This window comes from Dromiciops gliroides, chromosome 3, assembly GCF_019393635.1.
Source record: "Dromiciops gliroides isolate mDroGli1 chromosome 3, mDroGli1.pri, whole genome shotgun sequence".
NCBI lineage: Eukaryota > Metazoa > Chordata > Mammalia > Microbiotheria > Microbiotheriidae > Dromiciops > Dromiciops gliroides.
Window position 1 is genome coordinate 516,417,552 of NC_057863.1, and position 144,179 is coordinate 516,561,730.

Sequence of the window (144,179 nt, forward strand, 5' to 3'; positions counted from 1 at the left end):
TGTAAAATAAGGATAATAATACCTGGACCAACATGGCTCAGAGAGTAATTGAAAAAAAATAACAAACTTTTATAAACTGAAAGTTGCAGCTGCAATATACATGTAAACTATCATTATAATTCCAATGTATTAAAAGTATAAAAAAGGTTAAAAAGTCAAATAGTCATTCATTCTCCCCACAAAATCTTAGTGTTTCATTAATATCTCTCATAAGAAAAATGATAATATTCAAAATTTAACACCAAAAATAGAGTATTTGGGGTGCAAGTATTGTTGAGAACTATTGCTTTTATTCCTACTCTGACCATGCTACACTTTTGTTTGATTCATCTCCAAGTTTCTAGTGTATTCTGCCAATCCTGGAGTTTCCAATTGATAACCAAATAACTGAATGTCAAATGTTGGAGATAAAGGGTTAAGGGTATTATAAAATTGTTGGTTTCTCAAATTACATAGGGAGTTGTCCTTAGGTAAAGGCAGAGAACCAAGCATAGCTTAAGGAATAATTGAGCTAAAGGGGACCTTAGTGATAATATAAACCAATTCTCTTACTTTTTTAGGTTAAGAAATAAAGAAGTTGTAACTTACCCAAGGTCACAGAGGGATAGAGTGACAGAGACTATTTAATTTCAGATGTCTTGACACTCAGTTGCATATTACTTTCAAAATACTACCCTGCCTTGCTTCCTCACATGTTAAAATGTTCATTCTTCCTGTTCTCTGAAGTAAATTGTGTTGACATTTTTTGGCAGTTTACTGGCCTAATTCTAATCTATTTGAGAGAGATTCTGAAATGAGCTTTGATTACCTTTCCTAGCCTGTTGCACACCCTTGCCAGATTTATCTATTACCAAACTTGGGCTCTAGCCCCTGGGACCACCATGGATTCTGATAAATGTTCTTTTGCCTTATATCATCTAGGTCCAAAATTTCACCTCACTGCTAGCCCATCACTGGGCAATTCTTTTTTCTACTCTGTACTTCATTGCAACCTACTATACAACTGAAACTTGTATTCCAGTTGAGCTAATTATTGGCTAGGAGGGCTTGCCTACTATCATGCTTAGATTTATGTCTTCATCTTCTGTCCCAGACACCTCCAGACCATATTTTTGTGTTCAAGCCTTTCTCTGTAACACATTAATTGTTATAATCTCCCTTATAATGTAAGCTTCTTGAGAGCAGGGACTAATGTGTTTACCTTTTCTTTGTATTCTTAGCATTTAGCATATTACCTGGAACATAGAAAGCATATAATAAAATGTTCACTCTATAAAATACAAACTTCTAAGGATGTCATATAAATCCTTTCAGAATTTGGTTTCAACTATCTCCATTGCTTTTGAAAAATAATTATTGCCTTTCATAAACTTTATATTACAACAAAATTGATTTACTTGTTGTTCCATAGAATCAAAGAATCTCTTTTCCCACTTTTGTGTAGATACCATATGCCTAGAATCCAGTTTCTCTTTGTATCCACCTTTCAAAATGCCTGATTTCTTTTTTCCAGGCTTGAGTTTATTTGCTACCCTCTACTGAAAACCTTTCCTTATCTCCCTAGTGTTAGTGACACTTTTCCTCAAATTATTTTTTATCTATTTACCTGTTTCCATGCTGTAGCCCTCAGTAAGATAAAATATTTTTGAGGAGTTATTATTTATTATATTTGTCTCTATAATGTTAATCTTTAACACAGTGCTTTGAATTTAGAAGACTCTTGATAAGTATTGGTAGAATTGAAATGGATTGAAGAAGATAATGGATACTTTTATTTTCTCTAATTTTAAGTAATTTATTTATTTTAACAGTTTTTAAAATTTGAGTTTTGAATTCTCTACTTCCCACTAAACTTCCCTATTGCGAAGGCAAGTGTGGAAATATTTTAACTAGTTGCTGGGCCTAATTCAGGGGCTAATCTGACTGGAGGACTAAATCTGAGGACTTTTGATTGACTAGCTATCTGACTGCTATTAATTTAATGTGGGCCATTTGTAAAGTTCCACCACACTACTCCCAAATTGATAAGCAAAAGATTAAGAAGCCTCATAACTAAATAATCAAAGCAGAGTTTATTTATGAGTTACTATTTAAAATTAAGAATACAGGGAAATAAAATGTACAACCTGACTGCATTGTGTGTGGGGGGGTCTCTTTCCACTGCATCTCTTTCCCACCTGCTGTGCCTGGAACTTTTTTTTTTTTTAATATAATAAGGGCCATTGCCACCTCTTGCCTTAGGGTATGTTCCACTTTCCCTACTCAGTTACTTTCTTCTAACTTTCCTCTTAATCTTCTGGCCTCCTTCCAGCCTCTCTAGTCTCCGTTCCCTTAAAATCTTGTCAGTCCTCCCCTCAATTTTGTCCCCAGGTCTCTCTATCTTGTCCTTTGGCCTCCTTCCTTTCTTGCTCTTAGCTTTTTCTCTTTCCCCAGTCTCTTATTGCTGCAGCCTTTCTGCTCTTTTAATCTCATTAGTCCCCTCTCTGTTCTTCTAATCTTGTCAGTCCCCCTTAATCTTGTTCACTGGCCTCCTTTCCTGTCTGTCTGCCTGCTCCTTAAGTCTGCCTCCTGCCTCTTTGCTGCCCCTCTAATCTTGTTAGCCCTCCTTAATCTTGTCCGCCAGCCTTTTCCTGTGTACCAACTGACCTTCTTCTAAATGGAAAGCCCTTTTTCACTTTTTCTAGCATCCTTGTAGCAGCCTCCCTGTCTATCTTCTCCAACCTTTGCCGCCCCTCTAATCTTGTCGGTCCCCCTTAATCTTGTCCCCTGGCCTCTCCCTCTGTTCTTGTTCCTTCTCATCTGCTGGCCTCCTTGCCATCTAACTCCCAGGTCTATATATATCTTACTACTCTCCACTCAAATCTCAGAGCTTTTTGTGCCCCCACAGACCCCAAGCTAATCTGCCAGCCAGGGCTTCAGCTGGGGGGATGGGGATGCTCGAGTGTCTCGTGCATCATTTGGTATGTCTCACTTCACTTTGTATCACTTCATGTAAATCGTCCCAGATTTTCTGAAACCATCACACATGAATAATATGCCATTCTAATCATATAACACAACTTGTTCAACCATTCCCCAATTGATGGGATTCCTTCAATTTCCAATTCTTTGTCACCTCAAAAGGAGCTTATATATGTACTGAGAGGTACAGCTTAGAAACAGGTAAATAGATACAAAATAATTTGAGGAAAAGTTACTGACAACTCCATCAATAGTACATTAGTATAGCTATTTTTCCCCATCCCCTATAGAATTTGTCTTTTATTCCTTTTTTTGACATGTTGGCCAATCTGATAGATATGAGGCATTACCTTAGAGTTTTCTAACTGACAGTGATTTAGAACATTTTTATATGACTATGGATAATTTTTTTTTAGTGAGGCAATTGGGATTAAGTGACTTGCCCAAGGTCACACAGCTAGTAAGTGTTAAGTGTCTGAGGCTGGATTTGAACTGAGGTACTCCTGACTCCAGGGCCGGTGCTCTATCCAATGCGCCACCTAGCTGCCCCTGACTATGGATAATTATGATCAATTGGGGAGTAACTATTTTTTAAAATAAATTTGACTCAGATTCCTATACATTTGAGATAGGAGGCCTCTGTCAGGGAAAAAAAAAAACAACAGAAAACCAACAAAAACCCAAAAAACCTTGCTGTAATTGTTTTTCATTCCTTTGTTTTCTGTGGTACCTTTTAGAAACATGTAATTTTCTTCGATTATCTATTTTAATTAGGTCTATTTTCACTTTTACTTTGTCTGAAATCATGATTGCTACACTTTACGCTTTATGTGTTGTAACAATTGCAATGACACCACCTGCTGGAGAGGTACTGTAGGAAAGCTCTGCCCAGAGGAGAAAGCATCTGAGGGCAAGCCATGTGGTCAGTTTCTTGGCATCAGGAAGTGACATTTGCTCGTGGGTACTGTCTATCAAAGCTACCAGTCAATCAACTTGAAGAGCCTCCCATTTCTGGGAGGAGGACATGAAGTAGGAAGCGGACGCTGGCGGAGGGGTTCTTCCTCTTTTGGTTCCTGACCTCACCATGGCAGGTTGGATGATGGGGCCTCTTAGAAATAGTTAGATTTTTACCTTTCTCTCTGATCCTAATGCTCTTTAATAAATACTTAAACACTTAAATATTCTTGCTAAAGCTTATAATTTATTGCCGACCACTCATTAGATTTTCCATCTTCCCATATAGAAATGTAAATAGTTTAATCTTATTGAGTCCCTTGTGATTTCTCTTCCTTGTTTATATTTTAATTATTCTCTTGATTCATTAGATTTTCATTTTTTCCTTGGAAGGATTATGCTGTTTGGCTGGCTAGGTTATTCATTTTTATAATCTCAGGTATTTTCCCTTCAAAAATACCATATCCCAAGCCCTTTATTCCTTTAAAGTGAAAGCAGATAAATCTTGTTTGATCCTGATTGTGACTTCACAATATATAAAATGATTTTTTTCTGGCTGATCACAATATTTTTCCATTTTCCTTGGAGGTCTGTAATTTAGCAATAAAATATCAGATGTTGCTATTTTGAGATATTTTTCTTTAAAAAATTAGAAACTTTTTTTTACATTTTGAACAACTTGTTTATTTCATAGTTCATAAAAAAGTTTAAGGAAATCCAAGACAAAAAAAATTGTACAAGACAAACAAAAAACATTACTGAAAGCTAACTTTCATTTACAAATAAAAGTGTGGGATTCAAACTCTATCACAGAAATATTTAAAGCATGAATTTTGATGTCATGTAAGCATTTATTCAAACTGGTGTAGTCTAGTTTTTGTCTAAGAAAATGTGCATTTGTAGTAAATGACATTAATAATGTAGTGTTTGATAAACCCAAAGACTCCAGCTTCTGGGATAGAAAATCAGTATTTGACAAAACTGCTGGGAAAACTTGAAGATAGTATGGCAGAAATTAGGCATAGACAAATATCTTGCACCTTATTCTAAAATAAGTTCAAAATGGCTACATGATTTAGACACAAGAGGTGATACCATAAGTAAATTAGGAGAAGAAGGAATAGTCTACCTTTCAGATCTTTGGAAAGGAGAACAGTTAATGACCAAAGAAGAGATAGAGAATACTATTAAATACAAAATGGATGATTTTGATTATATTAAATTAAAAAGGTTTTGTACAAACAGAAGCAACGCATCCAAAATTAGAAGGGATGCAGAAAGCTGGGAAACAATTTTATGGCCAGTACTTCTGATAAAGGTCTCATTTCTAAAATATATAGGGAACTAAATCAAATTTATATGAATCCAAGTCATTCCCCAATTGAGAAATGGTCAAAGTATATGAACAAGCAGTTTTCAGATGAAGAAATCAAAGCTATCTATTCCCATATGAAAAAATGCTCTAAACCACTATTGATTATGGAGATGCAAATTAAAACAACTCTGAGGTACCACTTGACACCTATCAGATTGGCTAATATGACAAAAAAAGGAAAATAGTAAATGTTGGAGAAATTTTGGAAATGTGGGAAAATTGGAACACTAATGCGTTGTTGGTGGAGCTGTGAACTGATCCAACCATTCTGGAGAGCAATCTGGAATTATGCCCAAAGGGCTATAAAGATGTGCATACCCTTTGATTCAGCAATACCACTTTTGGGTCTTTTCACCAAAGAGATCATAAAAAAGGGAAAAATACACACACATACAAAAATATTTATTGCTGTTCCTTTTGTGGTGGCAAGGAATTGGAAATTGAGGGGTTGCCCATCAATTGGGGAATGGCTGAACAAGTTGTGGTATATGAATGTAATGGAATTCTATTGAGCTATAAGAAACGATGAGCAGGCGGAGTTCAGAGAAACCTGAAAGGACTTGCATGAATTGATGATGAGTGAGATGAGCAGAACCAGAAGAAAATTGTACACAGTATCATCAACATTGTGTATTGATCATCTGTGATGGACTAGATTCTTCTCACCAATGCAATGGTACAGGAGAGTTCCAAGGCCCTCATGATGGAAGGGGATCTCCAAATCCAGAAAAAAAAAAAAAGTACTGTGGAGTATAGATGCTGATTGAACCATACTATTTCTTTGGTTTTTGGTGCTGTTGTTTTTCTATTTTGAGGTTTTTCCTCATTGCTCTGATTCTTCTCTTATAACATGACTAATATAGAAATACGTTTAAGGTTATTATATATATATATATATATATATATATATATATATATATATATATATATATATATATATATATATATATATATATATATATATATATATATATATATATATAACCTATATCAGATTAGCTGCTGTGTAGGGGAGGGGGGAGGGAGGGGAGGGAGGGAGAAAAAACTGAAATTGGAAAGCTTGTATAAACAAATGGTGAGAACTATCTTTACATGTAACTGGAAAAAAATAAAATACTTTTATCAGAAAAAAATGTGTATTTGAATATTCTGTTGTGGTCCAACTTTTTGATAGCGAGCGCCAAAAGTTAAAAGTTACCCACAACTTGAGTACCAAGTAATTCCCACTTCTTAACAATCTATGCTCATTCTGCATTTTAAACCTAGATTATAGTGGTTCCTAACAAGATATTGATCTGTCAAGGGTTCTTTATTCCCATGTCCACACATACAGTGTCAATATCTATTTTTTCTTCTTTTTGTCTTCATATTTTGGTAGGTATGTGGAGAGTTCCCTGTGCAATTCACCCATCTCCTTTAGTTCAGCTTTTTGATATTTTGCCATCCTTTTCTTCCAGGTTATAACCACAATGACAATTCCAGCAATAACAGTGAGAATTACAACCACAAGGACAGCAATAACACCAGCTTTTAGTTCTTGCATTGAAAATTCAGGTGACTTTTCATCAACATAATAGATAATACTTTCAGCAGGATCCAGATCAAGCATCTCACCATTTACATCAAGATTAATTTTACTGGAATAAAAGAGAGATTCTCCTTTTACATCTTTCTTAAAATAATAAGCCACATCAGCTATGTCCACATCATTAGTGCTCTTCTTTGTACCATTTTGCTCAGGTGAATAGTAATGATATCATTCTCGTACAAAATTTCTTTGATGAATTATTGGTTCAGTTCATAACAACGCTCAAATTCCTGTTTGAGGGAATTTCCTAAGATAGTACCATTAAAAGGTTTTTCTCTTGTTTTGTGTTTCAGTTCAATGATGATCCACTATGTCCTTACTAGCTCACTGCATCATAGTTTGGTATCCTTATCCATTCTTCTTACTCCAGCTATATTCACACACCAGCAGAGTTCAGTGCCATTACACTGGTGAGCTTTGAAGTGACCATGTGTATCACAATCAGGATCATATATTCCACCATTATCCTTAAAAGCTCCTACTGGTTTCTTCCTCCAGCCACTCTTTGAAATAGTCATTTCTGCCTTCATCACCAAACATATTGTAGCCAGTTTTGAACAGGTGATTATATTTGGTGAACCAATTGCCTGACATTGGCACTCATCAGGTGATATTTCAGTGCAGTTTGTTAGCTTTTTTTTTCATAGAAACAAGCTTTCTCAGTCGAGCTCACCACCATGGCCTTGGCCATGAGCAGCAGCTGGAACATAAGAGCCTGGGGGAGAGCCATGGTGAGTGCTCTGGCCAGGCTAAGGGGGCGCAGTTGTGCAGAGCTCCTCAGCTCATAGGAGAGGCAAAGTGGTTCTGACCAGTTCAAGCACCCTGGAAGGGTCAGGCTGGGAAGAGTGGGAGGGTCTCATGCCCCTCAGGGCTGGGAGGGGCTAGGAAGAAAGGTTACCTGGCTCAGAGATGAAAGAGGACCAGAGATGTGCAAGGGCAGAGAGAGTCTGGGAATAATAAACATTTTTATTCATAGTTTTGAGTTTCAAATTTTATCCCTCTTTTCTCCCCTTTTCTCCCCCCTCCCTGAGGCAGTAAGCAATCAGATATGGGTTATACTTGTGAAATTATATAAAAACATTACCATATTAGCATTATGTACAATAAAGCTTTAATAAAAGAAAAAATGAAAGAAAGTGAAATATAGCAAGCTTCAGTCTATGTTCAGTTAATATCAGTACTTTGGAGGTGGATAGTATGCTTCATCAGTAGTCTTTTGGGGTTGTTTTGGATCATAGTATTCCTAAGAATAGTTAAGTCATTAACAGTTCTTTATCAAACAATACTGCTGTCTCTGTGCACAACATTCTCTTGCTTCTGCTCACTTCACTATACATCTGTTCATACAAGTCTTTTAAGGCCTTTTTGAAATCATCCTGCTTGTCATTTCATAGAGTACAATATTATTCCATGATGAATACATACTACAGCTTGTTTAGCTATTGATGAGAATTCCTTTGATTTCTAATTCATAGCCAGCACAAAAAGAGCTGCTGAAAATAGATCTTTTTCTCTCTTTTTTTTTTTGGAAGTCTGAGATATAAACCTAATATGCACAGTTCTATAGATCTTTGGATGTAGTTCCAAATTGCTTTCCAGAATGGCTGGATGTTTTACAACTCCACCAACAGTGGATTAACATTCCATTTTTCCCACATCCCTTCCAATATTCAAATCCTTTTCAGGAGGTGATAAGTGGAATATTTCAAGTTTTATTTTACCCTTTGAATCTGAGATATTGGATTACTTTTCCTACATGATTTCTTGAAATATGTCTAAGCTCTTTTTATTTTATCATGGTTTTAACTAAATCCAGTAATTATTTTTTTAAATTTTTATTTAATATTTAATTTTGCCTCAATTGTGTATAAAGCAATTTTAACATTCATTTAAAAAAAATAAGGTCCAAATTCTCTTTCTGCTTTCTTCTCCTCTGCCATCATCAATTTGGTTTAGTTTATATGTGTGAAGTCATGCAAAACACATTCCTATATTAATCCTGGGGGGGGGGACATATGTCTTCCATCCTCCCCCCACCCCCCAAAAAATTAAATTAAAGTTTAAAAAAGTGTTTTTGATATGCATTTAGACACTATTAGTTCTTTCTCTGGAGGTGGATAGAATTTTTCATCATAAATCCCCTCTTAAAATTTATTACTTTCCTTTTCTGTCAGATAAGCCAAAGTGATAGGTGTGAGGTGGTATCTCCAAATTGTTTTAATTTGAATTTATTTGAGTAATAGTTGTTCAGAATTTTTTTCATATGATTATAAACAGCTTTGATTAGTTCATCTGAAAACTACCTATTCATATCCTTTGACCATCTATCAATTGGGAAGTGGCTCTTATTTTTATAAATTTGGCTTAGTTCTTTGTTTTTTTGAGAAATGAGTTCTTTATTAGAGAAATTTGTAATTTTTTCACATTAGTTGTATGTTTCCCTCTATCCTATTTCCCCCTTTTTATCCTACTCTCTTTCCTTTCACCTTATTCATCCTGAAAAGTATTTTTCTTCTGTCTATTCTCTCCCCTCATCCACCTTCCCTTTTATCATCTCCCACTCATCTTATTTTCTTCCCTTCTACTTTCCTGTATGGTAAGATAGATTTCTATTCCGAAATGAATGTGGATGTTATTTCCTCTTTGACCCATAAAAAAGCAACCTTGGTTACAGGGAAAACCAAGGTACAAACAATCTGATTTCTTGGAAGCATATTTCTCTGTAGTATCACCAACAAAAATCTTGCCACCTCACTTACATGCCTTTTTAAATTGAGAATGTTCACATTTTCTAAGTCTCTAGTCTTCCTGGAAGTGATACTTCTCCATGATTTTATGAGCTAGCATACCACCACTATAAACAAGGAAGGGATTTCTTTCCCCTGTTGGAAATTGTGTTCTCTTTCTTTCATCATAGACAGAGTAAGAAATAGAAGTTTTAGAAGACTATGAATGAAGTTCTGATTCCTTTTTAAAAAGAAAATTTCTGGGGAATTGTTTTTTTTCTTTTTCGAATGTGATAAAATAATTGAATTTGGCAGATGCTCAGGGGCCCCACCTGATTGATTTAGTATTGTTTGAATTGGGTGAGAATGAGAAACTGACTTTAAGTACCTACTTAAAGATGATTGGATGGAGGCCACATCTGGCCAGCCCTGAGTTATGTGTTGGTTACTACTAACATCAGCAAGAGACCACTCTCAACCAATCAGCTTGAAGGACCTCCTCTTTGCGGGATGGAGAGAGCAACTAGGAAGTGGACGCTTGCTCATAGAAGAACTCTCTTTTTGGTGAGGAAGGCATGCACGGCGGCAGAAGGGAGAACAGGAGCCCCCTCCTTGTCAATTGGGACATCAGCTTGGAGCCAGAATTTCACATGGGCTGGTAGGAAAGGAAAGGTTTCTGTCTCTCTGGCTATACCAAATAGATCCAAGCTTTAATAAATCTTTAAAAGGCTAAACTCTTGCAGAATTTATCAGTGATTTTAGCCAGCTTCCCCCCCCAAGACTGGGAGGGGGTACAGATTAGAACCCACAATTTAGAATTTTAAACAAAACACCATTAGATAAGTAAATATCAGACATCTGGGGACAAGTGGATAGAGTACGAAGCCTATAATAAGAAATAATCATATTCCTGAGTTCAAATGTGGCCTTAGGCACTTACATATTTCATGACCTTAGATAAGTTACTTAACTCTGTTTGCCTCAGTTTCCTCAACTGACAAGTGAACTGGAAAAGGAAATGGGAAACTAATCTACTGTCTGCCAAGAAAACCTCAAATGGCCCTGTGAAGAGTCAGACACAATTGAAAATGATAAAATAAAGTAGTTGTTGCAATGATAGCACTTCCCTTACTTCTTTTCATCCTTTCTCACTAATAATCTTTATCGTAATCACAATCTATATCTGGTCATCTTGAAAACCTACTGGATTCATGCCTGTCTTTATATCTATTTTCTATTTTTTCAGTCTTTGTCTTTCTAGCTCATGCTATCTTTGTTGTTCCTCACTTTGGAATTTTACTACTTTTTTATAATCAGTAAGAAACATGAGATCATATACATCAGCTAATGGAATCAAAATTTCACCTGTAGAAAATTCATTGGGTACATGCTCCTTTAAGCCTGCTGCTGCAAGAGATGCAGTATTTCTAATCTGCCAGTTTATCTAAAGAGCTCCCTCTTTTCAGATCAATCACTTGAGCAAAGACTAAAGTTTGTTTTGTTCTCTTGCTCTTAAATTTCATTTGTGTTATCGTTACCTTCTTGACTTCCAGTTAAAATTGTATCAGTTCAAAATTTTTAAACCAGCTGCTTTCTATTTCTGAATCACTTGTCTCCACTCCCAGGTCATTATATAAGGGATTTTTTTTTCTTTAGCTTAAACCTGGAAGATCTAGCTGAGTTTACCCATGAGCTAAAGCAACAGTGGAGCTAGAAGTGGCTGGGTTTTCTGAACCAAATTGTGCAAGCTCTGTACCTCCACCAACTCATTTAAAATTTCATTTTAAAAGGCAAATGGCAGACACATGGACCCTGACAGATTCATTGTCATCACTCTGAATGGTGGCGAATAGTGTATTGTTGCAAAGGTGTATAAAATCCTTCATTAGATTTGTAGATATGGACAAAAGAGAAGTGATTATGCTTAGCCTGCAGTATCTCAGTGCTATAGATGAGGATTTAAAAGTGAAAAAATTCAGAAAGGGAAAAAAGAATTAACTAAAATTACGGCAATGAAGATCAAAACTATTGTGTATAAATGTCAAAATGGAGGGAATCCTATTACTGATTGAGGAAATGAGGAGATTGATTTACAGGAAAAGATACTTCATTGAAAAATATACTAAATGTCCTCCTTTAATACAAAAGATAGTTGCTCTAGTGAGTAGGAAAGCAAATTTGTTAGGAAGGTATAAAAGGATTGCCTTCTTACAGTGAGAGTCCGATTGAGATTATAGATATAGAACTATTAACAAAAGAAGTTGCTGATTGACTTTGAGGGAATGATAACAGGAACTATCTGGTGATAAATCATCTAATAAACATCAGAAGAACAATGTATGAAGAATATAGAGGTAGCTATTTAAAAACTTAGCAATAACAATAGATAAGATTAGTGTCTTTGTGAGAACCATGCTTGGGAAGAAACAATCTCTCCAAATAACATTGTTCAAAATAAAGAATGCTGTATATGAGTCAGAGAATTTAGGTTCAAATCCCAGCCCTGTCACTTATTAAATGTAAGGGTTTGAAAGAGTTTTTAATTTTCTCTGGTCCTGAATTTCCCTCTCTGTAAAAATTGGGGAGGTTGGACTCAATCCAGTGACTCTATCATCTTATGACTTGTTAATGAGGATGACCATGCTCTTCTCATAGTGACTCATAGGTACAAAAAAATTGCCAGAAAAAAAATCTATAAAACATTGAGTAGGATTATGAATTCTAGGACAATGAAAAGAGAACTTTAAGGGAAAAATTATTTTGATCTTTACTGCTAATCAAGGATAAGAATTTTATGAAAAACTTACAGAAACTATGCAAATTTCTGGAGTATAACTTAAAACACCAGGCTTCTATATAAGAAAAGCTGAAAAATATTTTCCTAGAACTTTGAAAATCTAAAGAAAAACAGACTTTAGACAAAAAAGGAAGGTGAAGTGAGAAAATTGTCTACATAAATCCACCCGGCTTGATAACTCACTGAATATCTGCAGTGTCAGAAGTTTAACAATAGAGCAGTATAGAAATGCTCAGGAAACATAAGCCAAGAAATGAGACAATAAAGAAACATATGACTTTAATATCTATATGCTGTGGTAAAAAAATATGAAAGTTTTTTTTTAACAGTTGGTTAGGATAACTGAAAGACACCAGTGTTTTTTTGAAAGACCACCCTTTTGGGGAGGAGACCAAGTCTGCCTGCTGCGCACGTCAGACTACCTGCTATGCACTCGAATTCCGGGGTGCGAGCTTAAAAGACAAGGAGAGAACGGAAGTGAGGCTTTTTCCGGCTCTGCTGGTCTCCTGACGGCGCTGCACAGATGGTCTCTCTCTCTCCAAAGGTGGCCTTCTCTTTTGGTTAGTTTTATACGGAATATAGACTAAGCTTAGACTTAAGATGATTTGTATTGTGTTTCTACTTTCCTATCCTTCTAATCAACATCACCTTGTGACTACCATACAATAAAAGGTCTATCTAGAAAACCAGAAGCTTCTTCCATTTACTAGTCTGGGAGATAAATTAAGGGAAAGGTTAAGTAGGGGAGATTTATGATCTAATATCTAATTTTAAATCTCACAATGTTATTCCTTCAAATATTTACAATAAACAAGTAGACAAATTTACCATATTCTGCTAGGACCATATGATATACTTCTTTAGGGGATGATTCAATATTTGATGATTTTGCCTATCTTTGTTTATTATCATAAGTTCATTATAGGGGAGTTGGAAAACTGCTGTGATTTATAGACAAACTATAGGAACAAAATAAATAAATAAAGGTTACATGATTTTTTGACAGTCATATATATACACACATGTATGTGTACATAACACACATAGAATGTATATATATATGTATATGCGTGTATATGTATGTATGTTATTATTGTTTGTCCTTTGTTCTTGAAGTGGACCATGACATTGAGGTGTATGGGATGAGGATTGTCATAACTTACAGTGAATTGGATTTACATGAGGGAGGGCTGTGCAAAGTCACCAGCCTCACTCTCTCCTCTGAAGTTATCTGTGTCCAGTAGCAAGATATAGATCAGAATAACTGGAGATGGCCCTGTATGCAGTGGAATACCTTGGCCTTTTTAAGCTTTCACAGGTCTCAATTTGTCTGAGTCAATACCCATTCAGTGAATTAAGGCTAGGTAATAAATGAGGCAAAAAATGTCCTCTTTTACTTAATTAAATAAATTAATCAGTCTGGGAGGGGAAGACCCTCAGGTTTTCTGGCCAAATGAGAATCAATTGCTGTATGCATATGTATGTATGTATGTATAAACATACATATATATGTTTGCATGTGCTTGTATACATATATATGTGTATATGTGTGTGTTTATATATTTCTTTTGGATATAAGTGAAGAAATTTGTTTTACTTGACTGTACATGTTTTTATCATGAGTGTGTTTTTTATTTCATTCTCAAAGAGACAGAGACTGTAAAAGCAGATTTTTGGCGATTGAAAAAATATATTTTCCTATCTAATATGTAGATGAAAAGCTGATATTTCCTAAGGTTGAATTGGCACTGAATCTTCAGCAAAGTAAAAGATATGAGATATCTAAAAAGTGCTTATCAAACTTAAATATACTGTACAAGTATTCTCTTATTTTCCATTGCTAGTATAGTAAACTATGAGGCAGTTAGTGGCTCAGTAGATACATGAATGGCCTTGGAGTCAGGAAGACCTGAGTTGAAATCTGGCCTCAGTCACTTACTAGCTATGGGGTCCTGAACAAGTCAATTTGCATCATTTGTCTCAGTTTCTTAATCTCTAAAGTGAGCTGGAGAAGGAAATGTCAAAACATGCCAGTATCTTTGCCAAGAAATCCCCAAATGGGGATCATGGGAAGTTGCACACAACTGAAGTGACCAAATAACAAAAAAAAACTGTGAATTATAAATTATTGTCAAGCTTTTTTTGAAAGACTTCCAATAATGAGAAACTCATTACTTGTCTAGGAAGTTCATTCTATTTTTGGATAACTATAATGACAAGGATATGTTTTTCCTTATATGAAGTCTAGATACCCAGGTCCATAATTTTAAAATGTTATGTTTTGCAGTTAAGTTCAATTAATTTAATTCCTCTTTCACATGACAGCCTTTCAAATATTTAAAGAAAACTCTCGGATCCTATATTAAATCTTTTTTATTCAGCATGAACAAAATCTGGGTTCTTCCACCTATCCCCATATGCCATAGTCTATCTCATTACTGTACTAATTGCCCTCCTTTGGACTCAGTCCAGTCTGTTAGTTCTGCCCATTAGACCATGCTATGGCAAGATGTAAATTCAGAAATTACCAATTTATATGACTTATTTTTCTTTAGTTTTTCCAAAATTAAAAAAAAATAAGATATTAAATAAAAGCCTCCACCAAGTAATGTCTCAGTACAACACTGAACCATAGAAATGACCCTTGATTCTCTAAAATTATGTCAGTAGAGCACAAGATATGACATGCCCTCTAATCCTGGAAAGGTCTGAAGTATTATCCTGGCTGTAGATTATGTCTACTTTCCAAGGTCCAGGCTACTTAAGTTCAAAGAGACAGTGTTGAACAGCTGTATAAACAGGTATAGATCTGCTTTCTTGAATACACATGTGGGAAAATGTGACAAAGGGATAGAAGAGTGAGCCCAGAATTGAAAAGGAATACATGGGTTGCCTTAGGGAATGTTCAGTGCTTTCATGAGCTGGAACTTCTTGAAACAACGGCCCACATTTGTAACATGTATGCTTTACTGGTGGCACTACATGGCTTCAATTCAGAGAACATGACGTCTTCAAAGAATTAATGATTAGGGTCATACACAGGAAAGTGAAGAGGCTTGTGTTGTGTACATTAATAGTCCTTGATATATTAGTAATGTAGATATATCTGAGATAAAAATGTATAGAGAATATCATCAGAGAAATTAACCAGAAAAGGATGTGGGCTATGCATGTAGTGAAATGGGGATAATATTTGAATGGCCCAATGCATCGTTGGTAACCATGAAATTTCAGGAGGAAGGTCCTCAACAGTTTGCATATAACTTCTGTGGCAGATTTTTGTGAGCAGATGAATGGGAGTTAACATAAGGTATGTCAATATACATTCAATGCTTTCTGTGGCATTTAAGGAAATATCCACAATCTTTCAGTAAACAACAATAACAACAAGAAACAAAAACAAAAAAATCACCCCCAAAACACTTTATTGAAGTATAAATTTAAATGAGGTTTTTTTCAAACAAAATACTAAATAGGAGAAATGTTTTATTTAATATTGTATGTCATGGGATCTGTGATCTCTTCTGTTGAGGTTTCCATCCATCAATATAGATCACAACTTATCTATATCTTTTCATCCAAGTGATACTTACCCATGCTTTTCCATAGATCTACCATAGAGAGTCTAAGCAAAGTGATGGAATCCTTTATTTAGCGTTCCATTGGAGCCCAATGTTTTCCCTCTATCATCCACCATTTATAGTACATGTCTAGGTCAATTCCTTTTTCCTATTTTATAATTCATTTTCCTATTAAATCTCTAATTCTTATTATATTATTGATGCTATCCCTTATACAATGCCTTGGGCATAGGTTATCACTGGAAATGTATTGAATATTTTTGTGTACTCACCACTGATCTATCTATTGACCTTTGGGTCACCTGCAGCTTTATTTCCATGAAGATTTTAGCATTTTGAGAGGTAATTCTTTCATTAATATATGTTAAATATTTAAATGACTGAAGATAACAGCAGATAATTATAAAATTGGTCATTTTAATTATACATAATCTTATCATTCCTATCTGCATGTAGGAAAATTATTAGCAGTTGAACTTGAAATGTGCATGTTTCATGCAAACTCAATCATCTAATGTTGCTTCCATTCTTCAAAATGTACTTAAAAGAAAAAAAAACCCTAATGCACACACAACAGCTTGGTAAATAAAAAAGCAGTAAATCATTGATGAAATAGGTTTTATTTTCAAATGACCTGTAGGTAACTTGTCTCCTTTTTAATATCTATGGATACTGATATCATGGCAATTTGCAATTGGATTTTTCTTTTTATGGCTCCATTATTTGTTAGTGCTTCAGCAATCAATATCATCAGCCAGTGAACTGAGCTAGTGACTGACATAAGAGTCAATAATTCTGCCATATGCATTTTCGTTAAGGAATGTACCCTCTTAAATCTTAATTAAAGGCTACTCTTTCTTTCCCAATAGAGTTTTCCATCTATCCTACTAGAGAATATTCAAGAGGATTTAGAAAGAGATTAGCAAAGAAATTGAAATGTGGAAGCTTAATAAGTAATACAGATACGAGCTGAAATAAGGAAGACAAAAAGATGAACTTACAGCTTGCTTTGAATAATTACTGTGCCCTTTATTAACTGTGTGACTGTGGGCAAATGAATCACTTAATCTCTCTCAGCCTCAGTTTTCTTACTGCGAAATGAAGATTTTACTTGAATTGATTAATCATGGATTTGTTGTGAGGAATACATTTATATATCATAATGGATCATATAAATTTCCTTTCTAAATCCATTTTTTGACCTCAATTAAATCTTCAATCCATTCATCCATTCAGACTTGTCATGTCTACTACTCTTACTTCACTTTCCTCTTTCTCAAATCTCTAACTGATATTTAGCCATTTCAACTCTAAACTTTTCTCTGTTCCTGAATGTCATGCCCTCTTTTCCTATTACCAATAATCTCTAGCCAAACCTCAGCCCTGGATTATTACCATGATTTGTACTGGCCACTCCTTACAAGATGCTGAATGCAGCCGTGCACTTTCTAACAAACATGATTGCTGGACACATCCAAAATTCTTGTTATACAATTTCAGCTGGGCCTCACAGTACCAAGTCAGTCTTTCAACCCCTCTGTAATCTATTTTTTATCTCAATCCCTACAGAAACTGTTCTAAAAATTCTCTTCCTTCTGAAAGTCTCTCATATCTCTGAATTCTCCCAGAGAATTTTATATTATTGAGAAATCTGAAACCATTCTACATAAGCTGCTTTTTCTTCACTCTCCCACCATCTCTGTTTTTGTCCCAGTTTCTAACAAAGAGATTGACCTTTTTCTTTTTTTAACATGAATATTATTTTAAATTATATTTGAAAATAAACATGTTTGTTTAAACAGTTTTGCCAGTGTGTGCTCCATTTGAACTTCTGTCTTTTCTGCAAATATTTGAAGAATTCATTGTTTTCTTTCTCTTTGTTCCTTTCTTCTTTGTTGCTTCCCTCCTTCCCTCTTTCTCATCCTCCTTCTCTCCTTCCCTCCCTTCTTTCCTCTTTCTCCTTGATAAAAAAAAAAATTCCCTCTATTTTCTTGGCAGTCTTCTCTCCCACCTTCCTTCCTATCTGAGTGTTCCTTCTCAGTTTCCTATTATGGAACATCTAAGATGTTACCTCCCACCAAAATCATGTATGTCCCAAAGGGCTGTCCTGAGGCCTCTTTTCTTCTTCTATTCTATGACACTTGGTTATATCAGCAACTATGATGAATTCAGATAGCTTCTATATGACGATTCTCAAATCCAGTTATCCAGTCCTAATCTCTCTGACTTTATATCTCCAACTGATTTATTTGACATCTAAAACTTGATGTCCTACAGACATTTTGAACCCAACATGTTCTAAACTGTATTCATTATCTTTGCCCCAATATTTCGCGTCCTTCCAAATTTTATTACTACTCTTGAGGACACTACCATCTCATAATTTCAGGCCCAAAACCTAGAATCATCCTTGACTCTTCACTCCTTCTTTTTTTTTTTTTTTTTTTTTTTTTTTTTTTAGTGAGGCAATTGGGGTTAAGTGACTTGCCCAGGGTCACACAGCTAGTACATGTTAAGTGTTTGAGGCCAGATTTGAACTCAGGTACTCCTGACTCCAGGGCCGGTGCTCTATCCACTGTGCCACCTAGCTGCCCCCTCTTCACTCCTTCTTAACCTCCTCCCTCAAATCCAATTTCTTGCCAAATACCTTTTTCTTTCTCAAATACAACCCTTCTCTCCTCTGACACTTCTACCACCTTGGTGGAGGCTCTCATTGTCTCATACTGGACTGTTGCAATTACCTGTACATTTATCTGCCTGCCACAAGTCTATCTCCACTCCAATCCATCCTCCACTCTCCTGTCAAAATGATCATCCTAAAGTGCTGGTCTAATCACTGAAAGGTAATTCAGGTACAGTGGAAAAACCCACTGATTGAAATAAGAGGAAATTTAGTCATAATCACTGCATTAGCATCTTGAGGGTAAGACTGACTCATTTTCATTTTTGTATCCCCTGCATCTGGCACAATATCTTACACATACACACACACACACACACACACACACACACACACACACACACACACATATATATATATTACATACTTATTGTCACTGTGTCCCCAAAACCAATAAGCATTTATATCTTTACTACAGCCCTCGTTTTGTCTCACTCTATTAGAATGTTCTATGAGAAAAAAAAAGAAAGTTCTATCAGAGCACAACTGTCTTCTCCCCCACCCTCCACCCCATTTGTATCCTCAGAGCTCAGCACAGTATTTTTGTACTTGGTAACCACTTAATATGTTTTCATTCATTTCCTTCATTTTTCCTCCTTGTATTGGGGAATGAATGTTCTTTGTAATAAATTGCCTGAGTGTTTGTTGGGAAATGTTTTGTCAAAATATCTATTTATTGTCCATCTATTTATATTGAAAATTACTAAACATTTTTTAATGAATATTCAATCTCTGTATTCTTTACTATTTGGGTCTGTGATGTATAAAAAATCTGTGATGTCTAAAAATCTAATGTATGGTTGCTTTCAATTAGAAACTCATAGTACCAGTCCTTGGGGCATTAAGCATTTATTAACGTGTAATAGGGGTTAGTAAAGAGAAAACATGGAGAAAGATCTGTCTACTCTGTCCACTCTGTCTACTCTGCCTGCCTCTGCCTGCCTCTGCCTGCCTCTGCCTGCCTCTGCCTGCCTCTGCCTGCCTCTGCCACCACCAGCTGGTTCCCCAATGCAAAAAAAAAGGCCAGTCCTCTGTGGCTTACAGTAGAAGTTCCCTTCAGAACGAGAAGAGGGGCATTCCCCACACACAGCTCCAAACTAATTGGCTGGTCCATTGATTGGCATGACTTACAGGTGGTCTATGAATAGACATAAACTTCTGGATGCCAGGCAACTTTCTGACACCAATCTAACCTTCATAAATTCAGAAAGGCCACCTCATGCTTCCTCAGTTCTCACAGGTCATATTGATGAACACATAGTAAAATGATCAAGACCTCAGATATTTACTGGCTGACAGCTTGATGCAAGCCCTACTTATATAACACCATTACATACTAAGTTTGAAACAAATATCTGAATGTCAAGTTTGGTAAGTAAAATTTGAACAAATATTGGCCATACTTTTATTTATTAAACAAATAGAAATAGGGGCTGGATTTGTGGTTTCATTATTATGTAGAATTCCCATACATTTCTATTTCATTACTATACAGAATTCCCATTAAAAGAAATTACCTCCAATAATTCAGACAAGCATTTTCCCTACAACTTCTAGTCTTAGACAGTTTCCAAGAATACTGAACACTGGACACTGAAGCAAACATGGTCAGTAATTTGTCTGAGGCAAGATTTGAACCCAAATCTTCTTTCCACTGAGAACAAAGCTTGGGGGTGGGGTGGGATTGGGAAGATTTATGCAAAACTATGCATATTGCTTTAACATTCTTAAAGTGACAGTGAAAATAATTTCATAAAACATAATTTGACATTATATTATTAATGAAGAAAACTCTTGAGTTAGAGTGACCTGCCCAGGGACTGCTATTAGCCCAGTTTCCTTAATTATAGAATTTTAGCTTATTCCTCCTTAACTCAAATACCCTTAGTTGATGTGGCTAGTAGAATAGCTTACTGTATCTATTCTGATGCATTATTTCAAATTGTTGTAACTTAAAAATAGTTAATCGATTTTCTTTAAATATGGCATAATTTCCCTTGCTCAATGAGATTTGCAATCCTGTCAAGTTGGGAGCTATATAGCTTCAGCTGTTTCTGAATTATGGTAGGGGAAAAATGTTTGAAATGCTTTTCTCTAGAGTAGATAAAGTTTCTAATTCATGCTCATATTGCTCAAAACAGCTGAATGAATCTCACTTGAGTGCATCTTGGCAGAAAGAAAAGACTGGAAAAAGCAATTTGAAACAAGATGAATTTCTGTTCATCACAAGGTTTTGGGGGTTACAAAAGTTATGAGGAATTGAACAGAAACTACTTAACTACTATTTTTAGTTCAAAAATATTATTTTAATACTTTACATATAACAATATTAAAAAAGCAATTGAATCCTTCTTATCTCTTACTTCTTTATCCATGCTCTCAGAGAGATATAGAGATATGAAGGCATATAAACACACATAGATATACACATACATATGTGTATATATACATATTTCTAAATAAATGATAACTGACTACATAATGAACTACTAAGAGAAAGAAGATATTCATGAATATATATACACATATGTAATTAAATTTTTGTATGTAATATGTAATGTATATTATTGTATCATATTATTTATGTATCATGTTATTTTCTATGACACACATTTTATACATGTTTGTCATACAAAATAGTTACACGGTATGTAGTGGCTAGAAAAGGTTGGGAGAGTTGTTATGATCCATGAAAGATTCTTGAAAAGGAAGATAGAATTGGTGGTGATAAAAAGCGATCATTATGTCATGGAGTCAGTGAAAAGGGAACTCTAAAAAGAGAGCCTTTATTTACTTACCATAGGATATGAGAGTATCTTCCTGGAAGAACTGGAGTAAGAACATAAAGAGAAGACAACAATCATTTATTAAACAACTCAAATGTACTATGTGGCAGGCACTTTATGAATATTATTTCATTTTATCCTTACCTCATCCCTGGAAGGTAAGTCTTATTTTAATACCCATTTTTTAGTTAAGGAAATTATTGCAGAGAGAATTTAAGTGACTTGCTCAGGGTAATATAGCAAATAAGTGCCTGGGATCATATTACTCTTTTCACTGTTACTTAGCTACTAGGAGTAAGAGGCCTTAGTGGAATAGATACAGATTATAATTGCCTGTAAATGTTGTGGAAATTTATAAGTCCGACAAAGGAAAGAAAAAAAAAAAACAGCAAAGTCATCTCCAAGCCATAGAAATATAGGTTTATTTAGAGAGGGTACTATTCTCACAATAAAGCCAGTGTCTGGCAGGAGTGAGCCTGCTGAAAGACCCCAAGCCTAGGGATCCAGGGATTTTTATACCCCAGCAAGGCTAAAATGCTTATATACCCTACTAATTTTAGACATAACTCCATCATTATTCTCTTCTGAGCCTATTTCCAATGGTTCAGAATATGTACCTTTACATATGGTCATTATCTAAAAAAATCATAAACAGGAGCTTAAGGGTGCCCCATCATGGCTGGCAATCAGCCAAATATACAATATTAGAGACAATTCACTAAAGTTAAACAACCTTTAATGCTGATTGTTTCCTTCAATCCAAAGATACTATTTTTTGTACCTTATTGACCATTTAATAATATTACAAATAAACATGTGATGTTGGCCAAGGGACTAGTTCACAATACATAAGAACATATTACATAATATCTATTCCTATTTGTTACATTACTATTAATTTCAGCTACGAAAGTAATAGGTAAAGCACTTTACATCACATTCTTTTAGTCAAAGAACTAACTTAAAGGTTAAATACTGATTATAAACATAGTTGAATCACTTAACTCTAAGGGTTGGGGAAAATTTCACTCACATAAATCATGTAATCGTTAAATTAGTGAGGAATAGAAGGCTTGCTATGCAGCAAGGCTGAGGACTCAGAGAAATGGAAAGCAAAGGGGAAAGCATTGCAGGAAAGCCACATGCTATTACTAAAAGTATGGCATAAAGGGTGACCATGACATGATCATGTAAAGCCTAAAATACTAACTGTGATGTCTAAAAATCTGAGTGGTCACCTTAAATTAGAAACATATAGCACCAATCTTTGGGCATTCAGTATTTATTAAAGTATATTAGGGGTTAGTAAGGAGAACATGCATAGAAAGAATTGAAGCTGCTCCACTCACTACCTCCAACAGAAAAGACTTCTCCCTCCTTCTCCATAGCAGAAGCCCTCTGCGGGCCCACCCTGGTGCAGTCCCTACACACAAACACACACACACAGCTCCAAGCTAATTAGCTGGTAGCAGTAATTCACATGACTTATGGGCATTTCTATGAAGAGATGTAACTGTTTTCAGGTGCTAATCACATGCTTTTTCCTCAGGGTGGTTCTCTGATTCTCTCACTCCCCCCTGTGCTTCATGTGAAATAACATCATTTCCTTACGTGAAGCAATTACATTACAGATGCTTATGACTAACCAAGTAAAGGGAATTAAAGGAGAGAAAAAGGAATTGAGTGACACATAAACAAAGGCTAAAGGGGACACTCCATTTTAGCAGGTGGACATTACAAATAGAGAAAAACTAAAGGGGGCACTCCACTTTAGTAAGTGGACATTATAAAGAATATATACAATTGGGAAAAGGAAAACAGGAAAATGTCCATTTCAGTCTTTGGAAGTCTTTTCTCAGATAATTCTTGGGATGTCCTCTGAATGTACTTGTAGAATGTCTTTCAGGTGTGGATGCTGATGATCAAGTAACAAGTCTCAGCTGTAGAGTTTCAGGGTGTGATTGTAAAGTCCCTCAGGTGTTTTAAATACTGGTAATCAGCTGGGAAATTTTCCTACAAAATTGAGCTTAACACAACTTTAAATAGCTTTGCCAATAACCAAACCAAACAATGAGAGTTCTCAAAAACATGTTGTAAGGAATAGAGTGCTACCAACCTGTTGAGAAAGATACTGCAGGCAAGCTCTGCCATGAAAAGAACGCATGTGACTTAGTGTCTGGAAGTGACCTTTCTGGGATTTCAAAGGTCAGATTGGCATCAGGAAGTCATGTCTGCCACCTGTTAGTCATGTTAATCAGGGCTACCAACCAATTAACTTGGAGCTGTGTGTGAGGATGGCCGTGTTTCCTCTTTCACAGGAGACTTCTGGGAGAAGCTGCAGAGGAAGCAAGGTCTTTTTGGTTCTATACAGGGGCTTGGTGGCAGAGGGGTAGGGATAAGCAGAATAGGGAGAGTAGACAAATCTCATACTTTATCCATGTGTTTTTCTTTACTAACCCCTAATATACTTTAATAAATACTTAATGCACAAAGATTGGTGCTATATATTTTCTAATTTACGTCTACCATTTATTAGATTTTGTACATCACAGCCATAATTTTAGACCTTACAATGTCTAAGGAAATTCAGAATCTTTTAGAGATTTTACAATTATTGTCCAGTTGTTACACATGAAACATATAATATACAAAAAAGGGAAGCATTCTATAAAATTTAATATTACTACACTCCCCCCTGTGGAGAATAAATTGGGAAGACAATTGTGATATTAATTTAGAAAATAATTTTTATCTTTGTTTCACCACTTTTTGCATCATCTGCCTAATTATCCTAATGCCATTATGAGAAATGAAAGAATCTAATATAATTGATAGCAGATGTCAAGGCCAAATCCAACATTCTATTCATCATGACACCTGAGATAATTTTGAGGGTTACCATAAAAGAACAGAGAAATAATGAATAAATAACAGATGCATAGGATTGAGATGTCCATCATGGCAGGCATATAGGAGGGGGAATTGAAGTCAGGTGTCAAATGAGATTTCATAGCCTAGCCACCTTGTGCCATGTGGGGGAAATTTAAACCGAGAAAATCCAACCTCAACTTTTGCCAATAGCCATTTTCTAGGCCTTTCCCAAGGCACTGCAGTACCTGGACTTCATGTATATCTCCCCTTTATGTGACAGTTCAATGTCTGCTTTTGTATGTATTCCTCTTGTGATTGGATGGCATTTTGGCCAACTCACATTTGGTAACTCAGAATGAAGGCAATTAATGTCTTAAATGATAAATTCCCATAATCCAAGTCTCATATGGATTTAAAAATTGAGGATAATAATAATTGCAAAAAATGTGAATGTGCCCAGATTCAGAAAATAATATATAATTATGCAATAATTCCAAGTAATAACTGTCTTTACTAAGCATACAATTACCTTTGTGAAAAATCAGAATATATTTTAATACAAGTAAAAGCACAATCTTTAAAAAAAAGAATCTCTATAAAATTAAGCCCATACTATTGATTCAAAATGTAGTTGCAATAACATAAAAAGAAACCCTTATGTGACATTTGAACTGACTATTTTAGTAAGTCTAGAATATTTTTTATTTCAATATCTAAAATCCCCAAATCACATATTATCATATTATTATTTTGCAAAATATGTTCCTATTTATGATGATGATAATACATTTGATTACATGAATATGAAAAAAACTTTTGCCAATGCTCCCCCACTTTTTTATGCTTAGCAAAAATAATACTTCTAGAATTAATTTATATTTGCCATGGCAACCAATTTGACAGGGAAATGCTTTACAAAATTTGATCAAAAAATCAGTTGAAAAAACAAACAATTTAGAATATGGGAGCACAGTACTCCCAGAATTCATATTGCATTATGAAATCAAAACCATCTTGCATTGGTTCAAAATTGGAGAGATGAATATAAAAAAATACACATGGAAAAATAAGAGACAATGAAATTCAATGGTCTACATATGCTGGTACCAAGTTTTCGTGGGAGCAATGTATCAATGAGTTCTTCTCTCCAATTTTGATGGCAGTCAGAGTTGTTAGCAATAGTTAGCTGGCTGGGTTCCACAAGTCCACTGAAAATTTTTGATATATATATACTGTATCCTGGTATCAAATCATGTAAGGAGAAGTCCAAGGGACCAGCTTGTACTGCTGCTCCTGCCTCATGGAGTTCACATAGCCTGGCTTGTAATTCCTGTATATAGTAAGCAACAGAGGTATCTCCCCCCACCAATGATGTATATACTGGGGAAAAAGGTTTTGTTTGGACAAGAGGATGGCCAAAAAGCATCTCATGAGGTGATATACGTAGTTCTCCTCTTGGCATGCTGTGCAGGTAGAACCATGCCAAGGGTAGAATATCATGCCATTTCAAATGAGTTTCAGTGCACAATTTGCCAATCATGCTTTTAAGCTCTTTATTCATATGTTCTAACTGGCCTGAGATTTGTGGGTGGTAGGGTGTAGGGAACTTTCGAGTTACTCCCCAAAAAGTGTAAATTTGGGATAAAACAGAATCACTAAAATGTGTGCCATTGTCAGAATCAATGTGGGCTGGTGGGCCAAAGCAAGGGACTGTTTCTTTACGGAGGGTTTTGGCAACAAAGGCAGCTGCTGCTTGAGAAACATGGAAAAGCTTCTACCCACCAAGTGAGTTGATCAACTATAACAAGACAAAACTTATATAGTCCTGCCTTAGGCATTGTGATATAATCAGTTTGTAGATGCTCAAAAGGTGTATATGCTAAAGGTCGTCCTCCATAATCTTTAGCCCTGAAGTCATGTTGATTATAAGTCTGATAGACAGAACAAGAGGCACATTAGTAACTCCAGGGGCAATCCAAACCCTTTTTACTGAGTCTACAATTCCTTGTGTGAAAATGGCTTTTTTCTGTGAATAGACAGGCATACCTGATGATAGAAGCTCTGGGGAAGAAGTGGTTTCCCCTCTGAAGTCACCTAGACCCCACTGAATTCTTTAGCCTTGAATTTCTTTTTCCACTTCTCTACTTCAGACCTATCATAAGTAAGAGAAATGGAAATATTATCAGAAGACGGAAGGTTAAATACATGTTCAGTGAATTCCCAAGCAGGAAGCTTAGCAGCAGTGTCAGCACATTCAGTCCTTTTTGAAACAGGGTCACTTTTTCATGTATGATCAGGACAATGAACAATAGCTAAGGCATATGGGAGTTTTAAGGCAGATAGGAAATCTTTAATAAATTCTCCATTAGCAATAGCTTTGCCATCAGATGTTAAAAATCCTCTTTGCATCCAAAGCATCTCTACAGCATGAAAAACACTAAATGCATTTTTATAATCATTATAAATAACAGCACTTTTTCCTCTGGTTAGAGAACAGGCTTGTGTGAAAGCCACAAGTTCAACGGCCTGTGCACTAAGATGTGAAGGCAGAGAAACTGCCCAGATGGTATCATAATCAGAAACTACAGCAGCACCTATATAACTGGTACCCTCACACATAACAGATAAACCCTCAGTATAGAAGATAAAATCATGGGTCCCTAAGGGTGTGTCAAAAAGATCATCTTGATGTTTCTCAGCTATATCAACTAGGGAGGTGCAGTCATGCAAAGGCTCCCATGAGAGTGGTAGGTCAGGGAGCAGTGTTGCTGGGTTAAGGACCATTCAATGCTTTAAAGTGATTCTCTCATTTTGTAGCAGGGTTACTTCATATCTAGGAAGCCTTTGATCTGAAAAATCCTGTGTCCTATGACATAGTAAGAGAGTCTCAACTTCATGAGGGCATTGCACGATTAGAGGGTTACTAAAGACTAGATCATGGCAATAGCTGCCATCACCTTAAGGCAAGGTGGCACACCAGCAGCTACCAAATCAAGTTGACTGGAGTAATAAGCAACTGGGTGCTGGACAGGTCCTAATTTTTGAGTCAGGATCCCAGAAGCCACTGCCTTCTATTCATGTACAAAACGGGTAAAAGAGTTACTGTAGTCTGGGGGTCCTAGTGCAGGTGCTGGTAACAAGGCCTGCTTTAATTCTGTTATATCTGAAATATACTGGGAATCTAGCTATTAAGGTTTTGGGACAGATTTTTTTGGTTAGAGATGTAAGAGGCTTAGTAATTTCACCAAATGAGGGTATCCATTATCTGCAATATCCAGCTTCTCCCAGAATGGCCCTTAGCTGCTTCTTAGTGGAGGGAGCAGAGAGTTGTTGAATAGTCTGGACATGCTTAGGAGAGATGGATCAAGTGACAGCATCCAAAACAAAACCCAAATATTCCTCCTGAAGTAGACACCATTGTACTTTAGACTTAGAGACCTTATGGCCTCATTTGTGCAGCTCTAGTAACAGATGTCAGCTGTCTTCCTGACAAATCTCAGCATAAGGTGCAGCCAGGAGTAAGTCATCTACATATTGGACTAAAGTGGAACCTTTAAAGGTAATGGAGGCTAAATCATGCTGCAAAATTTGAGAGAATTGTGTAGGATTGTCAGAAAACCCCTGTGGAAGTCTTGTCCAAGTCTACTGTCTATTCTTCCAGGTAAAGGCAAACAAGTATTGGGAATCCTGATGTACTGGTATTGAAAAGAAAGCAGAGAACAGATCTACCACTGTGAAGCATGTTGCTTTATATGGGATTGAGGAAATGATAGTAGCAGGGTTAGGTACTATTAGATATCAAGGTATACCATGGAAATTAATTGCTCACAGATCTTGTACAAAATGGTAAACAGACTTGCCATCTGGCTCAGACTTGTGTTTTTTACTGGCAAAATAGGGCTATTACACAGGAAATAAGGACATGGGACAATTATGCCTTGGTTTGTCAAAGCCTCAATTATAGGAGAAATTCCCTCAATGGCTTCTCTAGATAAGAAATATTGTGGAATGGATGATGCTGGGCCATCTTTGGTCTTAATGATATCAAGAACAGCAGATTTAAGACCTACATCAGTAGAGGAGGAAGCCCATAGGGACTCAGGAATATCAGAAATTATTTCAAATGTATACTCCACTGTTTCCTGAGTGTCTGAGATCAAATTTGGCAGTAAGTGGACAGTATCCTCTGCATTTCCAGGGAAATGCCACCACCTGGAGAATAAGATATGGTTGCTCTAAGTTTACAAAGGAGGTCATGACCTAATAGGTTTGCAGGAGAATCAGGCATAAGTAGGAATGAATGTTCTACTGTTAAGGGGCCCAAATTCACTATGCAAGGGGTTAATTTTGCAACTACATTTAGAGATCAAATAGATGTACATTCTGGGTCAGGTTTGCTCACTAGGAATGATCTTGTGGCTCCTGTATATAATAAACCATCATAAAAAGTATCTCCAATCATAAGGGTTACATGGGGTTTGTTATTTTGGGGTGGGGAATGGACTGGCACAAAAGGGCTAAACATTTCAGGGTCTGGAAAGATAAAATCTTCAGATTCCACTGTCCTTTCCCCCCTACCCCCCCCAACACCATCAATACTCTATATCTCTCTGACCTGTACCCCTTTGAGAGAACCTGTACCTGTTTTCATTCTGGTCACCTATATCTCTCTGAAAGGGTCTATTTTGCCTCTGTCTGTCTGTACCCCCCTGAAAAGATTTATCTCTATTTTGCTTCTTCCTCTCTGTACTCCTCTGAGAGAAATAATATCTGTTTTGGTTCTTCCTTTCTGTACCCCTCTGAGAAAAAAAACAACTATCTCTTTTCGTTCTGTTCTCTTTTCATAGTCCTATAATACCACATTAAGTGTCCTTATTTATTGTAGTAATAGAAAAATCTGGGGAGTTGATATCAATACTGGGGTTGATAGTGATTCTCAACTTCCCAGCCTCACTGCCTTGTTGTTTCCTGTACTGAAGCTAAAAAGTGTTGTCTTTTCCTTTCTTCCCTCTCATTTCCTTCATAAATATATTTTGCTACGTCTTTAAGTCTCTCAGGACTCAAACAACTCCAACCTGGACACTGTATTTCAAAATATTTTCATATTTCTGGTAAGAACTGGTGTATAAAATGAGAAAAGATGACATGGGCATCTCGAGCGTCTAATAGGTCTAGTAAAGCATATTGCCTGGCATGCTTACACAACCTGTCATAGAATCTATTAGGTCTCTCATCAGGTCCCTGCACTGTATCTATGAATTTTTGTCAGTTATCAGTGTTTCTAATACAGGATTCCATTGCCTTCAACAATGCTTCTCTTGCTTCCTTCAAAATATCCAAATGCTCAGGGATATTAGGGTCCCAGTTAGGGTCTTCTAAAGGCCTTTCAATCTCAACTTTTCCTGTTGCTTCTAAGGAGTTTGTTGCAGCTATTGTATAAGCTCTTTCCCCTGGGGATAATTTCATTTCCATGAGATCAGTGACATCACTCCAAGTGGGCTGATATCCTCTGAAAATTTCCCTGAACTGGCTGATAACTGCTGTGGGATCCTCATCAAATTTAGGAATTTCTCCTCTCCATAAACTTAAATCTTTACTACAATACCCTTTTAATCATGGGTTGGGACTTCTTGAAGGGGAAGAATTTTTATCTTCTCTGTCTCCTTTACTGGTGAATTTTCTCTTTTTTTCTTTTTTATTTCCTTGGTTAGTGTTTCAGCCAGCGAGACAGGCTTGCATTCAAGCTCAGGCTTGGATTCCCCCTCTTTTTCCCCCTTTTTGGTCAATTCCTTACTTGCTCCATTCCATAGGTTCCAATAAGTTAAATCTTTGGGGGAATCAAAGTGTAGGATCATTTGCAAATTTTTCAGTGCTAAGTAGTCAAAAGATCCATTCTCTAATCATTGGCTTTCCAGTAAGCTAAAATATTTTTTATGCAACATAAAACAAAGTTTGATAAGCCTTGCTTTTTTCGTGCCTGGGCTGAATTGGTAGCTTATGAGAGTCCCATGATACAATTGTTTTTTTCTAAGTGAGACCCCTGTATTATGTGGTATGTTCTGGTATTCATAGTTTTCTTAGTGTTTTTAATTTCTTTGTATCATCAGTCCCCTTTTTGTAACTCAAAAATTTCTTCACTATAACAAAGAAAAGTAACAATAAAAATAAAAATAGAAATAAAACATTTGAATTCATAAAGACCGAGTGTAAACACAAGTTCAATCCTGGCTTAGGTGAACAACCAGGAAAAAAGCTCATGATACTAAAACTTAAGAGGCTAGGATACATTGAAACAGGTAAAGGGAGAGACATGTGGAAATAGGAGGCTAAAATTAGAAAAAGGGTACTTAAGAGGTAAGGTATATACTTTGAGGCTTATTTAAAACTTAAAGGGACAGCACATGAGAAATAGGGGAAACTTTCTTACCCAACCAGAATATCAGAAGATCAGGGTTCAGCTTTCTTCTTTGTGGTCAGCCAAACTGTAAAGCTTAAAAATCTAACTGTGATGTCTAAAAATCTAATGAGTGGTCACCTGAAATTAGAACATATAGCACCAATCTTGGGCATTAAGTATTTATTAAATTATATTAGGGGTTAGTAAAGAAAACACATGTAGAAAGAAGAAAAACAAACCTAGGTCCCTACTTCCAAAGGAAAAGAATTCTAACCCCTTCTCTGGAGCAGAAACCCTCTGAGATCCCACCCAGGCATGGTCCCTACATACACACACACACACACACACACACACACACACACACACACACACACACTCACACACACAGCTTCAAGCTAATTGGCTGGTAGCAGTGATTGACATGATTTATAGGTGTTTCTATTAAGAGATATAACTGTTTTTGGGTGCTAATCACATGCTTTTTCCTCAGGGTGGTGCTCTGATTCTCACACTCATGACCATGACATGGTGAGCAATCTGGACTGCCTAGAAGGAAGGACTTATGTAGGAAGTAATGAGGCATAGTATCAGAGTTTTTAATATCAAGTCAAACTATACATATATAAGGTACTGATGTGATTAGCTTACCATGCAACAGCTGTTAGAGATATTGCTTTCTTCTCTCTTTGTCCACCCTAGGGGGAGTTGTGCTGGAAGGAGCTTGCCTCATGCTGCCAGGTTTGCTATATTCCAACACTTTACTCTTGCTTATCTTGCTTTGATATTTCATGTTGAGTTTGGATCATAGGGGACACAGCTGACCTAGTCAAGGAACAAGATATGATACTTATGGCAGATTCTAAGATTCTAAATTTCTTAGCTATAAGAAATAATAAATATATACTTTAATTTGAGGCCTGACATGTGTCAGAATTTCCAAAGGATATTTAGGACTTTGAATTTAGTTTGCTATATTTTGTCATTCTCTATGTCTTTGGAATGCATGTGATAGAATTCATTGCCATTTCAACTGAGAACGTATTTTAGGCATATCTATATTATCTATATTATCTATATCAATAGATATACATGTGCATATATATGGCTATGCTCATGCATGTATATCTCTATATCTAGATGTATATATCATATGTAAATATACATATATGTATATATCTATATTTATATGTTAGAGAATAAGGGTTAGGAAGGAAGAGAGACAGACGGAGAGCAAGAGGCAGAGGTACGCAGGCAGGAGCTCTTGGCTTTTCTCAAACTCACAATACATCCATAGTACTGATCCAACTGAGTAGTCCATAATGTCATGGCTAAATTCTTACATGAATCCTTCTTTTGCATGCTGTCATCAGCATGTGAGGGGCTAGTAGGTAACTATCTCAATGAGAGATGATGTTAATGCATATAGAGTTTGGTGTAAATATAGTGAAAAAAAAGACATGGAAACATATAATACTCAGAGATAAATTCTCAGGTCTCATTGTACTCTATTCTAAAACTGGTACTACTAGGTACTTAGGAATCCAGGTGATAGAGTTGATACCCCTTTTACACCATGGGGTTATCAAAGTTATAGGGAAACAGTTAATGAATCCTTGGCAAGAGCCAAGCCTTGTAGATTTTTGTATTATCCTCAGTACTTTACTAGGCAAGGTGTTCAATACATCCTAATGTAATGAATGGCTAGACAGATTGACATATAAAATCTGTTGAATATCATACTTTTTTCTCGAGATCAAGTAGTTATGCTAGTACTAGCTTCCGTGTCCTCTTTTCTTACTCCTTTAATTTTTCAGCTGCATAAAATAAATTGAATAAAATTAAACCTATTATAAAACACCATTTTACATAAATTGTGATATGGCATGGGGTGAATGGTATACATTTAGCTCTGGCACAATGGCCATTATCATCATTGTCATGGCTTGAGGCCCATTATAATTGCAGAGAATCATTAATCTTCAAAACAATTACACAAAAGGGACCCAGTTAGTGATCAAACTAAGGATAATCTGAGGTCATGAATCACACAAATAGGCCAGGGTTCAGTAAACACAAAGAGTCAGCAGATCTGGAGAGGGTCTTGGCAGAATTAAATGTGCCAAGGCAAGGGCTTTTCTGATCAAATTCTGCTGGAGTTTGTTTCTGTTTATTCATGACTATCCATGACTACCTGGACTACATGATGGGCCCCAAGTGAGTACATAATTTCCCTTCAAATTATATTGGCAAATATTACCTTAGCATTTTAGAGAATCAAGTTTTTATCTTGAACAACAAAAATGGTTTATTACTATCTAGTTGCCATGAAAGGAAGAGAGGTATATAATTCTTCACTTTGGAGCTAGAAAGAACTGGGCTCAAAGTCTACCTTGAAAGTATACTGGGGGCAGGGGGTGGGTGGAGCCAAGATGGTGGATAGAAGCCAGCAAGTTGCCTGAGTTCTCCTTTGTTTTCCGTTAAAAGAACATTAAATCAAGCCTCTAAATGGATTCTGAAAATGCAGAACCAACAGAAAAGACAGAGGAACAATATTCCAACTTAAGATAATTTAGAAGACTTCAGTTAAGGTCAGTTTCAATCAGGGAAAAGTACAGCACTGTGTTCAGCAAAGCTCAAAATGGAGGGGGTCTAGGCAAGTCAGCAGGAGACTCTTGGCTTCAGCAGAGCAACTGAGGCCCCTTGATGCTGGCTCAGCAAGCTGGTGGCACAGCAGGCCAGTTGTAAGATCTACCAGCACCATCTGAGAGGGCAGGCTGCCAGCTGGAAGGCCACCCACAGGAAAGGCATGACTAGGCCTGCCCATTCCAGCACCAGGAGCAAGTGCAGGGAGCAAGCCCGGGGAGGTGATTAATTCACAAGCCACAGAGGCCTCAGAGTAGAAAGCCAGTGACACAGCCCCTATCTCCCAGCACAAGAAGCTTGAAACAGTGACCCTTGTACCCCAGGAGCAGACCTCAACTTAAAAAGAAATGAAAAGCCATAATATGAGTAAGAAACAGAAAAGAGCTGTTAAGATTGAGAAATTCTGTGTTGACAGGGAAGAGCAAAACGCAAACTCAGATGAGGACAATACTCTCAAGTTGCTGATATGTGAAGCCTCAATAGGGAAGATGAATTGGTCTTAAGAACAAAAAGCCTTCTTGGAAGAGATCAGAAAGGATTTTGAAAATCAATTGAGGGAGGTAGAAGAAAAAATGGAGAGAGGAATGAAAGCTTCAAAGAAAATTATGAAAAAACAATCAACAGCTTAGAAAGGAAGCCCACAGATTGACTGAAGAAAACAATTCCTTAAAAAATTAAATTGGCCAAATGTAAAAAGAGGTGCAAAAGCTTACTGAAGAAAACAATGCCTTAAAAATTCCATTTGGACAGAGGGACGCTAATGACTCCATGAGACACCAGGAATCTGTCAAACAGAATCAAAAGAATGAAAAAGTAGAAGAAAAATGTGAAATTCCTCATTAGAAAGAAAACTGACCTGGAAAATAGATCCAATAGGGATAATTTGAGAATTATTAGACTACCTGAAAGTCATGATCAGAAAAAGAGTCTAGACACCATATTCCAGGAAATTATGAAGGAGAACTGCCATGATATTGTAGAGTCATAGGATAAAATTGTCATTGAAAGAATCCCCCAATCACCGCCTGAAAGAGACCCCAAAAGGAAAGCTCCAAGGAATATTGTAGCCAAATTCCAGATTTATCAGCTGAAGGAGAAAATACTCCAAGCAGCTATAAAGAAACCATTTAAATATCATGGAGCCACAGTCAGGATTGCTCGGGATCTGGCAGCTTCAAAATTAAAGGATCACAAGGATTGGAATATTATATTCTGTAAACTAAGGAGCTTGGATTACAACCAAGAATCGACTACCCAGAAAAACTGATCATTCTCTTTCAGGGGAAAAGATAGACATTAAATGAAATTGTGGATTTTCATGGGTTCCTGATGAAAAGACCATAACTGAATAAAAAATTTAATCTTAACATACAAGCCTCAAGAGAAGTATATAAAGGTAAACAGGGGAAAAAGTTATTCAATAAAGTTAACCTGTTTACATCCCTACACTGGAAAATAATACATATAAATCTTGAAAACTGTATCTCTATTTGGGCAGACAGAAGGAGTATACATGAAGGTAATAAATATAAATTGTCTTTGATGTGATAATATAAAGAAATTTTAGGGGTGAAAAAGGTATATATGGGGAGAAGAGGAAAGGTTTGGTAGAATGGGATTAATTATATCATATGAAGAGGCTCAAAAAACCTATTACAATAGATAGAAGGGAGGAGTGAGCATTATTTCAACCTTACTCTCATCAGATTTGGTTCAAAGAGGGAATAACATGAACATTCTTTTGGATAAAGAAATTTACCTTATTCTTTAGGGAAGTAAAAGGGTAAGGTGGAAAGGGGATGCATTGATAGAAGGGAGGGCATAGGTTGAGGAAAAAGGGTAAATTAAAGGGAGGGGATGATAAAAGGGAGGGCAGATGGAGGAGGCAGGGGGCACAAACAAAATGCTAGTGAGAAGGAGTAGGGTAAAAGAAGGGGGAAAAAAGTACAACAGGGCTAAATAGGATGGAAAGAAATAGCCAATTAGTAATAATAACTATGAATTTGAATGGGATGAATTCTGCCATAAAACAGAAGCAAAGAGCAGAATGGATTAAAAACCAGAATCCTAGAATATGCTGTTTACAAGAAACACATTTGAAGCAGAGACATGCACACATAGAAAAGGTAAAAGGTTGGAGTAGAATATATTATCCTTCAGCTGAAGTATTATTATTATTATTATTATTATTATTATTATTATTATTATTATTATTATTATTATTATTATTATTATTATTAGCTGAGGCAATTGGGGTTGTGACTTCCCTTCCCTTCCTTCCCTTCCCTTCCCTTCCCTTCTAATTAGAATATATAAGGAAGGAAACTACATATTGCTAAAAGGGAGTAAAGATAATGAAGTAATATCAATAATAAACATGTATGTGCCAAGTGGTAGAGCATCCAAATTCTTAGAGAAGGTGAATGAGTTACAAGAGGAAATAGACAGCAAAACTCGAATAGTGGGGGATCTGAATCTTCCCCTCTCAGAATTAGATAAATCTAGCCACAAAATAAATAAGAAAGAAGTTAAAGAGGTGAATAGAATGTTAGATATGATAGATATCTGAAGAAAACTGAATGGGGATAGAAAGGAATATACCTTTTTCTCAGTGGTACATGGAACATATTTAAAAATTGACCAGCTAATAGGGCACAGAATACTCATAGTCAGATGTAGAAAGGCAGAAATAGTAAATGCATCTTTCTCAGATCATGTTGCAATAAAAATTACATGTAATAAAGAGCCATGCAAAGGTAGACTGAAAATTAATTGGAAACTAAATAATCTCATTCTAAAGAATGATTGGGTCAAACAACAAATCATAGAAACAATCAATAACTTCATCCAGGAAAAAGAAAATAATGAGGCAATACCCCAAAACTTATGAGATGAAGCCAAAGCAGTGATTACAGGAAATTTTTTATCTCTAAATGCTTCCATGTGTGAGGTTTAAAATTTAAATGTGTGGTTGCCTTAAATTAGAAGTTTTAGCACCAGTCTTTGGGCATTAAGCATTTATTAAAGCAAACCAGTTATTCACATGGAGTTCAGAAAGTTAGGAAAAGGCTATCTAGCCTAGAGTTCCAGCCTGGTCAGGTTCTTCCTCAAGTCCTCCACCATGAGCATGCTCCAACCATGAACTGCCCAGCAAACTGAATATGGTGGCTTTTTATAGGTGCAGAGCATAGGAGATCCTCACACACTGCTTCAAGCTGATTGGTTAGCATGATCCAAATCCAGTGGTTCACTGGACTTAAAGGTGGTCTCAAGTTTATTTCAAAGTCCTTAGCTTCTGAGAACAATACCTCCTTAAGGGCCAGCCAGGTATGTTTACAATCTAATTAATTTTAAGTAGGCTAATCAGCGAAGTCAATCACTCTCACTTAATTCAATCATTTTAGATTAATCTCCAGGTGGGGCCTTTGAGTATCTGCCAAATCCCATTATTTTCTCACACATCAATAAAAAAGAGAAAGAGGAGATAAATGAATTGGCCACCCAACTAATGAAGCTAGAAAAATAACAAAGTAAAAATCCTCAAGTAAATACTAAATTAGAAATTCTGTAGATCTGCAAGGGACAAACAATATGGGGAGAGTTAATTGGGCATTTTTTTTTGTTAATTGGGCATTTTGCTGTAATATTGGGGTAAAAAAGGAGATTAACAACCTCTTTTCAAAATAAACAAAACAGGTTTTTATTAATGGAAACAAATTTAAAACACAAGTGAGGTTAATAGAGATAGGAACAGTGAGAAAAAGGAATAGGGGAAGAACCCAACTAGCTCCAAGGAGCTAGCCTCGCCACAACAACACAAACTCACCACCACCCAGAATCCACAGTTCCAAAGAGAACCAGCTGCACAGCATTCCTGGACCAGTCTGAAGGTCTGAAAGTCTGAAGCTCCACCAGCCTCTCACTCCCTCTTTGTGTCTGCAAGAATGAGCTCACACCTCCCCTGCTTTCTCCTAAAAACTCCAGACAGCCAATAAAACAGGACCAACCACACACACACACACACACACACACACACACACACAAGCTAATTGGCTGGAAATTTTGATTGACAAAACTAACAGGCCTCTCTAAATCTTCAAGCCAACCAGCTTCCAGATGCTAAAGTCACCTGACTTGTCCTCATTATAATTTGACCAGGCCCATGTAGGCAAGCAGGTGTCCTGCTTGAGGTTAGTGCTCATGGGTGTCCACTGGGGTTTCGAATTTTAGCCAAAGATGGGGTCATAGGAACCCCAAATCACAATTAATAACTTACAGATCAAAGAACAAATTATTAAAATTGAAAGCAAGAAAACTATAAAATTAATTAACAAAACCTTAATTAATTAGCTGGTTTTATTAAAAAACAAACAATAAAATAGATAAATCTTTGGTTAATTTGATTAAAAAATGAAAGAAAACCAAGTTACCCATATCAATAATAAGAGGGATCAATTCACCACCAATAAGTGGAAATTAAAGAAATAATTACCAGCTATTTTGTCCAACTGTATGCCAATAAATTTGACAATCTAATTGAAATGGATATTTACAAAAATACAAATTGCCCAGGTTAACTATAGAGGAAATAACATCCTTAAATAAGCCCATATTAGAAAAAGAAATTGAGCAAGCCATCAATGAACTCCCTAAGAAAACATCTCCAGGGCCAGATTGGTGTACAAGTGAATTCTAACAAGCTTTTAATGAACAATTAATTACAATACAATACAAATTATTTTGAAAAACAAGTGAAGAATGAGTTCTACTAATTTCCTTTATGACACAAATATGGTGTTGATACCAAAACCAGGTAGAGCCAAAACAGAGAAAGAAAATTGTAGACCAAATTCCCTAATGGATATTGATGCAAAAATCTTAAATAAGATATTATCAAGGAAATTATAGCAAGTGATCACCAGAATAATACATTATGGCCAGGTGGGATTTATACCAGAAATGCACAGCTGGTTCAACATTGGCTAAAATATCAACATAATCAACCACATCAACAAGAAAACTAACCAAAATTATATGATTATCTCAGTAGATACAGAGAAAGCTTTTGACAAAATACAGCACCCATTCAAAATAAAAACACTAGAGAGCTTAGGAATAGGTAGAGCTTTCCTTAAAATAATAAGCAGTATCTCCCTAAAACCATTTTGAAACATTTTATGTAACAGGGTTAAGTTAAGGGAATTCCCTATAAGTTCAGGGGTGAAACAGGGATGTCCATTATCACCTCTATTATTTTATATTGTCCTAGAAAATTTAACTATAGCAATAAGAGAAGAAAACAATAATTAAAGATTTAGAATAGGTAAGGGGGAACAAAACTATCACCCTGCAGATTGTAACGATTGGAATGACGCCACCTGCTGGAGACTTACTGTAGAAGAGTTCCACCCATGAAACGAAGGTCTTTGAGGGCAAGACCAGGAGTCTTTTCTTTGGTGTCAGGAAGTGACGCGGACTAGTGGGAGGAGGAAGGAAGAGACTGGCGCTCGCGCTCGCGCTCTTTCCTTTGGACTCTGCTGGAGAGTGGAGCTAGAAATGTACTCTCCCTTTAATAGATAGGAATCTAGGCCTTTCTCTCTCTCTTTACCAAATTCTTGTTCTCCTAAATAAATGTTTAAAAGTCTAACTCTTGCTAAAGGTTATAATTTATTGGCGACCACTCATTGGATATTTTAGACAGTTTAGCTAGAATTTTAGCCCTTCACAAGATGATATGATGATATACTTACAGAATCCTAGAGAATAAACTAAAAACCTACTTGGAATAATTAACAACTTTAGCAAAGTTCCAGGATATAAAATAAGTCCACATAAATCATCAGCATTTCTATACATGACCAACAAAGTTCAGAAGCAAGAGATAGAAAGAGAAATTCCACTTGAAGTAGCACTAGATTATCTAAAATACTTGGGAGTCTACTTGCCAAGACAAACCCAGGAACTATATGAACACAATTACAAAACACTTTTCACACAAATCAAATCAAATCAAATCTAAAAAATTGGAAAAATATCAATTGCAAATGGATAGGCAGAGCTAATATAATAAAAATGACAATTCTACCTACATTAATTTACCTATTCATTGCCATACCAATCAGACTACCTAAAATTATTTTATAGAACTAGAAATAATAATAACAAAATCATCTGGAAGAATAAAAGGTCAAGAATAGCAAGAGAACTAATGAAAAAATTCCACAGGAAGTTGGGCTAGCTGTACCAGATCTGAAGTTATTATTATTATTATTATTTGCTGAGGCAATTGGGGTTGTGACTTGCCCAGGGTCACACAGCTAGTATCAACTATCTGAGGCTGAATTTGAACTCAGGTCCTCCTGAATCCAGGACCAGTGCTTTATCCTATGAGACTTTACTATAAAGCAGCAGTCATCAAAGCTATTTGGTATTGGTTAAGAAATAGAATGGTGGATCAGTGAAATAGGTTAGGCACAGGAGACACAGTAATAAATGACTTTAGTAATGTACTGTTGGATAAACCCAAAGACTCTAGCTTCTGGCATAGGAACTCAATATTCCACAAAAACTGCTGGGAATACTGAATGATAGTATTGCAGAAACTAGGCATAGACCAATATCTTATACCTTATACTAAAATAAGGTTAAAATGAGAACATGATTTAGACATAAAAGGGGATACCATAGGTAAATTAGGAGAGGAAGGAATAGATTACCTCTCAGATTTATGGAAAGGAGAACAGTTTATGAGCAAACAAGATGGAGAGAATATTATGAACTACAAATTGCATGATTCTGATTACATTAAATTAAAAAGTGTTTTTTACAAACAAAAGCAATGCATTCAAAATTAGAAGGGAGGCAGAAAGCTGGAACACAATTTTTATACACAGTATTTCTGATAAAAGTCTCAAATGTAAAATATACTGGAAACTAAATCAAATTTATAAGAATGCAAGTCATTCCCCAATTGAGAAATGTTCTAAGGATATGAACCGGCAGGTTTCTGATGAAGAAATCAAAGCTATCCATTGCCATATGAAAAATGCTCCAAATCACTATTGATTAGAGAAATGCAAACTCTGAGGTACCAACTCACACCTATCATAGTGGTTATAAAAGGAAAATACTAAATGTTGGAGAAGCTATGGAAAAATTCAAACACTAATGCATTGTTGGTGGAGCTGTGAATTAATCCAACCATTCTGTAGAGTAATTTGGAACTATGCCCAAAGGGCTATAAAACTCAGCACACCCTTTGACCCAGCAATAGCACTATTATGTCCTTTTCCCAAAGAGAGCATAAAAAATGGAAAAGGACCCACATGTACAAAAATATTTATAGCTGCTCTTTTTGTGTTGGCAAGGGGTTGGATACTTAGGGGAATGCCCATCAGGTGAACAATGGCTGAACAAGTTGTGTTATAAGAATGTAATGTAATACTATTGTACTGTAAGAAACAATGAGAAGGAGGATTTCAGAGAAACCTGGAAGGACTTACATGAACTGATGATGAATGAGATGAGTAGAACCAGGAGAACATTATACACATTATCAACAACATTGTGTTTTGATCAACTGTGATAGACTTGACTCTTCTCAACAATACAATGGTCCAACATAGTTCCAAAGGACTCATGATGGAAAAGGCCCTCCAAATCTAGAAAAAAAGAACTATGGAATCTGGATGCAGATTGAATCATACTATTTCTACTTTTTTCTCTTTTTTGAGGTTTTTCCCTCTTTTCCTGATTCTTCTTTCACAGCATGACTAATGCAGAAGTATGTTTAATGTGATTATACATATATATAAACTATATCAAATTTCTTGCTGTCTTGGGGAGGGAAAGGAGGGAGGGAGAAAAATTTGGAACTAGAAATCTTATAAAAGCAAAGTTAAAAACTATCTCTACATGTATCTAGATAATAATAACATACATTTATGACAAATTGAAAAGAAATAAATTAATTAAAAGGAAATATGCTAGTTATTTGACATTGAGAAAGTCATTTAATGTTCCCAACTTAGTTTTCTTATCTAGAAAATAAAGTTAATAACACCTACAGTTCAGTTTATATTTTTGATTTATATTATGAATATTTTATACAAATAGGTCTTTTTCTTCTTTTTTGTGATGTCTTTGGGTTATAAATCTAGCAGATTTATTGCTGAATCAAAGGTTATGCACAATTTTATAGCCCTTTGGCCATAGTTCCAAATTGCTCTGTAGAATGGTTGAATCAGTTTACCACTCTACCAGTAGTGGATTAGCATTCCATTTTTTCCACATCCCATCCAGCAACCAATATTTTTCTTTTTTGTTACATTTGACACTCTGATAGATGTGAGGTGATTCCTCAGAGTTGTTTTAATTTGCATTTCTCTGATCAGTAGTGATTTACAGAAATTTCCATATAATTATAATAGCTTTGATTTCTTTGTCTGAAAATTTCTTATTCCTTTTCTTGACCACGTATTAATTATGGAATAACTTGTATTTTTTTTTACAAATTTCGTTCAGTTCACTATATATTTGAGAAATGAGACCTTTATCAAAGATATTTCTTTCAAAATTTCTTTCACAGTTTTCTACTTGCCTCATAATGTTGCTTGCATTGGTTTTGTTTGTGCAAAAGCTTTTGTAAAGTTTATATAATCAAAATTACATGATGTTCTTTCTTTCTTTCTTTTTCTTTTCTTCCTTTTTTATTTTTTTGGACATGGAGATGAGGGTTAAGTGACTTGCCTAGGGTCACACAGCTAGTAAGTGTCAAGGGTCTGTCAAGGTTTTAACTCATGTCCTCCTGAATCCAGGGCCAATGTTTTATCCACTGTGCCACCTAGCTGCCCCCTGTAATGGGTATGTTTCTTAATTATGCATCTTGGGCCTAATTCTCTCCACAGTCTACTTCTCAACTTCCAGCAATAATTTTTCCCTAAGTCCATATTAAGTTTTGTCTGCTTCCAGAATTTTGTTTCTTTAAGCCATTTCCTATCCTGAATGCTTTTCAATTCTATATTTGTGTCCCCATGCAGATTGAATGTCTTTGCTCTCTACTGCATATATCTCCACTATGCATCAAATTATCTTGATTTATCTCAGGACTAAGAGTTTCATTTTTAGGGATCAATTTTAGGACATGATAAATCTTTACCTAGCCAATGTACTACTTACTTCCAATTCAATCATTTTTTCCCCATTAAATCAACTACTGTTTATTACTTTGATTTAGAAATAACAATGCATATGTAGGATTTGCATTTTGCTAGCATATTACCTTTACTATGTAGCCTATATTTTCTGTTTTTACATCAGCTAATTGGGTTGAAAAGAATTAGACTCTTTCTAACTTACTGGTACACTGCCCAATGAAATAGTGTCATAGTCCTTAAGCTGAGTGTCTTCTGAAGCCTACTTCCCCATTTTAAAGTTGAGGTAACTAAAGTGTAAGGATATTAATAAGCATTAAAATCAGGACTTGAACTCAGGTACTCTGACTGAATTTGGTGAAATTCGCATTATATTACAATGACATAATGTGTATAAAGCTCCTTGTAATTTTTAAAGCAAACTGTTATCATTACAAATAGCTGAAGAAATAAGGTATAGAAAAGGGAAAGGAAAAAAGGGAAATATACTCAACAGAATGCAAAATTCCAGAGAATAGCAAGGCAAGATAAAAAAGTAAATGAGCAATATAAAGAAGTAAAAGGAAGAAATCAAATGGAACAGACAAGTTATTGCTTCAAGAGATTAGAACTATCAAGGGAGTCTTTCAAATAGTAATGGGCAAGATGAAAGCCAAAAGACTATAGGGATTTATTTTGGTGGTGCAATAAGGGTTAAATGACTTGCTCCATGTGGTCATGAAAAGTTAGCCATGACTGAATGAAAAAGCAACATTATTAATAATAAGAAGAAGCATAAGATTCCATTAAAGAAATTCTTTCAGACTACTCAGTGGAAAGACAAATACTGAAGCTGATGAGCACCCCTGAAAAAGGATTCAGCAAGCCCTCACACCAGAGATGCCTCTGAATACCCCATAAACCTTTGGTGTCCACCTTGTAAGGGATTTTTTTTAAAGATCCCCCAGGTTCGTTAAGCCCCATACTGGGGCCTCCAATCTGTAAGGGCCAAATTTAATGTGGGATCTCTTCCATACTGCCCCCTCCCCAATCATTTCTCCCAGACTGATAAGAAACAAGATAAAAAAGCCTCTTTTCAGATAAAAAAATAACAGAGTTTATTGATGTGGACCAATTTAGAAATAGGGACAAAGACAAACAGGAAATCTGACCTGTGAACTTGCCCACTGGGCTCAGTTTTCTCCCGTTTAGCCTCTTCTATCCCCTGTGTGTTCGTGTTTGGCTTTCTCACCTGCTGCCATAAACTCTCCTTTCTCTCTCTCTTCTTATCTCCTCCAGTCTCCTCATCTCTACTCTTCCCATCTCCTCTTGTCTCCTCCCCCCTTTCCTCTACCTCCCCCCAGAATTAAAAAAAAAAAAAACCTCTCACAGGAAACCCAGGACAACCACTCACCCACCCCAAGCCAATTCCCTGGTACCTCTAGGGGCTGTGCCCAAGGTCAGCCAGGGCATGGGGTTTCTTTGCCAACCCCAGGTTGATGGAGCAAGCCAGTGCTAGGGTTTTATGTGCATATCCCCACTGGGTGGAGGGAGTTCTGCGGGGCGTGCCTGAAGCTTGCATGCCCCAGGGTGGAGGGAACTGTGCAGGTGTGCACCCAAGGCTTTCTAATTTTAGCCAAATACGGGGCCCCCCAAAGCACAATAAATTCTTACAAACTGTAACCATTTATTAATTTATTAGGCACCTTGTATATACAGGGTAGTTTTGTATGAGATACAAAATTTTGTTTACACAATCACTGCCCTTTGATATTTATAAACTAATGGAGATAATAAACCTAGAAATAAATATTGTATCAAATGTATTTAATAAGTGAATACATGGTGTTTATGTAGAGTAGTATGTGGGATTTTTTTAAAATGTCATTATTAACTGAGAGGGTTGCATTTGAATTGGTCTTTAATATGTGTCAAAATGTCATAGGGGCCATGAAGGATGAGGTGAGCTGCATTTAAGGTATGGGAAACAACTTGAATCAAAAGCACAGAGGAAGGAAATTGAAGCATATCTTGGGGTTCAGTCAACAATCCATTGAACATGGAGCATGATAAAAAAGTTCATAACGTAAACATAGAGTGGTACCAAACTGGGTAGTTCTCTTGAGAAGAGTCAAGAAAGGGTGAACATGACTTTATAAGCCATAGATAATCTTAGCAGGATTTTGAATATAGAGCAAAGATACAAATTTGTACCTAAAGGAGATGTCTTGATATTGATCCCTGTGTTTACTCTCTCCTATGTTTAATCATAATAGTTAAGCATTTTTAAAAAGTTTCTTGTGCTTAACATGAAACTTTTACAGGCAGATAACAAAGAATAAGTTAATGAATTTAAAAGTTAATACATAATGCCTTTCTAGAAAACACTGTTTTCTTATTATAGGATGCTTCTCATGCAGTTTCTATGATAAATGAAACACATTAAAATGCTAAACATTAAAACAATAATTAATTGATTCATTAAATCATCTATTTTTTTTGTTATTTTTCCCCCTTCTGGGCAATGAGTGTCAAGTGACTTGCCCAGGATCACACAGCTAGTGTCAAGTGTCTGAGGCTAGATTTGAACTCAGGTCCCCCTGAATCCAGGGCCGGTGTTTTATTTACTGTGCCACCTAGCTGCCCCCCCCATCTATTTATTTTGAAGACCACTCATTTGAAAAAAATATGTATATATGTGTGTGTGAATTTGGATACTTTGTTACCATATAGAGACAATAGAGAAATGGGATAGTCAACATTATGTTGCAATAACAGTGGCAAAAAATCCAACAAAAATTATACATATATTAGATATGCACAATCAATAAAAAATGACTAGCCTTACAAAATGACTGAGTCAAATTAGAAATAAGGAAGACCTTCTGGCTGCAAGATTTTTTCCTGAAAATGTTTATGGAGAGTAATTGAATAATCTTCTCTGAAGCCCTCTAATATGTTTTCTGTCTTTACTACTGCAAGGAAGGAGGAGAAAAAAAATGTATCATCCAAGTATTCTTCTTTATAGAATGGGAAAAAGCTATAGATTTGAAGTTAGGAGACTGCGGTTAAAGTCAAATCCAAGTATAGAAGTCAAAACAAATAACAAAACTTGTATTTGATGTCAAAGGCCTTGGGTTCAAATGCCAAATTTTTTACTTAATAATTATATGACTTCAGCAATTCCTTTAGTTTTTCTTTGTACTTTATTTTTACAAAAATGTCATTGAAATTGATGATTGTTAAAGTCTCTTCCATCTCTTAATCCTAAGAATTAATGACTATTTTTTTATTATTTGTAAGTCATAACTTCTCTGGGACTCCCCTTTTTTCCCTCCCTCAGGGAAGGGGATAGGATTGGACTTGACAATTCACGTGCCCTTGTAGATCTAATAGCCTATCAAATTATCCTTAAAATTTAAAAAATGGATTGTGATATTAATTGGTCAACTTTAAATCTTATGGATTTAAGTTTGATTTCATTTAATTAGAATCAGTCGGATCTCCAAAATTTATAGGAAGTCAGTGCAAATTATTAAGATACAGACATCTTTGTTAGGATTAACTCTGAAAGTTTGTTCTTGGATATTTCTATTTTGTGAATCCCTAGAAAAATTTCTAATTCAATTCACACCATAAGAAATATATCACCCTATTTATGACAGAATTAATTCTCTCATGTTCAACTTATGAAAAAAATTGAAAAATGGATCTTATATTGAAAGTGCTTGACACAACATTAATTATAGCTCCCCTAATAACATGGCAGTAATTTATTTACATGGTAGGTTTCAATTACTTTTGTTGCTATTATTATCATTTTTATTTTTATGGCTAGTCTTGTTTTTTTTTTAACAAGTTTGCTATTCACAAATTCATATTGCAATCTTTACAGTTGGCTGAGGTCTTCTTACAAATTAATTACACTTGTTCAAGGAAATTGCTTAGGCCTTGGAAACCAACAGAATTTATTATCATTACAAGAGACAAAATCTCTCTCTAACATGTTTAGAGAAAGGGGAATGGCAGTCAATGAAAATATTACTGCTAATCTGAAATAAAAATGCCCACATTTCACAGAGGTAGGGTTTTTAAATATATATTTTATTACTTTATATTTTGATATCTACTCAATATGGCCAAGTGAATAGAGAAAAGGCCTTGGAGTCAGAAAAAAACCTACTTTAATTTCTGCCTCTTACACAATTTAGTTTTGTTGCTCTGAACAAATCACTTACCTTTTCAGAATCCTACCTCAAATCTCTATTACCATAATTTTCAGAAAGTTGCAGATCTGCCTTGATGCAAGGAGTTTCCTTATTGGGAGGTCTCCTAGACAACTGAAATCCCAAATCTAGATAAAAAAAAATGTGATGGAAAAAATGTTGAGTAGAGAGTCCATGGATATTGTTGACTGTAGTACCTTAAGTGTGTGTCTATGTCATGTCATTTAAACTATTTTAGCCAATTCCCTTATTTATTAAAATTTATTAAATGATTTCCTAAGGCAGCAAGTTTTTGAGGTCCGCTTTCCCCTCCAAATCTCTTCTTCCTCCCCTCTTTTCTATGTTTTTCTTTCTCCATCCATTATGGAATATTTGGTAGGATGCAGGGAACAGGTATTGGCTGTACTCAATTTCACAGCCAGAAACTAAGAACTAAAAGAGTATTTATAGATACACTAAAAACTGTGGCTCTTGGAAATTCTTGTTTTAGACTGGGGGCCATTCTGTATTTTCCCCATGTATGATATATTTCCTTTGCTAAATAATTTATTAGTGAGTGGTCAGACCACAAATAATGAGCCTACAAATGTCATCCAGTTCTCTCTCCAAATACCTTCCAACAAGTTAAAATCTGTTGCGTACACTTCACTGATACAGATGTTAAAAACCCAGGATCATCTCCAAGCCACATTGATTCATCTTTTTATCAATGTTATATTCCAACTTAATAGTTTTTTTTCTTTTTCCAGTTACATATAAAGATAGTTTTCAACGTTCATTTTTATAAGATTTTGAGATTCAGATTTTTTTCTCCCTCCAGCTTTTCCCACTCACCTCCCTAAGACATCAAACAATCTGATATAGGTTATATATGTACAATCATATTAAACAAATTTGCACATTAGTCATGTTGTGAAAGAAGAATTAGACCACAAGGAAAAAACCACAAGAAAGAGAAAAAAGTTAAAAGAATAGTAAAAGAATATTAAAATAATAATAGGGAGTCTGCACTTGGACTCTATAGTTCTTTCTCTAAAGGTGGATAGCATTTTCCATCATGAGTCTTTTGCTATTATTTTTGTTCATTGTATTGCAGAGAAGAGTTAAGTCTATCACAATTGATTATTGTACAATATTCTCCTGGTTCTACTCACATCACTCATCATCAGTTCATGTAAATCTTTCCAGATTTTTCTGAAATCCATTTATTATAGCACAATAGTATTCCATTATATTCATATACCACAGCTTGTTCAGCTATTCCCTAATTGATAGGCTTCCCCTCAAATTTTAATTATTTGCCACCACAAAAAAGCCGCTATATTTTTGTACATGTTTCTTTATCAATATTATTGCTCATTATTAGGAAATCACCATTTATTACCTTTGTTGAGCAGTCTGTTGTTATCTTCCACTGATAAGTTTCTCTCTCTTTTTCTAATCACCCAACTATTCTCTATTTCACTGCAATTCATGATTTTCCATAGAAGTATATATTATGTCAGAATAAATTATACTCCAGTTCCTTTCTTACAAGCCTACTGGTAGTAGTGATGGTATCGCTTCTGCTACTTTTGGTGCTTTAATGGGTTGTATCCTTCCAATATATTATTTTAATCATAACCTCTATTTGAGTAAATATTGAAAGCACAACCCTTCCGCAGTGAAATCTGGTTCAAATAACATTGGTAAAATGACATGTTGAGAACAAATGGCTTGTAAAATCCCTTCCAATTCTAGATTCTATGAAGGCAATGCAGTACAATGAAAATGATACTGGATTTGGAAAAGAAATCTGGAATTAAAATATTGGCTCTGTCATACATTAATTTGTTGTTGTTGTTCAGTTGTTTCAGTCATGTCCATCCATTAATAAATTCATTTGGGTTTTTCTTGGCAAATAAACTGTAATGGTTTGTTATTTTCTTCTCCAGTTCATTTTACAGATGAGGAAACTGAGGCAGAGGGTTAAGTGACTTCTTCAAGGTTACACAGATAGTAAGTGTCTGAGGCTGGATTTTAACTCAGCTCTTACTTGTTGGGGAAGGTGGCCGGAGATGAGAGAGAGAAGCGGACACAGTGGCAGCTTAATAGTACTGAGCACTGAGCCATTTATTGTTGAAACAAGCTAGCTTAAATAATAATAAAAAAAAAAACACAAGCCATGAATACACTTTCTCACAGGAAAGAACCTTTGTTCCCAACAGACAACTTCAGTACCTCCTTGTATTTTTGCATGAGAATTTCGAGTGAGCCAAGACAAAACAACTTAGTCCTTGGGCCTTATCACTTTTTCAGCAACTGCTAAGGCTGCCTGTACTTTGACCTCTATGAGGCCCCTAGAGGGGGGAGGAATACTGCCTCATGCTGTCTCTGAAGCAGCAGAGGGGTTCTCTATACTTACTGATTCCAGGCCTGGCAGAGTATCCATTGCATTACCTAGCTGCCCATATTAATTTGTGAAAATAAGTAAATCGCATTCTTTTTTGGGGCCTCAATTTCTCCATCTGTGAATTGAAGGTATTAGTCTACTTGACCTCTGATGTACCTTTTGGTGATGATTATGTGATTCTATATTATATGCTGAAATGCTAATTTATGGCATATTACAAGGGTCAACAGAAGTTTCAGGAAACAAGGTCAGACCTCAATGTAAACAAACATTTCCTCACAATTAGATTTATCCAAACATGGAATGAGATCCCCAGCAGCAAGAGCATGACCATATCTTTATTTCTTCTTTATTTTATTACTTTTTTTGTGGGGCAATGAGGGTTAAGTGACTTGCCAAGGGTCACACCCCTAGTAAGTGTCAAGTGTCTGAGGCTGGTTTTGAACTCAGGACTTCCTGAATCTAGGACCAGTGCTTTATCCATTGCACCACCTAGCTACCCCCTGAGAATGGCCATTTCTTATGGATGTTATGCAGTATATCCTAAGATAGTTTCAAAATGTACTGGACTTAAATTCCTTTTAATTTTGTCATTTTGTGATTATCAAAAAGGAATTAAATAGTCCCTGTTGGGAGGGCTTCAGTATAAGAGCAAAACTTAACTCAAAGTAATAAATAGTGGGGTTTTAGAAACAAACATGGCAAGTAGTTAGGGAACACAATTTGAAGGAAGGCGAGACTTTTTTCCATCTCTTCTAATCATATCATATAGGTAGGGCAGGATCAGCTTAGAGATCTCCCACAAATACTGATTTCTATGGAAACTCAAGCGAAAGGAAATTGACGAGTTGCAAAATGCATTACTATTTATACATGAGATTTTATTGTGGCACATTCCATTGCTTTCCTCTTCCTCTGGGCCAAGAAATGTGCTGGAGATGACTTTTTGAATTTATTGTTTCATTTTCAATGTATTTACATCTCTGAAATCAGCAAACATTACAAATTGAAGCTTAGTTGTTTTGTTTATTATCCAGATATTTTTTAACTAATGGAGAAAATGTTAGTGAAAAATATTAAGATTAAGTGTGTGTCATATGTATTTTGCCACCCACCCACCTCAGGCCAGGAATCAGTTGTTAAACAATTACAAGCACACCCATATTTGGGACCCCATATTAGAGTTAAAATCATAAGAGGTTCAATGGTTTTTATTTTCTTCTTGTTCCCTATGGCACTGAACCTACAATAAGATGGAAAAAATAATATAACCCCATCTTTTCTACTAACTGTGAGACTTTGGTCAATAATTTCCCTTTTCTGGGTCTCAGGTTGCTTATGTGCCAAATGAGAAAGCTATCCTACATAAGTCATGACTACATGCATGACTCACCATGACTTTTACTTTTATGATTCTGAATGTGAAGCAGATCTGGAATTGCTATTGACCCTTTCTCTCTCCCCCACCCACTTCTTTTTCAAAACTTTGCATGGTACATTAGTAAGCCACATTAATGGAGTACAGTGCAATCTATTTTCTTTTTCCAACTGCTGTTTAGTTTAATGCCTGAAACTCAGGGAAAGTGTACCAATGCTTATTTTGAAGGCAAACAATTCTATTCAATATATATTTAGAAAGTTCATAATCTGTAGAAAGCACTATTTTAAGAGCTATGACAAATTGGTAAAATATTATCTGTCCTCAAAGATCTTGTAGCCCAGTAGAGGAATATAATGCATTCTCATATAAGTATAATATCAAATAATGCATGATGAGTAAGCAAAAAATATGCAGGAGATAAGGAGGGGGATCATTAATGACTACAGGGTCACAAAAAAAGTCTCACATTGATTTATATACTTCTAGTTTTTATCTATATGGACTTCTTCAGTTAAAACCAGTCAGTATTAAATATTTGCTTAAAATGATCCCCATCCATTAACTAAGTATTGTATATGATATAGAAATAAAACACTTGATCTTTACCATTGAAAAATCCAGAACTTTCAGACAGATTTTGCCCATTACTTAGCTTTGAATAAGCTAGCTTTAGCCTAATAAATCCATTTTAAACTGAGTTTTGATCAGTTAATATTCCAGTGAAAATTATTTTTATAAGATCTTCCAAATATCTTGCTAATTTATATACCAGGGAAACAGAGAAATAAACATTTGTCAATTCATGGGAAATAGGCTGCTTACTATAAGAATTACCTAGGCCAAAACAGTGAAGCTATTTTTTATTTTACTGTGTATGATATAAAATATTATCCCAGTTTTAGTTATTTCATCCTAATTTTCCGCCTATCTATCTATCTATCTATCTATCTATCTATCTATCTATCTATCTATCTATCTATCTATCTATCTATCTGTCTGTCTATCTGTCTAATCTATGAAAAATAGGGCCTAGATAAAGGATTCTAGTAGCTAGAAATATGTGTAGTACTACTAGATTCATAGGAACAACTGTCCTTTAACTCCCCCCACCACCCAATGTTTATCCCGTTATCCTTCATCTTAATGCATCTGTCTATTTTACTTATACTAATAACCCTTTGGAAAGGTATTTTAGTATTTGTTACATCATACAATTTTAGCTTTGAAAATGAGGATAATGATGTTAAAGATAAAGACAATTATTCATAGGTTGACAGAATCTTAGTGTACTTTACTTAGTCTTATTCATTCATACCTGAGTAGTAAACCCTCTGCAATACCTTCACTGACTGGAAACTTTCTAGCTTGATATGAATTTAATAACCTGCTCTCTGCTAGCCTAGTATTCAAGAACTAAAGATTGACCTTCAAGACACAATGAAGCACCAGAGCAGGTCTTTTATAGAGAATTGTCACTATCAGCTATAAATACCTTAGCTTAAATTAGATTATTAAATCAATCAGCCAATTATCACAAAAACTAGGGAATGGGACCAAAGTCTGCTTTAAGCATTCTATTATTGTATATAGAGATTATGGGAATCATAAATGCTGACTCATCTGTGATAAAAGAGATCTGAGAAGGTATTCATAACAATCCTCCTATTTGAATGACTATGTCATAGTATTCTTTGTTTATACTAAGACCTAAGTTATGCCCACTCACTCCTAACATGTGGCAATAGCGCAGGTAGGAGCTGTCTGGTGTGGTGCAGACTAGAACCTGTTCCATACAAATCCAGCACAAATTAGTTAGCCAGTATTCAAAATTAGGTCATCCTTTCTATTCCTGGAAAGGGAAATGACTCTAGAGATTTAAAATCCTACTTTTTTTCTGCACAATTTTCTGTGTCCATAACCAATGAACCACACTTAGCTATCAAAAGGTTTTTCTTTCTGTCCTCACAATATCACATAGTGGATAAAGTGCCACATTTGATATCAGGTAGACTTATATTCAAATCCTACTCCCTGACACATTAGCTAGGTGAACTTGGCAAGTCACAAACTTTCTAGTGTTCAATTTCCTCATCTATAAAATGCTGGACTTATTGTCCTTTAAAATCCCTTCCAGTTCCAAGTCCATGATGTTATGATAATAGTAGAAATATAAAAGGAAGTGACTTAAGATTTAAAATATGAGACATTTTTTTTCTTGACAATTTCTTGTATATATAACCAATGAACCACACTTGACCATGAAAAGTTTTTTTTTCTTTCTACCCTCACAATGCAGCATAATTGATAGGGTAGATAGATAGATAAATAACTAGATTATAGATGGATGAATGGATGGATAGATAGATAGATATGATCACACTGATATGTCTATCTTTCTATCTGTATCTAGATAGCTATATGTGCACATAGAAAATGTGTCAAAAGCTGGGGGGACCAAGGAAGGTCTCTTGTAAATGTGACACCTTAATTCGAGTCCTGACAGAAGCAAAGAGGAGGATGTATAGGGGGCCAGAATATTACAGAAAGGGACTGTTTTATACAGCCTGGTACATAGTATGTCTTTTTTCCAATATTTGATGAAATAAAGAATGTTGATTGGATATTCTGATGAAGTCAATTTTATATTTTAAAAAGGGGATTAAGGAATGCCTTAGGGTAAACTAAGGTTTAACATCTGTCATCTCTGGCCTTCCAAAAAATGAATAGGAACCAATTCCTATAGGTCAATGGGGAGCATTATAAATCTTCTTCTTAGATCATAGTATGATACCAGTTCAGTAAGACAGAAGTATGTGGGATCATGGCAGAAAGTAAAACTTAAGCAAGCAAGCAAATAAAAAATGAAGAACAATTAGAGCCAAAACAGTCTGAGAAGATCAGAGATTTCCTTGGAATTGGGATATGGGATTGGGGGTTGGGGTGAGAAAGGTTAGGTTATTGCTAGGTCAAAAATAGGTCCATTTAAGATAGATGGACTATAGTTCTTCAGGCTTCTAGCAGAAAGGTCTTGAATTCCTAAGTGTCTTAGGACGAAGCTGAGGGAAAATTTAGTTAAGTTGTTCAAGTGAATTCAGTTTGTCTAAAAGTTGCACTTTTAAAGTGGCTTCCTATTTTTGGGTAGATAGCGTTAATTTTTATAGCTCCCTTATTTGACACTACTTGACTCTTCCATTTAGACCTGGCAGGGGTAAGAATTTGGAAATAATTCAGTTGGCTCTAATAGCTCTGGGTAAAATTGAAATGATACTTGCTAATAAGTACTGGAATTCAAAATCTGTCTCTGCTAGTTACAATCTGTGTGATAAGGCAAGTCAATTAATCCTTGAGCCTCAGTTTTCCTCATCTTCAAAAGGAGGGGGTCAGACTAGGAAATAACTAATATCACTTTTAACCCTAAATCATTTATGCTGTGACCTTGAAGTCTATATTGGTCAGGTGTCTTTTCAAGGCTGAGAGATGAATAAAGAAAATGGAAGAGAGAAGATTAGAAAAGAATATAAGGCTTATGACAGCAAAAGCTACCTGAGATGAGCCTAACCATTGAAAATCAATTTATTTTTTTAAATGAGAAATATTATATAATTAAAATTAATACTTTGTTGGATGATGGGGGCTGGGGATGGGAATTAAGAGTTGATAGCTATTCTCTGAACTATTCTAAAAGGAGACGAAACTCAGCAAAATAGTACCATGATGTTAATACTATCATTCTTATTTCCAAAGACTTTGCCTTGCCTGCACTAAAAAAAAAGCCACGTACCCAAAAACAAAGCTAAAAACCACTTTTCTTGCTTCAGTTACAAATGTATTCGCACCTCGAGAATTGATGGCCCCTCAGAAATTTAACCTTGTTCAGTTAATTGTCATCAGGACTGGGATCCTCAACACTACAAGTTAAAAGATTATGATTTAGAATTAGTGGCACCTGGAGGCCTCAGCAACGGCACCAATCCATACAGTGCTGAGACATCTCAAGGCTGCAGGCACAATTTAGGAAGGTGAGCCACTTTGTATTTTCAGAGGCCTGATCCTGTGCTTTCCTATTAGCATCAATAGTCCCCAGAACTTTTCTGAATAATTAATTACTTTCAGGGCAAATTTGAATTGGAAATATCACAAATTAAGCCTCCTTGTTTTATCTTTATTATTATTATTATTATTATTATTATTATTATGTTTCAACTAAACCCATGATTTCATCTTGATAGGAAACTACTGCTTTATAACAATGTAATGCAAATCATTATTAGTATTAAAATGTTTCCTTGAACCCTGAAGGGTTATGTGATTTGCTCTGATCACATGCCTACTATGTGTTAAAGGCTAGACTTTATTTCTGTTCTTCTGGAATCAAAATCTGGCTCTTTATAGATTATTATATATTGCATCTCTGTAACTTAGGTAAAAGAAAATGTTTTGTTGTTGCTGTTTTTGAATCATTTCAGTCATGTCTGAGTCTTCATGACCCCATAGAGTTTCTTTGGCAAAGATGCTGTAGTGATTTACCATTTTTTTTCCTCAAGCTCATTTTACAGATGAGGAAACTGAATCAAATGGGGTTAAGTGATTTGCCACAGGTCACACAGCTGGCAAAAGTCTGAGTCTGAATTTAAACTTGGGTCTTCCTGACTCCAGTTAACTATTATACCCTGCTGACATTCTCTTTCTGTCTATAGGTCTTTGTCTCTGTCTCTCTGTGTCACTCTTTGTCTCTCTGTGTCTCTGTATCTGTCTCTCTCTATACATACACGTACACATATTTATATCTATATAGATATAATAAGTACACACATACCTTGGAATTATCATATCTCATTCAAATTCCAGCTTTGACATTGTCACTAGCTATTTAGCCTTGGTTAAATCATTTCACTTGTCTGAACCTCAGTTCTCTAATCTTTACAATGGGGCTGACTGCACCCACCCCACAGGGCAGTGGGGAGTTAAAAATGTTTTGTACTTTAAAGTGCTATAAAGTGATTATTATAAGCCCTTTTTCACTGGATACTATAATAACCTCATGATGAAGACCTACTTACCAGTCAGCAGATAACTGATAACTCAGGAGGCAGAGTTAATGTCTCAAGGGCTTTGCTTAGCAATTGAATAATCCTGTTGCAGCCACTGGAGACACTTAACTAGAGTCACATGATCAGAGTAGGGGCAGAAAGCAGGGCATGGAGGGGAGGGTGTGTATTCAGGGGAAGGGGAGGTAGGAAAAAAACTTCTAGTAAACAAGCACCCTGTTTGATTTGTCACAGAATTATAAAATATTCTAAATTGTATCTACTAAATCTGGAACTGTCAAGGCTGGGCAGTCTCTTCTGGTTTTAATATCCTTTTAATGATATTAGGTCCGAAATACCTCTGCTTATGGAATGTGTTTTATCAGCTGACTTTTAGAAATAATGCCATGTAACCACTGCAAATGACTATACTCACCAGACATTTTTGGTAGAATTTTCAAATCTTTTGATTTTAATAATAACATGACATTGTGTTCCCAGCAAAGAGTGACTTGATGTATTTTCCAAAATATATTAAAAATAATTTTTAAAATAGTTTATAAATGTCTGTGCTTTTTTATAGGCTTAGTGATACTTTTATATATGACAACATATATTTACATATCCTAAAATTCAAAAATGTCTTCTATTCATAACCCTAGGTGTTTGCTTCCTTTATAAGTATTCTGATTATGTATTGTGAGCAGCAGAGCTTGACACTGAGGAGTTACATTTATAGAACTGCCTGTAGCCCTGTCAATCAAAGCTACCAGCCAATTAGCTTGGAGGTGTGTGTGTGTGTGTGTGTGTGTGTGTGTGTGTGTGTGTGTGTGTGTGTGTGTGTGTATGGCCCTGCTTCCTGTGTCACAGACAGCTTCTGGGAGAAGCTGTGGGATCAACCTCTTTTTGTTCGAGACATTGGCTTGGCAGCAGAACTTCACATGGGCTGCTAGGAAAGGAGGGTCCCTCTTTTTATTCAGGACTTTGGCTTAGTGGGAGACAGAGAAAAGGCAGACAGAGGAAAAGAAAGAAAAGTAGATAGAAAATAGATAGACTTTTCTGGTGTTATGGAATCCCATGTGTTGTCTTTAATAAATACTTAAAAGCCTAAACTCTTGCTGAATTTATCAGTAAATCTTAGCCAGATTCCCCCACAAAACAAAAACAAAAACAAAAACTGCCGGGGGGGGGGGGGAAGGTTAGTACCCACATTAGATTTTAAACCTCACAGTATGTATATATGTATGCATGCATGAATGTATGTATGTATATACACATAGGTTTATGTAAATATACACATAAAGTTATGTGCTTATACGTATATTTATGTATATTTTGTTTATGTATATATACTTCTCTGTATGATTCACATTATGTAATAATTCATATGATAATGACAATAGCTTATATTTGTATTGTGCTTAACATTTTATAAAATATTTTATCTACTTTATCTCACTTTATCCTAATTATTGCCCTCGTTTTTCAGGTGACTAAACTGAAGAAGATCGATGTTGAGTGATTGAGTTTTTGTCACTATTTTATCATGCTTATTCCCCCATCCTGAACCTGTATAATATATTATTTTTCTCCAAGTTTGGGATTTAATATATGTGCCAATTAAATTCAACAACTTCAATTGTCACAAGCATTTCCAAATCAACCCACTATGTGTCAGGAAGCTCACAATTTTCTGGGACTAAAAAGACAAAAAAAAAAAATAATAATGGTCCTTGACTTCAAGGAACTTCTATTTTAATGTAAAAATCATCATGTTTAGAGATAGGTTAATATAAAATAGATGCCTCTATCTTATAGCTTTCCATCTCTAAGTCCTGAGATTGCACAGCAAGAGTCTGATTCTAAGAGTTGATGCCAGAATAGCTATTCTTTGGTTCATTATTCTTCCCACCCAGGAGTTACTCGAGGAAATATCTGAATATAGTTCATGTCTAGATTTCCACAGATGTAGGTAAAAGGGGTCCCTAGATCCCTTCTAAGGAGGCAAAGTAATAAATGCAGTTATTGGGAATAGGACAGACTTTATTAGACCTGACAGAAAATAGATAAAACCCAAAAGACTCACAGGAGCCCATAATGATATATCAAAAACTCATGAAGAATTTGTGGTATCCCACAAGCAATTAATGAAATTCTACTCCCTGTGTCTCCTATTGTTCCCACCTCTCCTCTGGGCCCTATTGAGTCCAGAGCAGTACAAACTTGTGTTATCCAAAAAGACTCACAGAACTAGGAGAAAGCAAAATCAAGGATTTTTGTGTCCTGACTTTGTCAGGATTTTTTGTGTCCTCATTGTCCTTCTTGCTCTGGCAACAATGTGTCTTTTTCTTCTCTCTTAAATCAGCATATTTCAGTGGCAACTGCCATTTAGGGATTGATTCTAGAGCTCCTGACTTTGGGGTTAACTGTGAGGTAACTGAAATGAGAAGTAATGATTTGCAAACTCTCCATTTGAATCATGTAATTAAACCTATACACTGGAGCTTATTCATTTTACCCATCAAAGCAGCCTTTTGAGTTCCATTTGTCCATAGATTCTGTCATCCAAAATGTTCACTCTATCTTCTAGATTTCTATTATCTATGAGTTTGATAAGTAAACTCCCTATAAATACATCTAGGATATTAGCAATCATTCTGAACAGAATAGTGGCAAGGTCAGATCTCAGAAAATTCATTCAATGCAATACTCCAGGTTGATATAGAACCATCAATAACAAGACATTTATTTATTATATTTATTCAACCAGTTTTGAATCTAGCTCTTCACATTTTCATGTAGCCTACTTTTCTTTTTCTTTTCCAAAGGATATCATAGGAAATTGTCAGTGTTTTCATAAAATCCATCTTGGCCCCCAATTTCCTAGTTACTTAGCCTCTCTGAAAAGGAAATGAAATTAATCTATCATGACTTAATTGTTTTAGATGAACTCTTGCTGACTTTTAGTGATCTAAATATACAACTCCATCCCTCTGTTTTATGAAATTCCAAGAATTTGAAGGGGTTCTTCTCAATCTATAGTTATAAATCACTTTCCCCTTTTCTCTTAAAAAACAAAAACAAAAAACAAACCAAAAAAACAATAGGGACCACATTACCCTGCATCTAGTAACATATGATATCTCCTGTTCACCATTATAACCTTCACTAACTAGACTCAATGATCATACTTTTCATTTCTCACTATACCTTACAGTATAGTATGCTTGTTTCTGTTATTCTGAACTTCCCTTTGTACTGTTTTTTTTTTCTTCTTTCACCCTATTCCTCCCCACATGTTTTGCTTCTGACCACTGCCTCCCTCAATCTGCCCTCCCTTTTATCAGCCAGGCTTCCTTTTCTTTCCCCTTTCTTCCTTTGCTTCTGCCCTCCCTTCTATAAGTACCACTCTTTCCCCCTTATTCTTTTACTTTGTTAAAAAGTAAGCTAGATGGTGCAGTGGATAGAGCACTGGCCTTGGAGTCAGGAGGACCTGAGTTCAAATCCAGCCTCAGACACTTAACACTTACTAGCTGTGTGACCCTGGGCAAGTCATTTAACCCCAATTGTCTCACTAAAAAAAAAAAAAAGTAAGCAAAATTGCTTTATAGTAATGGCTATTATATATATATATATATATATACACGTGTGTGTGTGTGTGTGTGTGTGTGTGTGTGTGTGTGTTATTCCCTCCCTGAACCAAATTTGATGAGAGTAAGGCTGAAACAATGTGTACCCCTCCCTTCTTTCCTTCTATTGTAATAGGGTTTTTTGTGCGTCTTCATATAATGTAATTAACCCCACTCCACATCCCCTTCCCTCTCCTTCCCCCTTCTCCTTTTATTCTGCCCCTTCAGTTTCTTTATATCATCACATCAAAGTCAACTTAATAACAATACCCCAATAGAAATATAGATTGCAAAAGTTAGAAGCATTATTCTCCCTCATAGGGATGTAAACAGTTTAACCTTATTGAACAAAGGTTTTGTTTTTTTTCATTTACTTCTTTATAATTCTCTTGAGTCTTGTATTTCAAGCTCAAGTTTTCTGTTTAGTTCTAGTCTTTTATTCAGGTAACCTTGGAAGTCCCCCATTTCATTGAATGTCTATCTTTTCCCCTGAAAGAGAATGATCAATTTTGCTGGGCAATTGAATCTTGGTTGTAATCCAAGCTCATTTGTCTTCTAGAATATCATATTCCAAGCCTTGTGATCCTTTAATGTTAAAGGTGTCAGGTCCTGTGCAATCCTGACTAGGGCTCCATGATATTTAAATGGTTTCTTTCTGGCTGCTTGGAGTATTTTCTACACCTGATAATTCTGGAATTTGTCTACAATATTCCTTGTAGTTTTCCTTTTGGGGTCTCTTTCATGATGTGATCAATGGATTCTTTCAATTATGATTTTATCCTATGATTCTATAATATAAGGACAGTTCTCCTTGATAATTTCCTGGAATATGGGGTCTAGAGTCTTTTCTTGTTCATGACTTTCAAGGACTCAAATAATTCTTAGGTAATTTATCCTGGATCTATTTTCCAGGTCAGTCATCTTTCCAATGAGTTATTCCACATGTTCTTCTATTTTTTTTTCAGTCTTTTTATTCTGATTGACAGATTCTTGGTGTCTCATGGAGTCATTACTTTCCATCTGCACAATGTTAAATTTTAAGGCATTCTTTTCCTCAGTAAGCTTTTGTACCTCCTTTTCCATTTGGCCAATTATATTTTTTTTAGGAATTGTTTTCTTCAGTCAATTTTTGTGCTTCTTTTTCCAGTGTAACTCTCATTTCTGTCATTTCTTTTCCCATTTTTTCTTCCACCTCTCTCATTTCATTTTTAAAAGCCTTTTTGATCTCTTCCAAGAAGGATTTTTGGCCTTAAGCCAAGATCATCTTTCCACTTGATGCTTTTTTTGTTGGCATTTTGACAAACTCATCTGAGTTTGTGTTTTGGTCTTTCCTTTCACCATGGAAGCTATCAATGGTAGGGGTCCTTTTTTGTTTCTTACTCATATTTTAGTCTATTTTAAAACTTATAAAGTTGAAGTCTGCTCCTGGGGCACAGGGTTCACTGTTGAAAGCTTCTTGTGCTGGGGGATAGAGATTAGGTCCCTGGCTTTATGTTCTGAGACCTCTGTGGCTTTAGGATTCCTCACTGCCCTGCACTTGCTCCTTATGTTGGGATGGCTTGGCTAAGTTGTACCTGTCCTTTGGCTCGTTCTCTAGCAGGCAGTTTGCCCTTCCAACTTGGGATATCAGGTCTCACAAATGGCCTGCTCTGCCACCAGTCTTCTAAAACAGGACCAAGGGGCCTCAGCAACTTATTTATGCCGTGTCCAGGAGCCTCCTGCTGACCTGCCCTGACCCCCCAATGGCTTGCCTTTCTCAGCTAGCCTGAGTTGCATTGTGCTGAGCTGTGCTGTGCTAGCCACCCTCCCCTTTCACCCAAGTGAGACAGACCTTTCCTGAAGTCTTCTAAATTATCTCAAGTAAGAAGATAGTGTTTTTCTGTCTTTGTGTAGGTTCTATAGTTCCAGAATCCATTTAGAGGCTTGATTTAATGATTTTTGTAGGAAATTTATGAGAACTCAAGCTACTTTCTGGCTTCTCTCTGCAATCTAGGAAGTATGCATGAAATATCACTCTTATTTAATTGTCTGTTGAATTCTTTCAACATGAAGTTATCATATCCACCACATAGATACATGTTTCTAGTAGTTCTAAAATGATCTTTACCCCACCAAGAACTCACATACAGTATTGTAATTAAATATTTTTTCAGATTATTTATATCATTATTTACTACATCACATAGTTTCCTGACAGAATATATATTTCATGAAAACAGTGGAAGTCTTTTACCTGAACCTGTACTGTCTCTCACTACTTAATATAGTGTACTATTCCTAGTAGGTACTTAATAAGTGAACTTTGAATTCATAATGAAATCCATCAATTTGTTTTCTGCAAAATATCTTTTTCACACAAAAATAATTCATATTCAAAATAATTCACATTCTACAAGGTCACAAAGAGGCAGACACAAATTGACCAAACAGAATAAGATGAATTCTAAATGTTGATTATAAGTGATAGTATTTTCCCCGGAATATTAAGAAAAAAAATTTTTATGTACTTGATTGTTCACTTAGTTGCCTCTCAGACAGTACTTTGTTGTGAGACTCATCAACAATCATGGCTAGACAAAGGAAAATTAGCATTAAGGAACATTGCCATTAACTTGATGGAGTGGAGAGAGAACCAATAGAAATTAGAGACAGGAAGTAAATGAAATATCTTTGATGTTTCTTAATTATCCTGTGTCCATTCTGTCTAATGGATTTGCTTTCCACATTAATTGAAGTAAAGTGACAGCTGCAGAACATAGTCTATAGACAAATCAGGAGACCCATAACATACTCTTTACTTGATATACTCATGGTTGATGGTATATTTTCTAGTCCATCTCCTTTTATTTAATTTATTTTTTAATCCTAAAATGTGATCACCATCTTTTATTCATGCTCGCTAATGTGGCCTTACAGTAGGACTAAAATTGGGAATTAAAAGAAGTTGAGAATCTTTTATGTCTACCTCACTTTGCCCACTCATATGCTAATTTATGGTCTTTCTGATGGGAGAGAGGGAAGTAGGTGGCAAAGAGAAGAGAGGAATTGTGCCAGAATTTCTGTTATGGATAAATTATACATTCAGTAAATATGTTAAATGAGGGGAAAGTTGAGAGCAAAAAGTGAGGGAAGATATGAAGAGAAAAGAAGAAAAAGAAGGAGAATAAATGACAAAGTATTCAATGAGTTGTGAAAGATGATAATCTGAAAGGAAAAAAAAAATAGTTAAAATATGTATCCAAAATGTCTAATGGAAAGATCAAGGGACTTGGAGTCTGAACACTCAGAAGTGCTTAGTATCAAATCGAGATAGTTGATTCTAAGCCTCACTCATCTGATGAGTGAGGTTTAGAAGCAAAGTATCTTGATCTGATACTAAGCACTTCTGAGTGTTCAGATTTATATATATATATATATATATATATATATATATGCTTGTGAACCAAATAAAAACATGAGGAAGATGTGATTGGCCTAGAGGCCATAGATCATGGTCAATTTTCAACAACACATGGGATTAGCTTCTTTCTGTAAAATTAAGGATTACTTTTCCATATTTTGAAAAGTGATCCAGGGGATGAGTATGTATTAAAGTTAGTTTGACACAACATTATCCGTCTCTCACTTTGTATGATATATCCCTTATAGGAAATGTGGCCAGGAAACAATTCCTCTCATACAAACATATGTGTAAGTAAACACAAAATATACATATATATTTTAAAATATATACATATATGCTCATATATATGAGTGTGTTAATATAAGTATATATTTATTCTTGTTTAATCATTCAGTCACCTCTGATTCTTTGTGATCCTGTGGACCAATGGTTCATGGGCTTTTCTTGGATACTGGACTACTTTGCCTTTCCTTTCGCCAGCTTATCTTACAAATGAAGAAACTGAGGCAAACAGGTTTAAGTGACTTGCCCAGGGTAACACAACTAATGTGTCTGAGGCCAGATTTGAACTTGGGTCTTCCTGACTTTAGTATTAATACTCTATTAACCACACAAGGTAGCTGCCCTTCCAAGCCCTTACTATGTCACCAAAACTCTACTTTGCACTGGAGTTTCAAATAGAAAAATGAGAGTCACTCCTCACACAGAACTCACATTAGAATTAGGGCATGAAGAGAATGTATAAGAGCCACCTTCGGGACAGATAGAAAAACATGCCCTTCTTAACATTAATTGGCAAGGCCAGGGTATGGCACAAAGATACTCCATGTCTTGAAAAGTATTGTATTTGGAAGTGCTCTGCTAATCAAAACAGAAAAGAACATTCTTACTCACAAAGTCTTTGTTATCATGAAATGACTCTACCTAGAGAAATGGATGCAATTTTATTAATTAAAATAACACCAAAGAAGATGCATTATTATTGGCTTCGCTATTTTACCTGAAGGACCACTGAATTTCTCCATTGGACTTGCAACTGAAATCTATGTGTATTTTCATTTAGAAAATTAGATCATTGAGTAGGAGGGCTGTCTTATTTTTCTTTTTTTCCCTCAACATTTATTACAGGCTTTGAACATAATGAGTGCTCTCTATATATCTATATCTCTGTCTGTCTATCTATCTATCTATCTATCTATCTATCTATCTATTTGCATTTATCCAACCATTCATTCAGAGATTAGAATGGGCAGTGGAGCCATTTATAGAGGCATAGGCCCATTATTATTAGGAAGAAGAGACCAGCTTTCAGAAGCAGAGTGGAATGGATGCTACAGTTTGACTCCTTCCAAGGTAGGGATGGGAAAGGTGAATACATAGGTGGACACTGAGGGGTTGTGTGCATGTCTTTGTGAGATGTAAGAAACTAATTCAATGGGTTGCATGTCAAACATCATATCACAATATGTCATGAAAATATTGTACAAATATTTTCTTTTTTCAGTTTACAGGGTTAGTTTTATCATTTTCACAGGAATGTGCATCTAATTAAGGCTACCTTGGCATATCCAGACTTTCTTTCTTTTTTATTGTTCATTTTAATTTAGTATTTTGTTTTTCCCCAATTACAAGTAAAAACAATTTGAGAAAATCTATTTTTAAAACTATGAGGTCCAAATACTCTCCTTTCCTCCCTTCCCCCCCAATATACTTTGACAAGGCAAGCAATTCAATATGGTTTATACTTGTGTAGTCATGCAAAACATTTCCATATTAGTAATGTTTGAAATAAAACAGACTAAAAAGTCTTAAAAATGCTTCAATTTGTATTTATACATCATCAGTTCTTTCTCTGGCAGCAGATAACATTTTTCATCATAAATACTTCAGAGTTCTCTTAGATCATTGTATTGCTGAGAATAGCTAAGTCATTCACAGCTTAAAATATTGAAGTTAATTTGTAGACATTGCATTTCCCTTTGCATCACTTCATGTAAGTCTTTCCAGTTTTTTCTGAGACAATCCTACACATAATTTCTTAAAGGACAATAGTGTTCGATCAAAATCACATACCTTAATTTGTTCAGTCATTCCCCAGTTGATGGGCCTTGCCTCAATTTCCAATTCTTTGCAACAAAATAAGAGGTGCTGTAAATCTTTTTGTACTAATAGGTCCTTTTGCTTTTTGTTTTTTATCTGTTTTTGGATACAGACCTAGCAGTGGTATTGCTGGGTCAAAGAATATCCATGGTTTTATAGCCTTTTGGGCATTGCTCCAAATTTCTCTACAGAATATTTGAATCAGTTCAAAACCCCATCCACAATGCAGTGATATTTTATTTTTCCCACATCCCCTCCAATATCTGACATTTCCATCTTCTGTTTTATTAGCCAATCTAATAGGTATGGGGTAGTACCCCAGAATTGTTTTGGTTTGTATCTCTCCAATCTACAGTGAATTAGAGTATTTTGTTGTTCTTTTTTGTGGGGCAATGAGGGTTAAATGACTTGTCTAAGGTCACACAGCTAGTAAGTGTCAAGTGTCTGAGGTCGGATTTGAATTCGTGTCCTCCTGAATCCAGGGTCAGTGCTTTATGAACTGCACAACCTAGATGCCCCAATAAATTTTTTCTTCATGTTGCAATAGATAGCTTTACTTCATCTGAAAATAGTTCATATATTTTGATTACTTATCAGTTGGGGAATGGCTCTTATCTTTTTAAATTTAACTCAGTCCTCTATTATTTTTTGTTTCACCAAATATTTTTAATCGTAAAAATATTTTATTATTTTCCAGTTACATGTAAAAATTGTTTTCACCATTTGTTTTCATAAGATTTTTAGTTCCAAATTTTTCTCCCTTGCTCCCTTCCCCCCCACACACAGATAGAAAACAATATGATATAGGCTATACATGTACAATCACATCAAACACATTTCTGCATTAAATGTATTGTGAAAGAAGAATCAGAACAAAAGGGAAAAATCTCAAAAAGAAAAACAAACAAAAAGTAGAAACAGTATAGTTCAATCTGCATTCAGAATCCACAGTTCTTTTTTTCTGGATATGGAGAATATTTTCCATCATGAGTTCTTTGGAATTGTCTTGGATCATTGCACTGATGAGAAGTGCCAAGTCTGTCTCAGCTGATCATCACACAATGTTGCTGTTACTGTGTACAGTGTTCTGCTGGTTCTGTTCACTTCACTCAGCATCAGTCCACTTAAGTCTTTCCATGATTTTCACTCAGTTCTCTATATGTTTGAGAAATGAGTCTTTATCAGAGAAGCTTTCTTCATTTTTTTCCACAGTTACTCTTGCTAACTATATTTTCCCACATAATATCCCCCCCCTTTCCATTTCTTCTATCCTCTCCTTTCACCCTGTGCCTCCTAAAAACTGTTTTGCTTGATTGCTCCCTCCTCAAACAACCTTCCTTTCTATAACCTACCTCATCTCTTCTTATCCCCTTCCCCTCCTACTTTCTGGCAGAGTAAGATGCATTTCTATACACAATTGTGTGTGTATTTTAATGCCTCCTTGAGCCAATTCTGATGAAAGTATGTTTCACTCACTCCCACTCATTTCTCCCATATCTCCCTCCACTGTGTAAGCTATTTATTGCCTGTTTTATGTGAGATAATTTACCCTATTTCACTTCTCCATTTCTCTTTCTACCAGTGCATTTCTCTCTCTCCTTAATTTTATTTTTAGATATTATCCCATAATATTCAACTCTCATCTGTGAACTCTGTCTATATATACTTCCAATTGCCTTGATAATGAGAAAGTATCATCTTCCCATATAGGAATGCAAACAGTTTAACTTTTTAAAGTCAGTTATGATTTCCTTTTCCTAGTTTCCTTTTTATTCATTGCTTGAGTTTTGCATTTGTAAGTCAAATTTTCTATTTAGCTCTGGCCTTTTCATCAAGAATGCCTGAAAGTCCACTTTTTTCATTGAATCCCCCCCCCCCAGTTTGGTTATAATCAGTTTTTCTGTACCCAGAAAAACGGTGATTCTTGGTTGTAATCCCTTGTCCTTTACTCTGTGTAATATCATATCCCATGACTTCTGATATTTGATGATAGAAGCTGCTAGATATTGTGTTATCCTGACTGTAGCTTTATAGTACTCAAATTGTTTCTTTCAGGCTGCATCAAAAATTTCTCCTTGATCTGGGAGCTCTGGAATTTGGGTATAATATTCATGGGAATTTACATTTGGGGATCTCTTCCAGGAGGTGAGTGGTCGATTCTTTCAATTTCTATATTACCTTCTAGTTCTATAATATCAGGGAAGTTTTTTCTTGATAATTTCTTGAAAGATGATGTCTAGGTTCTTTTTTTTTAATATTGCTTTCAGAAAGTCCAATGTTTCTTATATTATCACTCTTAGATCTACCTTCCAAATCAGCTGTTTTTCCAATGAGATATTTCCCACAGTTTTTTCATTCTTTTACTTTTTTCTCATTGTTTCTTGATTTCTCATAAAATCATTATCTTTGGTTTGGTCAATTCTAATTTTTAAGGAATCATTTTCTTCAGCTAGCTTTTGTACCTCCTTTTGCAGTTTGCTAATTCTATTTTTTAAGATATTTTTTTAATTCAACAAATTTTTGTGCCTCTTTTTCCATTTGGCCAATTTGGCTTTTCAAGGCATTCATCACCTCATTGGCTTTTTGTACTCCTTTTTCCATTTGGCATAATATGTTTTTTAATTACTTTCTTCAGTATTTTTTTTGTCTCCTTTACCATGGTGTTGAAACTTTTTTCATGATTCTCTTGCATCACACTCATTCCTCTTCACAATTTTTCCTCAACTTTACTTACTTTAAATTCAAAGTCCTTTTTGAGCCCTTCCATGTCCTGAGACCAATTCATAGTTTTCTTAGTGGCTTCATATATGGGAGGCTATACTTCATTTTTCTCCTGAGGATGTGTTTTGAGCTTCCTTGTCACCATAGTAACTTTCTGTGGTAAGAATTTTTCTTTTGTTTGCTCATCTTTCCAACCTATTTCTTGACTTTTAACTCTTAAAATACAAAGCCAACCAAAAACAACAACAAAAAACATATCTGGGACCATCTGCAGTCATCCAGATATATATCTTGCCACTGTAACCAGATGGCTCTGGAAGAGAGAGTGAGATTGGTGACTTTCCATAGGCCTCCCTCACTTAAGGATCCAATTAACTGCAAATCATAATATCACCCAATGTCATGACCCTCTTTGAGAAGAACAACTTTGTTAAAGTAAAGCTCTCCTTCCAGGGCAGAGGGTACTCTGTTCCAAGTTTCAGGGGTTGTTCGGCTATTTTTAAAGTACTTCCAGTGACTTTTAAGTTTTCAGTTCTTCCAAGGTGATATGACCTACGGAGAGTTGAGTTTGCTACTCTTGATCTGTGTTCTGGAATGTGAGCAACCACAAGTACTCTTTTCTGCCTTGGAACTGTCTGGAGGATCCCTGGCCCCAAGCTCTGATGTGCTAGTGCTTTTTTCCCACCCTGGGACTGCCACTGAGGACTGCAACCTAGGTCTAAATATGGGCAAAGCAACAGAATCCTGCCTCAGTGCCAGAAAAGAAACCCCTGTATTTTTCTTCTGAACAGTTGTTTGACCCACCTACCATCTATGGGCTTAGAGTTACAGAAGCAGCTGTTGCTATTGCTGAGTCAGTGATTCCCATGGCCTGCTCCTGATTTGGTGGGGCCGGGACTATGCTCTCAAGGCCTGTACTAGACTGTGCTCCACTTTCACCCTCATACAACAGATCTTTCTTGCCAACCTTTTAAGTTGTCTTTAGTTGGAAAATTACTTCACCCTGAACTTATGTGGGTTCTGCTGGTCCAAGAATTGTCTTCTGACATTATTTAAAGTTATTTGGAGGGGTTTGGGGGATAGCTCAGGTTAGTTGCTGCCTTTCCTCTGCCATTGCTATTTTGGCTCTAACCCCAGAACATCCTGATTTTCAAACATGAAAGATGGTAGAGGGATTTTAATAGGCTGAAAACGCAATTTTCTCAGCATTATGATATGAAAACTATAAAGGATAATTCAATCTTCAGTTGTATTCAGTGAAACATAACTTCCAGGAATATGGAAGTTTGCATCATCCTGTACTCTGCACACATTACACCTCATTTATTTACTTAAGCTCATATTCCATGATTTATTAAGGATGATAATAAACTATAGAGAATCCAGAGACAGAAAACCAGGATGGTTTTCCTATAAGTATTGGTAGAAAGAATTTTAGAAATTTAGCCCAAAGGTGAGGAAACTGTGGAGGATGGGTGGTGGTGGCAGAGCTGTCTTAAATTATTTGAAAGACTTAAATGAGGAGGAGACATTAGACTTAATCTGTTTTGCCCTAGAAGGCAGAACCAAAGGTCAGGGTGGGAAGCTACAAAAAAGCAAATATATACCCTTTGTAAGGAAATTAATTTTTTAAAGGGGAAAAAACAACAATAACAACACACAAAAAAACCCCTTTCTGACAATTATAACCAGCTGCTCAAATTTCCTCTATTAGATTTTGCGATTGTCTCTACAAACTAGAAGACTATGAACTTGACTTGTATTCCTGGGGACAAACCAAAGTTTATAGCACAGTATTGAAGTCATGGCTTGTGAACATTTAAAGAGAGGTTGAATTACTAAAGCCTTGCAGGATTTCACTAAGAACATTGAAAACCTCTCTTTTTCTTTGACAGATACTATAATGTCAGAAATTTAAATGAAAGAAATGTTGTAGACATAGCATTTATCAAAGCATTTGATGAAGCCTTGCATACTATACTAGAGAACAAAATAGAAAAAGAGGGTACAGATGAGATCAGAGGAATTTAAGGCTTCTTGAAAGGCTTAAAGAGTCATTAACTGCTGGAAACATATTTATTCATAAAAATAAAAAAGAAATCTCACAGAAAGGGAGATGGAGATGGAAGCTGATACGGACAAGAGTCATAATGACTGTCTCTGCCCTGGTTTTTGATAATAATATAATTTATCTTTTCCATACTTTTGGCATCTTTTCAATTTGCAGATAACTTGAGAAGACGCCTCTAAAAATCTTTTTTTAGGATTAAAAATTTAGGGGCAGCTAGGTGGCACAGTGGATAGAGCACCGGCCCTGGAGTCAGGAGTACCTGAGTTCAAATCTGGCCTCAGACACTTAACACTGTGTGACCCTGGGCAAATCATTTAACCCCAATTGCCTCACTTAAAAAAAAAAGATTAAAAATTTTAATTCTCTAAACCTCCCAAGTCCTGATACTCAGATGAATATATTATCATATATTACATTGAAATATTTTACCATATATTACATTTAATTACCATACATACATTAAATTTCACTTTTATCTGGAATGAAAGTATGAGGATTTTTTTTTTCCTGGTAAAGGTATGATGGAAGATGAACTTTAGTTCTCTCACATATGATCTTCCCAAGAAGGTATATCATCTATTTCTTAGCACTTAGGTAGCTTTAAGAAAATACACTTCTTATTTCTTTTAAGGCAATGAAATTCAAGCATTTGGCCAATTCTGCCTCATCTCATCCAAAGCTAATGGATCAAGCTATGGTTGTCCAAAGGAAGTACAGTTGGGCCCATATCAGCTGCCTATTTAACTTACCTTCACTTCTCTATAAAGGTTAATACATTTGGTAATCACCATATGTTGTGAATGTAAAATAATGAAATTTACAGAGTATATTGTCTAATGCTAAATTACTGTATACATTTCAAACAATATCATCATGATTATTAGTATTATTTAGGAATATACTTCTAAAATATTTTCCAGAGATGTCTGTTTCATTTTTGTGAGAATAAATTTATGTAGAGCAGTGTTAAGAGAAAATGCAGTTGAAATTTTTTACTGGAATGGTATTTGTATACTACAAAGGAAAGGGATTACATTTTGACATATCATCTGTGAGCATTGATTTTTAACAGTATTCCATGCACTCTTTTGCTTTTTCAAGCAATATATTATGACATAAACCACTTTTATGTTAGGATCAGGTTGTATCCATAGAAATACATTTATAGCCAGCTGTGAACATTATCCTGAATATATGCTCTTCTCTGCTGGATTCCAAACTATCATGTTTTTCCTCCCTACTAGATACGCTGGATTTATAGGAATAAAATAAATAATTTAAAAGCAACACCATCAACAGAGAGAATATTTCTATTTTAATGACTACATTTGTTTTGTAGTTGTAGATGACCCCAAATCTATTTTTCTTTGTAATGCCTGGTGACTTCCTTTTTAAAAAATGTTTTATAAATTATCTCCTGAAAGAGAATATATAATACAAAAACATAGTAACAGTTTCCCTTATTTGATGGTCAAGAATTCTGGCAACCTCAATCAGTCAAAACATGACAGACAAATATGTTATTAGCATATTTATAATATTAATAAAATATTAATAAGATTTAATAAGATGACTTTAATTTTTTCAAAATCAAGAATTCTATAATTCTAAGTATGAAACCAGAAAATAATAATATGTAACATAAACATATCAGGTCAAATCCTTTACCCAATAGATAAGTAATTAAGTACATGAACTAACATTTCTCAATAAAAGAATTGAAAAATAAAAAATAATAATGGGAAAGAATATCTTTACTATCTAATAATAAGTGAAATGCAAATCAAAGCAACCCTGATCTTTCACCATTTAGTCAGCAAATTGTCTGGAGGCAAAATCAGGTTAATCAATGCTAGATTGATTATAGAAAGAGGCATTATGATTCATCACTGGTAGAAATATAAACTGATAAAAACTTTCTGGGACATAATTGAAATTATGCAAAGGAAGTGATAAAAAGATCTATATCTTCCCAAGATTATTAGTGAAAAGAATTAGTGGACATGCATAAACACATAAAAAACATTTTATAAGCACTTTTTTATGGTAGTGATGCACTAGAAATATTTTCATCAATTAGGAAACAGCTACCCAAATTGTGTAAAATCAATGTAATTTAATATCACTGTTACAGAAAATATCTGATATGATGACTCTGAAGAAACTCTGAATGATATATTTGAACAGATATAGGGTGAAAAAAGCCAATCCAGTAAAACTTTATAGTCGATTACTGTAAGGATATAAATGTAAAGAATCACACACACACACACACACACACACACAGAATGAAATTGAATGCTTCCAAATTATAAAGAAAAATTATGGCTATATAAAAGACAAATAGAGATAGAAGAAGACACTATCTCCTATTCATTTGCATATATAGTGATGTGAAACATTATGTAAATAATGTTTTTATATATTAATTGCTTTGGTTGACTTTACTGTGCTGTTGTTGTTTTCTCTACATTTAAAATATGAGAAATCATTCTCTGGGAGGGGTTCAATAAGAAGAAAGGGGAAATATAAGAAATATATGAACAAAAAAAGGATTTTCTTTTTAAAATAATATATATCAAACTATATTCTAAAGTAAAAGATACACTTTATTTAGTGGGATAATAGATATAGAAGTGGAAGTGTTTTTAAATATCATCTAGTCTTATCTGCTCATTTATTGAATCAAGAACCTGAGAGAGATTATCATTTAATTAATGTCACATATTTAGTCATCGGAAGATCCAAGATTGGAAACCATGTCCTCTGAATCCTAATTCAGCATTTGTTCCACTGTACATATTATTCAGGGTTAACTGACTCAACTACTACAGGTTATATTTATATTAAACATCTTGAGTCATGAAAAAAGATTAAATGTTTTATTAATATATAAATTTAAGTATACATATACTGAATATGCATATATATATTTAATGTGTTTTGCGAATGCATGTCAACATGAGAATATTATATATACATGTGTATAAATGGAATGAGTATTTAAAATTTAACTATATATACATACATATACTCAAATTATTTTGTCATATATATTTATAACTACAATGTGACTGAATATATTATCTATCAACTGATGTATCAACTAATTTAACAACTCGTAAGTTATAGTCATAAATAACATATTAAGTCATTCAAAAATTATATAATTTGAGTATATATCTATATAACTATCTAGGGTAAATCAATAATTATTTGAAGAAGTTTGATAAATGAGGCATTACTAACAAATATTCCTCTCTAAAAACCATCATTTTAAAATGTGCAGAAAAAATTGAGGTTTTACCTTTTCTGTTGTGTCCACTCAATACATACATACATGCATTCATATGTACTTGAATTATTTAATTATATATACACATATATACCAATGTATATGTACATCTACATGATACTTGTGCCTCAAGATATTACACACACACACACACACACACACACACACACACATATGATCCCTTAGAAGACATAGGAAGGGGATATATTTTAGAAAGATTTTTACCAAAAATTCATGATTTTCCTCTTTTTTTAAAAATTTGGCTACTTAAATTTCTAACTAGAAAATTCACTTAAGTAAAATAAATCAAAATTTTTTTTTGGATGAAGTTTCATAAATGAAGCATTACTAATGTGTATTCATCATTCTTCACAATTTTCATAATTAAAATCAATATATAAGGTATTTTGAGGCTTTCTCCTTTCTACTGTATCAAATAAATCATTTTTTATTTTGAAAAACATGTAAAATGAATTACATAGTATCATATTTTCAAATTGGAAGGGAACTAATGTCCAATCCAGAAGAAATGAGCAAAGCACTCTTTTATATCTATCTCCCTTTCCTCCTCCTTTTGTTTTATCTCTTTTTAGCTTGTAAACTCCTTAAGGGCAGGGATGATCTTTTAAAAATATTTTATTAATTGTATCTACAGCACTTAGCACAATACCTGGCATACAGTAGTCATGGAATGAATCTTTCCTGGGTTGGATTGGATTCTGGTTGAACTCACTTGTACACTCTCTCTCTCTCTCTCTCTCTCTCTCTCTCTCTCTCTCTCTCTCTAATTTATGACTATTCTTTTTTACAATTAGTCCCTAGAATTGAACACAATACTCTTGGTATGCTGTAAACAAGATATAATGTAACCCACTAATGCTTTCAATTTTTTTGACTGTTACATCATATAATTTAATCATATTGAGCTTGAATTATACTAAAATTAGGGGGCAACTAGGTGGTGCAGTGGATAAAGAACTGGCCTTGGATTCAGGAGGACCAGAGTTCAAATCTGGCCTCAGACACTTGACACATACCAGCTATGTGACTGTGTGACCCTGGGCATGTCATTTAACCCTCATTGCCCTGTCCCCCCCAAATAAATAAAAATAAAATAAGAATTACACTAAAATTCCTTGATCTTATTCAAACTACTGTCTAATCAATATTCCTTCATTTTTAATTGTGAAGTCAATTTAAAAAAACTTGATATTCTTTAACTCTATTAAATGGCATTTTAAAATAAGCCTAATTCAGTTTTCTGAAGAAGAAATCAAAGCTCTCTATTGCCATGTGAAAATATGCTCTAAATCACCATTGATTAGAGAAATACAAATTAAAACAACTGTGAGATACCACCTGACATCTATCAGATTGGCTAATATGACAAAAAAGGAAAATAATAAATATTGGAAAAGCTGTGGAAAACTTGGAACACTAATGCATTGTTGTTGGAGCTGTGAACTGATCCAACCATTCTGGAGACCTACTTGGAATTATGCCCAAAGGGTATAAAACTCAGCATACTCTTTAACCCAGCAATAGCACTATTAGGTCTTTTCCCCAAAGAGGTCATAAAAAAGGTAAAAGGACCCACATGTACAAAAATATTTATATCTGCTCTTTTGCTGGTGGCAAGCAATTGGAAATTGAGAGGTTGCGCATCAATTGGGGAATGGCTAAACAAGTTGTGGTATATAATTGTAGTGGAATACTATTATGCTGTAAGAAACAATGATCAGGCAGATTTCAGAAAAACCTGGAAGGACTTGTCTGAATTGATGATTTGTGAGAAAAGGACAACCAGAAGAATATTGTACATAGTATTAACAACATTATGTGTTGATCAACTGTGATAGACTTGATTCTTCTCAGTAATATAATAGTCCAATACAGTTCCAAAGGACTCATGATTGAAAAAGCTCTCCAAATACAGAAAAAAAAGAACTGTGGAATATGGATGAAGATTGAAGCACACTATTTCTATTGTTTTTTGTTGTTGTTTTTCTTTTTTGAGGTTTTTCATTTTTGCTCTGATTCTTCTTTCACAGCATAACTGATGTATAAATATGGTTTATGTGATTGTACATACATAACCTATATCAGATTGCTTGCTGTCTTGGGAAGGGGGAAGAGAGGGGAGGGAGAGAGAAAAATTTGGAACTAGAAATCTTATAAAAACAAATGTTAAAAAATATCTCTACATGTAACTGGAAAATAACAAAATATTTATATGAAAAAAGAAGGTACTTTCTCCTCAACTGTACTTCTTAAAATCTTTTTGTAAAAATAATACACATTTTATTTAAAGTTTTAAGTTCCAAGTGCTATCCCTCCTTCCCTCCCTCACTCCCCGGCATCCTCCCTACATGTGCAATTATTTAAAACATTACCATATTAGTCATTTTGTACAAGAAAACTCAAATAAAAGGAAAATAATTAAAGAAAGAAAGTGAAAAAAATAAGCCTAATTGTCTAACCCATTGCTGCCTTTTTGGAGCCAGAGTATGTCATTGAGAATGTTAGTATTTTTTTTTCTTTTTTGCTTTGTGGCATCTGTCTTTTGTGTGTCCTATTATTTGAATGTCTTCTCTCTTCCACTAATATACACATAGTTTAGATTAATATTACTTGTATTTTAGGACAAGACTATCATTAAAACTGATTTGTTAACATATCATACTAATTTTGTAAAATACCCAACTCTCCCACCTCCAGATTTTACTACCTTTAAAAAAACTTAAAAGTACTTAAATGATAATAACATGATGTTGATATTTTGCCTGTAAAATTCTGCCTTAGTAGTCCCTTGTTTTTCTGCTAAGAAAAAGGAGGTATATTTCTTTGATTTGGTTTCTTTTCTCTGTGATCATTTGTTAATGGTATGAGATATGATTTGGCTACCTTTCCCTGTACCTAGCAATTAGTAGCTAATGCTTCCTATATAAAGAATTATGTTGTAAATAATGCCCTTGTATTACTAAAAGCAGCCAGATGCAATACATAACCAACATATCTTATGGTGGTATTTATTGCAGGTACTTAATCAACAACAATTATTACAAAACCTGCTCTGTTCCTAATATTGTGGTAACAACTGGGCCTATAAAGAAAAACAAACAGAAGTTCATTTCAAGGACTTTACAATTTAAAAGGGGATATAAGATGTAAACAGCTATGTGCAAGCAAGATATATGAGAATAATGTGTTGATAAGCAACAGGGGAAGAACACTTGTATTAAGTGGGATACAGGAAATTTTCTCATCAAAGGTATTATATTAGTTGACAGTTGAAGGAAGCCAAGGAGGTTTGCAAACCAAGTTGAGGAGGGAAAAATGTTCCTGGGATGGGAAAATGAAAATACCCTAAGTTGGGAGACAGAATATCTTGTTCAGAAACATCAAAGAAGCCTGTTTCACTGGCTTACAGAGTTGGATGCAGTAAGATATGATAATACTAGAAAAGTATTGTGAGGTATAAGTAGTTGTAATTATAGTTAAACATATATTGGGTAAGAAATGAATTTGGGGTATACAAATTCTATCCATGGTCACCCTGAATATTTACAGATATAAAGCACTTTTCTCCCAATAATTGGATTTTCTTTTAGGCCTACACTACTTTCTATCATTCTGACAACACATAGCTGTGTTTGTGAGTAGGCTGCAGGGTGTCTTTATAAAAATGTTATTTGTGAATGGTTTGATATCAGGATTCATTGGAGAAGTCCCCACTCTTCACGTTTTTTTGAAGACTTAAGTGTGGCAATTCATCACCATATGCCCCAACTCATGGATAAGCTATTCTGACTCCTAAGTGACCAGGGCACAAGCCTAATTAATGAATTATGATTTATAAACTCATGCTTAATCAGCTCATGATTGTCATATGTTCATGACTATAAATGATATTATTATATGATAGAACCTATTGTCTAGGGGATAAATCTAAGATAGATTCTCACAAATAACATAAAGACAATATATATTTAGTGACCTGGGAATGTGATCGTTATCTCAGGATAGTCATTCTATTCAGTTATACTATGAATATAACCTTCACTGAAACTTGTGTTTTATTTGATTTGGTGTCAGGGAAAAACTTTTTGAAAATATTACAGTGAAATGGGTTATGGGGCATGGAAACTATTGTACCTATCTCAGACAAACTTTTATAGTTAAAAGTAGTTATGCTTCAAAGAAAACTATTAATACAAAAGCTAAGGAGAAAGCATTATGATAAACCTAACTAATATAAATGTACCTCCATTTAGGAAAGTAAACCAATTTTATTTTGGAGTTTGAGTACTTGTTGTTAGCTAGGATACTAGTGGAACTGAGAAGGTGGGAGTTATTCCCTTATATTATCAAAGCAGCAGACATGATTGTTGTGAATAAACCAATGTACTATAAACCCTCAAACATAAATTATTGTAAAAAAGTATATCTATTTCATAAAAGTTGCTACAGAAACTAGAAATCAATAAGGCAGGCACTTTGCTCAAATGAGCATTTTATTCCATAATCCATGAAAAAAATAGATATGTGACCTTAATGATAAAGATCATTACCATTAAAAACTAGAAAATGTAAGCCAATAATATACCTCTCAATGATATACAAAGAAGGTACATCCTTGACCAAGCAGAGAATAGCAACATGACAAGAGATAAAGCAGGTCATTTGGAATAGACAAGGTTGAAGCATTTATGAACCATCAAAATTAATTCATCAAGGTTAATCACAAAAAAGGCTGAATAGGGAAATTTTATTTTTCTCAGATAAGGGTTTGGTATAGAGATATAGAGATATAGAGAAAAATTATCTAATGTTGACATTATCTAATGAAATACCATTGTATATAATAAATAGCCATGTATACATACATATAATATATGCATGTGTATACACAAGCAGAAATATATACAGTGATGCAATCTATTTCCCAAATGATATGGACAAATGAGTACCTAAAATAATTTGTAAGTAATTGCAAATTGTTAACAACCATATGTAAAAATGCTTTAAAGAACTCTAAGAGAAATATACATCAGAAAAACTTCATACTCGACATTATACCCTGCAAATTAGCAAAGATTGTATAATATAGAAATCATCCATTTTAGCATTCTCATAAAAATATGTGCTTTCTTTTGGAGTTTTCATAGTTCTGATTTAATATGACCATTTTGGAAACAATTTGAAATTATGCAAATTAACTGACTAAAATATATTGACTAAAATGGCCTTTGATACAAAGATTGCAGAACTAGTCATATATCCCCAATTAGGTCATTGATAAGAAAGAAGTCTTCATATCCCTACCATCACTTTTTCTTACAGAAAAAAAAGTTAAATGCCAATTGATTTGGTAAAAGCTCTAAAAATTTTGGTAAATCTATATAATAGAATAATACTGTGTTGTAAGAAATAACAAGCATTAAAATAGAGAGAATTACATTAAAAATTGCATGATCTGAAGCAGAGTGAAGGAAGTAAAGAAAATTAATGCAATAGTCTGTGAAAATATAAATATATATAAAGGAACTTATGAGGCAGAATAAAAGACGACTAGGGGGAGGAGAGGAAAGTGGAGGTGGAAAGGGGTTAATTACATCATATGAAGAGGCACAAAAAGAACCCATTACAAAAGAGGGAAAGAAGGGAGGGGTGAGCATTATTGCAACCCTACTCTCATCAGATTTGGTTCAGGGAGGGAATAAAATACACTCCCATTTGTATAAAGAAACTTAGCTTACTCTTTAAGTAAACAAAATGGGAAGGGGAAAAAGATCGTATTGATAGAAGGGAGGGCAGAAGTGGGGGTAAAACGGGCAAGAAAAAGAAGGGCAGCTTATAAAAGGGAGGGTAGATTGAGGGAGGCAGTGGTCAGAAGCAAAACACTGGTCAAGTGGAATAGAGTGAAAGAAGGAAAAAAAGAGTACAAACAAAGGAGAAAAGAATATGAAGGGAAATAAACAGTTAATAATTTTAACTGTGAAGGTGAACAGGATGAACTCTCCCATAAAATGGAAGCAAATAGCAAAAGGGATTAAAAAACAGAATCTTACAATATGTTCTTTACAAGAAACACATTTGAAGCAGATAGATAAACACAGAATAAAGGTAAAAGCTTGGAGCAAAATATATTATGCTTCAACTGCCATCAATAAAGTAGGGATAGGGGCAGTTAGGCGGCACAGGGGATAGAGCACTGGCCCTGGAGTCAGGAGTACCTGAGTTCAAATTCAGCCTCAGAAACTTAACAATAACTAGCTGTGTGACCCTGGGAAAATCACTTAACCCCAATTGCCTCACACACACACACACGCAAAAGTAGAGGTAGCAATTCTTATCTCAGACAAAGTAAAATAAAAAATAGATCTAATTAAAAGAGATAAGGAAGGAAATTACATCTTGCTAAAAGGTTCTATAGATAATGAAGCAATATCAAAAGTAATATCAATACTAAACATGTGTGCACCAAGTGGTATAGCATCCAAATTCTTAGGGGAGAAGTTAAATGAGTTATGAGAGGAAATAGACAGTAAAACTATACTAGTGGGGGATCTGAAATTTTCCCTATTAGAATTAGATAAATCTAAATGCAAAAGAAATAAGAAGTTAAAGAAGTGAATAGATTATTAGAAAACTTAGATATGATAGATATCTGGAGAAAACTTAATGGGGATAGAAAGGAATATACCTTCTTCTCAGCAGCACATGGTACATACTCAAAAACTGACCATGTATTAGTCAAATGTAGAAAGGCAGAAATAGTAAATGCATCCTTCTCAGTTCATGATGCAAAAAAAAAAAATTTACATGTAATAAAGAGCCATGGAAAGGTAGACTGGAAATTAATTGGAAACTAAACAATCTCATTCTAAAGAATGAGTGGGTCAAACAACAAATCATGGAAACAATCAATAACTTCATCCAAGAGAATGACAATAATGAGACAATATACCAAAATCTATGGGATGCAGCAAAAGTAGTGTTTGTGGGAAATTGTATATCTCTAAATTCTTATATCAATAAAAAAGAGAAAGAGGAGATCAATGAATTGGGCATGCAACTTAAAATGCTAGAAAAAGAACAAATTAAAATTCCCCAACTAAATAGTAAATTGGAAATCCTAAAAATCAAAGTAGAAATTAATAAAATTGAAAGCAAGAAAACTATAGCATTAATAAATGAAACTAAGAGTTGGTTCTATGAAAAAAACAATAAAATAGATAAGCTTTTCATTAATTTGATTTAAAAAAAAGAAAGAAGAAAAACAAATTACCAGTATCAAAAAAGAAAGGGGTGATTTCACCACCAATGAAATGGAAATTAAAGTAATAATTAGGAGTTATTTTGTCCAATTGTATGCCAATAAATTTGACAATCTAAATAAAATGGATGACTATTTCCAAAAATACAAATTACCGAAGTTAATTGAAAATAAAATGAAATCCATAAATAGGCTCATTTCAGAAAAAGAAATTGAACAAGTCATCAATGAAATCCTTAATAAAAAATCTCCAGGGCCAGATGGTTTTACAAGGGAATTATACCAAACATTTAAAGAACAATTAATTCAAATAATATACAAACTATTTGGAAAAATAGTTGAAGAAGGAGTTCTAACAAACTCCTTTAATGACACAAATATGTTGTGGATACATAAACCAGGCAGACCAAAAACAGAGAAAGAAAATTACAGACCAATTTCCCTAATGAATATCAAAGCAAAAATCTTAAAGAAAATATGAGCAAGGAGATCGCAGCAAGTGATCACCAGGACAATACACTATGACCAGTTGGGATTTATACCAGGAGTACAAGGTTGGTTCAACATTAGAAAAACTATTAATATAATCAATCAGATCAATAACAAAACTAACCCAAATTATATGATTGTCTCAATAAATACAGAGAAAGCATTTGACAAAATACAACAATAATTCCTATTATAAACACTGGAGAGCATAGAAAGAGGTGGAGCTTTCCTCAAAATAATAAGCAGTATTTATCTAAAACCATCAGCAAGTGTTGTATGTATTGGGCATAAGTTAGAGGCCTTCCCAATAAGACCAGGGGTGAAACAGGGATGCCCATTATCACCTCTGTTATTTAATATTATAGTAGAAACGTTACCTGTAGCAATAAGAGAAGAAAAAGGAATTAAAATAATTAGAATAGGCAAGGAGGAAACAAAACTTTTACTCTTTGTAGATGATATGATGGTATACTTAGAGAATACTAAAGAATCAATTAAAAAAACTATGTGAAACAAGTAACAACTTTAGCAAAGCTTCAGGATATAAAATAAATCCAGAGAAATCATCAGCAGATATATGAACAAAAAAGCTCAGCAGCAAGAGATAGAAAGAGAAATTTTATTTAAATTAACAATAGACAATATAAAATACTTGGGAGACTACTTGCCAAGACAAACCCAGGAACTCTACAAATATAATTACAAAACACTTTTCACACAAATAAAATCAGATTTATGTAATTGGAAAAACAAATTTCAAATGCATAGGCTGGGCTAATGTAATAAAAATGTTAATTCTACCTAAATTAATTTACCTATTCATTGTCATACTAATTAGACTACCAAAAATATTTTATAGAGCTAGAAAAAACAATGACAAAATTCATCTGGAAAAAAAAGTCAAGAATATCAAGTGAATTATCGGAAAAAATGCACAGAAAGCTGGGCTAGCCATAACAAATTTGAAGCTATACTATAAAGCGGGAATCATAAACACTATGTGGCACTGGCTAAAAAATAGAGTGGTGGATAAATGAAATAGATTAGACACAGGAGACACAGTTGTAAATGACTATAGTAATCTACTGTTTGATAAACACAACGACCCCCGCTTCTGGGATAGGAACTCAGTATTTGACAAACCTACTGGGAAAACTGGAAGATAGTATGGCAGAAACTAGGTATAGACCAACATCTTATACCTTAAACAAAAATAAGGTCAAAATGGGTTCAAGATTTATATATAAAGGGTGATAGCATAGATAAATTAGGAGAGGAAGGAATAGTTTACCTTTCAGATCTATGGAGAGGAAAACAATTTATGTTCAAACAAGAGATAGAGAATATTATGAAAAGCAAGATGGAAGACTTTGATTACATTAAATTAAAAAGCTTTTGTACAAACAGAAGCAATGCAGCCAAAATTAGAAGGGAGGCAGAAACCTGGAAAACAATTTTTACAGCCAGCATTTCTGAAAAAGACCTCATTTCTAAAATATATCAAGAACTCAATCAAATTTATAAGAAGCCAAGACATTCCCCAATTGAGAGATGATCAAAGGATATGATCAGTTACTTTTCTGATGAAGAAATCAAAGCTATCTATTGCCATATGAAAAAATGCTCTAAATCACTATTGATCAGAGAAATGCAAATTAAAACAACTTTGAGGTACCACCTCATACCTATCAGATTGGCTAATATGAGAAAATAAAATAAATAATAGATGTTGGAGAAGCTGTGGGAAAATTGGAACACTAATGCCTTCTTGGTGGAGCTGTGAATTGATCCAACCATTCTGGAGAGCAATTTGGAGCTATGCCCAAAGGACTATGGGACTGTTACTACCCTTTGACCCAGTGGTACCCCTGCTAAGTCTGTATCCTAAAGAGACCATAGTAAAGGGAAAAGGACCCCCATGTACAAAAATATTTATAACAGCTCTCTTTGTGGTGGTGAAGAATTGGAAATCGAGGGAATGCCCATCAATTGGGGAATGGCTAAAGATATTGTGGTATATGAATGTAATGTAATACTATTGTGCTGTAAGAAACAATGAGCAGGAGGAGTTCAGGGAAACCTGGAAGAACTTCCATGAACTGATGCTGACTGAGAAATTCAGAACCAGGAGAAGACTGTAAAGTGTAATAGGATTGCTGCAGGGCAACAATCCAAAACAGTTTCAAAGAAGTCATGATAAAAAATATTCTCCACATCCAGAAAAATTAACTGAATTATGAATGCAGATTTAAGCATACTCTTTCTACTTTTGGACTGTTTTTTTTTCTTCTTGTTTGAGGTATTTCCTGTTCTCATTCTTCTTTCACAAGATGCCTAATGTAGGGGGAAAAAAAGCATATTATGCTGGAGTTTGAAAAAGGAGAGAGAGAGAAAGAGAGAGAGACAGAGACAGAGAGAGAGACAGAGACAGAGACAGAGAGAGAGACAGAGAGAGAGACAGAGAGAGAGAGACAGAGAGAGACAGAGACAGAGAGGAAATAGAATGAAGAAAAATACACACTATCAAAACTGTGAATGTGATCCTTTCACTCATAAAATGTAAGTAAATATCAGAATCGATTAGAAAAAAATAATCTATTTCAATAAAGTTATTTATAAGAAACAAAGCTGAAAAAAAGAGTAACACACAGAATTAAAATAAAATGTGGGAGCAAAATCTGTTATACTCTAGTAGATGGACCACCTAGGTGGCACAGTGGATAAAGTACCAGCCCTGGATTCAGGAGGACCTGAATTAAAATCTGGCTTCAGATCCTTGACACTTGAAAGCTGTGTGACCCTGGGCAAGTCACTTAACTCCAATTGCCCCACTATATATATATATATATATATATATATACTCTAGCAGAGAGAAGAAAGCACAGGTAGCAATCATAATTAATGCAAAAATACACAAAATTAGAGATAATAAGGTACCATAGTCAATGATGAAATGTTCATTCTAAACATATATGCACCAAATGGTGCTACCCAATTTTAAAGGGAATGCTAAATGAATTACAAGTGTAAGTAAACAAGAAAACTATACAAGCAAGATCCCTTAACATCCTTTTCTCAGAAATAGATAAAGGTAACCATAAAATAAATAAGAAAACCAAATTAAAGAGTTGAACATATCTTAGAAATGTTAAATAGGATAGAACTTGAGAAAAAAAAAATTGGGGATAGGACGTAATATATATTTTTTTCCTCAGCTGTACAGTACACTGTCAAAAAAATGACATTGAGGGGGCAGTGAGGTGGCACATTGGATAAAGCACCAGCCCTAGATTCAGGAGGGCCTGAGTTCAAGTCCATCCTCAGACACTTGACACTTACTAGATGTGTGACCCTTGGTAAGTCACTTAACCCTCATTGCCCTGCAAAAAATAAAAATGAAAAATGACATTGAATTAGGACAAACAGATTAAGAATAGCAGAAATATCAAAGTCACCCTTTTCAGACCATAATGCAATGAAAATGACATTCAATAAAGCAGTTTGGATAGCATACTTAATTGGAAAATCAATAATCTAGTTTTAAAGAATGAGTTGATAAAAAGTCATAGAAAGAATAATGTCATTAAAGATAATATCAGCAATTAGACAACATGCCAAAATGTACAGGATGCAGACAAAACAGTGCTTAGGAGGTTTTTTTTAATGTTTAAACACTTACATAGATAAAAAAAGAGAAAGAGTAAATCAATGAATTGTGTACATGAGTAAAAAAAAAGTAGAAATCAAAACAATTTCAAAATCCCCAATTAAACACAAAGTAGAAATCTTTAAAATTAAAGGAGAGATCAATATAATTTAAAATAAATGTAAACTAATAAATAAAATTATGAGCTGGTTTTATGAAAAATCAATAAAATTGGTAAAGTATTAGTAAAATGTATTTTAAAAGAAAGAAATTCAAATTATCAGTATCAAATATTATAATTGTAAATTAATCACCAATGTGTGACTCTGGGCAAGTCACTTAACCCTCATTGCCCTGAAAAAAAAGAAATTGAATAATCCATAATTTAGCTTCATGAGCAAAATGAATCCCCAAATCAGAAAGATTTGCAATTGCATTCTACAAAACGTTTAAAGAACAAATAATTTCAAAATGGCATAAAATTTTATTTACAAAAAAAGGTAAAGGAGTCCTTTTAAATTCCCATTATGACATAAATATGATGCTGATACCTAAACCAGGAAGAGCAAAAATAGAGAAAAAAAACTATGGATGAATTTTCCTAATGAATACTGATGCAATTAAAAAAATAAAATATTAGTAAGGATATTGCAGCAATATGTCATAAAGATCACAAACAAGGTGGGATTTATAACAGGTATTCCTGGCTGGTTCAATATTAAGAAAACTATAAACATAAATCATCATATCAGTAAGAAAACAACAAAAAACATGTAGCAATAGATGTAGGAAAGGCTTTTGACAAAATACAACATTAATAACAATTAAAAACACAAGAAAGCCTAAGAACAAAATGGAGCCTTTCTTAAAATAACAAGTAATGTATCTATAAAACTGTGAACAAGCATTGTTTTTGATGGAGATATACTAATACTATTCTCACTGAGAGTGAGGTGAAGCATGGATGTCCATTTTCACCACTATTATTCTAATTGAACTAAAATTGCTAGGTATAGCAATAAGGCAAAATTCAAATAAAAAGAATAGATAACAAAGAAACAAAAGTATTACTCTTTGAAGATTAAATTAGCATTTATTCATAAAAGTATAGAGAATCAATTTACAAATAGCTGAAATAATTAACAGTTTTGTTAAAATCACAAGACATAAAATAAATTCACATAAACCTTCATACTTTGTATACATTACCAGCAAAGTACAACAAGAAGAGACAGAAAAAAATCCATTTAAATAACTACAGACAATATATAATACTTGGGAGTATACCTGCTTTAAAAAAATCCAGGAATTTTATGAACATAGTTAGAAAATACTTTTCATACAAATTAAGAATGTTCAAACAATTATAGATATGTTAACAATTTGTGGATTGGCTGAGCCAATATAATAGAAAATGATCATTCTACTAAATTTACTTATTCAGAGCCCTGCCAATCAAGCTACCAAAGACTTGTTTTATAGAATTAGAAAAATAATAATATCCATCTGGAGGAACAAATGGTTAAGAATATAAAGGAAATCAATATAAAAAAATGTGAATGAAGATAGCCTTATAGTGCCAGACTTCAAATCATATTATAAAACAGTAAGCATGAAAACAATCTCATACTGGATAAGAAATAGATTGATAGAACAACAGAATATATTAGGTACAAAATATACAATAATAAATATTCATATTAATCTAATATTTTATTAAATGAAAGATCCAAGTTTAGGGGGCAAGAATTCTTTATTTGACAATTTTTTTTAGGAAAACTGGAAAATAGCCACATATGAACAACTCAAAACATATACAAATTTAAGGTAAAAATTGGCACATTATTTAAACATAAGGTGGAAATTAGGAGGGAATTGAAAATTTTCCTGTCAGATCTGTGGATTAGGTAGGAGTTTATGAGGTAAAAAGGGTAGAGATAATTACATAAAATAAAATGATTTTGAATACATGAAATAGAAAGATGTTGAACAACAACAATAGCAAATAAAATGTCACCAGAATATAAGGAAAATAGGAAAACCTTGAAAAATTTAAAGCATTTTTTTCTGATAAAGACTCAATTTCTCAAACACATAGATAACTGAAGTAAATTTACAAAAAAATAATATTGGTTCCCTAATTGCTAAATAGCCAAATGATATCAACTAGAAGTTTTCAGAAGAAAAAAAAACTATGAATATTGTGATGCATTAATCCACTAAATCACTATTGAATGGAAAAATGCACATTTAAACACCTCTGAGGTACAACATTACACCTGTCAGATTGACTAACTTTAAAGAAAAAGGAAATGGCAAATGCTGGAAGAGATAGAAACATATTTAAACCAAGGCACTCTTGGTAAAATTATAAACTGGTCCAATTATTCTGGAGAACAACTTGGATCTGTGTCAAAAAAGCTATAAATGTCTGTGTATCCTTTTATGGAGCAATATTATTACTAGAACTATAGCCCAAAGAGATCAAAGAAAATGGAACAGGACATATACATATTCTGTCTCAGTCTCTGTCTCTCTGTGTACATGTGTATATAAACATATGTATATAAAAGCTCTTTTTGTGGTGACAAAGAATTGGAAATCAAGGGTATGACCATCAATTGGGGAATGGCTCAACAAGTTGTGGTAAATTATTGTGATGTGATACTATTGTGCTGTAAATAATGATAAACACTATGGTTTTAGAAAAACCTGGGGTTAAAGCACTGGCCCTGGATTCAGGAGTACCTGAGTTCAATTATGGCCTGAGACACTTGACACTTACTAGCTGTATGACCCTGGGCAAGTCACTTAACCCCCATTGCCCCACCAAAAAAAAAAAAAGGGAAAACCTGGGAAAACTTATATGAACTGATGCAACTGAAATAAGCAGAACCAGAACACTGAATACAATGACAGCAATATTTTAGTGATCTGCTATAAAAGACATAGCTAATCTAATCAATACCAATGATACATGACACATCCAAAGGAGCTATGATGAAAATTGCTATCCACCTCCAGAAAAAAAAGAAATTATATGGGGGCAGCTAAGTGGTGCAATGAATAAAGTACCGGTCCTGGTTTCAGGAGCACCTGAGTTGAAATCTGACCCTAGACACTTGACACTTACTAGCTGTGTGACCCTGGGCAATTCACTTAACCCCCATTGCCCTGCAAAAAACAAAAAACAAACAAAAAGAAATGATAAACTGTAAGCATAGATTAAAGTTTGCCTTTTTAAAATACTTTTTTTCTTATTTTTATTTTTGTTTTTGGAAAATGACTTCATAGGTATAATGTCTCTGAAACTGCTTGACTTCTCAATAGATATGGAAGAAGAGAATTTAGAACTAAACATTTTAATAAATGAGCTTAAAAAACAATGAAATAATTAACCTAAAAAAGAAAATAAAATTGTTCCTGAATTACTCAATTGGCTACTATCCCTTACAAATTATGATGCTCATACATGAATATAATGATCTAGATATATCCCAGTGACTCTAGAGTATGAAGAATATAGAGTATAATATAGAACCTTATTCTTCTCCTTTTCTTAATCAATCTTTTCTGTAAATGAAGGTTTGGCGATCATATAATATTGAACCAAAGTGAAATTTCAACTGAGTAAAATCCTTTTGTTATTGTTCACTTTGTGACCCCATTTCTAGTTTTCCTGTCAAAGATACTGGAGTATATTGTTGTTTCCTTCTCCATTCATTTTAGAGATGAGGAATGTGAGGTATCCAGGGTTCTAAAACTTTTAAGTGTATGGGTTCAGATTTGAACTCACATCTTCCTGACTACAAGCCTGGCACTCTATCTTTAGGAACCATTTATTTGAATTTTGAACTGCTCTCTAGCTGGAATGTTAAATGAAATTATAAGAATTTACATTTGCCTCTAATAAATTTCACCTGTTTAGATTTTTCATTATTCCATTTCTTAATTAGCTGCTTATGGGCCTCTATATCATCTATTAATTGAAGAAGTTGTTGTTACAATAGAAACCATGATGTACTTGGAAATAATAAATCTGAATTTCATTCTTGACTCTGACATTTAGTATCTGTGTGATCATGTATAAGTAACAATTTCTCTTAACCTCAATCTTCTTAAGTGCAATATATGGGGAAAATGTATGAAATGTCATTTTTAAAAGAATTATTTTATATATTTTAAAGAATTGTGTGTCTGAATTTTTGTTGTTCCCATTTTTGATAGTGTCATCATCATTACCATGATCATCTTTTACATAGCATTTAACATTACAACCATAAAAATACAGATAATAGGAGCCTTGGTAGAGAGCAGTTGAAAGTTCAAATAAGTGATACCTAAGGCTAGAGTACCAGACCTGTAGCTATAACCTTGGACAAGCCACCTAATCTTCTTTTCTTCAAATTCCTTATCTGTAAAATGATCTGGAGAAGGAAATGGTATACCATTCCAATATGTTTGTCAAGAAAACCCATAAAGAAGTCACAAAGAGTGAGTCTCAAATCAAATGACTGAACAAAAAATGGAGGTCCATAGTCATACCCTGCCACTCTTAAGAGCATAAATACAAGATGATAATCTTATCCATACATCTGATTAATTAAATACTTTTAAATACTAATCAAAAAGAAAGGTTTCTAATTTTCAATACTGATATGATTACACTTGTTATTTTCAACAATTGTGGTATCTGAATTTTGTGTGCCTTTCATTTCCTCCATCCATATTCACTAATTCAACAAAAGTCAATTAGATTTCTCTGTCAGTCATTTTAAGAACTATAGCAAGATGCTGGAACTTCTGTAAATACTGTCACTGCTTAGATCAATCTTTAATGATCTCTTGGTAAGCACTATTTCCATCTAATTCATCCCACTGAATTAATCATAATGCATGATTTTGAGTATCCTATAATATTTCTACAAATTTCATCTTGTAATGGTCAGGAAATAAATTGATACTGATATCAGAAATGCATATTACTTTTCAATAAAAATAATAAATATGAATCTGATATATTTCTAGAAAAGGAATCAAGGATAATATGTACATTTGTATCTTTTCCTTCACCTACCTTCCTCTACCTGAGAGCCAGTGTGGTATGTATGTATGTATGTATGTATGTACATGTATATACACCTACAACTTTTGAAAACCATTAATCCTATACAATTCATGAAAATATCATTTGTTCTATATATTGTCATATGTTTGGAGAGGCATGTGGTATATTAAATAGAGTTTCAGTGTTGGAGTCAAGAAGCCTTGTGTTAGAATATTGCCTTTGACATAAATTATTTCTGTGAACATGGCTTAAGTAGCAACTTCAAAGTTCCCTACACAAATTTCTAAGTCCATAATTTACTAATACCTCCAAATTATTTATGTATAATGTATATTTAAACAAATATATAAGTGAATGTATTACACACACATAAAATTTCATAAATTATATACAAATACCTATACCTACTATTTGAATTTAATTTTTTAATTTAAACATTTTTTTTAAATTTTTGGTGAGGCAGTTGGGGTTGTGACTTTCCCAGGGTCACACAGCTAATTAGTGTTAAGTGTCTGAGGTCAGATTTGAAATCAGGTCCTCCTGACTCCAGGACTGGTGCTCTATCCACTGCACCAACTTCCTGCCCCCTACAATTTCATGGTAGGATACTGGAGGTCCTAGTATAGAAACCCTCAATTTTCAAGGCAAATTATCAACTATTTTGAAAAACATAACCTTAGATGAGAGTCAGTGATATTTTTCAGACTCATATTTCCTTGTGTACCATAAAGTTTTTTATAACAGATATTACATATAATAGTATATTCTATATGTATTCCATTTAATGTAATGTTGATATTGGGTAACTATATATATATATATATGTATGTATATATATATGTATATTAATATCCTAAAGGTTTTCCCTTCCATTTTAACTTTGAGTTTATTTTGTTCTGTTTGTATAATATTCTGAAATTTGCTCAGCTTGAGGTCTATAGCCATCAATTAGCACCACTTAGCAGCTGCTAAATAGGGTAATCTCCTGTTGTTACCTTCACGTGGCTTAATTCAAGCGCTAATTTCTCTCTATGTACTGTTCATAAATCCACCAAAATACCAGGTATCATCTGCTAGAGTGAGTGAGATTAGACATTTTCCTCTGTATATTTAAAAAGAAAAAAAAAAATCAATTCATTATAAAGACATCCGTGTTGAAACATCATGGAGGTAGTATGTGATGGAATTCACTATTAATGTTATCACATGGTTGGGCATATTATAATAGCTTGAAGAATGCTGGCAATCTATCAACAAACATGTATTAAACGTTTCTTGCATGACAGAAACTTTGCTATGCATTTGGAATACAAAAAGACAAAACAAACACCAAACAAACAAAAAAACAATTAGTTTCTGTCCTTGTATGGAGCTTACATTCTTATTGGGGTGGGGTAATGTATTTTTGAAAAGATGCACCATAGTTATATAAAGAGGTGAACATAAGTCTTAAGCTGGAAGGATCCTACAAGGTTATGAGGAAGTTGAGACATGTAAAAGTTAAGTGAATTGCATAATATCACACAAATACTAAATCTCACAGGTAAAATTAAACTCTGGTCCTTCAATTCCAGAACTAGTATTTTTCTACTGTGTTATGCAGACTCAAGATAAATATATTTAGACTCTAAGAAGAACATATTTAGTTGAATATGAGTACAGCAAAGCTAGTTAAAATAAAACAAAATAACAAGAAACAAACCCAAACTTTTAGTGCGATATATCTTGTAGAGTTTAGGGGTAGTTTAGGGACAACAATGGAGAGAGAGAAACATACACAGAAAAAGAGAGAGAGGGAAAAATGATATGAATTATACCAGAATTTCTAGTAGACAAGCATATCTGTTTTTTCTTTTTTTTATGAAGATGAAAACTTTCCTTAAATCTCTTTAAAATTCAGAGAAATTAGGGGCAGCTAGGTGGTGCAGTGGATAGAGCACTTGCCCTGGAGTCAGGAGTACCTGAGTTCACATCCAGCCTCAGACACTTAACACTTACTAGCTGTGTGACCCTGTGCAAGTCACTTAACCCCAATTGCCTCACTAAAAAAAAAAAAAAATTCAGAGAAATCAACAACACATATTATGTAGCTCCTGAAATGCCAACCAAACTTATGAAAAATGTTCAAAGAACAGGAGAGAGAGAAACTGGACAATATCACCCAGAGAAGCAAAGCAGGATGGATTTAATTAATAATTAAATTGATTTGGAGAAAATGGGGATGCATTATAAAATTATTTTTAGTAAAATATTATACATGCCTGACCTGTGGGTGAGACTTCCAAGCTCATGATGCTCTATTCAGCCAGAGTTGGGTACACTTTACATTGACCCCAACATTGTTATGTCATTTAGGCTCTGTTCGAGTATGAAAGACAACAGAGATGGGTTGCAAATAGCAAAAACAAAGTTGTCATCATCATCGTCACCATCATCATCGGCACCACCACTGTTAAGTGCTAAAATTTCTATATATAGTAAGGTAATTTATATGCTAAATTGTAAGATTATATATATTATATATATATGTATATATATATAATATATATGCACTTATATGTAAGTATACACATATATGTTATCTTTTTATATGATACATATTTTAAACTAAGCCCTCAATGCAACAAGTCATTCTTTTTATATTGCCCTAACCATTTCACCATTCCCCTCAACACTGTTACAAACTTTTTAATTTCTCCTCAAACCTCCTGTCACACTTATTGCTGTCCTCTCCCCTCTAACATTGCAACTATGCCTTAAACTTCACTGAAAAAAATGAGGTCATAATTGTTATAGAACAACTTATTTCCTTTTCCTTTAGAAAAATGAACAATGATGGTATCCTAAATGTCTTGGGGGAGAACATCCTCTTGCCATATAATATAAGATTTTAGTCAGCAGTTGTATGAGCAGTGGACCTCCTGCCTTGTAGATATCTGCTGCAATGAAATCCAGAGCAGGCACTTTGCTATAAGAGAGGAAACTAATGGCAATCAAAGCCTCTTCTTCAGTTGAAGTTGGGGTAGAGTTTGACTTCAACTTTAGGTACACAGTCAATGACTTAAGCATTGGTAGGTGATGGTCTATTCAAAACATTATGAAAGTATTTAGCCCATCTCTCCAAGATCATGTCCTTATCACTGATCATTGTGTTTCCATTAGTAATGAGTAATTGCGGTATTCCATAGGTCCTTGGCCCACAGATAGCCTTCAGGAAATAGTAGAAGTGTTTTAGATTTTTGTTATCAACATAAAACTGAATCTCATCTTCCTTCTTACTGACCTAAAAATCCTGCATCTCTCTAAGTTTTGCTTGCACTTTACTTTTTATGAAGTTAAATGCTGAGACAAACTATCCTGCTGATCACCCTTGTTAAATTCTCATTTTTCTTTTAATAGTTTTGTGGTAAAAATTGTTTGTGGTAAAGACCAATTTTCCCGTTTTTAGCTAACTCATTTGGGAGGTGCCACACATAGCCCACCCCAAAGTTATGTGTGGTACTGAGCTCAGAAAGACAACTTTTGAAGGACCTCCCCTTTTGGGGGGAGGAGAGATTAAATGCTCTCTGAAGGGAGGCTAGGCTGCTTCCGGAATGCTAGGTGTGTTCTGGGATTCGGTCTCTTTCCTTCTGGGCCCTTGAGCTGGTGGTGCATGTTCATGCTCTCAGTGTGGTGACTGCGGTCTGGGTGGTGCACAAGCAACCTTAGACTGGTGGGCTGTTCAAGTGTTTGGTGAGTTTAATTATGGAAAACCATAATAGGCTAAGTTTAGAGTTAAGAACATTTCTCTGTATTTCTATTTCTATTTTGATTTTTGATTTTTATTAGTTTTTTTAGATTTGATTTTTATTAGTTTCACCTTTGTTGTTTAATCAATTCCCAAGTAATAAAATCTCATCCTTTTGTGAACTAAAGCTTAGAGGCTCCTTTCTTATTGGCCTGGGAGAAATATCTAAAACGGCAGTTCAGAGGGGAGAATAAACCTTAAAAGTCCTTCATATTTCTGCGACCCCGGTATTAAGGCTAGTCACCCAAATAACACCCTCACAGTTTCTAAATTTTCCCATCATTTTCATCAAACAAATCATGATGTTTTTGGAGTATTCTGACCCAGAGGACTAACAACAGTACTATACACCAAATCTCTGAAAGTTGCCCACTCCTTTAATTCTTCACTCTTGCCACCTGTGTGTTGGTTCAGCTTTCCATCCAACTCAACAATACACTGTTCACTTACAGAGAAGTACTCAAATCTGTTGGCTTGAGTATTCATATAGTTGGCTTCTTTTGTGGGAAATGTTTTTTGTTGAATGTGAATGGTTAACTTCAAGAAGATAAGTTTATGATCCAACACTATGCCACTCATGGACTTTATCATCTTTCATTCTGTCTCTTCTGAATACACACACACACACACACACACACACACACACACACACACACACACACACACATTGATGATGGTCTCTAGGTTTTCATTTTTTTTCTTTTACCTCATCTGTTTTCATCAGGGTGGGAGCATAAGCACTGATAATGGTGGCTTGGCCCTTTCCTTCAAGTGGCAATTGTATTGTCTTGAAATTGTCATTTACTCCTTTTGAGAAGTATAAAAGCTCATTTGCCAGATGAAATTTGATTGCAAAACCTTTGCCAGCTTCACAGAATTCCTCATCATGTAGTCATTCCAGAAAAGCTTCTATTAAGCTTCTACTTCAGTAGGCTCACCTTCATTTTCCAAGCTTGTTTCACTCAAAGTTGCTATTTGTCTGGGATACCTACTGAGTTTTCTCACAAGAGCTGTCCGTTTTCAGTTCTACTGGATTTTTTGTTGCTCATAAATGGACATATATTCCATGTACCAATGGTGAGTGAAGTCATCTTTGGAAATGTTTTGGTAAAATTTTTGTTTTGATTTCAGTGTGGGATCCCTTTTGACCATATTAAGCAGGCCAGGGTTAAGTGATACAGACAATTTCTACTTCAGTTTTTTTAGCCTCTTTCTCATGGCAGGAAGTAAGCAGTTCAGTCCTTTAAAAGGTTGCTCACTCACCTGGCTGACTGTTGAATCCCATTGCTGCTTTAATCCAGTGAGAAGATGACCCTACACTCTGGGCTGCCTATGTGCAGGATTGTGACTATAGCTAACAATGTATACACACCTGCTGCTTTGTCACCATTCTATCACCACAGGACTTTGACATAGGTAAAAAATAGTAAAATACTAAGATAGGAAAATAATTGGATAGGAAAATAATAAAACAATAAATAGTAAAATATATGTGTGATGTCTTTTGGCTTAAGAGTAAGTTGAATTTTAAGTGAGGAAGAGTTGAATGGAGTTGTCAGCCTTACTCTGTCTTCCAGAGCCATGGGAGCCCAGTGGCAGGAGAAAAGTCAAAATGAATGGTGATGTCTTAGTGTGCAGTGGATGTCCTCGATATCTTCAATTGCTGGCTAAGCTCTAAGCATTCCACAGTGCCTGTTCCATTGACTTGATAGTGATGCAACAGGGCAAAGACAGGTCATCAAGTAGAGCTGATATTTTGGAGCCAGTCCTTTGATGGAAAGTTATGAAAATTTCTCCAGAATTACTGATACTTTCAGCTGCTTGAAATCCCAAGTGTTTGCTTATCTTAGAGAAGCATTTCCATTTTTTTTTTTTGTGATACTGAAATGGGGAATAGACCCTCATTGTCATCTCCCACCTTCCTTTCACAGGTTATGAGTTTAAGACAATGTAAAGGTCCTCTTCTATCTCTTCCTTTTTATGAAATGTAAATGCATATGGATAGAGAATGTTTCTTAATCTCTAACAAAGATCTCAGTTGGTTATCATGAAATGAGTTTATATATTTCTTTGGCTATCTTTCCCAATGTGAACAAAACTCACATGATTAAAACATTTTGGGGGCGGCTAGGTGGCTCAGTGGATAAAGCACTGGCCCTGGATTCAGTAGTATCTGAGTTCAAATCCGGCCTCAGACACTTGACACTTACTAGCTGTGTGACCCTGGGCAAGTCAGTTAAACCCCATTGCCCCACAAAAAAACAAAAAACAAACAAAAAAAAACCCCAAAACCAAACCAAAACAAAACAAAACAAAAACATTTCTATATTTAAATCTATAAAGACTTTGGAAAGTGACCTAAGATTTCACTACAGTTTGAACATATAGTTTAGGTCTTTAATATTTTGATGTTTCTATAAATATTATATTTCTCCTATACAAAATAAAAATCATGCAAGTGAGGAAAGGATTAATCATAGCATGTTTAATGCTGCTTGTTTCAACACATAGGCTTGATAGTAGATGGAAGGTAGTTTAGCTACCCTAACTGTAGAATGAATGCCACATGTGAGTCAAAGCAAAGACTCCAATTATACTAAATCATAAAGTGCATATAGTGGAGTTATGTGTAAGACATGGAAAAAATAGGGTTCAGATTATGGATCACTTTGAAAGCCAAGACAGGCTTATACTTAAGCATAGTGGAGGTATGTAGGCACTGAAATTTATTGTATAGAAGATTATCATAATCACACCTGTGTTTTATGAAGATTAATTGGACATCTTAGTGGAAGATAGATCTGGATGGGCAGAGACTTGAGGCAAGGGCAACTAGCAGTCTATTTCAAGAGTCTGGGTAAGAAATGATAAAGGTCTGTACCAAGGTGGTTGCAAAGTCAGATGAGAGAAAATGGAGTATGTAAGAGATGTTACTGAGGACAAAATAACAGAACTTGACCAGTGATTGGATGTGAGAAGCGAGCAAAAGAATTATCAACAATGATACCTAAATTAAAAGCCTGAATGGAGGGTAGTACCCTGTATAGTACTCAAAAAATGAGACTAAACTCTTACATGTATAAAATAATTTTTGTTCTTCATTTTCTTATTTGTTTTCACTGGCCAGATTACAATATATCAACGTCTGTCTATAATTACAATACCCAAAATTGAACATGGGATTCCAGGTATGCTCTGAAGTATGGAACATGTGGGAGCCAAAATTTGATACATGGAGCATTATTTGGGTGACTTGCCTTAATATTGGGTCCTGGAAATATGAAGAACCTTTTAGGTTCTCCCTCCGCTCTGAACTGCCCTTTTTAGATATTTCTCCCAGGCCAATAATAAAGTAGCCTTTAAGCTTTAGTTCACAAAAGAATAAGATTTTATTACTTGGGAATTAATTAAACAACAAAGGTGAAACTAATAAAAATCAAAGATAAGGAAATAGGAAAATAGAAATTCAGATAAATGCTCTTAACTCTACACTTAACCTGTGCAACCCCAGACTGTTTCCAATTAAGCTAGTTCAAAGGAATTTAGGATTTTCCATAATTAACTCACCAACCTCAGACAGTCTATAGTTGCTTACACCACTCTGAGACAGAATAGACACATGGCATCACAAGGGAAGTCACCAGACAGACCTGAGAGTGAGCTCCTGTTCTGGAAGAAGCCTAGCGATCCAGAAGCAGCCCTCCCCCTCCCTTCAGGGAGTATTCAATCTTTCCTTCCCCAAAAGGGGTGGTCCTTCAAAAACTGCCTATGGAGAGTTCTCTTTCTCAGTTCAGTAGCATATATAACCTCAGGGTGGGCCAGGTGTGCCCCCCCCCAAATGAGTTAGCTAAAAACGGGTTCATTAATCTTTACCACAAATAATTTTTACCATATTCTCCCCTTTATTTCTTTGGCAAACCCACAAATACAAGCTTTATCAAGAGTTAGACTTTTAAGCATTTGTTAAGGAGAATAAGAATTTGGTAAAGAGAGAGAGAAAGGCCTAGATTGATCTTTCTATTAAAGGGAGAGAGCATTTCTAGCTCCATTCTCAACCAGAGTCCTGACAAAAGAGAGCGAGAGCACCAGCCTAGCTCCCTCTTCCTCCCGCATATAAGCATCACTTCCTGACACCAAAGAGCCACATGTCTTACCTTCAGACGCCTTCTCCTCATGCCGGAACTTTGGAACAGTAAGTCTCCAGCAGGTGGCGTCATTCTAATTGTTACAAACAGGAAATAGCCTTTTATTCTTTTTTTGCTCCTTCCACTATTTCCAATAATGTTGCCTAAATTTGCATTATTTCTGTGGGTGAGATTTTCCCCACTCTTTAGATTTAAGTGATTTAACTATAGCAATAAACAATATTTAGACAACACATTGTGATTCAATATGTTTAGGTATTCTTTAGTAGCCTATGTCGATATTAATAAAGTTAAAATAGATATTGATAAAACTAATATGCAAGTCACATTGTAATCTGGTTTTGGATAACTCAGAGTTCATCATTTCAATCCTAATTCACCATCATCCAATTGTCGTTAGGCATCTAACAATCAGCTTAAAGGTCAAATACCAAAAATAGTAACTCCTGAGCTAGAAAAGACCACCCAAAGCTTAGAAGATAAATCAGCTGATGAAGATGGATGAGTCCTCATGGTGCCATCCAAACATATGTCCAAGAGTTAGCAAACTGGATGATGGCTCCCATGATTTGGACAAACCCAAATACAAGGGGTCAGCAAGTTGATTGATGAACTTTATATCTACCATTTGGGTGATGTGCAAATGTGGGAGGAGTTTGTCTAAAAATAGTAGTTTATGAAGACTTTACAGTCCTGTAGGGGTATAAAACCCAGCAGATCCTTAGGCTTGGGGTCTTCAGGTTGTAGACCTGAAACCGGCTATATTATGAGACAGGATCCCTCTCTTAATAGACCTATCTTTCTAGGGCTTGGAAGCTTTGTCGTTTCTTTTTCTTCATCACACTTAGAAATTTTCACAACAGTTCTTCTGGACAACTTCAAGTAATTTTTGCTCATATTTAGCTTTGAATTAACTATAGTTCCCAGGTACTTTCTATCAAAGACTGTAATTTCTCCACTATACTTTACTTAACCACTTGATTCTTTGAACTTAGGTACAAAATTATACATTTATTGTTATTCAGTTTTGCTTTCCTGATTTAGACTTCTTTTAATCTTTCAAAATTAAAAAAAATGATTCTGTCAATAAATACATTACCACCTGCCCCTGCTCTGGATCACACATACTTGTAAAATGAAGGTCTTTTCTGACTTCTCCCAATTTATTGATTTACTGGGAAAATAATGAACTAAAATTTGGTAAGTCAGGTTTTTCTGTTCAAATTGAAATACTGAGCATGTGGGACACAACTGGAACATTTTGGTCAGCTTTATCAGGGAGAAAGTTAAGGAATCAGGGATCACCATGTCTCAGCATTTAACTATACGATTATCACAATTGTCTAGCCTCCCTGTCTGAGGAAGTACCACAACTCTTAAATAGATAAGTAATGGATTTTTCATACTTATTGAATACCAATAAAATATAAAACTACTGAGTAAGACATAGATTAATTCCTAGTAGCAGGGCATAGGAAATTTATTTTAATTTTTTCCATTATGAAAATAAAGGTAAATATAAGATTTTAATAGTTTGGATTGTCCATACAAGTAAATTTAATTGTACATTTTAAAAATGTTAGCTATCTGCATAGCATAATGTAAATGTTATGTTCTAAATGTTTTCCCTCCTTAAAAATATACTTTGAATTCTCTTTAAATGAGACCCTCCAAAATTTCTTTAAAATAGGCATCTTTGTGTATTTAAATCTACCTCTAATAAGCAAGAAGCCCTTGGCTAAGATTCAAAAGTCCTGGCTTCCAATAGTAACTCAATTTAATTCAATCTAACAGACATGGATTAAATGCCTCCTGCCTGAAAGACACTAGGTTGAGTACTGGCTGTAGAAATGTAAAATTTATTTCCTTTTACTCAAAGAATTGTCATTCTACAAGCCTGTCCCTTTACCCCAGGGCAAGTTTCTTTACAGCTCAGTTTCTCAGTTTCCTTATTTCCAAAATGAAAGGTTTCAACTACATATGAACTAAAGATCCTTCATATGATTCCAGATTTTCAGTACAATTACTAGAAAATTTGGTAAATGGAGACTTACAGTGTCCTTTTAACTAATGGGAGATTACCCTAAGTGCATCCAAGAATTGCATTCATGTTGGAGTTGACAAGACTTCTAAGGAATTAATATAAAAGATAATGAGGATAACTTCTTCATTAGTTAGTCATTATTTCAGTAAACAATTATTAAACACCTGCTAATGTGCCTAGAACTATGCTAAGTAATTGCAATACAAAAAGATTTTAAAAAAAAGTTCTTTCCCTTAGTCATTTATTTATTTATTTATTCATTCATTCATTCATTCATTCATTCATTCATTCATTCCTTTGTTTGTTTGTTTATTTGGCAATTTGGGTTAAGTGACTTCCCCATGGTTACACAGCTAGTAAGTGTTAAGTGTCTGAAGCAGGATTTGAACTCAGGTCCTCCTGACTCCAGGGCCAGTACTCTATCCATTGCACCACCTAGCTGCCCCACCCCACACCCTTAGTCATTTAAAACAAATCAGTTTGTGGGAAGTGCCTCCCAAGGCTCATGCATTTGTTCAGTTCAAGCTGTACAAAAGCATTAGAACTTTAGACATGGTCTCAACCCTAACTTAATCCATTTTCAACCCTCACTTAATCCAATTCAATTGCATTTGTGTTGGAGTATATTTCTTTATTCATTCTCTTTCTCGTGGTCATTCAAAACACATACCAAGTTTAACTATTGAAGTCTGCCCTGACATTAAAAAGAGAAATGACAAGATATCCTGATATCATCATTAAAGTTTCATTTATTTTAGACAGATAAGCAAATAGCTATGCCTATCAATCTATACTTGCATATTAGTATTTGATGTTTTATTCATACGTTCAGATATATGTCTAAATACCCTTACATAAAATTGTCACTTTTCCCCTCCAGAATTTATGACTTTAAATAATGTTAATCCCCTATATGAGAATTTGAATGTTGGCAGTGCTTTGTATTTGCATTGTCACTAGATTTCTAATAAAAATGCAAAGAAGCATTAAACACAACCTTAATACATATTTTCAAACATTATATTAAACTGAAATACGTTTGCTTCAGTTTCAATCTAAAGAGTTGTAAAAATAGTATTGGCTCTTACTACTCTTAGTTGCTTTAAAATGTTTTGTGACTGGGGTGGCTAGGTGGCGCAGTGGATAGAGCACCGGCCCTGGAATTAGGAGTACCTGAGTTCAAATCCGGCCTCAGACACTTAACACTTACTAGCTGTGTGACCCTGGGCAAGTCACTTAACCCCAATTGCCTCACTAAAAAATTAATTAATTAATTAATTAATTAAAATAAAATAAAATGTTTTGTGACTTTTTAATAAATTGTACCTATACCCATACAGCGAAACTGAGAACAGGTGTATTTTTTGTGTGTGTTAAGTGTGACTAGCTTACCTGTGGATTGTTGTATGGGAAACTACTGTATTATCCATACTGTATGTATGCCCAGCTTAGAGTGACAAATAGTCTCCTAGCTTTGAACTCAAAGAAGAAGAAAGGTTATGTTAGCATATGTTTATTTCAAATTGAATCTTGACTGCTTAGAGTTAATCTATAAAAAAGTGTTCATATTAGATAGGATCTCTTGATGAACTAAAGTTAGTCCTTCAGAAATTCATTGTAGAATATAGCTTTCTACAATAACAGTCAATTTATTGGAAGGCCTGCCTTAGGCCTGGTCCCAGAATGTTAATTACCAGAAGTATGAGAAAAAGGAATGGTATATAGTAGATCTCAACTAGAATTCAAAATTGAAGCATGAATCCCAAGGATAGCCTCACATTAAACACATCAAGCATTTATTGTTATTCTCAAGGTCCCTAATCCTGGAGGATAAGAACTCTCTGATTGAATAAAATATCTTTAAATTTTATGAAATCAATTTGTTTTGGGGGGAATAGGGTAGGATGGGGAGTGAGGTGATGATTTATCCAAAGAGAGAGACGGTGACAGACAGAGAGAGAGAGAGAGACAGAGACAGAGACAGAAACAGAGACAGAGACAAAGAGAGACTGAATGAGAGAGACAGAGAGAGACAGAGACATTGGCATTATGATTTTGATGCCTATTATTCTTCCCCACTCGAGCTCCCATAAGTGCTTTGTGTTTTCTTATGTAAAGGCGAAAGGAAACCAAAATTCACCCAAATGACAGGTAAACCAGACTAAATGAATTTGCAAGCATCCTTAAGGAGAGGCAGTATATGTTAGCAAGCCCAAACTACCTCCAAAACTTTTTTCTTTTTTTTTGTTTTTGCAGGGCAATGAGGATTGAGTGACTTGCACAGGGTCACACAGCTAATAAGTGTCAAACGTCTGAGGCTGGATTTGAACTCAAGTCCTCCTGAATCAAGGACAGGTGCTTTATCCACTGTGCCATCTAGCTGCCCCCTACCTCAAACATTGTAATCATTATGGTGTCTCAGACTCAGATGGAGTGAGTTCTAGACCCCAGACATGAGAACAGCAATACCCACACAGAGCACAGCTTTTCTTCCATTCCAAGGCCAGTAGTCAGCATCCAGGAAATTGATCCAATGGAATTTTGACAAGGCAAATGCTTCCATGTGTGCTACAGTACCTGCTCCATCAGCAATCACAGCTACTGAAAATCAAAAAAGAAAGTCCTTGGGATAAAACTCCTTTTCCTTATCAAATTGTTCAGCATTAGAAACTAATGATTTATCGATTAAAATAAAAAAGTTGCATTATTATGCTTTTGTTTGTCCTTCATTCTCAAATAGGACCATGACATTGGGGTGATATCATGGCTTTCTCTGTGCAAATTGGATTTACATGAGGGAGGGCTGTGCAAGGTTACCAACCTCACAATCTCCTCCAGAGCCATCTGGTGCCAGTGGCAAGATATACATGAGAATAACTGGAGATTGCCCCAAATGTTTAAAGCAATTGGGGTTAAGTGATTTACCCAGTATTACACAGCTACTAAGTGTCTGAAGTGTGATTTTAATTTTGGTCCTCTTTGATTCTAGGGCCATTGCTCTATCCACTGCACCACCTAGCTGCCTCACTCTATGATAAATCTTGCTGAAGTACCCTAAAGATGGACCATTCTATTTTTTAGTGGATTTAGAGCTTAAACATTGTATGTGTTGCCTACTATTATTAAAAAGTTAGTTCCTTAGGAACAGGTACTGTCTTATATTCTATTTATGTCCCTAGCATTTCACACAGTGCTCTGAACAGAGTGATTAAGAAATTATTTTTTATTCACTTATGGAAGAAAATATGTGCTTCTTTGTCCTATATTAAATTAGGTATGTCATGCCTAGAATACAGAAAGAAACAGAAACAGAAGCTCCTTGAAGCAGACATCACGTCTTCTAAATATTGTATCCCCCATAACACATAACAAAGTGCCTTGTACATGTTATTTCTCCATAAATTTACATTGAATTAGTGAAAAATAAAAAGGGGTGCTAAACTACTCCATGGGGTTTCTTCCATTTCTATGATAGTCAATGAAACTATTATTTCTCATTACATTGGAAAACATTATGGAAAAAGAATTTCTTAAAATGTGTATATAATATACATACAAACAACTACATACAAAAGACTACATGCAAAGTAGAAGGTCTCTAAGCAGTCAAACATATCTTTAAGTGGCAAAAGATTAAAACCTATAAATCTCCATTTTGGTAATATAGTTTTCAGGTCAGGAAAAGTAATATTATTTGTGACTTATTTATAAATTAATTAAAATAGGGGTTGATTGAGAGGTGGGGAGGGAGGCAGAAAATTTGGAACAAAAAGTTTTGAAAATGAACATTAAGATTTCTTTTTACCTGTAATTGGTGAAAACAATTAAATTATTTTTAAAAAATTAAATAGGGATTGATCAAGGAGAGACTGACTCTTATAATGGCTGATTAGCTAACAGGACCTGTACCTTTGCAAGCCTGGTCCCTGAGGATATCATGGCACACAGCTACCTGCTGTTCTCCTCCAGGGGCTATGACTGGTTTGTGGTTTTCCTCTGCTCCCTTTATCAGACACCCTCTCTGCTCCTCCTTCCTGGAGGAGGTGGTGGCTTGAGTAGCAGGAAAGGGACCTGCCTCCCAAAACTTTATTGATATGTTCCCAAACATGGGACTTCTAGTAGAAGTTCTCTCTTGACAAATGTTATTGCTGTCTATTGAAGATTCTGTGCTAGACCTCTAAAAGAATTTGAAAAAATGGTTTCCTAATGTAAAGAAAAATAGAAATGGAGAGTAAAGCCCCACCAATTTGAATGTGCCTTTGGCATCAGAGGGTTTCTCCCACTAGACTTTGATGTCATCACATTAGAGCTCATTTTAGTACGGGCCACCCTCAGGTCACATCAACCAATGGAATTGAATGATTCTAGCCAATTATTTTTGATCATTGTATAAGTGTATGAGTGCCACCTCTCTCAGAAGAGGAAAAAAGAGAGATGAGGAGGAAAACTCCATTCTGTGCTCTTTTTGGTAAGCACTCTCCTGTTAGTACAGAATAGGTAATGTAGAGACAATATGGCACTGGGGGTTTTTGTCTTGGGTTAAATACCACGTGGCCAACTCTTTGGTAACATTTAATATGATTCAATAAATGCTTAATGCCAAAAATTGGTGCAATAGTCATTAATTTATAAATAGCAACATTTTAGAAACATCAGCCTAGTTCCCCAGTAATTTAGCCAGAAACTACTAGTCTAACAATAATTTATAAAATATATCCAACAGTCCTCCCAATTGGATTTTTTATTATATAGACTAAGAAAAGGGCCTGCTCATATGGGTCCAATAAGACAAGGAATGAGAAGTCTCTTCAGTGTAGGAGAAACCAGTGCCAAGGTTGTAAAGAATAAAATGGATGTAAAGTTCAAAGTTGTGGCTGGCTATTTAGAGACCAAATTAGAAAGAATAGAAACTGTGAATTTCTCAAAAAGCCCAAAGCAGTACCAAGATCTAGGAGCAAAATTTCCAAAAGGTGCCATCCTAACTGGTCCTCCAGATACTGGGAAAAAAAACACCTTATAGCCAAAGCAACAGGTGTATAAGTCAATGTCCCTTTCCTTACAGTAAATAGCTCTGAATTTTTGGAGATATTTGTTTGTTGATGTGGGTCTAGCTAGAGGTTGTGACTTATTTGTGGCTCATAGATTTCTATGAGCCCCTTGAATTTTCTTCATTGATGAAATAGATGCAGTGGGTAGAAATAGAAGGAGAAGCAACTCTGGAGGCCAAAGTGAACAGGAAAATATACTCAACCAATCGCTTGTAGAAAAGAATGGGTTTAAAACAACAAATACAGTCATTTTGGCAGGCACAAATAGTCTAGATATCCTATATCCAGTATTAATGAGGCCAGGATGCATGGATAGGCAAATCTTTTTTGGGTCAACAGATATAAAAGGGAGAGCCTCCATTTTCAAAGTTCAGCTCAGACCATTTAAATTAGAAATTTAGATGTATAAAGAGAAATTGGCAAGAAAACTTGCATCCTTAAATCAAGGGTTTTTCGGAGCTAATATTGATAATGTCTGTAATGAAGCTACCTTGCTACTTACAAGACACATTTCAGATGCCATAGATCAATCTCACTTTGAACAAGCAATTGAATGAGTGATTAGTAGCTTGGGGGAAAACAATAACAAAACAAACAAACAAACAAACAAAATTAACTTGGGTATTACAGCCAGAATTGAAAAAAAAAGATAGTAGCATATCATGAAGCAGGGCACACAGTTGAAGGCTGGTTTCTGGAATATATTGATGCACTTTTAAATATGTCCCTAATCCAAAATATAAAATATTTGGGTTATGCTCAGCATTTACCTAAAGAGCAATACAAGAACAGCTTTTGAATACTATATGTATGACTTTAGGAGGACATGTGTTAGAAGAAATATTTTTGGAAGAATTACAACTTGCACTCAAGATTACTTGAGGAAAGTAACTAAGAGTGCATATGCACAAATTATTTAGTTTTGTATGAATAAAAAACTGGGACAGATTTTCTTTGGCCTCCCATGACAAGGAGACGTGGTATTTTAGGAACCATATAGTGAAGATACTATAAGACTGATAGATGATGAAATATACATGCTTATTAATGATACTTATAAACAGAGAGTGGTTCTTTTTACAGAGAACAAAGCTGACATAGAGATGGTTGTTCTCCAAATATTAGAAAATGAAATATTAGAGAAGTCTGATGTGGTTGCACTTTGGGGCCCTAGACACTTTGGCAAAAAAAAAAAAATCTATCTATGAAGATTTGGGAGAGGGTAATGGAAGTTGGGATGAGGACACCTTCCTTTCAGAAGAACTTAAAGACTGAAACAAAGATGGTGAAAAGAGAAGGAGAAAGAAGAAACACCAGATGATAAAACAGTAAAACAGATCAAAATATGGATGCCAAAAAAACCCCAAAAAACAAACAAAAAAACAAAAACAAGGGGGCAGCTAGGTGGCGCAGGGGTTAAAGCACCGGCCCTGGATTCAGGAGTACCTGAGTTCAAATCCGGCCTCAGACACTTGACACTTACTAGCTGTGTGACCATGGGCAAGTCACTTAACCCCCATTGCCTAAAAAAACAAACAAACAAAAAAAAAAAACAAAATATGGATGCCATTTGAATTTCATTTTGTTTTGTGTTATCAGTTTGCACAGTACTTCAACTTTGATTTTGTCAGGTCAATGAAATCTAGTGCTAAAACGTTTTGTTAGGTTCCAAAGTTTGAAATGGTAACATAAAGAAATCTTTGATTTGTGTACAAGGCAGAAACTTTATCTCTGAGCCTCAGAAATCATTGTCAGTGGTGATGATTGTCAGTGGCTAACTGCTCACACTAGAGGAGGATTTACAGAGAAGAAATCATTAAGGAAAGATTTCAGTAGAGTTGATTGGAGAGATTCTTGGACCATGTCAAACTCTATTATCTTTTACTTAGGAAATGTGGCTGAACATGTAGTGTAAAATTAATTAATTTAAACAACTTTGCAGGGGAGAAGTCAGTTTTTCCCACCTCACAAATCCACCCACCCTTAATTAACTCATTATGCTTAATTGGTTTCTCTTACACCTGCAGAAGGCAGACAGACCATTAAATGACTCAAACACCTAATGAGGAAAACATTATAATTTGGTGTATAATTTTTTAAATTAAATCATTTGTTGTATTTTAATCAAAAGGTTTTCTATAGTGAGCTTTAAAATATGAATTAGAAATTGTATAAATAAGACTCCTTTTAAATAAAATAATAAACTAAAAACCATGTTTAAATTAATTAAAATAGCATAAATTACAATTTTTGTAGATTCAGATGGAACACTATTGACATTTCATGTAGCAAAGCAGATTTTATATAATCACAGAGTTTTCAGAATTTATATTCTGTATAGCAATCCAAAATACAAAAAAAAGCTCATAAAGGATTTTTAAAATTACAAAAAAGTAGAGGGAAAAATTATGAAAATAAATGAGAGTGACCCAAGAAAATCATGAAAAAAGAATGAACAGCTTGGTAAAGGAAGTGCATACACACATACACACACAAACAACAAACTGGAGAAAATAAAACCTTAAAAAAAAAGAAAAAGAAGAGTCCAAATGACAAAAGAAAGAAGTACAAAAAATTATTGAAGAGAACTCCTTACAAACAGTATTTTAAAAATCGATAAAAGATGTGCAAAAATTCACTGGAGAAACTATGTCCTTAAACACCAGAATCAGGCAGGCCCAGTCACAGCCAAAGCAAACCAGAAGTGGCAGTAACTAGTTCTGGAACTCAGCCCACAGATGGTAAGAGGGTTGAACAATTGGACAGAAGGAGATTACAGGGATCTCTTTGCTAGAACTGAGGCATGACTTAGATCCAGGTCACAGTCTTGGGTAACTTCCCAGGAGGGAGAGGAGCACAAGCATACCAGAGTTTGCAGCCACAGTGGAGCAAGACTCTTTTCAAAGTTCTGGGGCAGAAAAGCAGGTCTATGGTTGCTTGCAGATGAAAGCACAGGCCAGAAGAGTATTAAATATACCTCTCCTTAAATCATATCACTTTTTTGTTTGTTTGTTTGTCTTTTGGCCAGGCAATGAGTGTTAAATGACTTGCCCAGGGTCACACAGCTAGTAAATGTCAAATGGCTGAGGCTGGATTTGAACTCAGGTCTTCCTGAATCCAGGGCCGGGCTTTATCCACTGTGCCACCTAGCTGCCCCCCATATCACTTTTGAAGAACTAAAAACTTAAAAATTCTGAAGTATCTCTGAAAATAGCTGCACTAACCTCTTGAAGCTTGGGATAGTGAACCCTCCAACTTGGAAGCAGTACCCCACTTTAAGAAAGAGTTAAAAGCCAAGAAATAGGCTGGAAAAATGATCAAACATGAAAAAAACCACTGACCCTAGAAAGATTTTATGATGACACTGAATATCAAAATACACCCTCAGAAGAACATAACAAAGTCACAGCTCCTCCATCTGAAGCTTCCAAGAAAAATATGAATTGGTATCAGGTCATAGAAGTGCTCAAAAAGGAATTTGAAAATAAAGTAAGAGAGGTAGAGGAAAAAATTGAAAGAGAAGTGAGAGTGATGAAAGAAAATCATGAAATATCAACATCTTGGTAAAGGAGACACACACACACAAAACATATTGAATAAAATAACACCTTTAAAAGAAACTAGACCAAATGGTAAAAGAGGTACAAAAAAACAATGAGGAAAAGAATTCCTTGAAAAGCTGAATTAGCCAAATGGAAAAGGAGATGTAAAAGCTCTCTGAAGAAAATATCTCCTTAAAAATTAGAATTGAAGGGCGGCTAGGTGGCACAGTGGATAAAGCACTGGCCCTGAATTTGGGAGTACCTGAGTTCAAATCCGGCCTCAGACACTTGACACTTACTAGCTGTGTGACCCTGGGCAAGTCACTTAACCCCCATTGCCCTTCAAAAAAATCAAAACAAAACAAAACAAAACAAAAAATTAGAATTGAGGGGGCAGCTAGATGGCGCAGTGGTTAAAGCACCGGCCCTGGATTCAAGAGTACCTGAGTTCAAATCCGGCCTCAGACACTTGACACTTACTAGCTGTGTGACCATGGGCAAGTCACTTAACCCCCATTGCCTAAAAAAAAAAAAATTAGAATTGAGCAAATGGAAGCTAATGACTATGGGAAATCAAGACATAATAAACCAAATCCAAATGAATGAAAAAAATAGTGGGCGATGTAAAATATCTCCTTGTAAAAACAGCTGACCTGGAAAATAGATCCCAATGAGATAATTTGAAAATTATTGGACTACCTTAAAGCCATAAGCAAAAAAAAAATGCTTAGACATCATCTTCCAAGAAATTGTCAAGGAAAATTGTCCCAATATTCTAGAAGCAGAAGGTAAAATAAAAATTTAAAGAATCCACCAATGATCTGAAAGAGATCCCAAAAGGAAAACTTCCAGGAATATTATATCCAAATTCCAGAGCTCCCAGGTCAAGGAGAAAATATTGCAAGGAGCCAGAAAGAAACAATTCAAATATTGTGGAGTGACAGTAGTAGCAGCTTCTACATGAAAGGATCAGAGGGCATGGAATATTATATTCTGGACGGAAAAAGAATTGGGATTACAACCAAAAAGTACCTACCCAGAAGAACTGAATATAATCTCTCAGGGGAAAAAATGGGACTTCAATGAGAAAGAGAACTTTCAGGCATTCATGATGAAAAGACCTGAACTGAATAGAAAATTTGATTTTAAATACAAGACCCTAGAGAAGCATAAAAAGGTAAACAGAAAAAAGAAATCATGAGGTAGGTTAAAAGGTTAAACTATTTATATTCCTATTTGGGAAGATGATAATTCTTCTTCATAAGAACTTTCTAAGTGTTAGGGCAGCTGAAGAGAATAAATCTAGACAGAGGGCACAGGTGGTAATTGATTATGAAGGGATATCTCTAAAGCATTTATTTTTGTTTATCATTTTTGTGGGGTCATCAGGGTGGGGTTGAATGCCCAGGGTCAAGCAGCTGGTGAGTGTCTTGTGTCTGAGGCCAGATTTGGGCTTAAGTCATCCTGAGTCCAGGGCAGGTGCTTTGTCCACTGTGTCACCTCACTTGCCCATGATGATATCTTTAAAATAAAATTAAGGGGGGTAGCTAGGTGACATAGTGGATAAATCACCAACCCTGGATTCAGGAGGACCTGCCTTCAAATCTGACCTCAGACACTTGACACTAGCTGTGTTACCCTGTGAAATTCACTTGACCCTTATTGCGTCACCAAAAAAAATAATTAAATTAAAAAAAAAATAAAATAAAGTGGTGAGAGGATTGCACTGGTATAAAGGGAAAGAGATGTGGAATGGAGTAAAATATCTCACATAAAAGAGGCAACAAAAGCTTATAGATTGGAGGGAAAGATGTGGGAGGAATGGGAGAATGAATGGGACTCATTCACATCAGAAATGGCTCAAAGAGGGAATAACATATACACTCAGGTGGGTATAGTAATATATCTTGCCCTTTGGGGAAGTGGGAGGGGAAGGGGATAAGGGGGGAAGGGTGAAGGAAGGGAGGGCAGATTAGAGGAGCAGTCAGAAACAAAATACTTTTGAGGAGGGAAAGGGTAAAAGAAGACAGAAAATAGAGTAAACATAATGGGTAGGGAATAGGATGGAGAGAAACACAGTTAGCAATAGTAACTAGGGGAAAAATTTGAAGCAGAGGCAATAGCAGTGTAAGATGATGGTGATGGTGGTGGTGGTGGTGGTGGTGGTGGTGGTGGTGATGGTACTTACTTTGCTGGACTATTGTGAAGAAAGTTCTTTGTCAGGGATAAGGTAGCTATTATTGTTGTTGCAGTAATCAATCTCATGTTATTTGTAAGGATATATTCCTTTAAAGTACTATATAAATGTGGTTTACTGTAGTTTACTATAAAAAAATGATGAGAGGGATGCTATCAGTTAAACCTGGAAAGACTTACATGAGCTGGTACAAAGTGAAATGAACTGCAATCAAAGTCACACCAATACTTTAAGATGATCTGCTGCGAATGAATGACTTAGTTATTTTCAACAATGCAATGATCCAAAGAAACTCTGAAGGATTTGTGGAAACTGCAATCCATCTACAGAGAGAGAACTGATAGTATCTGAATATAGATGGAAGTATATTTTGTTGGCGGTGGTGGGGATAGTTCCTTTTTCTTTCTTTTATCTTTTTCTTTTCTTTTGTTTTTTTGCAGCAATGAGGGATAAGTGAGTTTCCCAGGCTCACACAGCTACTAAGTGTCAAGTGCCTGAGGCTGGATTTGAACTCAGGACCTCCTGAATCCAGGGCTGTTGCTTTATACACTGTGTCACCTAGTTGCCCCCATTAGTTCCTTTTGATAAATGTTTTTTGTCTGCTATATTTTGCATGATCTCACATGTGTAACTTATATTGAATTGCTTGAGTTCTTGGGAGGGGGATAGAGAGGAAGGAAGAGAATTTGGAACATGCAAAGTTTTAAAACATTGATGTTACAATTTGTTTTCCCCACCTTTACATAAAAGGTGGGGAAAATATCTAAATAAAAATTCCCTCTCCTTAAAAAATAGATGTTGAAAATTGTTTTTACATGTATTTGGGGGAAAAATAAAATAAAGTTCTAAAAAACAGCATAACCAGCCAAATGGAAAAGGAAGTGAAGCTCCTTAAAATAAAATAATTTGTTGAACATTAGAATTAGAAAAGTAGAAACTAATGTCTCTATATAAACAAACAAAATCAAAAGAATGGGAAAGAGAAAAAAAAGTAAAATATTTCATAAGAAAAAGAATGAAGCAATTTGGGATACACTTTGAGAGAGAATTAAGAAGTATTGAGGCAGCTAGGTGTCACCGGCCTTGAAGTCAGGAGTACTTGAGTTCAAATCCAGCCTCAGACCCTTGACACTTAATAGCTGTGTGACCCTGAGCAAGTCACGTAACCCTCATTGCCCCACTTAAAAAAAATAAAATGAAGAAGTATTAGAGTACCTGAGAGCCATGACAAAAACAAAAAAAAAAAGCCTAAACATCACTTTTACAGACATTATCAAAAGCTATCCTGATATTATAGATCCAGAGAGTAAAATAGAAATTGAAATAATTAACTTCTTACCTCCTGAAAGAGATCCCAGAATGACAATTCCCAGAAACATTATAGCTAAATTCTAGAGTTCCCTTGTCAAAGAGAAAATATTTTAAACATCCAGAAATAAATGACTCATATATTGTGGAACCACGGTAAAGATATTAAAAGATTTAGTAACTTATATCTTAATGTATCAGAAAGCTTGGAATATTATATTCTGGAGGGTAAAGGAGCTGGGATTTCAACCAATAAATACCTACCCGGCAAAACTGAGTATAATCTTTCTGAGTTGATGGAGTATGGGGGATATTTAATGAAATAAAGGACTTTCAAGTATTCCTGTGGAAAATAACAGAAATTAATAGAAAATTTGATCTTCAAATGCAAGACTCAAGAGAACCAAAGATAAACATGAAAGGGAAGTTATAAGGGAATTGATATGGTTAAAATGTTTGAGAAAATTCAAATGAAACTAAGATTCAAGCATTGCCCACCCATCTACTGTTAATCATCTTTTATACATATTTTATATGAGATCTTTTTCCCTATTCCAGCTCTTTCTTCTCCTCTTTTCAAGTGGATCCCCACTTCTTGCCATTAATTTAATTTTGGAATATCATTTTATCACAGTCAACTCATGTTTGCCCTTTTTCTATGTATACACATTCTAACTGACCTAGTAATGAAAAAGTTCTTAGGAGTTACAAGTATCCTCTTTCCTCACAGGAATACAAACATTTTAACCATGGCTGAGAAAGGAGATGAAGTTGTTTTTGTTTTTCCTTAAAATAGTTTTTAAGCTCTTTTCACTTCCACAGTGTGTCAATTGTTTTATCCTTATCAAACTTCCATAAGAAATGTTAGTAGTCTCTTTATAATATAATTCTTAATATATTTCCCATGAAATAAGACCATCTAATTGCTAAATGGTAAATGTCTTTGTAAGGTGTAATACAATGATAGTTCAGGTATTTAAGCCTTGATCTGGATGTTTTGAGCAGTGACTAAAGATGCCAAACTTGAGCACCAGAAAGAACATGTATACTGCCCAGAATACAGTATACATACTGTATACATAAAAGGGTAAGGTGGTGGGCATCACAAGGAGTTAAAAATATCTATATACCTATCTATCTATCTATTTATCCATCTATATCTTTTTATCTATTATATGGGCATATATATCTATCAATGTATAATTAAAATGTATTATTGCAAATAAATTGATAGTGATCAAGTATGCATAAGTAAAACATCTACCATATGCACAATTCATATATTATGTGTAATATTATATAAAATGTTTCATATTAATATCATTGTAATAATATATATTTCAATTGCATATATCATATATAGAGTTATGATTAATTATATATAAAATAATTATTATATGTATAATTGAAAAATATTACTGCTAGAATATTCTGCTCTTTATGGCAGGTTGGTGTTAATTTTATCTATCCAATTTTCCTTATGATAATGATGGTTACTAAATTTCTATGAATAATCACATATTTGAGGAAACAATTGTCAAATTTATGTTAGGATAATTTGAAAAACTGACCTAGGGTTTGCCTGATCCTTAGCATTTTCTTTTTTTTTTTTCTTTTTTTTTTTTTTTTTAGTGAGGCAATTGGGGTTAAGTGACTTGCCCAGGGTCACACAGCTAGTAAGTGTCAAGTGTCTGAGGCCGGATTTGAACTCAGGTACTCCTGAATCCAGGGCCGGTGCTTTAACCACTGCGCCATCTAGCTGCCCCAATAATTATAGCAACACCTTTTTTTTATTTTCTGCAGGGCAATGAGGGTTAAGCGACTTGCCCAGGGTCACACAGCTAGTAAGTGTCAGAGGCCGGATTTGAACTCAGGTCCTCCTGAATCCAGGGTCCATGCTTAACCACTGAGCCACCTAGCTGCCTCCTTAGCATTTTCAAATAATTCAATAACAGAAATTAAGATAAATTCATGAATTTATGACTAGTGACAGTAAGAAGAATCATTGCCCTTCATTTTGTCAATGTACACTGAGGACAAGCCTATCAATTTCTAGTCCCTCTAAATCCCAAGATTAGAGGCTATATGGCTATTAAGTGGAAAACAGAGAATAAAAAAAAATGGGAGGATAGAGAGGATACACAGAGTTGGCAACATTTGGTACAAGTGTTTTGCTATCTGAACCTATATTAACATCAATATAATTGTCTTTCTGTACCTTATGGCAAAATCAAGCAGGTCCAACACAGTCTATAACCACTATTTCCTGCACTAGTACTAGTGCCTTCCCAAATTGTTTCTGTGATTAGATCTGTAGAGAGAAGTCATTCTTTATACCCATATGAAGCAAATGGGTGTTAGAATTTACATTTTGAGGTGATCTATATAAAATTTGCATTTATAATAATTTCCTTGTGATATACACACATATAGATACTGACTAATACTGACTAAAAGGCAAGTAAATATAAAGTGCCTGCCATATGCCATGTATTGTACTAAGCACCTGAAATACTAAAGCTAAAAAATAAAAATAAAATTTCCTAGGACTTAAGGAGCATACTGTCTAATGGGGGAGACACATATCCATGTACATGTGAATATACATATGCAATCACATACACATATAATACACATATACACATACTTATAGACATTATACATATACTCATATATATATATACACTTTTATATATATATATGTTTATGATAAAAATAATCAATGAAAGACAGACACTAGCATTAATTGGGATCAGGGAGGTCTTCTTGTAGAAGATAGGATTTTAGATAGAACTTGAAGAATACTAGAAAAGTCAGGAAGAGAAATGAAGGGAAAGAACCCCAGCCATAGGGTACAGCAAATGAAAATGCTCTACTATCAGATTGATGACATTTTGGCAATAGGAAACACTAATCTGTAAATGTTGAATTTTGAAATCACTTTACTTGATGTTATCATTGAAGGTGCCTCCCCTCCAAAACAAAACAAAATATAATGAATGTGAGAGGAATCTCAAGGGTTCCAGTTTAACTGCATTTCTCTATTTTGATTTAATAAAAGATGTTTTATATTGACTAGCAAAGACAGAAATATTTCAGTCCTATCCCATTCTAAGTACAGTAGACACAACAGCAAAAGAGACAAACTTTCTCAATAGTGTTCAATAATAATCATTATAAGTGCTATTATAAAACACATAAAGGAACAGAACGTTAATTACTCCTTCCCTCATGATTTGTAAAGTTTATTTTAACATCTTTTGAACATAGAAAGAAACCAGAAGATACAATAGCTAGTGGACCAGGTGGCACTAGGGAATGATACTGCATCTTCCATTTGTGTCACCTCTAATGTGATTTCCACTAGCCTTATTCAGGTTCTGATTCCTGCTACTTATAACCTACATAAGACTTTGTCCAAAAAAAAATCATTACCTCATAGGTTGTTACAATATGATATAATATTTGAAATATAATACTACGAGCGCACACACATATAAATATAAACATACACACATGGACACATATACCCACAAACCCTTTCTGATTTTTTAACTTGGTTCATACCACCTCCTATGCCAAGAATTTCTTTACTACTTCTCCTTACACCTGGTAACATCATTTCACATTCCCAATTTAAAAAAAATCTAAGGACCTTTCAAACCCATTCAAGAGCTCTGAACAGTTCTCTTTGATCTATCAAATTGGTAACATTCCTTAGTCTCTTAGACTTCAAATATTTTCTTTTTTGTGCTTCTCACTCATCAAGTATTATTATTATTATATATTTTAACCCTATCTATCTATCTATCATCTTAGTATGATGAAATGGATGACAAAAGCATGATGGTTCCCCCTTGGGGAAAACATAACAATGTATATGGCAATTTGAATCCCAACATTACAAACTATCTAAGACCTTCAACCTTATGAAACTCCTTCCCTCTCGTTCTATCATCAGCTTGGTGAAGAAGAGGGTAGTTTGGGAGCCTGCACTGCAGTGAGAGGGGTAGCTAGTAGACTTTTTAGTGACAGTGAGTGAAATATGAGTGATAATGTTGGATATATGTCTCATGATTGACTATTACAGAAAGATAGGATTCAAACTCTCCACCTTCTTGTCACTTTCTGATTTGCTAATCATATACCCCTTGCTATTATGCCACAGACACCTAGTAGATTATAGGAAGATTTTGGAGACTAATGACCAATTGAAGCAGTATGATATTTCCTACATTCCAAATTCTGTCAAAATTGAAGATTCATGGAAGTTTCTTCTCTTTTTAAAAAAGATGTTGGTTGTGAATTAAGGGGAGTCCTAGATAATTTATTTTAGTTGATCATGTCCTCAATTTGTTTCTCATTCATCTTTTTCTAAATCTTGCTTTTCTATTTAGGAGGATATGATGGAGTATCAGGTATTGACCCTCCCCTATTCAAAATAGTTGTTAATTAAATGTAGATATTACCAAGGGTGGGTGAAGAGGCAAGGATCTAATAGTGGATTATGATGAAAGAGTAGCATTTTAAAGTTCATAATCATTGAGATTATGCAGGTGATGAAGTCAACATATGAAAAAGTGAAATTATAGTTTTGAAAATTGAAAGCAGGATGGAAAGATTATTATAGAAATTATCAATATGATTATAAAAGTGCCCATGAATGATCAAAAGGCATGGAATAAGGAAGAGTTGATAAAAATAACCTAGAAATTTTTTGGAAGACAAAAATGAGGATGAGGAAAATAAGTAAATCTATTTCACTGACTACAAAAGGCAAAGTTTTATTGAGGGATGGAAGTGGAGTAAAACCTGGGAGGAAGATGTAGTAGCAAGAAATATGCCAACCTCTACTTCAATCTCTCTTTAACCAGGGAAGATGAGGAATGGAAGAAATAGTTTCAAATGAAAAGCCTCCAAGGGTTATTACTCTAGAGGAAAGAGAGGTTTCTATTAAGGTAAGGGGGTAGAAGGAATGTTGGAGGAAAATTCTGAGGATATATGAACATTTGATGACTCTGGAACAGAAAGTCAGATGTCAAGACAGAAGTATAATTTCAGAAATGTACTCAGTGAGAATAGTTTTGGGGAGAAGCTGATCTGAATAGAAAGATGGTATGGGGAACTAGAAAGGACATGAAGCTTATGTCAAGATGACTGGGGTGGAGGAACAAGTTGAAGAGAGACAAATTGGTGTAAGTTGCTTATAGCAAAGAAAGATGATTACTCATGCAATATAACTTAAAACAACAAAAGAAACTGGAAAATTAACAGAAATATAGAATTCCAACACTTTGAAGTTAATCTAATTCAACATTCCTCTGTTCCTGTTGATGGCACCTGTACGCCTCCATGGGTGGATGGAATGAACAGTATGAAAGCTGAGGCATTCTAAAGGAAACAATCCAAAGCTTAACCTATCAGACATTTCTTCCTCAAATGTAATCAAAATTCCTTGTGTTGTGAAGTCATATTCTTTCCACTCTGTGGAAGTGAAGAATAATCATATGATTTTCTAAATAATAATGATATCTATATCTAATCTATATCTATATCTAATCTAATCTATATCTATATCTATATCTATATCTATATCTATATCTATATCTATATCTATATCTATATCTATATCTATATCTATATCTATATCTATATCTATATCTATATCTATATCTATATCTACATCTATATATCCTTATTAGCTCACAGTTCAGTCCTTCTTCCTCAGGCCAAATGAACTGCTTTAGCCTTTTCTTAAAGGTCTTACAATTCAATCATTTTTGTTCCCTGAATCTTGTCAGAATCGCCATATGCAGTTTTAGTTGTGTATCCATTAATGTAATATGAAAATCCAGGTGAAAACTACTAGATATTTCTTCATTATCCAACAGTTCCTAAATTCTGATGGTACACGGATCTATATATAATATCAATTTGACACCATAGCACAATTTTAAAATTCTTTATGGGAAAGCTTTTTTTTGGAAAGAAAGTAAAAGAGAAAGTTTGAGGATCATAAGAGGAGCAACACAAAAGAAACAAATAAAAAGATGGTCAAGGAAACAAGGAATTTCAACAAGGGAGAATGTTTGGAGCAAAAATGCTTCACTAGCTTGGTCTTGAGATGCCCTGCGGAACAAAATCCTTGCTCCCTTCCCCACAGGGCCTTCTTTTGTTACAGCAAATATGTTGTAGACAGCACTCAACTGTCTAAAAGCATCATAAGATTTAGCGTCACCTAGCTAATAATTTTCATTAAACATCAAATTATATTCTGAAACGCATCTTCTTTATCCCTCTGTGGCAGATGTGCTTTGAATAATTAGAGATAATTCAGAGAGGTTTAAGTCACCACTGCATGACACTTAATGGAAGTACAATTTATTACCAGTGGCAGCCGTTCACTTTCTGACAACAAGGTGCATACTGACACGTGAAATATAGCTAACAGTGTCTCTGTACTTCATTAGTGTCAAGAACCCTGCACTCCAGCAACCAAGTAGATTTGTGTATGCAACTCATTTCATGGTAACCTTTTTTTTCTCATAGAAAAGAAGCACAAAACCTCTAAAAGCAAGATCTTATTAATAAAATATGGTAATTTAGTCTCTTCCTCCTCCCCCTTTTAACATAGTTGAAATCAATCATAGGAGATATGATTGAATTTTAGAATTTAATCAATTTTTAAGTTTATAGTTTGGGCCTATAAGTATATAAGATGAATTCTTAAATATCTGAAGTGAATACTGAGAAAGCATGTTAAAGTGGAGGAGAGGACAAGAGGCGATACTCAAAGAGCTCACGTTCTGACACATTACTCTTTATTTATGTAGCTTTAGATAAGTCACATACCTTTTGAAACCAAAGTCTTCTAGCCTATAAAATGAGTATCATTGTAGTGGAATATATTTACCTTACTTTCAAATTTGGCAGACTATAAGGAAAGATTGTGAATCATCCAATGGAATTCATCAGTGGCTGAAGCTACTACATTAATAGATGTAGAGATTTAAAGAGCCTTACTAATGATTATTTTTTAAATGCCCTCATTTTATAGTGTAGAAAATTAAGATGTATAAAATTTAAATGACTTGCTCAAGGTCCTCTAACTTTGCTTTTCAGTGATAATAATTTCTTGTCTCTTCCTCATCACAAGATACTCTATTTCCTAACTGAATTTTCAGTGGAAGTTCCCAAGTCTGGATTTCTTTCTTTTCTTATTTCTGTCTCCTGGCTTTCCTGCATTGTTCTGGTCCTAGCTAAAATAACCCTCCATCTGACTGTGAACATGAAGGATTAGAGAGAGAATGTGGTAGCAAGAGTGGGGAAAGAAGTAATTTGTGAGACAAAAGGGCAGAGATGGTCTAGCTCCTCTCTGCTAAAACATAAGGCTACACCTGTGAACGATCATTAATTGGACCTGTATTTTATTTTAATCAGTAATAATCAGTTGGATATACATATAAAGGGTGATGCCATAAGCAAATTAGAAGAAGGAATAGTTTTCCTCTCAGATTTCTGGAGAAAAGAATAATTTATGACCAAACAAGATATAGAGAGCATTACAAAACATAAAATGGATCATTTTGATTATATTAGATAAAAAATTGCACAAACAAAATCAATTCAATCAAGATTAGAAGGAAAGTAGAAAGCTGGGAAAGAATTTTTACAGTCAGTTCTTCTGATAAAGGCTTCATTTCTCAAATTTATAGAGAACTAAATCAGATTTGTAGGAATACAAGTCATTCCCCAGTTGATTAAATGGTCAAAGGATAAAAAGAGGCAGTTTTCAGATGAAGAAATTAAAGCTATCTATAATGATATGAAAAGAAATGTTCCAAGTCACTATTTACTCATGAAATTTGAATTAAAAAAACCTCAAAGGTACCAACTCAGACCTGTCAGATTGTCTAGCATGAAAAAAAAGGGAATATGTTGTATGTTGGAGGGATTGAAGGAAGACTGGGACATTAATGCGCTGTTGGTGGAGTTGTGAAGGGACCCAACCATTCTGGCGAGCAATTTAGAACTATTTATAGACAAATAAAGTGTGATTGGCTTGGGTCTCTGCCTCAGTATTTTTCCTTCCAGATTGGACAATTTTGGATCCCACATACCCCTGTGAGAGTTGGAAGGGGGAAAGTTTAGGAGACATAGGGAATGGGAGATAGGATAGGGCTATTGTTGAAAGAAGTCATGAGAGCTGGGATGAAAAGGAATATCTTGCTCCTAGTATGTGTGGAAAATATAAACTGACTTCTCTGAATAAAAGGACATGATTATTTGCACTACAGCTGTATAAACAGAAGGGTAACCTATCTATCCATCAATGATAGCCTAAATGATAATAATGGTTGTAGAGGCGTTCTCCATCCATAATAACCCCCGGGATAGAAAGAGAGAGATTTCCAGAAATGAGAAAGTTTTTGGTAGGGCAAGACTAGGAAAGGGAGTCAGAACCTTGGTCTGTGCTTTCCTATGGACACTTTTCCTTTCTCACCTTTTCTTTAGTTTATATTACTAGGTTACTGCAAAGTCTAGCATAAGAAAGAGGGAAATGTTGAAGGCATTGATAGAGAGGTGACTGTTACACAAAAAGGATGCTTCAGAGGCATATTTCTGGGGAAGGCCATGATGTTTAATGGGTCATCAATTGGTCCATTAAAGACCCTAGCTATGATGGCAGGATTTGAAGAAGAGGAGAGAAAGTACATGAGCTGAATACTATACAACTTGAGAAAAATGAAAGATTTGAAGTTTCAAATCCTACCCAAACAAGTTGGTAATCATGTGAACATTAATTAAAAAAAAACCTTTTAGCCTCAGTTTATCTTAAAAAAAGAATAATATCTATAACAGTTACCAACAGTAATGTTGTTAAGACCAAATATCTAGTCACAATTATACAGCCAAAAGGAGTAGTAGCATGTGCAGCTCCAAGAGAACAAAGTCCCTCCATGACTAAAGACCAAAAATCATGCAAGGAAAGAAGTGGCTACACCTCTTCTTAGATTATACTACCTTGAAGGCACCAAAAACTTGCAGAGCCTCAAAACTACCTCTAAAAACAGCAAGATAAAAAGATTAAGCTTGAGAAAGTGGCCTTTCTACCATAGGAGCAGAGGTGAACTTTGAAATAAAGTGAAAACTCAAGAAATAAGCTGGGAAAATGGGCAAACAACAAAAAAGGAACTGGCCATAAAAATCTAAAATGGTTACAGAAAGATCAAGACACAACTGAGATAAAGATAATGATGTCAAAGTGGATACAAGCAAAGCCTCAAAGGAAAAAAAAAGATAAATGGAAATGAGGCTAATAAAAATTCTTAGAGGAACATCAGAAGGATTTTAAATATCCAATAATATATGTTGATGAAAAATTGATAAAAGAAGTAAAACTGATTCAAGAATATTATGGAAAACATTTCAACAGCCTGGTAAAAGAGGCAATCTGCCAACTGAGGCATTCTATTAAATGACAGGTACCACTAGACTGGGCCACTCAATTGCAGTGAGCAAGCCTATAGCCCCACAGGCCTCAGAGCAGAAAGCCAGTGATCATTCCCCTGTCCTCCAGCAAAAGAATCTTGAGAAAATTTCTCTGTTCACTAGGAGCAGAGCTCAAATTAAAAAGGCATAAAATAGGCTAAAATAATAAGAAGAAATATAAAAGAACCTTCACTATAAAAAACTATTAATGGCTATAGGGAAGACCAAAATGCAAACTTAGTAAAGGACAACAATATCAAAATGCCTACATTCAAAGCCTCAAAAGGGAAAATGAAATGGTCTCAAAAACCAAAAATCCTTCTTAAAAGAGCTCATAAAGCATTTTATAAATCAAGCAAGAAAGAAGAAAAATTGAGAAAAGAAATGAGAGTTATGTAGGAGAGAATTAATAGATTATGAAAAGGACAAAAATTGAATGAATAAAGCAATTTCTTAAAAACTACAATTAACAAAATGGAAAAGGAGATGCAAATACTGACTGAAAAAAATAATTCCTTAAAAATAAGAAGTGGGCAGATGGAAACTAATGACTTTATGATACATCAGGAATCTGTCAAACAGAATTAAAAATGTAAAAATAGAAAAGGCAAAATAAGTCATTGGCAAACAGCAGATCCGGAAAATAGATCCAGGAGAGAAAATTCAAGAATTATTGGCATATTTAAAGGTCATGATCAAAAAAGTGCCTGGATGGCATATTTCATGATATTTATCCAGAAGAAGAAGACCATTGTCTTAGGTCCAGAGGAAAACATAAACATTGAAAGAATCCATTAGTAACCTCCTAAACAAGACCCCCAAAGGAAAACTCCAAGGAATATTGGAGCCAGATTCCAGAATTATCACATGAAGGATAAAATAATACAAGGAGCCAGAAGGAAACAATTTAGATATCAAGGTGCCACAGTCAACATTACACAAGACCTGTCAGCTTCAACATTGAAGGATCAGAGGTCTTGGAAAATGATATTCAGGAAGGCAAAAGAGATTAGGTTGCAATCCCAAATTAACTACTCAGTAAAATTTAACTTAATCTTTCAAGGAAAAAGATGGACATTCAATTAAATTGGGGACTTTCAAACTTTCGTTATTATAAGACCAAAAATGAACAGAAAAAATTTCAAATATGACTTGAGAAGCATAAAAAGGTAAAGACAAAAAAATTACATCATTATACAATAAGGTTTAAATGTTTACATCCCTATAAAAGAAGATGATTCTTGTAACTTTTGATAACTGCATCTCTGTTAAATCAAAGAGAAAGTTTATACATAAACAGGGGATTTGGGTCTAAGTTAATTTTGATGTAATTATATTAAGAAAAACTTCAATGGTTAAAAAAACATATTTTACTGAAAGAAGAATGAAAGGAAGATGAATCAGGTAAATTATATTACTTTAAGAGGTACAAAAGACATATTTTGATACAGGGAAAGAGGGGAGGAGTGAGCATTGTTTGAACATTGCTGTTACCAGATTTGGGTCAAAGACAGACTAACATATACTCTCAGTTGGGTATAGAAATTTAACTTACAGTATAGGGAAGTATGAGGGGAAAGGGGAAATACCCCATTCAAATCCCAAATAATGCCATAAAAAAGAAATAAACAAACAACAACAACAAAACAGAACAGTCCAAGTCACATAAGAAGAGAGTGAAATGATTTTCCAGCCAAAGATGATAACTAGGATCACCTGCTGATCTGTCTGAGAGAGGAGTTCAGTGTGCAGTCTGTGCCCATCAAGGAACAGACAAAACTTCCAGTGCCTTGGAATCTTCAGCACCAGCAGCTTCTTCTAAGGCTCAGCTTGCAGATTGGTGAGGGGGTTCAGTGGTTGGCTGAGTGAAGTGGCTGCAATCTCTGTTGGAGTTGGGGCAAAGCTCCCTGGGGCTGTACCAGTGGGCTGAATCAAATGGTGGTGGCCCAGTGAGGGAGGGCCACAGGCACACAAATCTTCTGACCATAGAGAATCAGATTTCATTCAGAAATCTGCTTCCAGGTTGAGATGAGGAGGCAAAGAAAGCAGCAGACTGTAGAAAGCTTTTTGGGGGAGACATAGACCAGAATACATCCTCAAAAGAAGATAATAACAAAGTCAAAACTCCAACATCCAAAGCTTCCAAGAAAAATATAAACTGGTTTCAGGCCATGAAAGCCCTCAAAAGGGACTTGGAAGAGAAAGTATGAGAGATAGAAGGAAGATTTAGAGAGATTGAGGAAAGTATGGAAAGAGAAATGAGAGAGATGCAGGAGACTCATGAGAAAAAAGTCAACAGCTTGAAAAGCCACATGGGAATGGAGATACAAAAGCTCTCTTAAGAAGATAATTGCCTGGATAAAGCACCATCCCTGGATTCAGGAGGACCTGAGGTCAAATCCGGCCTCAGACATTTGACACTTACTAGCTGTGTGACCCTGGGCAAGTCACTTAACCCCAATTGCCATATATATATATATATATATGTGTGTGTGTGTGTGTGTGTGTGTGTGTGTATATGTATATATATGTATGTATATATATGTATGTATGTATATATAGAATACATATATATTAGGCATTATATATATAATATGTATATAATATATACATATATATTAGGCATTTTTCCTATAAATGCCTCATTTATCAACTATATTGAGAACTTAATTAAATTTATAGGAGTACAAGCAATTCTCCAATTGAAAAATAGTCAAAGGACATGTATAGGCAGTCTTTCATTGAAGAAATAAAAGCTAATATTATGTAAAAAGAGAGTTCTCAGTGACTACTGATTAGAGAAATACAAATTAAAACTAGTAATATTCTACCTCACACCAATCAGATTGGCTAATGTAACAAAAGATTGGAAAATGATAAATGTCAGAGAAGATGTTTGTTAGTGCAGCTATGAACTGATCCAACCATTCTGGAGAGCAATTTGGAACTGTGCCCAAAGGACTATAAGACTGTACATACCCAGAATATCATTTGTATCCCAAAGAGATAAGAAAAAAGGGAAAAGAACCAACATGTACAAAAATATTTATAGTGACTTTTTTTTGGCATCACAGAATTGGGAATTGAGAGGTTGCCCATCAATTGGAGAATGACTGAAATCCGGGAATAGCTGAACAAGATGTGGCGTATGAATATAATAGAATACTATTGTACTATAAGACATGATGAGCAGGCAAATTTTAGAAAAAATAATACTGGAAAGAATTAGAAGAAGTGATGATGAGTGGGGTGAGCAAAACCAGAACATTGTACACAGGAACAGCAACATTCTGTGATGATCAACTGTGATAGAATTAGCTCTTCTCATCAATAAGACAATTCCAAAAGATTCATGATGGAACATGATCTTCACATCCAGGAAAAGAACCATGGAGTCTGAATATAAATCAAAGCATACTATTTTCACCATTTTTGTTTTCTTCTTTCTTGTGTTTTTCCCTTTTGTTCTAATTGTTCTTTCACAAAATGACTAATATGGAAATATGTTGCACACAACTGTACATATTTAACATATCAGATTGCTGTCTTGAGTAAGGGGCACAGAAGGGAGGAGGGAACTTAATAATCTTACAAAAATGCATGTTGAAAACTATATGTACATGTATTTGGATAAAATAACATAAAAACATAAATTTTTAAATAAAGAATTAGCCAAATGGTAGTAGAGGCACAAAAATCCACTGAAGAAAAATATTCTTAATTTGCATCATTGGCCAAATATAGAAAGAGGCAAAAACATTTACTGATGTAAAGAACATCTTAAAATTTATAATTGACCAAATGGAAAAAAGAATCATGACAATTTACTGAAGAAAGGAGATCATTAAAGAGCAGAATTGACTAAATGGTCAGAGGTACCAAAAAAATCACTTAAAAAAGAATCCCTTAAATAAAATTGGCAAAAAAATGAAAAATAAAATTAAAATTGGACAAATGGAATAAGACACAGAATTAACTGAAGAGAACTCCATAAAAGTTAGTATTTGCCAAATGTAAAATGAGGCACAAAACTCACTAAAGAAAATAATTCTTGAAAAATTAGAAGTGGGCAAGTGGAAGCTAGTGATGCCAAAAGATATCAAGAAACAACCAAATGAAGTCAAAAGAATAAAAAAAATGAAAATGTGAAATAGCTCATAGCAGTAATATCTAATTGGCAAAGTAGATCAAGTAGAGATCATTTAACAATTATTGAACTAAGTGAACGTCATGATCAAAGAAATATCCTAGAAATCATATTTCCAGATATCAAGGAAAAACTGTTTTAAATTGTCCAAAACTACAGTGTAAAACAGAAACTGTAAGAAGCCACTGGTTATCTCCTGAAAGGAATCCCCAAATGAAAACTCCCAGAAATATTATAACAAAATTCCAAAGTTTCCTAGTCAAGGAGTAAATATTATAAGCATGCAGAAAAACTTATTTCAGATATTGTGAAGTTACAGTCAGGATCACAGAAGATTTAACAGCTTATACATTAAAGGATGGATGACTTTTGAATATGATGTACTAAAAAGGAAAAGGAGCTAGGATTACAACAGAGAATAATCTCTCAAGCAAAAATGAGTATAATTCTTTGGAGGAGGGAGTATACATTAAAGTATACATTAAAAAAGAAGATTTTCAACATTTCTGATGAAAAGACCAGAGCTGAATAGAAAAATTGACTTTCAAATACAAAACTCAAGAGGACCATAAAGGCAAACATTAAAGAGAAATCATAAAAGACTCAATAAATTTAAACTGTTTAGATTTTTGTTTGGGAAGGTGATATTTATGGCTTTTAAGTACTTCATAACTATGAGGTTATGTAGAAGGAGCATACATAGAGGACACAATTGTGATTTCAGTATAATGAAATGAGTTTTAAAAATATTGGTTAAGGGGAAAGCAGGTGGCACAGTGAATAAAACACAGGATCTGGATTCAGGAGGACCTGAGTTCAAATCTGGCCTCAGACACTTGGCACTTACTAACTGTGTGACCCTGGGCAAATCACTTAACCATCATTGCCCCCCCACCCCCAAAAAAAATATTGAGCAAGAAAGAGGAGTGTACTGGGAGAAATAGGAAGGGAGAGGAAGAAAGAGCAAAATTATGTAATATAAAAGAGACATATGATGAAGAGTTTTTATAGTGGCGGGAAAATTTGGCTGATAGCAGGCAGTCCTTCAACCTTATTCTTATTGGTCTTGCCTCAAAGAGGAATTAACATTCACTCATTTGGAAATACAAATCTATCTTATGTAACAGTGAAGTAGGAGGGAAAGGGAATGAGAGAAATGGGAGTGTTAATAGAAGGAAAAGCAGATAAAAGAAGAAAAAAACAGTTGTTAAAAGCAAGTATTTTGGGGGGGGGCATTGAGGGTTAAGTGACTTGCCCAAGGTCACACAGCTAGTAAATGTCAAGTGTCTGAGACTTTACTTAAACTCATGTCCTCCTGAATCCAGGGCCGGTGAATTATGCACTGTGCCATCTAGCTGCTCCCAGAAAAAGTCTTGATGAAGGACAGATCAAAAAGAGAGAAAAAAATAAATAGGGAAAATAAGATAGAATTGCATAGAAACCAAAACTGAATTTTTTTTTTTTTTTTGCGGTGCAATGGGGGTTAAATGACTTGCCCATGGTCACACAGCTAGTATGTGTCAAGTGTCTGAGGCCGGATTTGAACTCAGGTCCTCCTGACTCCAGGGCTGGTGCTCTATCCACTGCACCACCTAGCTGCCCCCCATAATTGAATTTGAATGGCATAAAATCATGCATATAACAGAATCTGATAGTTAAAATAATTGCCCAGTGTCACACAACTAGAAAGTCAAATCTCTGATGGCAGATTTGAACTCAGGTCCTCCTGAATCCAGGGCCAGTGCTTTATCCACTGCACAACCTAGCTGCCCCTCATCTCTCCAATGTTACTCTGGTTTTGTTCCTGTCCTTCATTTCTCCTGCAGTCTGTTGTTTCACATGTTCTGTAATCAGATAACCTCTTCATGTCTGTTTTTCCTTATAAAAATGTTTCAAACTCTATTTTTTTATTATTAAACATTCGTCTGTTGTCCTATATGGTTAAGCTCAGATTTGTAGGGTAGATCATTCTGGGCTGCATCCTAAAATTCATTGTTCTTTAAAATATATTTCCATCCTTCTTTTTCCAGTAGATGTAGAAAAGTCTTATATTATTCAAATGTCCTTCCCATAGATCTTTCTCGTGATGGATTGTAGTAATTTTTTCTGAATGGAATTGTTCAATTTAACTACTATATGTTTTGGAATTTGCAGTCTTAGAATTCTTTCTGGATGCAATCTATGAATCTATTAAACTGAAATTCCATTTTAAATGTTTAGAAGTTCTGAGCAGTATTGTAATATTTGTTGTTGTTGTTTTCTGTTTAGAATTTTATTTTCAAAATCACATTTAAAAACAAATGTTGAAAATAATCTCATCCTCTATTTTTGTAGGTTTTGCTGATCCAGTGGTTATTTTATTGCTCTTTTTGGGTAATTGTGTCAGGAGCTCTGTGCATTAAATGTCTTTCCTCCCTTCCTTGTAATGTTAAGGATTTTTGTATTTACATGCTCTCCTTTTTTTTTTAGTGAGGCAATGGGGGTTAAGTGACTTGCCCAGGGTCACACAGCTACTAAGTATCAAGTGTCTGAGGCCGGATTTGAACTCAGGTACTCCTGACTCCAGGGCTGGTGCTCTATCCACTGCACCACCTAGCTGCCCCCATTTACATGCTCTTCTGGGTTTTCTCTGTGCATCTTGTTTTTGTGTTCAGTATGTCTTGCTTAAGCATAATTTCTTTTGATCATGTTTTTTGCTTCTCTATTTGAGTTTGTTCTTTACTTCTGTATATTTTCATCTCAAATCTATTTTCTCTCTAGTTTTTTCTTCATTGAGGTTTGCCATTACAGATTCAAGGTTTTTGATTATGATTTTTATTTTCACTGTTCAAGATATATATTCTACACTCAATATACTATTGGATCTTTTCAACTACTCAGAAATAAAATCTTGTGATTCCATGTTAACTTCAGATTCTACCACATCCTCTGTTTAAGCAAATGTTGCACCATTTTTTTTATTACTTTGCAGTTTTTATTCATAGATTCCAGGAATAATTTATTAGACCTGGAGGCCATATTCCCTTTTGTTGTTACTATTTTTTTTCCTTTTTTACATATTTGTTTATATTCAAGGTCTTTAAATTTTTTTCTCTTTGAAACTTTTGATACTTTCTATTTTTTTTTTTTGCTTCCTATTTTTCTTATCACTCAGTTTCTGACAACCACTGAAAGTCATTTCCTTGAATTCTGGATGTCAAAATTTGTCAACTTCCTGCTACACAAGAGTACACATTTTACCAGGCTAGATTTCTGCCACAACTGTAATGATTGGAATGATGCAACCTACTGGAGACTTACTGTAGAAGAGCTCCACCCATGAGGTAAAGGTCTTTGAGGGCAAAACCATGCGTCTTTTCTTTGGTCTTTTGTTTGCTGGTGGGAGGAAGAAGGGGGAGGCTGTCATTCTGTCTCGCGCTTTCCTGAGGACTCCTGTGGAGAAGGGAGCTAGAAATGTGCTCTCCCTTTAATAGATAAATGAATGTAGGCCTTTCCTTCTCTCTTTACCAAATTCTTATTCTCCTTAATAAATGCTTAAAAGTCTAACTCTTGCTAAAGCTTATAATTTATTGCCGACCACTTATTAGATATTGTAGACAGAATAGCTAGAATTTTAGCCCTTAACACAACTAACTTTTGAGTGGTCAGACCTGGTACTAATTGGATATTGTACTCTTTCCCTGAGGTATAGTGGAAGGCTGCATAATCCCCCACCCCCACAGGTTGCCCTGTCCTGGTGACCTTTTCCACAGCATCTTTTTTAAGAAAGGAGAGGGGAATGAGGTGAAAGAATGGGTTTTCAAGTAAGCCTGTGTCATGTCCTTAGATTTGCTAGTGAAGCTTTGCTCATAGTAGTGTGGGAGGCAGTGGAGGAGGACTGAGTGAGCTCAGGACTACTGAATATTCATTCTTATTATTTTTAAGCCTTCTTTAGAATTCTGGATGTTGGGGACAGCTAGGTGGTGCAGTAGATAAAGTACTGGCCCTGAATTCAGGAGGATTTGAGTTCAAATACGGACAGAGACACTTGACACTAACTTTGTGACCCTGGGCAAGTCAGTTAACCCTCATTGCCCTGAAAAAAAAATTAAAACAAACAAAAAAAGAATTCTGGATGTCCTAGATCACAGAAACATGCATATATGCATACATATACACATACATACATACACACATACATATTTTTCTTTAAGGCAATTGACTTCTTCCATAAGAATTTCATTTTAACTTTTCCCCCCTAAATTTATAAGTATTTATACCAACATCTTACACCTTATACTAAAATAAGGTCAAAATGGGCACATGATTTAGACTTGAGGTGATACCATAGGCAAATTAGGAGAGGAAGGAATAATTTATGTTTCAGATCTTTGGAAAGGAGAACAGTTTATGACCAAACAAGTGATAGAGAATATTATGAAATGCAAAATGGATTATTTTGATTACATTAAATTAAAAAGTTTTTGTATAAACAGAAGCAATGCATCCAAAATTAGAGGGGATGCAGAATGCTGGGAAACAATTTTATGGCCAGTACTTCTGATAAAGGCCTCATTTCTAAAATATATAGGGAACTAAAGCAAATTCATAAGAATCCAAGTCATTCCCCAATTGAGAAATGGTCAAAGGATATGAACAGACAGTTTTATGATGAATAAATCAAAACTATCCCAATATGAAAAAATGCTCTAAATCACTATTGATTATAGAGATGCAAATTAAAACAACTCTGAGGTACCACCTGACACCTGTCAGATTGGTTAATATGACAAAAAAGAAAAATAATAAATGCTGGAGAAGCTTTGGAAAAATTGGAACACTAATGCATTGTTGGTGGACCTGTGAATTTATCCAACCATTCTGGAGAGCAATTTCGAATTATGCCCAAGGGGCTTTAAAGCTGTGCATACCCTTTGACCTAGAAATACCACTTTTGAGTCTTTTTTCCAGGGAGATCATAGAAAAGGGAATAGGACACACATGTTCAAAAATATTTATAGCTGCTCTTTTTGTGGTGGCAAGGAATTGGAAATTGAGGGTTTGCCCACCAGTTGGGAAATGACTGAACAAGTTGTGGTATATGAATGTAATGTAATTCTATTGTGCTGTGAGAAACAATGAGCAGAAGAAGTTCAGATAAGCCTGGATGAACTCCATGAACTGATGATGAATGAGATGAGCAGAACCAGAAGAACATTAAACACAGTATCATCAACATTATGTGTTATTCAACTGTGATAGACTGGATTCTTCTCACCAATACAATGGTACAAGAAAGTTCCAGGATTTTCATGATGGAAAATGCTCTCCAAATCCAGAAAAAAGAACTATAGAATATGGATGCTGATTGAACCACAATATTTCTTTTGTTTTTGGTGCTGTTGTTTTTCTATTTTAAGGTTTTTTCTTATTGCTCCGATTCTTCTCTTATAGCTTGACCGATGCAGAAATATGTTTAATGTTGTTATGTATGTGTATATGCATTTATATTTATATACATGTATAGATATATATGTACATATATATACATATATACATACATATATACATACACACACACACACACACATATATATATAGGATTGGCTGCTGTCTGGGGTAATGGGGGGAGGGAGGGGAGGAAGGGGGAAAAAATTTGAAATTGTAAATCTTATGTAAACAAATACTGAAAGCTATCTTTACAGGTAACTGGAAAATAATAAAATACTTTTATTTAAACGTTTTAAAAATGTAAGGAAACTCAAATTACATAAGGATATTTTTGAAGGAATCATTATTCTTTTCATCACATACTTAAATGTTTTTACATTGGTTGAACATGTTCTTGTAGACCACAGTAGTCAGAACTAAGGGAAAAAGGTGAAAAATTCAGAGGACAAATTTAGGGTCAATGAAAGAAAAACAGGGTGACATTTAGAGCTATCCAGAAGGAAAATGATTTGCCTTTTTTAGAGCTTTGGAATATAGTATCATATTTGTGCCTAGAAGTGACCTCAGAGTCCAAGGTATCCAGAATGTCCTTTAACAAATGTAGCACAAAAATTAGTTGAAATGACTGACATAGGGTGCCACGGGAGTAATTTGAGGCAGGATATAATTTCAGTTCTTCTTGAATTCAAATTGGGTATCTACTATGACATCTTGCTACTTGTGAGGATATGAGGGTCCTACATTATTTAGCATTTTCAAGCAAAAGCTGGAGGAGTAGTTGTTGAGTATAAATAGAAAGAACTTATTTTTTTAAGGTATGGGTGAGATTCAATGGCTACTAAATTCCTTTTCAATGTAGAATTCTGTGATTTGTTCAAAACTTTATACAACAAGCTAAAGTCTGGGAATTGGGAATGGAAAAAGGGAATGATGATCAATTCTCTTGATTCCAAGGTCAGTTGATCTTTTTAATACTCACTTTTGTTCCTGAAGATAGCATAAGAAATCTAATCCTGTACTCTGGAATAGAGAAAGTTATTTACTGTTAATATTTTGTGCAAAATACACAGAGGAAACAATTTTTGCTTTTTTATTATTTCAAATTCAGCCTAGAAGCTATCTGAAAACAGACATATTCTTTTTCTTTTCTACCACACCTTCCTCAACCACCCCTGCTCCAACAATGGAAGCTGACATTGGAAGTATCTATTGAATGCCAAGGAGCATACTGAACTCTACAATGGATCTAAAGATTAGGCAGTATGGTTCCCAGTTCTCTGCTAACACTTTTGGATGGTAATTAATCTAGCCAAGCTTTCAATTAGCTCTTTACAGGCTTCTGTGGTGGGGGTCTCCAAAGAAACATTTTTTCTCCAGGTTTGAATGATGTGCATATGTTTTCTCATTTCAGTAATGTTGAAAATGTTCCTGACAATGAATGTCTTTGCCATTATTTTGATGACAGACAGGATTGGCCTCACAAAAAGCCTTTCCTGTCCTCAACAACTCACACACATTTTTGAAAAAGTATTAATTTTCTACCTCCTAGACACACTGCACACAGAAATGAAAATCCTTTTTAATAATTGCTGCCCTCAATGCCCAAACACAATAAAAATGTCATAGCAGAGGGAATCAAGCACCAGAAACCTGATTACTAGTAGGCAACATTAGCTTTTATTTTCTTATCCCCAAATTGTCTGTATAGAGAGGGTAAAAACATAAATAGCATGATGCATTCAATGAAACATTTCATAAAAGTTTTAGGAGATAGGGGCGGCTAGGTGGCGCAGTGGATAAAGCACCGGCCCTGGATTCAGGAGTACCTGAATTCAAATCCGGCCTCAGACACTTGACACTTAACTAGCTGTGTGACCCTGGGCAAGTCACTTAACCCCCATTGCCCCGCAAAAAAAAAAAAAAAAAAAAAAAAAGTTTTAGGAGATGCTGACATCATTAAAAAGTGATAGCCATGTTTTCTTTCATGTTGGAGTTTCCTTTCTCTGCTTTTCCATACCCTTCTTTTGCTTATATTGACCCACCTTTGTAATAAGAAGTCTTATCTTTGTATCAAATCACTCCTTTTATAGGATACATAACTCTCAAGAAATAGATGTTGGCTGCCACCAATGCTGACAACCTCCTTAAAAATGCCCTACTTCTAAAACTCTAAGTGTAAGCAAGCTTGAAACTTAAAAAATGAAGCCATCCATTTAGAATCACTGCCATGCCAGGGGAACTATTTTCATTTTATACATAAGAATACTTAAAAGACACAAAATGTAGAAATACCACCACACAAAAATACCACCTTGAGTGAAATTACTTTCTTAATCTGTTATCCTATTATGATAAAAGAAGGTATAATTTGTAACTCACTAGGGAAGCTAATATCTTTGGGTGGAATCTGAAGTTCATTGGAAGCACAGGTGGCAAAAGTCCAGTTCACCAGTATAAAGGATATGTCACAAATTAGAACAACTAAAACTGCAAAAACAATGACAGACTAAAGAACAATTGCCTCCTTTAAAAATAAATGGCTTTGGGGCGGCTAGGTGGTGCAGTGGATAGAGCACCGGCCCTGGAATCAGGAGTAACTGGGTCCGGCCTCAGACACTTAACACTTACTAGCTGTGTGACCCTGGGCAAGTCACTTAACCCCAATTGCCTCACTAAAAATAAATAAATAAATAAATAAAATAAATGGCTTTAACAGGGTCCTTTCTAAGTGTCAGGTTTCATATAATTTTGTTAAAATTCCTTGTCAGTATTATTTTCATGAGAAATGCCAAGCTTGAAGTTTAAGACAGAGATCATCTAGTCCAAGCTTCTAAAATTACAAATGTACAAAATTATATCCATAGTAGCTAAATAAACTGTCTGATGTCAAACAGGGAGCTAGTAACAAAGCCTAGATATGAACTAAGGTACTCTGAAAATTTAATGTAGTATACTCTATGTTGTAACACACTCTCTGATTTCACAGAGAACTTGTGAAGAGTGTACATGTTGAAATGATGACTTTGCCAATTTCAAGTTTGTTTCTTAGGAGAATAGGATAAGTTTAATATTATTTTATAAGTATAAAATTTATGTGAATAATAGAAACTGACTTTGGGGCTATTATAGCAATTAACATAGATGCTTACTTGCATTAATGGAAATAATTAGGAAAAAATATTATGCCTTTGACATTTGGTTATAGAACATGACTGCTATATGTACTAGGACTGATATAAAGTAGTGATGCAGACAAAACAAGAAGACTTAGTTTCTATGTGATGTACCTTTAACAATCTGTAGTTCAAAGATTAACTTTTCTCACATGTAAATAGTTATTCAGGATATCACTAGGAAGGCTCACTGCATTGATTGGATTTTTATTAGAATGTGTGGGTATTCCTACTATACACTAGGTGAATAATTCTTTAAAAATGTTGTTTTGCTCCGTCTCATTAAAAAAATGTTATCTGAAGCTAAGATGTGGCTCTCACTTTTCACTTAGAGAGAAAGAATGTCTATATTGGAATTAACTACTATTTTTCCTCAGAGGAAAAAGAATGTCATCTCCCAAATTAGCTTTTTATTAAATCTGATACAGGATTTTCTTCCTAGCCAATGCCCATAAACTTCAAAAATCAAGGGCACTGATTTTTCTTGAGTATCTTTATTGAAATAATAAGAAAATCATTTTCTTTAGGTATATAATTTAAAAAAAGGTGTGCTGCATTGTTGACCCAGGTTTTATAGTTAATTAGTTTATTATTAAGCTTAATAGGTCATATAAATCAATAATCTCATTTTTAATTAATTAACTTGCATTTATTAGATTTTTAGATCTACCAACTCTAATTTGATTATTTTTTATAATTAAAAATGGATTGTAAATACAAATTAATTTATTTAAAATAATTTTATAGCCAACTTTTTTAAAAAAATAAAAATATTTTATTGTATTCCAGTTACATATAGAGATAGTTTTCAGCATTTGTTTATATAAAATTTCCAACTTGAAATTTTTCTCCCTCCCTCCCCTCCCTCCCCCCTCCCCTCAACAGCAGGCAATCGGATATATGTTTTATATATATATATATATACACACACACACATACATACACACACACATATATATATATACATATATATATATTCATAACAACATTAAACATATTTCTGCATCAGTCATGCTATAAGAGAAGGATCAGAGCAATAAGGAAAAACCTCCAAATAGAAAAACAACAGCACCAAAAATAAAAGAAATATTATAGTTCAATCAGCATCCATATTCCTCAGTTCTTTTTGTTTTTTTCTGGATTTGGAGAGCCTTTTCCATCATGAGTCCCCTGGAACTTTCTTGTACCATTGTATTGGTGAGAAGATTCCAGTCTATCACAATTGATCAACACATAATATTGATGATACTGTGTATAATGTTCTTCTGGTTCTGCTCATCTTACCCATCATCAGTTCATGTATAACCAACTTTTTAGTAAATAATGCATCTACAAAGCAAAGCACCCTTAGAGTTGAGGATTTTTCTCAACTACCAATAATATTTTAATATGTATTTGTATTGTACATATGTATTTTTAAATGAGTGTATATGTGTACACTCAGCATGTTTAATAGCATTGAGGTAGGAGGTAGAATGTTATGCATAGAGAATATCAAATTGGTTAGTTTAGCTGGTAGCAAATTGAATTTGAGTGGTGAGAGAAATCATGGAGTATAGAATGACTGATGTCATGTACTTATATTAAAGGAAGGGTGATGGTGCCATCAATGGAAAGTAAGAAAAGTAAGTTTTGGAGAAAAACAATGATAATGTTTCAGACACACTGAGTGTGAGATGCCTATTGGACAGCCACTTGAATTTTTGTAATAGAGTAAGAGCTACAAAAATGGAGATCAGGAAAGATAGTATTAGATATTTGGGTCCAGAAGTTATCTATAGATACAGAAAGTAGAAATAATTTATTATTAATTCTCTTTTCTCCCATATGTGTGTACATGTATGTATACATAAACACACATTTTTTTACTGATTTGTGTCATATAGATGCAAAATTATTCTATACATACTTTTATTAATCCATTCTTTCTCTGGATGTGATATTGTCTTCATAAGTCCTTTGTAGCAAATTTGGGTATATGTAATGGACAAAATAACTTATTCACTCAAAGTCATTCTTAAAGAAATATTGCTGTCACTGTATGAGATGTTCTCTTCACTCTGATCATTTTACTTTTCATTATTTCATACAAGTCCTTCCATATTTTTCTATAATCATGTCTGTTTCAATCAGCAGATTGCCCAACAACCAACCATCTTCCTCTGCCTCTGTCTCTGCATCTTTGTCTCTCCATTTTTGTCCCTCCCTCTTTCTCCCTTCCTCTGTTTACCTGCCTCCTCTCTCTCTCTCTCAGCTTATCAACACACTCAGATTGCCTCAGACTTTAAAAAAGCATATAAAAAATAAAAAAAAAATTGTCTCTACTAACCCCCCAGAAATCCCCCTATGCTTCTATTCCTATTAATAACCAAACTTTTAAAAAAAGCTGTCAAACACATTCTTTCCAGCTTCCTACTCTTATACCCTAATCAGTCCATGTATGTAATCATTCAAATGACATATACTAGTTTCTTTTAATTGCTAATTATCATAATCTTTCCACAATCCTCATCACGTCTGAACCCTGCTAAAAAACAAAACCAAAACCAAAAACAACTGTTAACCAAACCCTCTAGGCACCTTTCGCGGTCTGGGTTTTCATAATACTAATCCTCTTTGTTTCTCTATTTGTCTGTGAACACATATGTGCATGTATATCTGTGTGTGTGTATATATATATATACACACATATATTTATATGCAAATATGTTATATACATGTGTGTTTATACATGCAAAAATCTCTTCATATCATGTACTCTAATTAAGGCTGTTAAAATTAGTGAGGTAAGGTGTGAAAGATTTTGTGAAGTTAGAATAAATGAGACTCAGAAATTTATTTGATATATGGTATGAATGAGAGTGAAGGATTGAGACCTACCCTCTGGGGAAACTGGATAGGATGGATAACTGAAAAAGATAAAAGCTCGGATAAAATGATAGAACAAGAACAAGAAGTTCAACTCAGGTCTTGAATATCTCAGGTGAATATTAAACCTCGTACTGATTGGGCATCTAAGAAAAACCTCATTTACTCCTCTAGGATGTACATGATAAATATCTTTTTAATAATGTCTATGCCTATAAAACATGTGTGCTTTTAAACTTGGACCAATAAGTTTGAATATTTTTTTAAAAAGAGTTGTATCACATTTTGAGTGAAATTTTCCCTACCCCTAGATATAGGCTTGAATCAGTCCTTCCTCACATACAGGATAGACTGTAAATCCTCTCATATAGAATAGACTGTAAATGCTTTGTCTTCTCGTACATTAAGCATTCTCTTTTAAACCTTTACAGGTGTTTGGTGATGATGGACCAATCAGGGTAAATGGTAAACTCCCAAAATAGTCACTCTGTAATTGCTCTGAACCAATCAGTACTGGTAGCTAAGTAGCTTAACAATGATGATAATATAGATAATGTTGGTGGGTGCAATGGGAGGAGTTTTGTCGAAAAATTGTATAGTATAAATACTCTTAAGCCCTGTATGGGGTATAAAAATCAGGTGCTGGCTCTGCTCAGGGTTGTTGGGTCCAAGACCTGAGACTAGCTTTATTGTGAGAGAAGTATCCTCTTTAAATAAACCTATATTCTACAGCTTGGAGAATTTACTGTTTCTTTTCCTTCATTGGAATTAGAAAGTTTTACGACAACATACTAGAAATGATGGCCAGATACAGAAAATACAAGTGGTAGGGATAAAGAAAATGGGTCCATGAGTTGCACATGATAGAGCGTGAGCTAGAAAATTTCTAATATGACACTAAGTTTGCAATGACAATAATTGATAGGAGAAAAGAAAGAGAAGTTTTGTATCAGTACTTTGGAGGAAGCAAGTTTCATGAAGGAAAGAAATGGGCATTAGTCCCAATGATTAAGAACTATTCATAATTTATCCTTCATGTTGGAGTCTGATTTCCCCTCAATAATTTGATTTATATGAAGTTTGGAGATTATTGATGGAGATGAATAGCACAGGGTGGGGTGGTTTTAATTTAGATTATTATCAACTCTGAAGTATCAGGTTTAGGAAAGGGAAATGTAGGAGATTTAGAACTTGTATAAATGTTGTAACCTTTCAATGGTGAACCTACACCCAAGATTCTTGTGGACCAGTTCACTTTCATGAACTAGGAAAGAAAGAAGATTGTTGTCATTAACACAGTTAATGACAACATAATGCCATATGGTCTGTTGTCTGTTGCCCTGGACCTAGACTACTAGACATGTTCCCGTTGTTAAGAGTGGTCTTGGGCTTGCTTTTGGAGAGAATTGCCTTGTCTTTAGAGCTCTTATCTTAGAGGTGAAGTCTAGCTACTTAAGTCTTTGACAGAGATCTCTTCAGGGACAAAAGCATTATTCATACTGGTAAATAACCGTTACATTGTTGTAATATATTTGGATTAATGGCTAGTAGATTTCAGAGTGGTATTGTAGGTTAGCAATTGATAATAATTGGCCAGACCTGGTCCATGAAGAATGTATCCCTACTCTCTGTTATGATAAATTTCATAAATAATTGTTGAGTTCCTCTCAGTATTACATTTTCTCTGCGGAGGATCTCTCAGATTTGCTTATCTGATCACCTATAAGGGCTGATGTTTACTCTGTCATTTGTACTATGGTGGAAATTTTTATTCTAATCCTTATCTGACACAATCATGAACTACTTAAACAATATCCATTTAAAAATGTTCATTAACTTTTTTTGGAAAATCTCTAGTTATGACATATATGAAATTTTATTTAATTTCCTGATAGTTATTTAGGGGCAATATTTTCCCTTTAAATTGAGCTAAAATATGCCTCATAGTTATTTCCACTTATTGGTCCCAGTTCTGCCTTCTGATTCATAAACAGCATAAATAGAATACCTCTTGAACTATCCTCTGAATGACTACTTACCTCACTTTCCACTGCAACTATTTCAAGTCTTTCTTCTTCTAGATTCACAGATGTATTTGTGGATATATAACCATCTGGTCTATAGCTATTTAATCTACACTAATAGCTATATTTACCTATATAACTCTGCATAATAAGGAATATCTATATCTATCTTGAGAGGACTCAATAAGAGGATAATTCAGTGATGTGAATCAAAAATTCTGGAACTGAAACAAAATCTGTTGGTTTTTGCTGTTTACAATGTTGGTCAATTCTACCTTTAGATTTTCCTTAACTTCAGTGAAAATACATTTTCATGGTTCCCTTTCCCTGATGCTCATTTTTTTTGTTTGTTTTCTCCTTATAACGTTAAGACAGATGCTCATTAAGGGCCTTTCTTTGGTCTACTTTTTCCTAATGAATAGTCTATTTCTAGGCAGTACCATTCTGTCTCATGGTTTCAGTAGTCATCTTTAAACTGATAACTTTTAAATATACATTTTTAGTGATGACCTCCTTCCTAAATTTTAGCCTTTTTTCAACCATCAAGAGGATATCTCCAACTGAAGTTCTCACTTGAGCCTGAAAATACATAATTTGAAAGTCATGATTACTATTTTTTCTTACAAAATATAATACTTCTGACTTCACTATTGCCACCAGTAGCACTACAATTTAACCAAATATTACAGGTTACAATAAAGTAGGAAAAATACATTTTTAAAAGAATTCAATAATCAATACCTCTAGAAGAAAGGATGACAACTTCTAGAGATCACAATAAAATATAATAATGAAAATATGGTAGCTGTAAAATTGAAAATGACTGCTTGGAGAAATGATTCATTTGGACCTCTATTTCAGTCCAATAAATATTAATCCCTTTGATGTGTTTCCATAGGGAGAATGATTATAAATTCTGTACATCAAGCCCCAGAGCTGTGAATTGCAGATTGTACATTCACTTGCTTAATCATAGGAAGCTAACTAGAGCCCCCCCCCCCTATATTTTCCTTATTATGGTGAACAAGCTGAGTATGATAGAAGGGACTTAATTATATGGAAAGTTGCCCAACTTGTTTTTGTACATCCTAATTGCTCTCTCTTGTCCAACATGAGCAGGTAACCATATTACTGCCATTTAGTCCTTGGAGATGCTTCATGCTTCACTCGACTACAGATCACCCAGTGATAATGCCATTTGGCTGATGCTTCATTTTTGGTTTTCAACATGAAGTCTATCAGTCAATAGGATTCTGTATTGTGTTTAAACCCTATAGAATGTTCAGGTATCAAACCTGGTATCAAATCTTATAAAAAATAATGCACTGCAGGAAGGGGGCATTTAAGATTGTGAGGAATATATGAGGTCCACTTCATTAGAGGAGTCCATAGATACTTTAATAAAGTCCCATTGTCTCAGAGCTCTATCTTGGTTTCTTTTGTTGTAGGTTAGATAATTTTAAACTCTACACTATTAAAAGAAAAATGCAAATGAAGAATTATAAATGTAGATTAGTTAACATCAAACTCATAGACAGCCTGATCCAAAAAATTATTTAAAGTGACTAATATCAAAAAATATTAAAAATTTATAAAATTGAAAGATGACTTCAATTATTTTTTAATCAAATAAGCAAAATTAGAAGAAAAATATTTAAAGAGATAATCTATAAATTATTAATATAGAAAGGCACATAAAGAGGCAGAATATTGTAATTCAGAAAATTAAATAGGAAATATTCTTTGAAGAATGGAGATGAGATATAAACACAAAATTATCAAATCTAACAAATTCTTAAAGAGAATTCTAAGTTTAAATCATTTAGAAATGTTGTCAAATTTAGAAAAAATGAAAGAGGACATCCACATTGTAAGAAACACTCAAGGGAGCCAAGATAGCAGAGGAAAAGCAGTGATTTCCCAGGGTTTTCCCCCAAATCCCTCAAAATTCCATCAAATAATGCCATAAGTTTATGCCAAAAGCAGCCAAATCCAAAAAGTGATGGGGTGAGATTATTTTCCAGCGAAAGATAGCTTAGAAGGTCAGCAGAGAAGATCTGTTGTTCCAGGGTGAGATTCAAGCACAGACCTGTCACTGTGCCATTCAGATAAAGCCCCAACACATGCTGCACATATCCAGCCCCAGGCAGAACCCTCCAGAGTTGCCTCTTGGCTGTGGCTACACCTGTGGCTGCTTCTGGAACGCAGCTCACAGACAGCAAGGGGGTTGACCAGTAGGCTGGGGGAGATTATAGGGGTATCTGCTGGAAATGAAGCAGAACTCTGTTGTTTTGGGCATGCTTGGAATCAGGAATCAGTCTTCAGTGGCTGCATAGGTGGGGGAGGTGCACAGCTACACCAAGCTTGCAACCACAGAAAAAGAGAATTCTGTTCCAGGGTTAAAAAGCAAGCAGGACTGTGGTTAATTAAAGGCCAGAGCACAGTCCAGGGAAGGGTAGAACATGGCTCTCCTTAAATCATAACACCTGGGAACCCTTGAAACTTGGGACAGTGTGCCCTGGAAGCAGTGTCCCACTTTAAGAAGGAGTTACAAATCAAGAAATAGGATGAAAAAATGAGAAGACAGAAAAAAGATATTGACCCTGGAAAGTTTCTTTGGTGATAAAAAAGATAAAAATACACCCTCAGTGGAAGATAGCAAAGTCAAAGTTCCTACATACAAAGCTTCCAAGAAAAATAGGAATCGGTCCCAGGCCATAGAAGTGCTCAAAATGGACTTTAAAGATAAGGTAAAAGAGGTTGTGGAAAAAAAGGAAAGGGAAATGAGAGTGATGCAGGAAAGTCATGAAAAAAGTCAACAGCTGGAAAAGCCAAATGGAAAAGGAGATACAAAAACTCTCTGAAGAAAATAATTGCTTAAAACTTAGGATTGATCAAATGGAAGCTAATGATTTTATGAGACATCAAGACAAAATGAAGCAAAACCAAAAGAATGAAAAAATAGAGGAAAATGTGAAATATGTCCTTGGAAAAAACAGATGACCTAGAAAATAGATCAAGGAGAGATCATTTTAAAATTATTAAACTACCTGAAAGTCATGATTAAAAAAAAGCTTCTTTCAAGAAATGGTCAGGGAAAATTGCCGTGATATCCTAGAAGCAGAAGGTAAAATAGAAATTGAAAGAATCCACCTATCACCTCCTGAAAGAGATACCAAAATGAAAACCTTCAGGAATATCATAGCCAAATTCCAGAACTACCAGGTTAAGGAGAAAATAGTGCAAGCAGCTAGAAAGAAACAATTCAAGTATGGTGGAGCCACAGTCTGGATAACCCAAGACTAGCAGCTTCTACATTAAAGGAACACAGGGCTTGGACTATGATATTCCTGAGGATAAAAGAACTGTGATTACAACCAAGAATCACCTACCCAGAAAACTAAGTATAATCTTTCAAGGGAAAAATAGGAATTCAATGAAAGAGAGGACTTTAAGGCATTCATGATGAAAAGACCTGAGCTGAGCAGAACATTTGACTTTTAAATACAAAACCATAGAGAAATATAAAAAATCTAAACAGGGAAAAATAAAGCATAAGGGATATTAAAAGGTTAAAAAGTTTGCATTCCTACATGAGAAGATGATATTTGTACCTCATAAGAACTTTCTCATTATTAGGGCAGCTGAATGGAGTATATTTCAACAAAGAGCGCAGGTGTGAGTTTAATATGAAATGCTGATATCTTTTAAAAATAAAATCAAGGTGTTAGAGGAATGCACTGGGAGAAAGGGAAAGGGAGAGGTGAAATGGGGTAAAGTGTCTGACCTAAAAGAAGCAAGAAAAAGCTTATGGAGTGGAGAGGATGATGGGGACATGTGGGGAAGGGAGTGAGCCTTACTTTCATCAGAATTGGCTCAAACAGGGAATAGCATACACTTAATTGGTTATAGTTTTCAATTTTACCCTGCAGGAAAGTAGGAGGGGAAGGGGATAAGGGGGGATTTAAAGAAGGGAGGGAAGATTGTGGGAGGGGGCAGTCAGAAGAAAAATACTTTTGAAGTGGGATAGGGTGAAAGAAGATAGAGGGAAGAGGTTGGAGGGAAACAGAGTTAGCAATAGTAATTGTCAAAAAGTTTGAAGCAGAGACAAGAGCAATGTAAGATGAGTATGAAGATGAGGATGATCATGATGATCATGATGATAAAATTTATGGTACTTACTTTGCTGGACTATTGTAAAGAAAATTCTTTGTGAGGTATAAGGATTTATATAAATACTATCTATTATTGTTGTTGCAATAATCAACATCATGGGTTTATTAGAAAGGAAATCTCTCTTGAAAGTACTATATAATCTAGTTAGATATAAAAAAATGAAGAGTAGGATGTGATCAGAAAAACCTGGAAAGACTTATACGAACTGATGCAAAGTGAAATGCATTATATACAAAATAACAGCAATATTGTAAGCTGATATGCTATGAATGACTTAGTTCTTTCCAGCAATACAATGATCCAAGTAACCCTGAAGGACTTATAAAAATGCATTCCACTTACAGAGTAACAACTGATGGTATCTAAATACAGATTGAAGCACAAATTTTTCTTAGTTCCTTTTTCTACAAGTATTTTTTCTGTTTTCTTTTAAAACCTGACTAATGTGGAAATATTTTGCATGAATACACATGTATAACTTATATTGCATCACTTGAGTTCTTAAGGAGGGTTGGGGAGGGAAGGAAAGAGAATTTGGAACACAAAGATTTAAAATCAATGTTAAATTTTGTTTTTACATGTAATTTGGGAAAAATAAAATTCTAAATAAATTAAAAAAAAGAAACGCTCACAGAATTAGATGGGTTTACTCAGTGATAAGAAATATTTTTTAAGATAAGACAAACAGGGTGTAGCTACATGGCAAAGATAAAGTGTTGTCTCTGGATTCAGGAGTACCTGAATTCAAATCTAGCCTCAGACACTTGACACTTACTAGCTGTGTGACCCTGGGCACGTCACTTAACCATCATTGCCCCCCCCCCAAAAAGACAAATAGTCCAAAACTCTAAAATTATATATCCTTGAATCAAATTACAATTAAATACTGAGCATATTTTACCATGGAATTCAGGAGTTGAATTAAAGTACAATCATTTGCCTTCTTGTTTCATTTAAGTCTGTGCAAAACATGAATGGTTAACATATTATTTATAAACACTCCAGCTATACTTGAGGTTTTTAGGCTGTGATTCAGATTATTGAGGTTTTGAACCTCAGTGTAATATCTAAATTTTGGTTAATTGGGTACACAGAGGCAGAAATTTGGAAGGAAAAAACCTTTGGAAAGGTTAAAAAAAAAGAAAAGCGTGGGGGAAGTAGTTAAATAATTTCTTTAATTTGGGCACTATTAAACGTTAAACAAAGAGGAGAGGCCATCTTTATTACAAAAGATCCATTCCTCTTATCTGAAATATAAGAGAAAGGTTAAAATATTCTCTTTCAGTAAAATAATCCCAGGATCTATGTCTGGAGTGTGTGGGAGTGGGCAGGCAGGAGATTCTGTTACAGAATAATGATTGGAGTGCTACAAAGTAAGATAAGGTTTATCTGGTAAGAGAGAGTATTTTTGAGTGCATGTGGTATGTTAACAGAAAAGATGACTTACCTTTTTCTGATAAGAAAAGAAAAAAAAATCCCATAACATGGAACACCAAATTTTCAAGGTATATTTTGAATGTTAATAGGCTGAATTTCTCAATAAAAAAAGAAGTAAATTGCAGAATAGATAAGAAACTAACA

The 144,179-nt window shown here is 34.8% G+C and overlaps 3 pseudogenes; 1 reads left to right on the plus strand and 2 right to left on the minus strand.

Annotated features, from left to right (window-relative positions):
* Nucleotides 1-6,571: 6,571 nt before the first annotated feature.
* LOC122751651 lies at nucleotides 6,572-7,608 on the minus strand (annotated as a pseudogene).
* A 151-nt stretch (nucleotides 7,609-7,759) lies between these two features.
* LOC122747874 lies at nucleotides 7,760-32,042 on the minus strand (annotated as a pseudogene).
* A 12,398-nt stretch (nucleotides 32,043-44,440) lies between these two features.
* LOC122747876 lies at nucleotides 44,441-106,287 on the plus strand (annotated as a pseudogene).
* Nucleotides 106,288-144,179: the final 37,892 nt, after the last annotated feature.